At 36.8% G+C, this 142002-nt stretch overlaps 1 long non-coding RNA gene and 1 pseudogene across 1 annotated transcript; both read left to right on the forward strand.

Moving 5' to 3' along the window:
• Positions 1 to 62778: 62778 nt before the first annotated feature.
• On the forward strand, positions 62779 to 80450 carry LOC134479458 (uncharacterized). The gene is made up of 3 exons (XR_015622526.1): positions 62779 to 63080; positions 75676 to 75808; positions 80316 to 80450. It is a non-coding gene; the product is annotated as an uncharacterized LOC134479458 (long non-coding RNA).
• A 16274-nt stretch (positions 80451 to 96724) lies between these two features.
• Positions 96725 to 97088, forward strand: Rpl36-ps7 (ribosomal protein L36, pseudogene; annotated as a pseudogene).
• Positions 97089 to 142002: the final 44914 nt, after the last annotated feature.

Here is a 142002-nt window from a genome sequence, read left to right on the forward strand (position 1 = left end):
TTATGGTGATTCATGGATATTTATATCCACAAAGTTACCACTAGGGTCCCTGTGCAAGCCTCCCCATCTGTATCAGTAAGGCTCTGGCAAAGTCAATCAGGAGACATTCATATCAGACTCCTGTCAGCAAGCACTTCTTGGCATCAGCAATAGTGACTGGGTTTGGTGGCTGCATATGGGATGGATCTCCATGTGGAGAAGTCTTTGGATGGCCTTTCCTTCAGTATCCGTTCCATGCCTTGTTATAGTATTTCTTTTAGACAGGATTAATTATGGGTTTAAATTTTGAGAACTGCTGGTGGCCCCGTCCCTCAACCCAGGGCCTTGCCTAACCTCTGGATATGATCTCTTCAGGTTCCCTCTCCTCTTTGTTAGTTATTTCAGCTAATGCCATCCCCGTTGGGCCCTGAGAGCCTCTTCATATCCTGGCTTCTGAGACTTTATGGTGACTATCCCCAATTTCTCATCCTCCATTGCTACACACCTCTGTTCAATTTCCTGACCCTCTGTACATCTCTCCCACCCCTTGATTAGTTTGTTGCCCATTCTAAGTAGGACTAAAGCATCCACACTTTGGTCTTCCTCCTTCTTGATCGTCGAATGATCTGTAAGTTGTTTCATGGGTATTTTGAACCCCTTTTCAGTAATATTCACTTATCGGTGAGTACATGCTATGTGTGTTCTTTTGTAATTGGGTTACCTCACTCAGGATGACATTTTCTAGTTCCATCCACTTGCTGGTTAATTTCATGAAATCATTGTTTTTAATGGCTGAGTAGTACTCCATTATATAAATGTACCACATTTTCTGTATCCATTTCTCTGTTGAAGGACATTTGGGTTCTTACCAGTTTCTGGCCATTATAAATAAGGCTGCTATGAACATAGTGGAGTATGTGTCCTTGTTATATGTTGGAGCATCTTTTAGGTATATGCCCAGGAATGGTATAGCTCAGTCTAATTCTGAAGGAGATGAAGGGGTTTGCGACCCCATACATAGGAAGAACAACAATATCAACCAACCAGACTCCCTAGACCTCACAAAGGGCTAAACCACCAACTAAAAAATATATATGGAGCAACCCATGTCTCCAGCTGCATATTTAGCAGAGGATGGCCTTATCTGGCATTAGTGAGAGGGGATGTCCTTGGTCCTGTAAAAGCTTGATACCTGTAAAGGCTTTGAGTCCCTACAGAATCACACATATAAAGATCATAATCATAGTAATAAAAATAATGTTTTGTAGTTTATTCCCCAGCAGAGGGGAATGCTAGGGCGGTGAGGTCGGAGTAAGTGGGGGAGTAGGGGAGCACCCTCATAGAATCAAGGAGAAAGGATGAGATAGTGAGTTTTTGGAGAGGAGCCCTGGAAGGGAGATAGCATTTGAAATGTAAATAAATAAATAAACAATACAAGTTAAAAGAACAACACAATTATATCCTTTTAAGGAATGATAAAGAAAATTTAAATGATATTTCTGGATTTAGTCTTGATAATAAAAATATATACTTGTGCTATAAAAATATGAAATAGAACCATTAGATTGTAATTCAGAACTTCTCTGCATACTACTGTCCTAATTGCATAGTTATAAATATGTAATTTTTGAATAAATAAATGAAACATCTTTGATAGAGAATGCATTGAAATTGTCAGTATTCAAAGATTGTGTATAAGATGCCTATGTTTCATGTGGAATTAATATAAACTACAAAACCTTATTTTTATTACTATTATTATGACATTTATATGTGTGATTCTATAGGGACTCTAAGAATGCCAAACCATCTTGACTTAGACAGGAGAATTACCTAACATTATTTAAACAGTACTTAGGTGCTTTTGAGTACTAGGAAAGATAATGAGACTGCTGATGGGTCTTTACTGCAATTGTCCTTTAAAGAATACTTTCCTTCAAATAAGCTAAATTGTTGGGTCTTAGCACATTTGAAGCTTAGATCTCACTATCTGACAGTCCCTCTGTATCTGGTTGCGTTAAAGTGATACTTATTGATGAAGTACATCTTCTTTTGATGACTCAACAAATGTCATCAAAGGTATGCATCATATTTGACAGACATTTAGAAAGAAAACAATTATTCAAGGATTCGAGTGGTTGACTTTTTTGTATTTGGGTTTAGAAGACGAGTGTGTGAGTTTTTGGAATTCAGAACCCTGGACATGAAAAGACCTGTTCTTTGTCTATCTCCTCTTTCTATAGTGAGAGGGAGAAACACTCATCCAATTATTTATGGACATACACTTGAAAAGGTTAATGAGTATATGGGCCCAAGAGTGTATGATAGGTCTGGGGTAGATCCAAGCGAGTAATATGCATAAGTAAGCAAATATGTAAATGAGTAAATCATAAGCTGATGCCGTAAGGTATTCTATATCCACTCAAAGTGTACAACCAACTGCAGGTAACAAGAGCTGGTTCCCAGTTCATGCAGTCTTGATAACAATAATACAAATCTTGCCACTTGAATCTTTTTCACATTTTAGTTTGTCTAAACCTGAACTTATCTTCTGAAAGTAAAGCCCATATTTGATGACATTATAATGTAATATGGTGAATACCTGTAGCAAGCCAATCCAACAGAAATAGTGTGTAGGCTACATATATATATATATATATATATATATATATATATATATATATATATATATATTTTATTTTTCTAAAGTTGCCTTAAACCCCCAAAAGCAATGGGTGGAAATAGCTTTTAATGATATGGTCTAATAATTCTGTGTGTCCAGGGAAATTATCCTTATAATTTACAACTAACAAAAAAAAGGGAAAATATATTTGCATTCCTTTTGGCAATAAATTAAAACAATACCACTAGATCTTCACAGGTTTTAGTATGCCAAAATCAATATAAGATTGCAGAACTTACCACCCACAACTTACCAGTCACCCTTTGCATGTCTTCCTCTTCTAGACCATAGTAGAAATAGAATATATTATGTCCTTTTAACTAAGTAATTTTTAGGAAGGAAATATTAAATGGTTGAAGTTCTGAGTGACATGTGTTGTTGACATGTCAAAGACTCCAATAGTTCAGACTCAGAAAAGTGACAACTTTACATTTATAGGCAAGAATGGCAAAGTTTTCCCCCAGGGTCCAAGTATGATCATTAATGAGTCTGTACATATATTAACAACTCCTCCAGTTGATTGCTGCCTAAGAGTACCTGTGTAGAGACATCTCTTATCAAAACTAGAAAATCCTTCCTGTTAAGTAGAAATGTTGATATTCCTGAAAACCTAATAGGAAGTGCCCTCCATTAGAGGTAGCATAACATCACTGATAACAGATTTCCTATAGGTGTATCTCCTTTATCTTTATTCCCTTACTACCGGAAGTCAGGGTTCCAGGAATCAAACAACCAAGGTATTGGTAGTAATTGGAAAAATTAAAAGAAAGGACTTAACATCACAATGCTTGCTCATATGTTAAGAAAAATCAGAAAAAACATATGGATGGAGACTCAGATCCCCTCTATGCCCAATCATATACATAATTCCATAAGTACCTGATTCCAGATCATAATACTTCTTAAGTATTCCTTTTATTCTGTTATTCAGTGAATATAAAAACAAAATCATTTTAATCGTAGTGAGGAAACTTAAATGTAACTTAATAAAGTGTTTTTCATTAATTTCTTTATCCTTGATTTATTAGGAAAAATTATTGGAAAGCATTTCTTCAAAGTACATTGTCCCTAATGAAAAACATCTTAAAACATTTCTGTCAGGGTAAAATTGGGTTTACAAAAGAAACATTTTTAAATACCTTAATTGGCAAAAATAATACTAATAACAATTACTAACAGTAATAGTAATAATAATAATAGTAATAATAATAATAATAATAATAATAAGAAGAAGAAGAAGAAGAAGAAGAAGAACCTGTAATGATAATCTTCTGCAATTTACTACCTTTTAAACCTTGGGCTGAAAAATGTCAAGAAATTGTATTATAATTTCAAGAATAGGAAACAGCATCAGGATATATTTCTGTGGCTAATAAATGCAAAGAAATTCATGGAGTTCTACCCTCAGAATAAATTAGTAAGTGTATAGATGAATTACATTTGTTTTAATTAATTTTTATTCAGTTTACTAGAGAATTTGCTTAAAACCACACACTTGATTATGAATTTTCATCTGTGTTACAAGAAAAATTAAAATTCTCAGTAAGTTATACCTGTTTGTGCAATACACCTTAGGTTTTTAGATAATAAAAATATTTCTTTAGCCCACTGGTCTTAAAGTTTTAAAACTACAATGTAAAATAAAGATAGGAAAGACGCAATACTATACCTGTCTTTGAAATATACCTTGGGTTTCTGAAAAATAGAAATACATGGCTAGTCTTTGTTGTTGTTATTGTTCTAAAATCTGTAACATAAAGAAAGAAAAGACCCAAAACAATGCCATCAATGGGAAAGGCATGTGGTTCTGAGCTAAGAAACTATCAGGGGTGTGGAACTGTTATGAGGATAAGAAAAACAGATGCTCAAAGAAGCCAGTTACAATAATTATGAAAATAAAAATATAAGATACTGTTTCATTTTCAAGTTAAATCTATTTTACATGTGTTGGAAAGTCATGGAAAGAATTCTTTTAAGTAATTTTGGTGATTTGGTTTTATTAATTTAGCTATTTAATACCTAGCCAAAGTCTTTGTAAGCCTGTGATTTACATATGCTCTGGTTAAAAGTAGGCTATGCTTCATTGCTTTAAATCCAAAGTACTTAGATTGAACCAAGACATTTTCTCTAAACCTGAGCCTGGTATGTACTCACTTTTGAAGGCAACCTGACTGTTGAACTCAAATGTAACGGTACAAAATCAATAATATGGTAGCCATTTTGATGCTTAGAGAGCTAAATCAAAGTCATTGACAATGTGAAAATAATGCTAAAATAGAAATTGATGTACTGATGTTTTGAAGAGAATAGTGAGGTTTATGTAAGTTTCCCACACTTAGCAGTTTTAATGTCCCCTAATGAAACACTGCCTGTCTCAGAAATGAGCATCTGACTCTAGAATCATAAGTTTAAGGAATTACACCCTTTTACTATTACACCATGGGATAAAACTGTAGACATTAATGGAGTATCACAAGGTGGTTGCAAGTCTGCATGTATTTTGTGATACTCAAATGTGAATTTATCTATCTTTAAAAAAACTCTTTAATTTTAATGGGGAAATATTCAAATATTTTCTTTTGTCATTAGTCCCATGTGCAATAGCATCAGACATATGTTACAACTAAACTCGAAGTGAGCCAACTCTATCCATGAATCAAAACATTTGTGAGGACCTTTCCATCTCACTCTGCACTCGGCCTGTCTCTTTTCCCATAAGGTTGTTTAAATAAATTGTGTCTCCAAAAGGCTCACTATTAATTCTGTGGGCCCATGCCATTTGGTACCAAATAACTAAACAAAGCCCCAACTTCTCATGTAGTAGAGTTACCTTTTGGGAAATAACATATTGTTTTGGAATTTTGTTCGCTAAGTGTGTTCATATTCATAATGACTGTGTACCCTCTTTTTGAAATCAAGTCTTTCAAATTCTATTATCCACTAGAACCTCAGCTGGTATCTTTAGTATAACTTGACATTGGATAATATAAAACAATTTCTAAGTTGAAGGTTTCCTTTTCCATTTGATTTTTTTTTGTCTCTCCTGTTTGTTAACTTTTCTTCTCATCATTATTTTTAACTCAATGAATTTTTGAAAATCCAAACATTAATATGAGACCCAGAAATATTCTGAGTATATGTTACATAACTCAGGCCAAAATACAAGTCCTGCACACTGATACTGGCTGATTTGGAGGCAAAAAACACAGTTGTCCCTTTTTGGATGATTCCAACAATTGAACAGATACCTAGATGCACAAGGGTCTCTGGATATGGGCAAGAAACTACATGATTTAGATAATAACACCCACAGTATTTCCCAAAATTTACCTAGAAACTTAAGTCAACTGACTACATGTTTCCAACCCCAGCCAAACCTGCTAATCAGGTGCAGGCTGGCCTCCTTTGTGCCAAGGTGGAAGGAGAGTGTGTGATTTCTCTGCATTCCTCACACTCACTGGAGGGCGCACCTGGTCTTGGTTAATTGGGTGAAGGAGTTGTGCCTGTAAGGTAGATGGAATTAGTAACAGGTTTCTTATTCTCTGAACTCCCTAAGGTGGGATTAAAAAGGCTCGACTGGCTTCCTTATTCTATAAGATCAATCAGGGACAGACATAAATAAAAGAAAGATAATGTAGGATGAAGTCTCTTCTTTGTTTCGGGATGAAAAAGACGGAGTAATACAGTTTAGGTGTGTGTTTGTGAGATGGCTTTATTTTTAATATAGTTAGCTAGCAACAGGCACAATCCCTGACATCATTTAGCTACACTGGGTTATAAATTTGTCATTCGTGACTTAGTTGAGTGATGTTGAATAGGTCTTATAAAGTTTATGGGAAGTCGAGAAAGGAAACCACCACACCTGGTGAGCTCTGACATCAGGGAGAGTGCCTTCTGGGAGTTACTTAGACCTTTTAATATGATCAATGGCCTGATGTTACCCAGCAGAAAGAAATAAAAGACTTGACTTGGAAAGTGTATTAATTCTTTCAGGCTATTTGGCATAATTTAATGCACCATAAAGTGCCCAAGAGTATTCAAAGAGTTAAACTCACTGGAAAAATGAAGGATAAGTCTCCCCTTTTCCTGGAAAAATCAGCCCCATATGTACAAAAAGAACTTTATTAGCAGGGGTTTTTAAATGGGGCTCACTATAAGTGACTTTCCAAGGACCTGTTCTGTGCCATCTGTCCTTTTCCCCCTTCCTTACCAGTAAAAGTAATAAAATGTACACATTCAGTGAGAAGGAAAGAATAGAATTTAATGGCCTCCAAGGGTTCTTAAGTTCCACTGTTTGTAGACTGATATTTCAGGATGTTCTTCAAATAACTGAGTTCTAATATGCCTATTACAAATTGTCTAAGCTATATGGTAATTATCACGTGAGTAAACTGAGTAAAAACATGGACAGATAAACCGTAAATAAACGATAAAAGTGGCTGTTAAAGAGGCGATGTGCATAGAGGAGTCACAGCAGATAAATCATATTACTGCGCTTCTATTTTCATGATACACTTTCAAGGGAGGAAAAGCATTTAAATGAAAAGGACTTGGATTTGGCTTAAAAGTGTTCCCTTGAGGTCTCATCACAGAAGACAATCACTGGCAATAAAGAATTTAAATACCCCGTTGGTCACAGCAGTTGCCGCCACTAATAAATCAGGGCCTGGATTTAGACTCAAAGTTATCTATGTTTCTCTCTTATCTGTGTCTTTGCCTAGACTCAATTTTACTGAGGGAGCTTTCTAAAAATCGCCTACTTCATTAACCTTCAGTCTTGTAGCACATACTTGCTTCAAGAGAATATCGGCTTCCTTGTATATAGCTTGCAAGCAACATAATGTCCTTTAAAAATATAGAATCACGTTAAAAGCACTGCCATGAACATATTTGTCCTAAACGACAAAAGAGAGGAGAAGAAAAAGGAGAGAGACAAACGCAGCGAGAGATACACGGGGAGAAATGAATTTGGCTGGTGTGTTGCATGCTAGACTTTTTTGAGTTTTGACCTCTACATAATTTGGCCATATTGTTTTGTAATGCCATATATTCTGACATTTGTCACTGTGATGATAATAGCAGTGCACATAAATGTCATTTACCGCATTGCTCCAGATTGTTTTTACTAATACATAAAGAGCATTGCACATGCTGTTCAGCAAGGGAAAGTCAAGGGCAGGAAATTAAACTCTCCTTCCTGAAGTTGTTCTCTGAGTAGGAGATAAGTCAAGGATAGGGCTTAAAATAACATGCTATTGATTTTCTGTGTCATTAGATGACAGGGGTGTCATTCCACAGCGTTTCATGGTTTACCAGAATGTCGTGGCACCTTATCTCTCCAGGCCTTTTGAGATATTAAAGTCCTTTTGTTCCCTTATCTAATCAGCTCTGAAGAACATCCTTGTGTATCAGAATGTTGAGACCCACCACTTTCTCACTCGATACGAGGTTCAGGAGCTTCTGGAGCCTGTGATGCTGAGAAATCATTATGGAAGCTCAGGAAGGCAGCGAGCTCTTCCAACAATTTGAACTCAGCTAAAACGCCACAATCTAAAAGGCTCTGGGAGTTTATGTTTTCCTGTCTCTTTTATTTTTCATTTATGTTTTCATAAACTATAATTATATCACATCACTCCTTTTCCCTCAACCCTGACCTTCTCCCATAACTTCTCCACTTTTTGCACACGGAGTGTGCTTGTTGCACCCAGTGATACTCCATTTGAAAAACAATTGACTCTCCACCTCTCAGTTTCTACAAGTAACAAGTAACTTTTTGTTAGAAATGTGACTTTGTGTCTGCATCCCCTTCCTGGTGAAGGGGTTTTGTAGAGATTTTGTAGAGATCTGGCGCATGATGCCACCGTCTCTTTGACTTCACATGTGTATCATTCTAGTTGTGTCTGGAGGACACGATTTACATGGAATCAGTCAACCTCTTTGATTCTTAACCAGCAGCCCCCAAAACATGTATACGAGTAACAGTAAATCAACTGACCAGTAATATTTAGGGACATATATGACAATAGATCTCTGTATATGAATGTAGCATTAATTTACACAAAACATTGATAACTTTGGAAAAGAGCAGGGATGGATTTGTGGGAGGCTTTGAAAAGAGGATGTGAAGGGGGAAATTATAATTATATTATAATCTACAAATAAAAGAAATAACTAAAACTACTCTTTAATGCCTGTTTATTTACTCATTTTTATACCATAAATTGTATATAAAGACTATAGGAAAAGAAAAAGGATTGGCTACGTTCACATAACTCCACCAAATCAACTATAATTTATACCATCTGTCGCTCATTAGTGCCTTTGTGATGGGCAAAACTGCACTTCATTTTCATTTCTGTGTTGTGACATTTTCAGTCAGCATTGTAATGTAAATATAAGGCTATGATAAAGGGATCATTGTGTATTCCATTTTACCTGCGATTTAATAGTAACTGCTGTATATGTCATGCCCAAGTTAATTCTCTTCTGTTCAGCATATTTTCAAGTCAACTACTGTAAACGAACACCTATGCCCACTCATATGAGTTAAATGTTGGTTGCTTTTAATTTTACATGTAGCTTTTGCAGTGAGAATTTCAGTTTCTTTAAGAAACACAGATACATGGGAATATGTTTTTGTTTTAATCTTAGGAATTGGATTTGGGGCTGCTGCAAATTGTCCACCGAGGCTATTTATGATTTGTGTCATGCTCTAGCAGGGGTGTGATTTTGCCAGCAGTGGATAGTTTCTAAAATTATGTGCCATTTGGAAGTCTTTTGACAAGGTACACAAATTCTAGGGCCCTGAGAGGCTGTGTGTTTGTGTGTGTTGGGGTGTGCTCTGTTGTTGTTGGTTGTTGTTTGTGGATTGTTAAGTAGTCATGTGCAAATAAGAAACAAGAAGTTAGGAGTTTTGACGGTGAAGATCAAACTTGTCCCAAGGAACTCTATACCTCTATTTAGCAGGAAGAAGTTTAACAATAAACTGCCCCCTTTCCTTTCTATCTTTTTTTTTCCTTTTCTATCTAGGGTTAGGAGGTTGAAAGAGTGGGAAACGGTAGAGAAGGGTGGATAAAAGAAGAACCCATAAGGTACCCAAATACTGGGTACAACATTTTGTCATTTATGAAAAGCAGTTTTAAGGATTGTTGAATCTGTATCTAAGGCACATTCTCTCTTATCGTTTTCATCTTGTTGGGTTTCAGCTCTACTTCAGTGTTATCAAACCTTTGTGAAAGAATTTAGTTATTACTGAACCTGGTTTCTTTGTAATTAAAGATATTGTAAAAGCCATTATTTTGAGGCAATTAACAACACAGTTATGACACTAATGGTTTTTACATCGAGTTAAATAAACATTACATGTTACACATTCTCCCAGCTATACTTGAAAACAAGTACTTAGCATTTCATTTGATAGAATAAGAGATTTTGTTTAAAATTAGCATGTGGAAATTGATGTTTTAACCCTAGTCTCAAAAAGCACTGAATGAAAAATACAAAAAAATTGAAAAATGTAAATTGCTACAAAATTTCACTTGTATAAAGAGAATAAAGTCTCATTACATATCAAGAGATATTCAGTTAAATATCAGAATTTCGTCAGAATGTGACTCTGTATTTTGACCTAGTAGTGACCTTATACCATTATCACAGTCTTTATACAGCAATTTAGTTAATTGAGTCTCCATTGTGACATATTTCATTTGCCATATCTTTCAAGAAATTCTTGGCTAGATTGGAATGGAGATATATGGTACAACATTTACCTATTTTATGCATGGCCTTTATTTTTAGTCTCAATAACAAAAATACTAGTATGCCTACAATTAGTAAGAATAATACTTAGTTTTCATTATTAAATTTGGAATTACGATTTTTTTCAAACTGTTGGAATAGTTTTGGAGTTCCGGTATATCAATAAAGCATGTAGTATCATCTGAAAGACTTGTAGTAAAAAAAAAAAAAAGGACAAAGAAATCCTCACTATAGTAACGACTACCTTTGTACTATCTTTGGGGTGGCTCCCTATATTAACTTATAATTCTGGTTAATTATCAGGACTATACAAGGACTATGTTATAGCTTCATTGTAATCTGGAAAATCTTATTTATTTTTTAATATTTAATTGTCTACAGACTGCAGTGAAATATGAAAAATCATAATTCTTAAGCATATCATGCTAACATTTCTGAACTCTGAAGAAGACACTGCTGGAGATGTATCGAGTCAATTACAGTCCTCAGTGGACTGAAGATATCTTCTGGGACTAAGAAGATTCATTGCTCCCATACATTTCCAAAGCTATTGTAGCATACAGGATACTATATTTTTTTATCATTCTTCTATTTCTAGATATCATCAAATGATATTCTTTGATAAACACTTTGTATAGTAAATTATATCAATAAAATACTCGTTTAATTAATCATTCGTTGAATAATCTAATGTGACAATAGTAATAGATTAGAATTGTCTTATGAACAATGGTATTTTACTTTTACCAAATACACTTGACCAATGATAAGGAAACCTTGTTGCCTAGATTTTCTTTCTATCCTTATCCAGGGAAATGCGTATGTTATCCTTACATCAAAGAAGTATACTTAGAGGCGAAATGAACAACATCTATTTAATGTATTAATTTCTTTCAAGAAATGCCTCTATTTTTAAATATTTGTTAGTCATAACCACTAATAATGTCTTCCTGTAAACACAAAGGTAGTCAGTAGTCACCGTTGAATTCTTCTGAGAAAATATGCCTTCATTCTTTAAAAAGGATGCAGTGGACTTGGCATGGTGGTGTACAGCGTTAATCCCAGGGCTCAGGTAGCAAAAGCAGGTGGATCTCTATGTGTTCAAGGTCAGTATGGTCTACATAATGAGGTCCTGGGTATCCAGAGGTACACAGTGGGACCCTGTCTCATTCATACCCAAACACATGCACACACTGGTGCAATTTCAAGATTTCTCAGATATTCTTTAAACTATTTAAGTACTACAATAAAAGAACATTTTGATTTTTTTTAGGAAGGTCTGCCAATGTATTGTTTGTTGCCTTCCATTTTCTTTTGAAAAACAATATAAAATAAAGGGGAAATATATGGAGATATTTTAATTTCTAGAAACATGAATATACACTGTAACTGATAAAATATATGAACTTGAATTTTAACACACACATGATGGATATCACCCAATCATAAATGATTAAAAATTTAATGACCCAGGTTATTTTCACTTCATAAAAAAAGGATGAGTAATACACATTTTTTCTCTTTTCATTAAATTGGGGATTTATTTACATTTCACATGCTATTCCCTTTCCTGGTTTCCTATCCATAAGCCCCCTAATCCCTCTGTCTCCCCTTCTATAAGGGTATTCTCCTCCCCACCCACTTCCCTTACCAACATTTTTATTTTAATTTGGATAATTTTAAAGTTGGAGTGTTGGTCCATGGTTAAGATCACTTGCTGTTCTTAAGAAACCTAGATTTGGATCTTAGCGTCAACAAAGTAGCTCACAATGACATGTAATGACATGTACACCAGGTCCATCCTCTTTTGGTCTCTGCAGTTGCCTGTGTTGTATGGAAACATATACACAGAGCAAATATTCATAAACAAAAATAAAAATAAATTTGAAAAAAGTAATTACAAAAATAATAGTAGCTATAATAATTATTATTGGGCAAAATAAATAAGAAAATGATAAGGTGATCTCACATATACCAATGAGCTCTTAATAACAATAAATCATTGCAGTTATCTGTTTAGAATTTCACTCTTCTTAAATTACTACTTAAATGCAATCTACACACATAATATAATATAATATAATATAATATAATATAATATAATATAATACAAAGAACACATCACTCGTGAAGGAACTGAAGAATTTTGTAGACTACTCCTTCATTCACACAAGTACCATGTTCCGCTGTCTGCAGAAACACTGGGTGATAGGTGATCAGGGAGATTTTTATGTCATCTTTTAGCAGCTTTAATTAGTCTCCATTCCATTCCTGACACAGACCCTGACTCTATCTTGTAACTTTTCTTTTCCATTTGCAAGGAATATTTCTTCTAGTGTCATTAATTTGGTTGGTTTTGATGGTGTTCGTTTATTTGTTTGTTTATTTATTTATTTACTTATTTATTCACTTTATATCCTGATAACTAACCCCCTCGCCCTGGATCTCCTGCTGTGAGAGGCTGCAGCCCCCTTTGTATCCCGCTACCCTTGCAAATCATTTCTTTTTTTTTAAACCCAAGGAGGATAGAGAACATACTTTTTATAAAAAAGATTTATTCATTTATTATATATAAGTACACCAGAAGAGGGCATCAGATCTCTTTACAGATGGTTGTGAGCCACCATGTGGTTGCTGGGAATTGAATTCAGGACCTCTGGAAGAGCAGTCGGGACTCTTAACCACTGAGCCATCTTTCCAGCCCGGCAAATCATTTCTTTGTAGGACCAGCACATCTCCTTCTACTGAGGCCATACAATGCACTACGGGTAGGAGACCCACATGGAGACTGCATAGCACACCTGTCACATAATTGGGAGACATCAGTCCAGCCTATGTATGCTCTTGGCTTGGTGGTTCACTCTCTAAGACCCCCGAGTGTTCAGGTTAGTTGATGCCACTGTTCTTCCTCTGGCCCCTCAATCCTTCTCCCAAATGTTCCAGAAAAGTCTCTGAGCTCTGTCCAATATTTAGCTCTGGGTCATTTTTCAATCAGCTGGGGGTTGAAGCTTCTCAGTTCGTAGTGGTGCTAGGCTGTTGCCTACAACCGTAAAATATTTTTTCCCTCCAGGTAAAATAGTTATCTTTTTTTTCTCCATCTTTATTAACTTGGGTATTTCTTATTTACATTTCAATTGTTATCCCCTTTCCTGGTTTCCAGGCCAACATCCCCCTAACCCCTTCCCCTTCCTTCTATATGTGTGTTCCGCTCCCCATCCTCCCCACATTACCGCCCTTCCCCCAACAATCGCGTTCACTGTGGGGTTCAGTCTTAGCAGGACCAAGGGCTTTCCCTTCCACTGGTGCTCTTACTAAGCTGTTCATTGCTACCTATGCAGTTGGAGCCCAGGGTCAGTCCATGTATAGTCTTTGGGTAGTGGCTTAGTCCCTAGAAGCTCTGGTTAGTTGGCATTGTTGTTCATATGGGGTCTCGAGACCCTTCAAGTACTTCCAGTCCTTTCTCTGATTCCTTCAACAGGGGTCCCACTCTCAGTTCAGTGGTTTGCTGCTGGCATTCACCTATGTATTTGCCCTATTCTGGCTGTGTCTCTTGGGAGAGATCTACATCCAGTTCCTATCAGCCTGCACTTCTTTGCTTCATCCATCTTATCTAGTTTGGTGGCTGTATGTGTATGGGCCACGTGTGGGGCAGGCTCTGAATGGGTGTTCCTTCAGTCTCTGTTTTAATCTTTGCCTCTCTCTTCCCTCCCAAGGGTATTCTTGTTCCCCTTTTAAAGAAGGAGTGAGGCATTCACATTTTGGTCGTCCTTCTTGAGTTTCATGTGTTCTGTGCATTTAGGGTAATTCGAGCATTTGGGCTAATATCCACTTATCAATGAGTGCATACCATGTGTGTTTTTCTGTGATTGGGTTACCTCACTCAGGATGATATTTTCCAGTTCCATCCATTTGCCTACGAATTTCATAAAGTCATTGTTTTTGATAGCTGAGTAATATTCAATTGTGTAGATGTACCACATTTTCTGTATCCATTCCTCTGTTGAAGGGCATCTGGGTTCTTTCCAGCTTCTGACCATTATAAATAAGGCTGCTATGAACATAGTGGTGCATGTGGCTTTGTTATATGTTGGGGCATCTTTTGGGTATATGCCCAAGAGAGGTGTAGCTGGGTCCTCAGGCAGTGCAATTTTCAATTTTCTGAGGAACCTCCAGACTAAGCATCAAAAACTAGTGGTCGCCCATAGGATGGGTCTCCAGTTTCAAGGGCAGTTGGTTGGCCATTCCCTCAGTTTGTCTTCCACAATTATCCCTACATTTCTTGTAAATAAGATAAATTTTTCAGTGGAAAATTTTCTGGGTGGTTGTTGTTCCTATCTCTGCACTGGGGACACTGTCTGACTACAGGAGGATATCTCTTCAGGTTCCACATTCCCACTGCTATGAGACTTAGCTAAGGTCACTCCTAGGAGCCTCTTCTATTCTTGTCTCTGGCATATCCTCAAAAATACCCCACAACGCCTTCTACCAACTGCAGATATCCTTTCACTATACTGGCCATATGGCCCTCTCCCTTGTCCCTCTTCATGCCTGATCCCGACACAACCATTCCAAACCCCAGTTCCTTTCTCATGCATTTCTGTCCCTCCTTCTGCCTCCTAGGACTATTTTATTCCCTGTGTGATTTAAGTGTGATTTAAGCATACTTGCTTGGGTATTCCCTCTTGTTTAGCCTGAAAATTTTAAGGTCATAAAAAAGGAGCAGAAGTCTGTAGTATTCTTCATCATGAAGGAATTCACATCTTGGAGCTCTTAACATAGTATGAAGAGGATGGTTCTTCACAGTTGTCACTCCCTCTTGTTACACAAATAGATTAGCTTAAGTCTTACATCTTAACACTGAGGATAGTTTTAGATGTTCAATTGCCTTTTTTCTATTTTTCCCAACTACATACTTAGCACTCATTTAAACATACTCATTACTTTTTTATTTTAAAACTTTTGCCATATTTTTAATTTGTCTTGAATGTATAATCTATAACTGATTAAAATTCTTAAACTATGTAATTTTATATTTGCAATTGATATTACTATGCTATAACATGTTTTTACTTTTGTTAAAAGACTTTTTGTTTTAAACTCTATTACTTGATTCTCAATGGAAAATTCAAAACATTTCTACAGAGGAATTTAAATCCAGCAATATGACTTCATAGTCAAAGGATAACATCTAAACATCTTCTAGGTCTATGTGATAAAGATGGAATGATAAGCCTTTAATTCCCCTGGTGGGAATATAGACATGCCCTTAGTACACATCTCTAATCCCAAACAATTAAGGGAAAGTTAGTTTGTAGAAGGAAGCAGTCATGTTTGAAAGTGACATCTAGTTGATGGGCAGAGACAATGATGAATCAGAGAAATACTTGACAGAATGAGTCAGAGTTAGGATAAGACCAACTCTCATGAGAACAGAGTGGAAAGAAAAGTTTCTGTAAAAGCAATGCAGAGTAAGTCAAAAAATTATGCTCAGTTCATTGCAGTTCATGTAGTGGAGTTGAGATTAATATTGTTTATGAGTACTTTTCTGTTTGTCCATTTGATGCGATTCATTTCATCAGAGGCAGATGATGACAGAGAATAAAAAGCCAGATGTTTAGAATAGTGTCTTAGACTTAGGTTGAAACCAAGTAGAGTAATTCAGTGAGAAGCTGAGAGAAACCAGCTTGAATCAGTAGGTTGAGTTGAACCAGCTAGCCAGAGTTCAGAAAGAACTAGAAAGAGTGAACTTATTCAGCATGAAGCCTTCGAGATGGCAATTACATTTGAGGAAATAAATGTTACTTTTACACATTTTCACCTTTTTTATTATTAAGTTAAGACTGTGCATATAAACATTTATTATCCTTGAGACAGAACACATATTATGTGAAATGTCTATATCAGACATGATAATCATCTTTTAAAATAATCACAAAAGCTATTCCTTCAACTTAGAATATAAGAAAGCTATATATAGATAAATTACCTTAAAATATTTTGTAATTTCCTTGAAGCTTCTGTTATAATAAATTAGGGAACATTTGTATGAAAAGGCAGTTTTAGTGGATCAAATTTTATCTCTCTGCTAATTCAAACACATTGCTAAAACTGTATACGCAAAAGCATTTTTGTCCTGCTGGACACACACATTTAAGTCTTTAGGTAAGTAGGCTATCTGACTGAACCTATGTTTTAGAATCTAATTATTATTTTCTTGGCAATGATACTCTAGAATTCCAACCAATTTGTGAAATGAAGTCGAAATTAACAGCAAACCCTAAATATCAAAAAAAAAAGTTACAGACAAAAAATAAAATAAATACCAGTATCAGGATATCACAGGTGAAAAAATATATTTTCCTCCAAAGAGGCAGCATTTGTGGTTCCATTTATGTTTTTCTTGGTGTCTGAGTATTCAGTAAATACTTTGCCAAATTTCCGTTGTAGATCAAAGAACAGAAGTTCACAGAGATAGTAAAAACAAGTTTAGGAATGTTTCCATGACTTTTCTCAAGTGCTCAAAATTATTTAATAGGAAACACACTGAAGTTGCCTGATTTTTTTTTGATCTTAAAAATAATTCTACTTTAAACTGAAGCAACATTTTAAGAAGCACACAACTAAGTATACGTGCATGAAAGGCATTCAGGGTTCCCAGGTGAGTATAACACACATTTTTTTCCCTTTAAAGTCAGATTACAGGGTTTACACATAGAGATATGCATAGAAAAAACGTCTAATCAGAACCAAAAATTTCTAAGAGCTTTTGCTTACCCTCTATAGTCTCTCAAGCAGTCAACCTTGTGAAAGGACACTTGCTTTGTCCTCATAACTGTTTTTAGTTATTGTTAGAGTATTGCTTAATTAAATCATTCATCTGGAGAGAGGTGTTTCATGTAGTGCTCTCTTTTTGTCTGTCACTGTCTCTCTCTGTCTGTCTCTGTCCATCTCTGTCTGCCTCTCTCCTTGTCTCACTTTCTCTCTGTTGGTCTTGCTGTCTGTCTCTGTATTTGTGCATGTGTGTGTGTGTGTGGTCTGTATCTCTTACATTCTTGCTCTCTCTCATACTCTCTCCTCTCTCAATCATTTTCATATATGTTATCAAAGTTGCATCCTGCTGCTCTAAGCCTGAATCTGAAGGGGTCTTATTCATTTAATGTTCTTTCCTAGTGTTTTTTGTTTTTTATATTCAGATTTATGTACATAGAATACAATTTTTTAAAGTAGGATAGATTTGTTCTACATGTGGTAGGCATTAATTTCATGTGAAGGGAAGCTGAGGCAGGGAGAGCATCACCTTGAGGCTAGCCACAATGGCTTAGTGAGACATAACTTAGAAATAAACCATTTGCTATTAGAAGCTTCTAACTATTTTTGAATTTGAAAGACAAAGTATGTAGAAGGGGCTTAGAGAAAGTAAATGACATATACAATGATGGAAACATTTTGCCATTTAAGATGTACAATAAATTCTTATGATCATCTGAACCTTTAATGCTAGCTTAAACATGAAAATCATTTTTATTTTAAGCAATAAGAAGATCTCAATTTGGGTGAAATTATTTTGAATTGTGTTTTGTAACCATATTTACATTCTATACTTTTAATTTATTTGTGAATTTGAACAATGTCCAGCCCTGTTTGATACATCTACTGCACAATCCCTACTCCTAATCTCAGAAGATAACAAAAAGAAAAGAGAGAAATGTTGTAACAGACAGAGGAACAGAAAGTCTGTTGAAAGATAGTGTATTCTAGAGGAGGAAGCTACAGTCAAGAAATCTCAGCAGTATGACTACTTCAATAAAATACAACCAATGATAACACCAGGTGATATTCTTAAGATGATGGGAGAAGTTTCAAAAGTCTCTACTCCTACACGAAGAATAGAAAGTAGCAAGTCTTTGCAAGAAGGACAATTAGTCTTCCCCCAGGACAACCCTACAAATAGTTGTACACTACCAACTGGTCAGCCTTAAAAGCATATACATAAAAGCAATAATAAATGGACTTAGCCCATTGTGTTTATATACTTCCATTAAAAATAAGAGTTAAACAAAAAAGAGCCATGGATTTGTGAGGGGAGTGGTATGGTAGGGACATAGGAACAGGCACAGAAGAAAGAGTGACACAAGGAATTTTAAGTAATTACATTTTAATGAAATAAAAACTAATTTTAAAAAAGGATATAAAGGGAGCTCTGCCTGCATTCCAGGGACAACCAGGTAAGACCCCTCCCCCTTGGTTCCCTGCCTGCCAAGTCCCCCTAAAGCATACTGTATACTGTTCCAGTTTCCAGTTCCGGGTGAGCCTTCAATTCCAGAGGACTGCTGGCATCAGAGAGTAGCAGGTGAGCACCCTCGGCAGTCATTCGGCCTATCTGCTGGGGCATGCGCAGCAGCAGTGAGCCACACCTGTCTTTCTTGTTCCTTTTTCCTAGTCCATGGCTCTGTGTGCATACCCGGAGGTCTGCCAGCAGAGCCGGAAGCCAGGTAGGAGTGTTGTGTCCATTCATGGTTCCTGATGCAATAATGGTAGGATTTAATCTCGAGCTTGGGGTCATCATTAACCCTGATGTAGCAGGACAGAAAGATGAAGCCCTAAGCTCACGGCAGGACAAGGTTTTATAGAAAATGGCACACAAGTGAGGGGGGTTCTAGCCTGGCCCATATCTGACTAGGGGACTATTACGGGTTTTTGTTGCCCTTAAATCATAAACTTAACTTCTGTTTTCCTTCTGATTGATGGTGTTGGGGTAGTTTTTAGCAAGGTGCAGGCATGTAACTTTCAAACTGGTGCTAGAGAGCTCAACCTTAGGTCAGGTTCTCCTGATGGAATCGGAACCCGAGAACTGGTCTCTGAGGACCCCTCCCAGGCCCCTTGCCCACCAGTTTTCCTTAGGGCAATCATAGCAATGGTGAACCGAGCTCTTTCCCTTGAGCTCACAACTCTGCCTGCATTCTTGCAGGCCTGCCACCTAAGGGACAACTAGATGGGTAAAGTTCAGTGTTAAGAAATTAATCAACAAATATCAGGGTGATATGGTACCACCAAAGCCCAGCTATCCTATCACAGTAATACCTGGATATCCTAACATAGTTTAAATATAATAACCTTAAATCCAATCTTTTGAAGATGATAGAGGTATTTAAAGAGGAAATAAATAAATCCCTTAAGTAATATAGGAAAGCACAATCAAACAGGGGAGGAAATGAACAAAGGTGTTCAAGACCAGAAAACAGAAATAGAAGGAAAAAGGGAAGCCTGGAGATGAAAAACCTAAGTAAGAGAGCAGAAACTACAGATGCAAGCATCACCCACAGAATACAAGAGATGGCAGAAAGAATATCATGCATAGAAGATACAATAGAAGATGGAATTCATTATCCAGGAAATTTGGGACACTATGAAAAGAACAAGCATAAATAATAAAAACATAAGAAGGAGAAGATTCCTAGCTACAGGGTCCAGAAAAGATCTTCAACAAAATCATAGAATAAAAATTTCCTAACCTAAATGAAGAGAGCAAAAAAGCTTATAAAATACCAAATAGATTGGCTTAAAAAAAACCTCCTCCTGTGATATAGTAGTTAAAACACTAAATGGGCAGAACAAAAAGAATATTAAAACTAACAAAGTAAAATGTCAAGTAACACATAAAGCAAACATATAGAATTGCACCCATTTCTCCACAGAATCTTTAAAAGCCAGATGAGCCTGAGCACCTGTCTCATATTCTCTATTACCACAGATGGCAGCCCACACTACTATGACCAGTGAAACCGTTAGTCACCACAGATGGAAAAAACCTGATATTCCAGGATAAGATGAAATTTAAACAATATCTGTCTACAAATTCAGCCCTACAAGATTTATGAGGAGAAAATCTCCAACAAGGAGGCGAACCTCACCTCCTCAGCCAAAAAACACAGGAAATAAATAATTTCATATCAGCCAAAACAATAGAAGGGACGGACACACACACACACACACACACACACACACACACACACACACACTCACAAACACTATCACCACCCACATCAAATACCAGGAATTAACAGTTATTGGTCTTAATTATCTCTCAGGATCAATTAACTCAATGAACCCAATAAAAGACACAGATTATCAGAATGGATGTTAAAACAGGTTCCATTCTTCTGGTAAATATAAGAAACACACTGGAGTATCAATAGATATTACCTCAGAGTAAAGATTTCCTAAGCAAAGGGAACCCTCCCAAACCCCCAGGAAACAACCTGGAGTAGCCATTCTAATATCTAATAAAATAAAATCCCTACTAAAATTAATCAAAAGAGATGGGGAAGTATTGGGAGGATAAAGACGGCGAGGATGCTACCATTCATTGTAAAATAATAAAATAACAGTTAAATAAAATAATAATAGCAATAATAAAATCAATTAATTAGTCATTTACCTAATTAAAGTCATGCATTATTTAGCACACACAATGTTTGGATGTGAAAGGTCTATGAGGTTTCTTCCATGTATGTATCCACCTTTCTCAACAATAAACACTATCTTGCTTCCTTCTTCCACGTATTTCTGATGACTTTTAAATTAAACTTCATATGAGGCGTGTTTCCATGTGTACAGACAGCATGGCAAACATGTTTCAAAATATACTGTTTTCTCGGAAACAAGAATGATTTCAATAGTTATGCTTTGCAATGAAACAAAAAAATATCCTATTGTACACTCAATATTAATTCTTTCTTATTTCATCCACATTTAAAATTTATTTATCTTTTCTCATTCAGATTTGTGAGTTCATATAATATTAAGTGTACATTTTATCTGGTAAATGCTTTACAGATAATTTTTATAAACTTGCTCTTGCTTATCTTTAGTTTGATCATTTTTTCTGCTGTGTGACACTTTTGATTTAATTTAGTCATTTCTCTATACATATTTTGAAGCATAGAATTTTTGGATAGTGTGGAAGACAACTTTGTAAAGTAAGTGCAAAGAGATTTTTAATTTCATTTACAATAGTCATGGCCTTGGGTCTTTAGAGCTTTAATATTTTATTATATATGATAAAATGTAAGAGACAAGTTTCACAGAGGAGTGTTTAAATGAACACATTTGACCTTTGTGTGTTTGTGTGTGTGTGGGTGTGTGTGTAAGGCGTGTGTGTGTGTGTGTGTTTCTATGTGAAGCGATTTGGTCATATTTGTCATTGTGTTGAGTTGTTCGTCTGATTCATTTTTAAATGTATTTTCACACTTAAACTATATGGTTTTACAATCTGCCATCTTGGGATGTCATTCTAATTCAATAACTGTGATACCTGCAACTTTGTTAATGTGCTTTGTTTTATTCTCAGAACAGCCTGAACATCATTAGTGACTTATGGTAGCACACAGATTGATGTGATCTTTTTCTCCTAACTCCATGAAGAATGCTATCAGGATTTTGAGAGAGATTGCTTTTAGTTTACATGTTGCATTAGAAGTATGGACATTTTATCAATGACATTTCTTCCAACATAATAGTACGTAGTGCCTTCTACATTTTAACTCTTTTGCAGTGTGACTTAGGCTCAGATCTAATAATCACTTCAATACATGAATTATATTTTTAAAATTATGTACACACAGCTCATATTTATGTGTAACACAATTTTATCCCAACTGAGATATAAGTGCTAGCTGCTTCAGAGATTGTCATAGTGTGCAGTTCCCAGCACCCCCATGGCAGCTCACAAACTCTGTAACTACAATTTCAGGGGATCTGATGCCCTCACACACACAAACATGCAGCTAAACCACCAGCACCCATACAACAAAATAAACAAATCATTTAAAAATATTAAATCCTAAAAATAAGAGTGAAATGCTTCACCTCAAAGAGGTTCAATCTAAAATCAAAGTCACAACAGCAGGGTAGGGTTAAAGAAAATCATGACCAAAAGTACAGCTCACACAAATAAGCATTTCAAAAAATGGTAAAAAAAAGTGAGAACTCCTCAAATACACACACACACACACACACACACACACACACACACACACACTTCTGAATTAGGTACAGAGTAGAAATAGTCTTTTAGTAGTACAGATCCGTTTTAGAGATGTTGTCTGCACCTGACTTTTTGTACTATTTGCTTTAGGTAAATTTAGCATTGTGAAATGTCATAGAGTCTGTTGGTATGAACATAAAAAATAAAAACAAAAAAAATGAAAGTCTTGTGGTCATTTCTCTAATCTAATACCTTTGTAGTGATGGAACTATTGAAATATATGGATTTCAAAATTATATAAGCATGTATTAATATGTATATTAATGATCAAAAGACAACAACTAAGAAATTTTGCCAAAGTGGTACAAATCTGTACCAATGTGAAATGCAGATGCTTCCTTATATATGTTTATATATAAATAGATATTCATATATATGTATATATTTATATGTGTGTGTGTATAATTTTCTCATTGTGTGCTTGCATCTGTGTCTCTGTGTCTCTGTGTAGATATATTCATGTTAGTGCTGGTACTCATCGAAACTCTAGGCTTTTGGTCATCTGGAGCTGAACCCAGGAGCAGGTGTGAGCTGTGTGACTTCAGTGTCGAGAACAGATCTTGGCTTCATTTTCAAAGCAATACTTGCTTTTAATTGCTAAGCCATTCAATTCTGCAGCTATGCTAATAATTTCCTGCTGTTTTCCTTTTAGGCAGGTTTCAAAAAGATAAAGAAGGATGATAAGATTATAAAATTTAAGGTCATAATTGTATAAATTGAACATAGTTATTCAAAAATGTATGCAATCTTTAGAAAGGTAAATTTGGGGCTCAAGTCTGGGATTTTTCTTTTACTAAACATGGTCTAAGATCAAGAATAGATAAATGGGACCTCATGAAACTGGAAAGCTTCTGTAAGGCAAAGGACATAGTCAATAAGACAAATCAGCCACCTAAAGATAGGAAAAAAATCTTCACTAATCTTCACTAACCCCACAACCTGTAGAGGGCTAATATCCAAAATACAAAATATATAAAAAACTCAAGAACCTAGCCACCAAAATTAATTAATTAACTAATTAATTAATTAAAAGAAAAAATCACAACAGAGGAATTTCAAATTATGGAGAAGCACTTAAAATAGTGTTCAAAGTCCTTAGAAATGCAAATCCAAATGACCCTGAGATTCTACCTTATACCAGTCAGAATGGCTAAAATCAAAATCTCAAGTGAAAAAACATATTGGCAAGGTCCATTGCTGGTTGGATTGCAAACTGGTACAGCCACTCTGGAGATCAAATTTGAAGTTCCTCAGAGAATTAGACATAGACCTACCTAAAGACACAGAAACAGCACTCTTGGGCATATATTCAAAAGATGCCCCACCATGCCACGGGGCATGTGTTCCACTATGTTCATGGTGGCCTTTTTAGTGATAGACAGAAGCTAGAAACAACCCAGATGTCCCATGACAGAAGAAGGGATACAGAAAATGGAATACTACTCAGCTATTAAGGTTGAGGACACCCTGAGTTTTACAAGCAAAGGGATGGAACTAGAATATATCAATCTGAGTTAGGTAACTCAGACCCAAAATGGACATGCACAGCATGTTCTCACCAATAAGTTGATATTAGCCAAAAAAAACAAAAAGGTACAGAATACCCAAGATACAGTCCACAGAATCAAATAGGTCAACAAACTGAAGGGCCCAAGGGAGGATGCCTCATTCCCACTTGTGAGGAGAAGAAAGCACAAGGGACAGGGAAGAGAAAGGGGATGGGATGGGGGGAAAGGGGAACATGATCTTGGGTAAGGGAAAAGGACTGAGGGCCAGCAGAAAGAGTGCAAACAGGTAACCTCAGGACGAGGAGGTTTGGAGGACACTCCAGAATGTACCAGAGACCTAGGAAGTGAGAGACCCTCAGGATTCAAAGAAGGGAACCCTAGATGAAATGCCCTATAGTGGGGAGAAGGAACTTGTTGAGCCCACCTCCAGAGGAAAGACAGGGCATCAAGTGAGAGATGGGGGTTGTCATCCTACAATCAAAACTCTGACACATTATTCTTCCTGTCTGGAAGAAATACAGGGAATGAAATTGAGAAGATGCTGAAGAAAGGATGGTCCAGCGACAGGCCCAAAGTGGGATCCCACTCAAGGGGATGACCTAACTGCATTACTCAGCCTATGGGGAGCTCACAAAAAAGGACTTATCATGACTGTCCTCTGAAAGACCCAAAAAGCAGATGACAGAGGCAGATGAAAATATTTCCATCCAACCAATGAACAGAAGCTGCTGACCCGTCTGGTTGAATTAGGGAAAAGCTGGAGGAAGCTGAGGAGGAGAGAAACCCTGTAAAAGGACCAGCAATCTCAACCTGGAACCCTGAGAACTCTCAGACACTGAATCACCAACCAGGCAGCATACACAGAAGAGATGAGGCCCCCAATACATATGCAACAGATATATACTCTCCACTCTGGCATTCCCATACCCTGTGTCATCAAGTTTTCACAGAACCAAGGGCCTCTCTTCCCATTGATGCCCAACAATGCCATCCTCTGCTACATTCGCAGGTAGAGCCATCAATCACTCCATGTGTACTTTTCTGTTGGTGGGTTAGTGACTGAGAGCTCTGTGGGGTCTGGTTGGTTGATATTGTTGTTCTTACTATGGGGTTGCAAACCCCTTCATCTCCTTCAGTCTTTTAACTCCTCCATTGGGGTCCCCTGCTCAGTCTGATGGTTAGCTGCAAGCATGGTCATCTATATTAGTAATGTTCTGGTAGAACCTCTCAGGAGACATTCATATCAGGCTCCTGACAGCAAGCACTTCTTGGCATCCAAAATTGTGTCTGTATATTGGATGGATCCCTAAGTGGGGCAGTCTCTGGATGGCCTTTCCTTTAGTCTCTGCTCCTCACTTTGTCTCTGTATTTCCTCCTGTGAGTATTTTCCCCCTCCTAAGAAGGACTGAAGCATCCACACTTTGGTCCTCCTTCTTGAGCGTCATATAATCTGTGAGTTGTATTTTGGATATTCTGACCTTTTGGGCTCATATTCACTTATCCGTGAATGAACAGCATGTGTTTTTTTTTTTTGTTGTTGTTGTTGTTTTGTTTTTTTGTTTTTTTTTGTTGTTGTTGATTGGGTTACCTTACCTAGGATGATATTTTCTAGTTCCATCCATTGTCTTAGAAATTTCATAAAGTCATTATTTTAATTGCTGAGTAATATTCCATTGTGTAAATATATCACATTTTCTGTATCCATTCCTTTGTTTATTTATTTAAAACACATATTCTATATACTGTAAGGAAATAATAATAATTGAAGATGTAACAGGACTTTAATGTTATTTTTATTAAGATGGAAAGGAACTTTAAATATAAATACTTCAAATATATATTTGTACAAATATTTTATAGTAATAATGGAACATTACGACCAAAACTAAATTGTGTTTTCAAATTATTTTATGTTATACTAGAAGACAGTTCCTAAAGAATTTGAACAAAATTATTCAAATTCTTTTGAAATTATAAAATAACTACTCAGAAAATTATAAAATAACTACTTATAAAATAACTGGGCATATGTATATTTGAACAGAAACTGGATCTAATTTTAATGTGAAGTGGTTTTATAAATGTGCAATTCAAAACATTTACACATTTACCAGAGCATTAGAATATGTGGAGATAAATAAATTCCAAATAGAATACAAAAAAAATTGTTTGTCAATTCAAAATTATTTCTGTATGAACAAAGATGCAAGAATAAAAAGCAAGTACTGAATAATAAGAATCAAGAGGTATCAACCCTTAATATATTCCAATATAAAATTTATTTTATAAAATAAAACTTTAAAATACATTGTGATGGCTCTGCTTAAATATGTTGATAAATAAAATTTCTATAGTGCCTTGAAATTAACTGCACACAAATATCCAATTTTGAGTAATGGCAACTCCTGACTCAGGTTGCATGACATTACTGACCTGCCTGAAACCTTTCAGTCTTGTCAGAGATCATGTGCTCAGTGACTAGTATGAATACCTAGAAAATGTACAGTCCACCAAACTGACACATTAAGAAATAATATAAATGTTCCCAAGCTTACCAGGTCCCACATGATCTGGGCTTAGTTCCTAAACTCTTATGGTTTTGAGATTTTGGTGTTTTTTGCACGATTCAAATGCTTTCCTATGTCACTTTTCAAATTGAGATCCTCCATAGGAGACATATGAAGAACTGGGCATGCTTCCTGATGAAAAGGGTTGACAGTGTACATTCAGAAGAGCCAGTTGGGGGTTCTTCATGAAATTACAGGCTTCATATTACATTAAATTATAAATTAATGTTGTTTTTGGCCAAGAAACAAAATTCAAGTAATGTGTAGAGGAATTTCCATTTAGCAATATGGCTGCTATGGCAAAGAACCTTATCCAAAACTTCTAGGTCTTTGCGATCTGTCTGGAATGCACACATGCCCTAGAGTACAGTATGATTTGACTAGAAGACAGCTACAAACATAATATACAAATTTAGTCTCAAATGAGGAAAGTAAGTTTAGTTCGTGGAAGGAGCAGCCATGTTTGAAAATGACTTCAAATTGAGGGGCAGATACAGCGATAAATTAAATAAAGAGGTGACGGACTGAGTCAGAGATAGGATATGCTCGACTCTCATAAAAAAGCACAGGAAAGTGAGGTTACATAATAAAATAGTGTAGGAGATGGAAAAGAGAAGTAGGTTTACCAGGACAGTTTTACAGAGACATATCACAGGAAAAGACAGAATGAGCCAGAGAATGAGAGGGAGCCCGATTAGAACAGTTTTCCAGGGTTTTTTTTTTTGAGGCCAGGCAGAGCAATTCAGTCAGAAGCTGAGAAAAGCAACTTTGAATCAGTCAGCTTGGAGAGGAGTTTAATCCAGAACAACTGAGTTGTTCTAGCCAGCTGTACTTGAGAAAGACCTAGAAAGAGTGAGTTTACTCAGAAGTCACAGAGAAAGCAATTTCATAAGGAGAACAAAAGTTGCATTTATATTAATGAGAATAGTACTGTAAATCATAGGGGAAAATTAATAAAGATTTAGAAGCAAATTATATATACATATTAAATTAGTAAATATCCAGTAAAATAAATAGCTCATATCATGTACAACAATTTTAAACACGACCAGGAAAAGCAAAAGTAAAGTGTAAAATATAGACTAAAAAAAGTACTATTTTAGGGAGAGGATTACAGCAAACTTAGAGAAAATAGTGATTAATTTTATTCATTAAAACCAAGGATTATGGATTTGTAAAGTATGTTTAAGATTCCAGTCATTAGAAGTATTTTATTTTATTGTTATCAATTCCTCTTATCCATTTTGGATGGCTTAAAACCACATGTAACTCCAGCTTCCCAAGATCCAGCACCTCTTTGCTCCCCTGCCAGTTCCAACACATACATGTTACATATGAACTTAAACACTCCTGCACACACAGACATAAATAATGATAATCACATATACTTTTTATATGAAGGATATTAAAGCCAGGAGTGTTAGTTGTTAAAAGGCAATCACCATAGATTCAGGAAAAGGCAGTAAGAGAACCATGAGTCTGAAGCCTTTTTGAGATTTATAGTAAGTTTTTGGATGAAATTAAATTTAGCCCGTCTTTGATATTCTTCAAAAGTAGTTATTGAAATATGGACTAGATCATGTGCAGTCTAAACAGACATGATTACAGGAAGCAGCAATGAAGGGGTAGACGGAGGAAGCAAGGCAATTGAACATGCTATGAAGAAATGTGCCTCTGTTACCGTCATCATTGATTTCATGCTTGTGGTTCGTTCTGAGAGTTGAACGACCTATCAGACCTTCGCAAGCCTGGTCCTATGGAAGGAGAGGAGTAACCAGTTCAATAGGGTGGCAGCCCATTGATACGACCAAGGGACAAGAATACCCTGATAGACCTGTACATTCAAAGGCCAGAAACTAGGTGATTTCTATGATTTTCTTTGCTACTGATAATATCTTGATCCCGGACAAAAGTTCACTATCTGAGTTCTGAACTACCTAAACTTCAAGTTGGGTCTCTCTTGCAAATACAGCTCAAATCAAAAATTGCATTGGAAAGTGTAACGTAAGTGGCCAGAAACATTTGAGAGAACAGATCATTTGAGTTTTGCATTGCTTAAACTTGGTAACTCTCTTAAGCATGTATCTCAAAATATCCATCTATTACCAAAATAGGCAGGTGTTTAATTGAAATAATCTAATACAGAATATACAGAGCAAGCTTATGGCTAACTCATTAATATAATAATTAACATTGTGATTGACATTTTTCTCATACTTCTTTATCACGAGTTAAATTATTTTAAAACATTTCAGTTATACAATAATGCAAGTCAACTATACTGACAACTTGTTTAAGATATATCTACATGATATATAAAATTATTTTCCTGTATACAGATATGCTAGTGCTAGTGAAAAGTCCACAAGTCTGCTCATTAGATTAGTTCCAGTAGACTGAGATCACAGAAAAGTAATTGTATTGCCAAATTAATTGAAAAATATATAATGTGTCAGGTGTTCTAAAGTGGTCTACTTTACTTATCTCAGTAAGTAATCATCTTGTTGATGATCAGTGAAGTAAAATGTGTCCAACTATATCAAGAAAATACTATCTCACAATCAAAAATAATCATTGTACAAATCACAAATTTTGCTTAGAAATATGTATTTTCCTTTTCTTAAAACAAATAATACAACAGACTGTGTATGGCAAATATTCAAACAGAAAAGAAGTATTTAAAAGGGGCCATTAAAATATGTTCTATTACTTCACTTATTATGAAGTGGATATAGTCAGAGCAAATAGACAAGAATTGTATCACCTAGGCAAAAGAGTGACAAGACATTATTTTATGATTCATAGCAATTTTTAAAATTCTCTTCATCTTGACATGCAGAATTTTAAAATGGAGACAATAGTACATTGAATATCACACATTTCCATTAGTTTTCTGTGAGTTAATTGTAGTTGTGATGTTCACTTTAATAACTGTAAGTTGTCTTATTGAATTAATATTTTGCTGACCCTAACCAGGCCTTCTTAATAGCTGTTGTCATAGTCTAGTTGTTAATAATATTTACTCACAAAATGTTTATATTAGAAAGATTAAGTATATGGATTACACAAACTAATATTTATTTTGTAAGTCTAGGGTTTAAATAATGCCTTTTATAATCATATGTAAAATCGTGCTTACGGATTCAATTCACCATTAAATATAATTATGCATGGTAATCCAAACATCCAAAACATTAATTGTATCAACTTTATCCAGAGAACTAGAATGATAGCAACACTTTATACATCCGTGGAGTGTTCTCCTTATGAAAAAATAAATTTCAGAATGAATATATTAAAGAAGTATTTAAAATCATTAATTGTATAGAAGATTATTACTTTGAAAAACATCAAAATTATTTCACCAGAGTAGCTTATATAAAAATATTTTAACTATCTGAATAAACATATCCAAATTGAATATAAGAGTTCCATGCTATACACTGTCTTGTGTGTTGTACCTATTTACCAAATTTCAATTTGAATACGATCATCAGCATTTGCTATGTTACTTAGTCAATTTGAGTTACACAAAATCATTGCTGAAACAGTCTGAATAAAAGCTTACTCCATATTTACATGTATGATACGTGTGGCATCTTAACATGAAAAATTTGAGTGGACTATTTTTAACACACATGACTGTAAATACCAATGGGTCGAAAATCATAACATAGAAACTTTTACCTGAAAAATAAAGAAAGCTACAGGTTAAACTGAATAGTTACGGGATTCAGAAAACTGTGAGGACAGTGATAAAAACAAGTTTTGAAACAGAGTATGAATCAAATCCAGACGATTTGAAAATAAATTCAGTGAGAAGTCATGACCAAAAGGTTCTAAAATTGCCACTATTTCATTGTATCTGCTTACAGTAATATCCACAGACACAAATACAAATCATTCTTTAAGAATTTCCCTGCATGTCTGATTTTATTATTAAATTTAATTAATTATATAAACTATTGCATTTATATTCCTAAGTGCTGATATTTTTGTAACTTGGCACTTTGGGTGATGATTGAATAGGTGAACTCCATATAACACCACAACATGCCCTTGACAGTCATGCTGCTTGACAGTAAATGAGCCGCACTCTGATTTTTCGAATGATTGTATTTAGCTTTTTGTGGTTGATTTTGATTTTTCCCATCAAAGTTTCTCTGTGTTGCCCTGAATGTCTTGGAACTCTCTCTCTGTAAATAGGCCATCCTCAAACTCTGAGATCTGCTTGCCTCAACCTCCCTAGTGTTGGGATTCAAGGTGTATACCACCAGTTCCAGCTATAGATTTAATTTTTTTTCACATTGGACACTTGCTTATAATGAAAATATCTCTCGTCCTCAAAAAATGAACTTAAACTTATAGCTATTCATAGAATAACCAACCCAGCTACATGACCAACTTTACAGTGAAAAATTTTCAATTTTTTTCAAAGCTTTCTAATTGTACACACCACTAAGCACCAAATGACAAATGTACAATAAATATATACAACTGTGCCAAAATCTCTGAATCTTTAGCTTATGAATATGAAATTCTGATATTGATGGAGTGGATCAAATCTGCATTTGCTATTGAACTCATTTTCATATGACTTCTGTAATTGCATTGCAACTATATTTTCCTTCCATTTTATATCAACTTTAAGCAAAAATAATAACTTTTTTCCAATTTAATCTCTGATCATTGTTAATTTTTAACCAAAGTTGACAGTTTATTTCAATGCTCTATAAAATCATCAAATGTTTTGGAAATATGCATTTGTGTGTATCAAATGATGCATTTTGTGACTCACTTTGGAGTCCAAAACAAGTTATGTAAATGTAAATGCTTTGCTTTCTCGTTTTTTTCTGACCTATTCTTATAAAATAAATATCTTCTTTCCTAACTTTTAACATTATCCAAATTGAATCTTTAATTTTAGATCTACAGCAATAAATGAAATAACAAGAAAGGAGGTGTTTGTGTGATAACGTTGAGGTTACAAAAAATATAGCTGTTAATAGGTATTTCTTTTGCCAAACCTTCAGCCCAGGACTTGAACCTGCAATGAAGTCTGATAAGAAATGCAGTTTACTGGTGATGTGGGTTGTAAAACTCTCAGCTTGTGAGGCATTTGTGAGTCAGTAAAATAACATCTCACAGAACACCTTTAAGAGAAAGAGCAAAACACTGTCTTTACCACAGCCTGGGCCAACTGTAAAATGCAATCTGCAATAACAGTTAAACCTAACAGTCCTATGGGGAGTTATATAGCAACATATAAAAGTAAATGGTTCACCAACTTACCAAATGTGCCCTGCCTTTGGAAAAACCAATGGTTTGGTCTAGGAGGTGTGCTCGAGAAACCATGGATGGACAAGGAAAAGACTTTGGGACACTGTTGATTCTGGTTTGCCACCCGAATAAAGACATTACTTCAAAACTTAGTGATCCGTTTTATATGCTTGATTATTTGAACCAGTCAAAATATAAAAAAGTAAGGGGCTTTGGTAAGAATAGTAGGCATCACCCTTTGTAGAAAAATGTTAGGCTTCAGTGCTATGTGAGTACTGCAAGTCTAAATGATATTAGAGTTTTAAAGCATACATTCTTATTCTGTAGCATTTCCAATCTTAATAATGGGAGCTTTAAGTTTTTAAAGAAGATAGCAATACTTTCAATATATTGAAATAATTTATTTATATTATTCATGAATTCAATAGCAATAATATATTTCAAGTAGCAAACTGTATTGTTTTGTTGTTGTTATTAGTGATAAGTGTTGAATTAGTGATAAAAACGGTTACAACAACCCCACCCCCAGGCACTGATTTTGGATTTTTGGTTGGGTTATTCATTCTGTCATATTAGTGTGTACAATGCTCCCCCCAGCATGAGTGTTGCAAGTTTCCTTATATAAGAATAACAGAGGCAATGATGTACACTGATTTAGATGTTTAGGTTCTGAAAGAAAAAAGCAAAATTTTATTTAAAATTGGTTATAAAGTAACAGGAAAAGATTATGGAATATTATCCAGATAACCACCAAAACAAGTGCATGCCAAATTTTTTTTTTTTTTTGGTTCTTTTTTTCGGAGCTGGGGACCGAACCCAGGGCCTTGCGCTTCCTAGGTAAGCGCTCTACCACTGAGCTAAATCCCCAGCCCCAGCATGCCAAATTTTAACTAGCCATTTTATTAAGTGAATAATTGTAGCGACACCATTGAATCTAACATTCGGCAGTATAAAAATCTTCCTAGTGTTCATGTACATATATATGCTACAGGTAATCAAACTTTCTTGGCTACTTACTAATTAGCTCCTTGTTGTATGCATAAAATGAGCACCCAGGAATCTGATGTCTGCTCTTTAAATAGAAACGGATACCATAGATCTCATTCTGTGAAAATTGTGTCACACAGTTTGAATTCATTGCAGGCACTTTGCTCATTCTATGGTCACCCTTCCTGTCTACGTTTCCTTACTTTAACGGTTATTTCACCATTTTCTTTTCAAATTAATAGCCATGTTTATTCAGTGCAAGAAAGATGAAGTTTTTCAGATGTATGTTTCATTCAGGCCAGTTGCTCCATGGTCTACTTCTTCAGTCCTATGCCATCCTCTGACTTAGATTTTATCTCTCTATACACTCATTCTCAGTAGAAGACAAGTGTAAGGAATTTTTACATGTGATAAGGAAATTTAGAAATCAAAAGCAGACTGAAAGAACTATGAGTTAGAAACTTCTATGCTATGGTAAGTAAAACTGTGAGTAAATTAATAAGAAATGACTTTTTCTTAACAGTAATAATATCTTTTCTAATATGTTTATAGTAAATTTGTTTAAATCCATCCACAGATCTTTATCATTACAGTTGATTTCCTTTTATGAATGGAAATAATGCCCTTTTAATGGTGAGCCCTACACATAACAGGTTTTGATATATATCTATATATCTATATCTATATCTATATCTATATCTATATCTATATCTATATCTATATCTATATCTATATCTATGTCTATATCTATATCTATATCTATATCTATATCTATATCTATATCTATATCTATATCTATCTATCTATCTATATATATATCTATATCTATATCTATCTATATATATATATATGTATATATATATATGGAAGAAAAACTCAAGTAGTGAATTACTCATTAGAACACAATTACTCCTTAGAACAGAGTCTAATAGAAAGAATAAATATCATCTACATACATTGCCATTCTAGATATCAAAGCATATCAAACACTACAAAATTCTATAAGAGAAAAGAAAGTGTGTTTGATAAAATAAATTGTATTATATTTTAATTTGTCAAAGGAATATTAATACAATTTATACATTGACATGAAGCTACTTCTTTCCAAAAGAAAAGACGTTTTCCAGAGAGGAGAATTATCTTTGGTTTTACAGAAACTTTTTCAAGTTTCTAATAAGAATTTTGTGTAGTCGTTTACCCAATAGGGTTATCAACAACTTCAATGAACAGACATATGGAATTCAAGCAATAAAAATTCAGAAGATAATTTACTTTTATCACATCAAAATAAAATCATCACAATCTGAGGGATGAACAAATAGAGAGCTTGTTTCTGTAACTGATTCATTAGTCAAATTGACCAAAAGGTTCAGTGGTTTTTTGTTTTGTTTTGTTTTGTTTTTTGGGGGGTTTCTTTTTTTGAGAAAAATGAAACTCAGAGACTGTTTATTACATGATAAATTAATGTGTTAACTAGGGAATACAAGAATTAAATAGATATTGCAGGTTTAACAATTTTATTCTTGCTGTAGACATCACATAGAGAACTATCTAGTGATAACTTTCCTTTATTTATGCTCAAAATTATGATTTAATAAAACCTTATACTTTTAGAAATTGGAGATGAATTCCTTAGGAGGGGAGGGGTATAGAAATCAATTGCCCTCACTCCTAAAGAAGCTGACCTTTTACAAGAATGTCAGAATTAAAAACAAATTCAGCAAATTCGTACTACTAAAGTGGACATTTTCTTTGCTTCTAGATTATATGTTTAATATAGGATAGAGCTCATTCCTCCAGTATTTTATTGTAGCAGTTCTGAATACCACATATGAACAGCAATTTACTTGGGCTGGAGATATGTCTCAGCAGTTAAGAGCACTGACTGGTCTTCTTACTGTCCTTGGTTCAATTCCCAGCAACTACACATCTCTAATGGGATCTGACGCACTCTTCTGGTGTATCTGAAGAGAGCAACAGTGTACTCACATATATAAAAAGAATAAATAGATATTAATAAAAAAGCAATTCATTGACTAGAAAAACAGATGAAAGAGAATAAAATTTCAGCTCCCATTGACGCTATCTCTTCTTCTTTGGTACGTCTTTCCTCTGACTTTTCTTTCTGTGCATATGATTCAAACTATAACATACACCCAGCAATTGAGTTAATTGTATTTATTGATCCATTGATTTTAAGCCCTTGAACAAGTGGCTCCTTTAGTACCTGCAACTGGTAGACCTCTGGCCCAGGATTTGGAAGACTGGATGCTTTTGTCTTGACGTGTAAATTTCCCAGAGAAATGAAGGGCACAGTCACATCAATTACTCCCACAAGGAGAAGAGTGGTGGGTTGGAAGAAACTGACTAATGATATGATATCTAATAATAGAGTAATAAATAAAAATCTTTAATTACGACCAGCAAGAATATGATATGAATCACTGCATTGTTTTCTTATCAGTTGGTCAGTGCAGTCTCTCTCATGATAGTTAAGCAACGCCCCTATCTACAAGTGTAACAAAATATTATTAACTGTGTCAGGGTGGGAGCAGAGTCTGTCTCTGATTCTGTTGCCTGCCGTTGGGTATCCTTTCCCCGTAATGGGCTGCCTCCTCTAGCCTCAATAGGAGAAGATGCGCCTAGATTCCTACAACTTGTTGTGACAAGGCTGGTTGATATCCATGGGAGGCGTCCCCTTTTCTGAGGAGAAAGGGAGAAGGAGTAGATAAACTAGATGAGATGTGGTGAAAAGATAAAGAAGAGAGGAGGGAGGAAACACTCCAGTCAGAATGTAAATCAAATCAATTAATTAAAATTTTAAATGTGTGGGAAGGGGATAGAAGGAAATGGAAAAGAATGTATGCATGTCTACAAGTGGTGCAACTTATATAGCTGTAGATTGCATTATATATGGTACCTCTTTACAATTATGAATGTTTAATGGTTTGTGTATTTATTTGTTTCATTCATTATAATATTACTATTGAATTGTGACTGTGAGAAAAGAAATCTAAATGAAAATTGTTGCTTTGGTACTTACAGAAACAAGTGAGTGACATTAGTTTTGATCCTTGACAACAGCAGCTTCCAAAGGAATTTCAGAGAGAATAGAGTCCTGCTGAGACTGAAACGTATGCATATGCAAACATATACAGTAAGCATCCTCACACACATAACACACACATCACACACCATATAGAACGTATCAAGTCACACAGTAGCATGTATAATATATAATAATCGTGTGCATCAATAGTATACTACACACTCTATCTCACATTAAAAAACACACACATGCATACACATACACACAGAGCTTCACATGTACCACCACACAAGTCATTGCGCCATCCTTCAAGTTAAAAAGACCCTATACACTCCACCACCCACATAGCACACATCATCATGAACATCACCCACATAAACATACACCATCATCATCATCACACCAAAAAAATCTGTCACATCATCTCTATCTCTGTCTCTGTCTTTATTTTTCTGGCTGTCTGAATTTCTCTGTCTCTGTCTCTCTCTGTTTCTCTGTCTCTCTCTCTCTCTGTCTCCCTCTGTCTCTGTCTGTCTCTCTCTCTGTCTCTCTTTGTCTCTCTCTCTCTCTCTCTCACACACACACACACACACACACACACACATCCATTGTATTCTAGTTACACTTCCAGTAAGACTAAATTCTTCCTCTCATTTTAAAGGAGTCCACATTTACCAGCCTGTCTCCTTGGTTTTTTTTGTTTTTTGTTTTTTCTTGTTTTATCTGGCACTGGTCCTTGAACAAAAATCAATCTCCAGTTCCTTTTAATGTTTAGTACTAAATCCAGAAAGCAAAACAAAACATGGGAGTCTCACATTTATTATGGAACTTCTTATATCTGGCTGGAGGGAACTTCTAATCAACAGAATGGATAAACAGTCATTTACTTACTTTCAGAGTCGAGGGAGACACCTCAATTTTCCTGAGGGCCAGTCAATCCAAAAGGGACTACAATTTGTAAATCAAAACATTAGCAGCTTGCTAATTCACCATAGCAATTATTAAGATGTAAAGAAGTTTGTATCAGCATGTTTATTGTTGGGGTTATAGAGACAAACAGAAGAATCTATTTTCCTTCTTTGTGGAAGAAGAGTATCAGGTAACTGACTAAAAAAGTTAAGTATGTGAGCTTTTAAAACAGAATCCTGTTTTATATATGTCATATATAATTTCTAAGTTATATATATAATTTCTAAATATTATATATATGTATATAATTTGAAAGAAGTGTTGCGAGATAGTTGAGTCTGTGAAGTCATTGCTGAGAATGCACAGCCACCTAAATTCTGACCCCTATCATCTACATAGAAAGTTGCATGTAACGGTGTTTACACACTTATAACCCTGCTTTTGCAGTAAAGACAGGTGGATATCACAAACCCATTCGCAAGCTGCTCTAATTTAACCTGTTAGTACCAGGCCTGCTATTGAAATCTGCCATACATGCATACATGTGTTAATAACCCCTCATGCATCTGCGCCTATACACTCATGGATACATGTGAGTACCGCATACTCACAAGAAAATATATATGACTATTTCATACACATTAGAAAGAGTTATAACTACTACATATACACACATTAGAAAGAGAGAAGAAGAAAGAAAGAAGAAAGGAAGAATGAAAGAAAGGAAGAAAGAAAGGAGAGAATAGAGGAAGGAATATAGGTAAAAAATGTAAAAGAGAAGGAAGGAAAATATTAGGAAGAGAAAAAAAACATAAAAGAATAAGGAATCTAAAACCCTGAGAGAACTACGATGGTTGTTTCATCATTTATTCAATAGTATTTATTCTTTGGAGGCTTTTGAATCTGGATTAAGTTTATTGTTTATTGTTTATTGTTTATATGACATAAACATGGTGAGCCTGTTGGCCATCAAATGTTAGAACTATGCAGTGGGTCAGAACAAAATCATACCACATAGCAGGTCTCACGTGGGGGCTCTATTTGGAGAGGGAGTAGAAAGAGGAAGGAAGGAAGGAAGGAAGGAAGGGTGCAAGGAGAATGAGGCTTTTATTGGACTCTGTGATGCATGTGCAAAGGGATATGTGACAGGGACCATGGAGCATGTCCAAAGGAACAGACACAGGAGTGACTCTGTCGCCTCTTGCGCCACTAGAAATGATGTGTCTTGTTGCTGAGTCCCTCAAGAACTGGCTAAAAACATGTCTGATTGTTGTGATGTCGCTTCTGTCTGTCCATGGGTTTGCCTGATTGCCAACACTATGTAGTGCAATGTGGTGGTCTGAATGAGAATTGTCCCATATGTTCATGAATTCGGATACTTGGTGATCAGTTTGTAAAAATGTTTGAGAAGATCCAGGATAAGAGGCCTTGATGAAGGAAGTGTATCACAGGCTTTGAGGGTGCAAAATGTGTGTGATGCCCAGTGTTCTGCCTTTGCCCTGTGATTGTGTATCAAAATGTAAGGTCTAGTTGTTCCTTCATTTTGCCATTTTGGACTCTAGCTCTCTGAAAGCATAAGCCAAATTAAACTTTCTATTTTATTAAAAATGTGAACAAGGGGTTGGGGATTTAGCTCAGTGGTAGAGCGCTTGCCTAGCAAACGCAAGGCTCTGGGTTCGGTCCCCAGCTCCGAAAAAAAGAAAAAGAAAAAAAAATGTGAACAAACTATAGTGTTTTCTGTATAGTATTGTAGTCTTTCTTTCTGTGATGAATAGTGCACTATGAGATATACATCTGATAACAAAAGGCAGGCATACATAGGTAAACATTTTCAGTGAAAAATATTAAAACCTTGCTGTATTCAATTACAGACTTTTAAATTCAGACTATAAGCAGCATTTGTATATTTACCTTCAACTAAAATTCAGATTTACAAAAGTAAAAATAAACTGTATCATACAGAGCAAAGTATATACCTCTTTTGGTTTTCTTGGAAAAGTTAAAGTATCAAGCTTATAAAAGACTTGATTGGGAGGCCATTTTGAAGTGTATTTTATGGTTATTTTTTAGATCATATTTAAATTAATTCAACACTAACACAATGAGGCTTAAAATTGAGCTGTGTAAAGGTGTCTCTTTTATCACAGGTTGCTTGTCAACAGAAGACTCTAAATTGTGATCACTGATAAAAGTACTAGATTAAAAGAAATGTGAGCACGCTCAAACATCAGTTAGCATAAATGCTATTCAAAAGCCAACACTAGTAGGAAGAAAAAGATAGCGTGTTCGATAGAGTCCAGGAAAAGAATTCAGGAAATGTAAAAATGCAACCATGGAAGACGCTTGCAACATGTATGAGAAACATGGCGTTGTGACCAGCAATATAAAAATTTTAGGCGAGGGACAAGATGCTTTCTTGGGGGTCGAATTAATCTAACTCCAACAAAAGTACTAAGATGTCAGTAACTAGATAGCTTATTAAAGAGCATAAGTTTATTTGAATTATATTTTATGAGGCTGAATTCCTACACAGAATGTTCCCAGATCTGGTGAGATTCAGAATTGCTTGGTTCTCTCCATGTCATATTGCCCTGTGCTGAGGGATGAGAAGAAACCATGCAAGAGGCTGGAAACACTTCAGTGGACACGAAACCAAAGACATATTGAGAGGCCAGGCTCCCATCATGGCATAACTCTATACTACACATACAAAGGTTTTATGATAACAAAATAAGTAAACATCAATGAAATCAGAGGGTCTCATCAGAGTATGATTCATGAGTATCCTGCTGTCCAGACCCTCAATAAGTTAAAACATTTGCCCAAGTTCTTACCTCTCAAAATAATACCATTCTCCTCTGTGCTCTTTTCAGGAGCAGGTGTACAACGCATGAATTCAATGGAGCCCACTACAGTCAAAGCTCGTCAAGGTCCTAATGTTATGTGTCCGTGTGTGGGGTGCTGATCATACTAAAAATGGGGGGACTTTCTTACTTCAGAGTAGAAAGAGTGAAAACCTGACAAAATGAACTTTTACAGGAATTCAGCTTAATGCTGTCCTGGTATAATCCTCGGAGTATTTAAATGAAAGATGGACGAAACCACTCATTAAAAACTATTACTTTCCGTTGAGGTTCTAAAAACCACATGCAAGTTTACCTCATTTTAGAATTTAGAATCAGCCTCCTCAGTTAGCATTGAAATCTGTCAGGTTTTGTTCTGCTGTAAATTTCTGTAATAAATGCAATTTCACAATTATTTCTTGGAATTATTTAGTAGAAATACTAAGTTCCTTAACCTTTAAGAAGGCAAATTCCACAACTGTGAACCCAGACCTCAAATATTCTGCATGATAATCCACGTGTGTGTTGGTGTGTACATTCTCATTTCAGGCTCATGAGTTCTGACACATGCATTCCTTCTAAGCAAGTATTGAGCGCATATATTCAAACTCAATGGGTGACTCATACATAGCATTACCTTCTATCTGACACAACAACTAATCCTGAAGTGATGCGATAGGAGCATGTCTCCCAATAGTTCACAGGTCACAGGCCTGGTTTCCATTCTTTGGCACTGTCACAAGGTGCTGACACTTATAAAAAGTGGAGCTAAGTAGGAGGCTTAATGGTCATTATGGATGTGTCTATGAAGGTGGTCCTGGGACACTGACTTCTTCCTGTTTTTCACTGTTGACCAGCTGCTCTGAGTTGAAACACTCCTTCACATTCCTTAGATATGAGTAGTACATCATACATGCCTAAAATTAGAGAGCTGACTGAAGACGGGCTCCAAAGCTGGGATTCAAAAATGAAACTTTCTTCCTGATAAGTTAGTCGATTTAGTAATACTTTTTATAGTTTCAGAAAACTGAGTAAGACAATATGAGAAGATGTCAATATGTAAAGTGAATTGCTTCTGGCATATGGGCACAGGGCAAGAACGCCTATGCTAGGATGATCACACTTAGGAAACTCAGTTCTTGATCCTTGCTGGCGTCCTGTAGGATGCATTAACTATTCTGATAACTCTACAAACAATACAACTAGAATTAGCAATGGGAAAAACACAGCCATAAGCATAAGTGATAATCTCCCTTTCCCTTCCAGTATTTTGTTGAACATTAGCTTGGTGATACTTTCCCACCAATCTTTGGCTGGGGCACATACCAATTCAAGTATAGCTAATGGGAAATCTGTGTCTTTTAGTTCATGCATGAATTCCCAGATCGCTACTTGCAAATAGTTTGTTCATATGGCTTTGGGGACACAGGCTAAGTAGATGGAAAATATTAGCTCAATTTCATCCAACGTCAATAGTTTTTACAAGTGTTTGGAAATAGCTGTACATCATGAACTGCTCTGCCTTGTATGTGTGTGTATAGCATAGAAATTAGGAGCTGACGAGATGTCTCAGTAGGTAACATATTGGTCATGTATGCATGTCCCAAGCTGAGCACCCAGGCACACATCTGTAACTGCAGCAGTGTATTGTAGAACTCATGGATGCCATATCTTAGCCAAATCGATATGCTCCAGGTTAAGATAGAGACACTGTCTTTTAAAGTAAGATAAAGTCAGTGAAGGTGTATATTTGATGCCAAATTCTGCGTTAGCGTGTCATGCACATGGGAACACAGCCACATCAATACACACACACACACACACACACACACACACACACACACACACACACACACACAAATATGCAAGTATACACAATTTAAAAAAAACATTAACTTGAGATCATTAATGCTTAAACATCTAACATTTTCTTCATTGTCCTAAGTTTCTAGGGAAATCATGAGCTATTCTTAAAGTCAGGAACCTATCTTCTCAGTTTAGGTCTTCAGGCAGAGTAATGAACAATGGGGCATTCCGCCTGATGTTCTGCCAACTGGAGTAATATTTATCCTCATTGTCTTGCAGAAGCAATTTTAAGGAGCAAGGAAATTCTTCAGGAGCCACCTGAAGTAAGTGCTCAGATATCCCATAATACAAGTCCTGTAGCAGACACACTTGGCTCATTCCTTGCCAGTTGTTAGAGGAAGTCCCTGCTGGTGTAGGTGGGTGCTAGGAGGCAGCAGCAGGGTAGTTGGCTTGGAAACATACCAGATGCAAGACAACTTCTCTTGACCTCTGCTTCTCAGGCTTCTCAAGGACTGCTACAGGAAAAGGCCTAGGCAGGATTTCACTACCAAAGGCACAGACAGTGTTCTTATTGCCCAGCTCTCAGGAATGCTTTATTCATTTGATTCTCTTTTTGCCTTTGTGATTACCTGTGGAAAATATCACATTATTCTCTTATTGTTTTTAACCATAAAAATTAGCAGAGGTGTGGAATTTAAATATATTTTCATAATCATTTTTAAATTCAACCATGTAAGCACCCTATCAAGAAAAACATTCAATTATACATAAAGGATGAAAGCCAGTGGGCTATCTGGGGGTGATATTAAGGGACTGATGACATAGTCCATTGTGTAAGAGTGCATCCTGTACTAACAGTACATGATCCCAGCACATGTATACAAATTCCAGGCATGGCTCGATGTGGCTGTAACCCAGGTGCTATGAGAAAATGGATACTGATAATTTCATGAGGTTTGCTGATCATCAGACCCACTGCAAGCCCATGAGAGAATGCATCTCAAAGGAATAATGGGGAGAGTAATTGAGGATGATATTCAATGCCCTCCTCTGGCTTCCACAAATACATGTGCTTACTTAAAAGTATGTGTGTACCACACACAACCACACACATACATGCATACCATATATGTGTCAGAAATTTAGAAATAAATCTTCATTGCACAGTATAACAAAATTTATATGGTAACTCATACATTATTATAAATATAGACATTTACATTCCACAGTTAAAAGTAATGACAGTAAACAGTCAATTACCTTGTATTATGTCATTTATTTGTTTGTTTGTTTTTTTTTAATTCAGCAACCATGCCTCTTTAGTATAATCCATCACACAGGGTTATGATTTGGAAATGTAGCATTCTCTCTTCTCAGCATGGATTAGCTGTTTTCACAACTAACTGAAGACAAGGTTGTCCACATCATCAGAACTACTGTTCACTCCTTCTAGTCAGTTCACTTTGACTCATCCAAAACACGTGCTCTTCTCAGGGACAACAAATTGTTCTGCCATTCAGTGAAGTAGTTTTTATTGTTTCCAACCAAAAATATTATAGGGATTAATCATGCTTCTTCACCCTTGCCCAAAATATAATAAGGCATAGCCTAAAAAAAACTGTTAATAATCACAACCCTCTACCATGGGATCCAGTTTACATTTCTGAAGTCATTGTCAGTTAGAAAGCGGTGTTGATAGCCAAGTTCCTGGCCAAGGTAAAAGCTAATGCCTATTAAGCAGTGGAGTGTCGCTGGTCTGATAAGTTGTCTTGGCTCTGTGAATACCCATTAGGCAGTACGATTGTCCCCCAGGGAAACTGCATCACACTGCTGAGACAATCGAATTCCTTACAACCAGGGACTTAAAATACATATTGTTGAGTTCTTGCCATTTCCTGATTTTTTTCTTTTGATATTTTTCTAAGCTTAAGGTTCAGGAAAAGGTGAACATTAATCACAACATTTGAGAAAAATCCCTTAGCTCATTACATGTGATGAATATTTTAAAAACAAGCATAAGCCAGTGCCAAAAAAATGTTACGTTTGACTTTTTAGTTAATCATGATAACTGCTAAAGTCAAAGGAGGAACAACTTTAAACTTTGAGTCTTTTGTAAGCAACCCTGTTCTAGGAAATAGTGTTTTCACAAACTAAGTGCTTCACATTGTCCTGATTTGCATACTGATTAAATTATAAATGAGATTTACCATTATGTTTATTTTTAACATTTTTTATAATACAGTTGAGTAAATTTACAACATACAGACTCAGTGTCAGCTTATGTTTAAGAAACTTAGTACTCAGTTAAAGGTAGGAGGTTCAATATAAGGAACCTATCCTGATATAAGTATGAAAGGTGATAGTGAAACCTATTAATTTGTATTCAAGCTATAATAATTTTGACAAACAACTATTTCAAACATATTTAAAAGAGCAAACAGTCGCTATATTTTTCTATTTGCTTGCAATATTTTAAAATTTATCTTCTATAAAAGAGCCTACATCAACATCATTTTTAACAATGTATAACAATCATAAGATGAAATAATTTTAGTTTAAAAGAAAATATCACACTCTATTTTATTTATTTTAAATGGTGGATGCCATGATTATTTTATTAAGTGTTTTCCCCTAAAATAAGGATAAGACATTTAAGCATGTTCACAAAAGTATTTTGTATATTAACTTTGCATTTAACCAATGATCAAAATAGACCCTAAATCTGAGGAATCTCAAGCTAAGAAAAACCTTAATGGTTTTAATTTTTATATTTTAATAAAAATAAAATTACCCTGTTTTCTCTTTTTCCTTTCGGCACTCCAGTTCTTCCCATGCATTTACCCCTTTGCTCACTCTGGAATACATGGCCTTTTTTTTTCTTTTAATTATTTTCACACACACACACACACACACACACACACACACGACTAAATATATAATACAGCATGCTCAGTACATTTAAGGTTTCTTTACTTAATATTGCTTAGTGAATACATGACTTAATATATGCAGTTAAGCTAATATCGGAAATAATTTCAATTTACTTACAAGTCCTAAATATAATAAATTCAAGTAGTTATGTATGATGCTCATAGTCTTCTGTAATTGATTTAATTTGAGTGTAATTTAATAGTAAAGATAAACTATCTAGCAGTTTGTTCCAAGGCAAAAATTAACTGAGTACAAATTTTCTTCACCACTCAACAGTGGAACACTGTGTAGACAGCCCAACCACACACTCAAATCGTTTCTTCCTTTTCTGCAGCAGGGTTGGCCACTGTAAGGGGAAAAACAAATATAGCAACACAATCAAGGTTAGTGCATTACGCGTTTCAGGCTATTGTTTTAGTTCTGGTGACTCTCTCCCTGCCAAGAGTAACATAAAGCAATGTTAAGTCACCAATGAAGTGGTGACAGGGGACAAATGTCCTCAGAAGCGTCAACGAGTTTCAGTGTTTATACATGGAAAATATAAACTCTGCAGGCTGCCTTTCATGTTGCTTTTGACCTTGAAAACTTAACAGCTTCGAACCGATAAGCAGGCCAGTGTAGTAGCTGATGACCTACCACGATGTCACAGGCAAAAGCAGATGCTCCACGAACATTCATAAATGCCTTTTGCAATGCAAGGCTGGCGTGCATTTTTATAGGATACTATGCATGAAACTGTGTCTTCAGAAGCTGGGGTTGGATTTGCAAACTCATTTTCCCGCAGCTCTATGTGACTATATAGCTCTCAGCAGCTCTTCAGGATGAAGTTGGCTTTGCTTAGAACCAGCTCTGAGAGAACTGTCATTGTGATCTCCTGGGTAAGATTAATTCTTGGACTCGCTGGCCTCTTGGCCAAGTTTATTAGCCATAATAAATCATTTCGGCCACCCACTCCCTCTGTGTTCTCTCTTTGCCAATAGAATGAAGCAGTCTACCTTATCTCTCACTGTTTTGGTGGTTAGGATGTAATAGGATTTGTTCTTACTTAGCCATTCTAAGAACACAGACTGTTTTTAATGCACACTCATTCTCCTGGGTCATGTACACCACATATGTACAAACTTTAAGGCAAGACCACGACATTTGGGCAGACATATGGGTTGTTCAGCATATTGTTAAAAGTACTTGCTGGTCTTACCAAGAATCCTGATGAGATTCCAAGGACCTACATGCTGGAACCCTAAACACTCTCCCTCTCCTGGCCTCAGGGACCACAAGACATGCAAAGTACTCACGTGCATACAAACATTAACATTTATAAAACAAAAGCAAGTGAATATTAAGAAACATAATGCTATTATGAAACTGTCCTATATTAAACTTTCTAGATTATGTCAATATTGCTATGACATGTACTTGACATTTCCTCTTTTTTGTTTATTGTTGTACCTCCAGATTTTAAATTGTGCAGTGGAAAAATAAGTGGAACCTCATTAGGGTTTCGATGGATCAAAATAATAGCGATCTACACAAGTCTATTCATTTACTTTTGCCCACAACTGTTTTGATATTTGCTAGTTGCTTTGTTGTTTTCCCTTGCTACTCAATTACCTGAATACTAGGCTGCATCCATACCACTTGTTTAACAGGCATTTAATCTGCCTTTGTTAGCTCTTTTTAGCATTGTACTTCTTTACCTATATGCACATGTGTGCCTCTTGGGGGAGGCAGAAGATGAAACTTGGGCCCCATCCTGGAATTGTGTCTGTTAGTTGCCTGACTTAACATCTGGAAATCTTGCTGGGTCCTTGGGAAGAGTCCACGCTCAAAACCACTGAGCTCCTTTGATTGTGTTAGATGTATTTTACTAAAGGGGGTGGGTATTGGAATTAGAAATGTAAGATTGGCTTCAGCTACCATATGGCGTAGCCAAAAGTAAAATGTTCACTTTAAAAATGACTTATTTACTTATGTATATGTACGTTTGTCTTTGTGTATTTGTGTATGCCTGTCGATGTATGCATGTGTGCATGTCTGTCTGTGTGTGAATAAATGGTTTTATGTTTGGACGTGTGGATTTCTGTATAGGCTTGAAAACTGTGCTGCCTTGGATCTAGACGTACAGGCAGTTGTGAAGCACCGGGCTGAGAACCTAACTCAGATAGTCTGCAAAGCATCTCTCAAACTGCTGAGACATCTCTCCTGTCCCTCACACATCAAATACGATTTTACATCATTTTATGCACTTGGCTTTGCAGACATTTCATGCTACCCTTTGTTTAACATTGATCAACCCAAAACTACATGTTTTGGTTTAGTGATAACTAACCCAGATTTATACTTGTATATCCAAATGCAATTTTGCTTGTGCTTTCTAAGAGCCACCTGATCTTATTTAAGTTAAATTAGCAGTACACTCAGGCAGCCAATAGTCTCCATTCTCCAATTATAAAGGAGCCACCTGGTTCTACGGCCCTGCCGACTTCCAGTAAGGATGAAGACATGACCTATTAGTGCAATGAGGCTGGAAATCTTGCCTCTGGAGAGACTGTAAATCTTTATAAAAAGAAATTTCGACCCTTCCAGTTTCTGCCTGCACCTGGAGCTGAACCAGTCCCACAGCTCTCTGTACCAAAATCAGGTGGGGGAGAGAGCTGGACTCTCAGAAGAGGGGACAATCCTGAGAACTCAGATGAGACAACTACTTGTGCTCACATTCCTGGTCCAAGAAGTGCCTGACTAATGCCCTATGGGCACAGAAAACTAGGAACAGACATGGGCAGGACCCTTCGGGTTTCTGCCTGCTCCCAGAGTTGAAAGCCAGTCAACAGCAGCACTGACACACCTGAAAGAAGAGGTAAGACCAACACTACTACTACTACTTCTTCTTCTTCTTCTTCTTCTTCTTCTTCTTCTTCTTCTTCTTCTTCTTCTTCTTCTTCTTCTTCTTCCTCTTCCTCTTCCTCTTCCTCTTCCTCTTCTTCTCCTTTTCATGGACCAGAAAAGAAAACGTTGGCTTTTATTTTAACCAAACTTCAGAAAAGAGTCTCATGGTGTTTAAGAGTTCCTGAATCTAGAGTGTAAAATAATATAGCACTTAACATAAGTTTTTTTTGGCAATTTTGTTTTTCATTTTTTTTTTTTGATGATGGTAAGGAGAAAGGGAAAGCAAAGGAGGGAGGAGATAAACCTATAATTAGCCGGAAATTTAGAAATAAACAAAACTCAAAGTTATTGTTCTGTACAGTGTTTCTGACCTAGAGCTTAAAATAAATGAAACGAAGATCCACTTTAAGACACTTCTGCCTGGAAGCTTAGGACACAAAAACTCAGGAGCAGCCTGGGACAGGACCCTTCCAATTTCTGCCTGCACCTGGAGCTGAACTGGTCCCAAAGTTCTCTGTACCCAAATCCCATGGGTGAGAGAGGTGGACTCTCAGAAGTGCAGACATTCCTGAGCGCTCAGGGGAGAGCACCACTTCTTCTCATGTTCCTGGCCCAAGAGGAACCTGTCTAAAGCCCTCTGAACACAGAAATCTAGGCACAGTCAGAGGCAAAACACTTCTGGTTTCTGCCTGCTCCCAGAGCTGAAAGACAGTCCCAAGAAGCATCAACATACCTGAAAGCAGAGGTAATAATGAGTCTTTTACTCAAAGCAACCCACCTGGTGGCCTCAGGACACACAAGGCAGAAGTCATCTTGGACAGGACACTTCAAATTACTGGCTTTGCCTGGTGCTGAACCACTCCCACAGCTCACTGTACCAGATGCGGCTTAAAGAAAAAAGGTCTGCAGGAGATCTGTCACTCAGGCTTAGAAAAGGGTCAAGTTACTGTCAGAGATAACAAGACAAGCTAACTCCAGAGACAATCTGATGGTGGGAGGCAAGCATAAAAAACTAAGCAACAGAAATCAAGACTACTTGGAATCATCAGAGCCCAGTTTTCCCACCAAAGCAAATACTGTATGTTCAAATATACCAGAAAATCAAGATTTGGATTAAAATCACTTCTCATGATGATGATAAAAAGCTTATCATCACAGCCTTATTTATAATAGCCAGAAACTGGAAAGAACCCAGATGCCCTTCAACAGAGGAATGGATACAGAAAATGTGGTACATCTACACAATGGAATATTACTCAGCTATCAAAAATAACGAGTTTATGAAATTCGTAGGCAAATAGTTGGAACTGGAAAATATCATCCTGAGTGAGCTAACCCAATCACAGAAAGACATACATGGTATGCACTCATTGATAAGTGGCTATTAGCCCAAATGCTTGAATTACCCTAGATCCCTAGAACAAATGAAACTCAAAACGGATGATCAAATGTGAATGCTTCACTCCTTCTTTAAATGAGGAAAAAGAATACCCTTGGCAGGGAAGGGAGAGGCAAAGATTAAAACAGACACTGAAGGAACACCCATTCAGAGCCTGCCCCACATGTGGCCCATACATATACAGCCACCAAATTAGACAAGATGGATGAAGCAAAGAAGTGCAGACCGACAGGAGCCGGATGTAGATCGCTCCTGAGAGACACAGCCAGAATACAGCAAATACAGAGGCGAATGCCAGCAGCAAACCACTCAACTGAGAATAGGTCCCCCGTTGAAGGAATCAGAGAAAGAACTGGAAGAGCTTGAAGGGGCTCGAGACCCCAAAAGTACAACAATGTCAAGCAACCAGAGCTTCCAGGGACTAAGCCACTACCTAAAGACTATACATGGACTGACCCTGGACTCTGACCCCATAGGTAGCAATGAATATCCTAGTAAGAGCACCAGTGGAAGGGGAAGCCCTGGGTCCTGCTAAGACTGAACCCCCAGTGAAATAGACTATGGGGGGAGGGCGGCAATGGGGGGAGGGTTGGGAGGGGAACACCCATAAGGAAGGGGAGGGGGGAGGGGGATGTTTGCCCGGAAACCGGGAAAGGGAATAACACTTGAAATGTATATAAGAAATACTCAAGTTAATAAAAAAAAAAATTAACAAACAAAAACAAAGAAAAACAAAAAAAAAAAGCCAAAGTGCTTCATAGATAAATGCTACGCTATGCTTTAATCACAGAAGCCTTTTCCCAGTGAATGGTGGTGAATGAAGAGACTCGTGGCATAGGGAACATTGCAGAAGAGTGGGGAGAAGAAATGTAAGTGGCAAAAGAAGCAGTGTAAAATGGCATCCTGTGGGCAAGATGCAGCTGTTTGAGATCACAAGCTCACAGCAATTCCGGATGACTGTAGGCATGATGGAAGAGACTCAGTGGAGCATTACTTCCCACTGCTGACCTATTTGCTGATAAATTCAGGGAAAGGGGTGGTCATTCCATGTAGTTGTGTGTCCACTGTTGACCCCACCAGGCTCCAAGAGACACTTTCAATCCAATGGCCACACAGATGGCCCTGATTAAACTAAAGGAGTCACTAGACAAAAAAAAAAAAAAAAGATATTTATAGAACATCTCAACCTACAACAGAAGAATATACCTTCTTCTCATCACCTCATGGTACCTTCTCCAAAATTGGCCATATAATCAGTCAAAAAAAAAGTCATATAATCCCATGCATCCTATCATGGACTAAGGCTGGTCTTCAATAACAACAAAAGCGACAGAAATCCCACATACACATAGATGTTAAACAATGCTCTATTCAATAATAACTTAGGAAATGAGGAAATAAAGAAAGAAATTAAAGGCTTTTTAGAATTTAGTGACAATGAAGGCACAACATACCCAAACTTATAAGACACAATGAAAGCAGTGCTAAGAGGAAAACTCATAGCTCTGAGTCCTCAAAAAGAAACTCAAGAGAACATACATTAGCAGCCTGATAACACACCTAAAGCTCTAGAAGTAAAAGAAGCAAATGCACCCTATAGGAGTAGAAGGCAGGAAATAAGCAAACTCAGGGCTGAAATCAACCAAGATGAAAAAAAAAAAAAAAAAAAGAACTACACAAAGAATCAACAAAACCAGGAATTGGTTCTTTGATGAAATCAACAAGATAGATAAACCCTTTGCCAGACTGACCAGAGGGCACAAAAAGTGTATGCAAATTAACAAAATCAGAAATGAAAAGCGAGATATAACAACAGAGTCTAATGAAATTCAAGAAATCATCAGATAGTATTACAAAATCTATATTCAACCAAACTTGAATCCAGCGGAAATGGACAATTTTCTAGACAGATACCCGGTACCAAAGTTAAATCAGGATCAGAAAAACCATCTAAACAGTCACATAAGTACTAAAGAAATAGAAGCAGTTATTAAAATCCTCCCAAACAACAACAACAACAACAAAAAAAAAAACCCAGGATCAGAGGGATTAATTAGTGGAGAATTCTATCAGACATTCATAGAATACCTATTACCAATAATGTCCAAACTCTTCCACAAAAGAGAAATAGAAGGAACACTGCACAATTCCTTCTATGAAGCCACAATTATGCTTATAACTAAACCACACAAAGACCCAACACAGAAAGAAATCTTCAGACCAATAATTTCCCTTATGAATTTTGACACAAAAATACTCAATAAAATTCTTTCAAACTGTATCCAAGAACACCCAAGAACTCAATCCATCATGATCAAGTAGGCTTCATTCCAGGGATGCAGGGATGGTTCGATATATATAAATCCATCAATGTAATCCACTATGTGAACAAACTTAAAGGAAAAAGAACCACATGATCATCTCATTAGATGGTGAGAAAGCATTTGACAAAATTCAACACCCTTTTATGTTAAAAGAGTTGGAAAGCTCAGGAATCCCAGGTTTATACCTAAACATAGCAAAAGCAAAATGCAGCAAACCAGTAGCCAACATCAAATTAAATGGAGAGAAACTTGAAGCAATCCCACTAAAATCAGGGGCAAGGCTGGACACTCTCTCCCTACTTATTCAATACTACAGGAAATCCTAGACAGAGCAATCAGAAAACAAAAGTAGTTCAATGTAATACAATTTGGAAAGGAAGAAGTCACTACTTGCAGATGATATGATAGTATACTTAAATGACTCTGAAAGTTCCACCAGAGAACTCCTAAGCCTGAAAAACAACTTAAGCAAAGGGGCTGAGTACAGAAATTAACTCAACTCAGTAGCCATTCTCTACTTAAAAAATAAACACACTGAGGAAGAAATTAAGTAATACAAATATGATAAAATAACTTGGTGTGACACTGACCAAGCTAGTGCAAGATCTATATGACAAGACCTTCAAGTCTCTGAAGAAAGAAATTAAAGAAGATCTCAGAAGATGGAAAGAACTCCCATGCTCATGGATTGGCAGGATTAATATAGTAAAAATGGCCATTTACCAAAAGCAATCTACAGATTCAATGCAATCCCCATCAAATTTCCAACTCAATTCTTCATAGAGTTAGAAGTAACAATTTGCAAATTCATATGGAATAACCAACCCCCCCAAAAGAACAAAACCCCCAAAAAACACAAAAAAAGAAAAACAAAACAACAACAAAAACAACAAACCAGATACAAAAATATCCTCAAAAATAAAAGAACTTCTGGGGAAGTCACCATTCCTGACCTCAAGCTGTATTACAGAGCAATAGTGATTAAAAACTGTATGGTATTGGTAAGGAGATAGGCAAGTAGATCACCAGAATAGAATTGAAGACCCAGAAATGAACCCACACACTTATAGTCACTTGAACTTTGACAAAGGAGCTAAAACTATTCAGTGAAAAAAAAATGATAGCATTTTCAACAAATGCTGCTGGTTCAACTGGAGGCCAGCATGTAGAAGAATGCAGACTGATCCATTCTCATCATCCTGTACAAAGCTCAAGTCCAAGTGGATGAAGGACATCCACATAAAACCAGGTATACTCAAACTAATAGAAGAAAAAGTAGGAAAGAGTCTCGAATTCATGGGCACTGGGGAAAATTTCCTGAACAGAACACTAATAATGGTTTATGCCTTAAGATCAAGAATTGACAAATGGGACTTCATAAAATTGCAAAGTTTCTGTGCTGTGGTTTGCCCTGGAGTTATTTGTATTTTGATGCTAATTCCACTGCCCCAAGGACAGCTGCCTAGTCACGTACTCAGGACTCAGATGACTTCACCAGAACCTTCTCCCCATTTAATTTCTAAAAATACAGGTGAGGGCCAGCACAGGGTAGAATGATCCCTGGGATTGGACAAGAAAGAAAGATGGGCAGGAGAAAAAAGTTTCAGGGAAGAGGAGGAGAGAGGAGGAGAGGGAGAGTAGCTACAAGACAACAGTTAAGATTCTAAGCTGTACCTTTACAGGTTGTTTTGAATGTTAATGGATGGATGTGTACAGGGCTTTGTATGTTTAGGTGGACAATTATATCTTATCAATTTTTATCAAAGTTAATTATGTTTGTGTTCTTTTGTGTGTAGATTTAAGTGTAAGGGAGTGTGGGGCAGCTGGTCTGGGCCGCCATGCAGCTGGGATGTGTGTTTGTGGCATGGAAACCTGCCTTGGGAACTAGATAGATAGAGAGATTGTTGCCAGGCTCAGAGAGAGCCCTTCAGTAGTGTGATATGGGATGGAGCAGGGCAAGTGAGTCTCTTTGCTGTCTGAGATTAAGATAACAATCAGATTATCTCGGGGCACTGCAGTGCCCGATCTAGTGGGGGATAAAAGACAGTATTTTATTTTTTATAATTTTACAACAACACTTCTGTAAGGCAAAGGCCATTGTCATTAGGACAAAATGGCAACCAACAGATTGGGGAAAGTTCTTTACCAATCCTATATCTGATAGAGGGCTAATATCCAATATATACAAAGAACTAAAGAAGTTAGATTCCAGAGAGTCAAATAACACTATTAAAAAATGGTATACAGAGCTAAACAAATAATTCTCAGCTGAGGAATAGCAAATGGTTGAAATGTACCTAAAGAAATATTCAACATCTTTAGTCATTGGAGAAATGCAAATCAAAACAACCCTGAGATTCTACCTCATACCAGTCAAAATGGCTAAGATCAAAACCTTAGGTGACAACAGATGCTGGTTAGAATGTGGAAAAAGAGGAACACTCCTCCATTGTTGGTGGGATTGCAAACTGGTACAACCATTTTGGAATTCAATCTAGAGATTCCTCAGAAAATTCTCTATAGTCCTACTTAAGGACCAAGGTATGCCACTCCTGGGCATATACCCAAATGGTACTCAAACTTATAACAAGGACATGTACCCCACTATATTCATAGCAGCCTTATTTGTAATAGCCAGAAACTAGAAGGAACCCAGAGGCCCATCAACATAGGATACAGAATATGTGGTACATTTACACAATGGAGTACGACTCAGCTATCAAGAGCAATGTCTTCATGAAATTCATAGGCAAATGGATGGAACTAGAAATATCCTGAATGAGGTAACCAAATCACAGAAAAACACACATGGTATGCACTCGCTGAGAAGTGGATATTAGCCCAAAATCTCAAATTACCCAAGATACACTCCACAGACCACTTGAAGCTAAAGAAAAAGGATGACCAAAGTCCAGATGTTGCAGTCCTTCTTAAAAGGGGGAATAAAATATTCATAGGAGGAGATATGGAGACAAAGTTTGGAGCAGAGACTGAATGACTGGCCATTCAGAGTCTGTTCCCCTGGGGATCAAGCATATACAAGAGCCTGATACCTGTCTCCTGAGAGTCACAGACAGAGCATGTCAAATACAGAGGTGAATGCTAGCAGTAAACAATTGAACTGAGAATGTGGTCCCTGTTGGAAAAATTGGAGAAAGGGTTGAAGGAGCTGATGGAGCTTGCAACCCCATAAGAACAACAATGCCAACGAACTGGACGTTCCCAGGTACTAAACCACTACCCAAAGACATGGACTGTCCCATGACTCCAGCTGCATATGTAGCATTGGATGGTTTTTTAGGCACCAATGGGAGGACAAGCCTTTGGTCCTGCCAAGGCTGTACTCACCAGTGTAGGGGAATATTAGGGCAGAGAGCAGGAAAGGGGGGATGGTTGGTGAGGTGAACACCCTTATAGAAGAAGAAGAGTGAGATGGGATAAGACAGGGGGCTTACGGTTGCGAAACTGAGAAGGAAAATAACATTTGAAATGTAAACAAAAATATTCAATAAAGAAAAAAATTTGAAGAACAAAAAGAGAAGAATGTCAGACATAGTAAGTGGAGAAAAACAGACTGAGAAGAAGAGAAAATGGGGTAAGAATGACTGAACTACAAGGCAAGAGGGTGGAATGTAAAATCGTATTAGCACCAATACCAGGGCAAACTCTTTAAAGACCTACCAAATTTAAAATTTTCAAAATTTACCTAGAAAGGCCCTTGTCAAATTTTTAATAATTTTCATACAACCTAATGAAAAGATAGAAATATTGGAAAATTAATCTTCCTTATGATATGTTTTGGCCTATTGTAGCAAAAAGCTTTGACATGAACAATCTATTCACAACACCCTACTCCTTAGACAAACAATATATTCCCATGTTATGTCATGGCAATTGACTCCTGCCTTTATTACAGCACTCATCATGAGTTTATATCAAGAACAGCCTTTGTGCTTGATCCTTTACCAGTCTGTAAATTAATTCATGTTTTATTCTTAAGGTAGGTACAGAAAACATATACTCTGAAACTGTTCAATGATGCTAAGGTGTAACAGGTACACATGCATTTAATTATTCCATAGTGTAATTTCTCACCAGTTTGTTTTTTTTAATAATTTAAGGATATAATCCCTAGAGTTAATATGGATTCATACATGTTAAAACAAAAAATGTTTGAGTCTATATTCTGTTTTGTGTAGAAAATTTGAACGAAAAGTAGATACTGTCTTCCATGTCCATGGATCAGAAAGTTTGAAATACTACTTGTCTTGCTGTTAGAAATAAAAAAAGTAAGCACAAATTGAATATAAATTCTATACAGTGCTACCACTCATTTACTAATTGGGAAAACACTAAAATGCGCAACATGTGAGCCCAATTCTTTTTATGTGATCTTCTGAATTCTAATGCAAACAGCAGCAACAGACTCAGCTTCTGAAAATGACATTCCAGCGGTCTGAGATCTTTCTGACTTTTTCTTATTATCCTATCTGCTTCCATATCATTTTTACTCAGCGTGCACTGACTGCAGGCGAGGCTTAATGGATTTCCAATTGGGAAAGTGCAACATTCAGAGCTATCTGAAGCAGGTCAGTTCAGGGGGATAGCTGCTGGAAGATTTCCCTTATCATCCTCTAATCATGGAAATATCAACGAGATTGCCTTCGAGTCCAAGTGACAGACTTTCTGTGTCGATTCAGAGCAAAGTGAACTGAAACTCCATCAGAAAAGAAAATAAGGGCCATTCTCAGTCAGAGAGTTCATTACCATGATATTTTTCTGTGATGTTTCTAAATTGTCTTTGTGGATGGACCTGAATGAGTAAGTGCTTTATGTTACTCCAGACAACTATAGTTATTACAGATCCTTGTCATCACGATACTCTCAGGAAAGGCCTTCAATGTATAGTTAAATAATGGTTACAATGCATATACTGACACTCTAACCATAATCGGAGCATTTAAAGTGTGCATATACACTATCGATAAATTTTATTTTATTTACGTTAAATTTATATAAGTTATATATTAGCTTGTAAGATAGGATCCTAAGACATTACAGTTACTAGATGTGGGTGTGTGTACTTTCACGCATTCAATACATTTTTAATATAAGTAAATGTCTCCTTATAAACCTTAAAAAAGGAAACCTTTTAAAACAAGAATATGATAGTATGTAACAATCCAAAGTGTACAAAGAAATTCACATTCTGCAGGTACTAAATTTTTTCATCAGAAGTATAAGCAGAATAAATTTTAGATGATAGCTTTTTGATACAGAGGAAAATAAGTACAAAATGTTAGGCATTTGAAAGGAAGTTGCCTCTAAAATCAACTAATAACAGTGCAGCAACATTCTTTACTTCAAAATGATTGTTAACGTATGATAGAATAAGTAAGGAGGCTGAAGTAAAAAGATATAGAGTTCATCAGACTGAGCTACATTTTAACTTCACCAGCATTATAGACTTCAGACCCAAGACAAAGAAGAAGAGTCAGGGAGGAAGGAAGGAAGGAAGGAAGGAAGGAAGGAAGGAAGGAAGGAAGGAAGGAAGGAAGGAGGAAGGAAGGAGGGAGGGAGGGAGGGAGGGAGGGAGGGAGGGAAGTAGGGAAGGAGAAATGAAAGAAAGAAGGGTTGAAAGGACAGAAGTAAGGACAGAAGGAAGGAAGAAAGGAAGGTCAGAAAGAAGGAAGGGAGGAAGATAATTACTTTCTTTAAAAATCACTATTGCTTAGAGTACATAAATATCTGTGCCCCTTCCCCAAAGACTCATGTCTGTAAATGCTTAGCCAATAGAGAGTGGCACTGTTAGGAGGTGTGGCATTGTTGGAGTAGGTGTGGCAGCTTTAGAGGAAATGTGTCACTGGAGGTGAGCTTTGAGCTCTTATAAACTCACGTCTGGCCTGTGCGTCACAGTCTTATTCTGTTGCTTATTGATCAAAATATAGAATTCTCAGCTCCTTCTCCAGTGCCATATCTGCCTGCATAATGTCATTTTTCTGGCCATGATAACAGTGGGCTAAACCTCTAAAACTGTAAGACAACACCAATCAAATACTTTCCTTAAAAGAATTACTATGGTCAAGGTCTTCTTAATAATGAAATCCTCATTAAAAACTTGTAGATTGTGAGCAATTCTACAAACTCAAATTCTCTGCTAGAATTTTTCTGTACAAAGATTCTTAATAATGTTTTGAGTTTCTCTCATGTGTGACAGTCATGGATGCCTTAGAACTCACTTTGTACACCAGACTGGTCTTGAACTCACAGAGATTTGCCTGCCTCTGCCTTCCAAGTGCTAGGATTAAAGGTGTTACACTATCACACCTGACTCTGGACAAAGGTTTTTATAATTTATTTATAGTTTTCAGAAGTATGCTTATACTTAGAATGAGCTTCCTCTTGATTAGGGGTTATTGAGAAAGGGGCTAACGATCTCTTTTAGCATTTTTAATAATTCAGAATGAAAAACAATCCAATCCAAATTCCATGTAAAACTGAATGAGTAGAATGAAAGCTCAATATAGTTAAATGGTTGGAAGATAGTGTGCTATCTCTTAGAAAGTTACTAAACAGAAAGGAAATGTTTTACATTTGACCATTGGTAACATATAATGAAACAAAGAATATGGTTGATGGCCTATTGTCACAAGACTTAAAAGAAAAGAAAATTAAACCATCAGGTCCTTTGGGTTGTTTCATCTTAGAAGAGCAAGGAATGTGTGCTCTGGATCCATGACATGTGTGTGTGTGTGTGTGTGTGTGTGTGTGTGTGTGTGTGTGTGTGTGTTCCTTCCCCCTCTGAAACAAAGTTGAAATTTAAATGTTTAAATGCAAAGGGAGGAAGAGAGAAAGAAGGAGGGAGGGAGGCATGGGGCGGAGAGGACAGAGAGAGAGAGAGAGAGAGAGAGAGAGAGAGAGAAATGAGAGAGGAGAAAGGAGAGAGAGAAAATTAGAGAGAGGAACAAAGTTATCTTAAAATATCCCTTAAAAAAATCAATAATCTGAAAAGTGGCTAGACAAAGTGAATTAAGTCAGACTAAAACATGTGGGAATCCTTGATAATACATGTATATTTTATTTGGTGGATATAACCTATTACCAATGTAAATTTACAAAGTTTATAGGATTTTTCAAGATGTATTTTACTTAAATATGAAACATAAACATAATATTCCTGAAATTTTGAAGTTGTGTCTCTTAGGTGATACAATATTTTATGTGAATATATAAAATCAACTGTATTTATATATTAAATTAATTGCTGATATAAGAGTCTTTAATATAATTGAATATTAATCATGTATTAAAGTATAAAAAATTAGATTTCTAGTTTTACATGTACATATAATGCAAAAATAATGCAAATCAATAACCACAAATAAGGAAATATTTCCAATACAAAATGCAAATGAATACATATCATTGATTTTTGAACTATTGCTGGCAATTTTGTATTAATTCTTTGTCTCTACCATTCTTAGAAACATGTTCTAGATATGAAAGACTTCTTAACATACCAGGACCCCAAAAACTATACAGTGAGAAAATGCACAACATCAATACACTAAGTTCCTTCTATGTTTACGAGAGTGTACACAGTGAAAAGGATACAGTATCAGCTGGAATGAAATCAGATGTGAACAAGAGCAATTATCATAAAATGTCCGCTGTGAGTTCACAATATGGTCCAAGTCCAGAAACCTGAAGGTGTTTATTTACTTTGCATACATAATTGTGAGATTTCCTTGGAAAATTTAGGAAATTACCCAGATTCCAACATAGTGTACAGCAATCTACAAATGTTTTGTAGTTGTTTTTCTCTTGTTTTAAAAAGAGATGGAGTTAGGATTTTCTGTTTCTGTATTAATGAATGGTTGGTATCTGAGCTTACCATGTCAACTTGCAGGCAATCACAACTCCTGTTCGGGCCACTCTGTGTGCAAATTTTATTGGCTTATATATTAGTGTTCCAAAGCAAGACACACAATGAAAGACATTTTCCCAAGGGTATCTCAATTACTCTGATTATAAAATCCTCAATAAAAGCAAAGATAATTCCCTAATTGTAAATTTAAATCCCTCTGACAGGCCCTTCATATGGGAGGAGTTGTCTTTCCTTGTGTTTTAGGATCACCGCAGTCTCTCTTAGGTTTTGAGTTCTTATTACAAATTACCCAGCTGTCTCCAAGAGTTTGTCATTATTTCGATGGATATTTTTGCATGGTGATACATCACAGTTGTCTCCAGGCATGACTCCTAAGAACACATACATGCAATGTATGCTTCAGGCAAGTTTCGTTGACACAATGATTTTTTTTTCATTTTTTAAACATACTTAGTTCTTAGGTTGGAGTAAAATTGGAGTATGAATACATGTGTTCAAAGTCTGAAATGATTCTGATAACATAGTAGTGTCAAAATAAACTACAGATGTAACTACCCCTACAGTCATGGGACATATACTGCTCATTTTCATTTGGAGAATATATTTGAAACATATGCTGATATAAAAAAGTTAGTCTATGCTCCACACAAACTAACCAGAAGAACCCAAGCTAGTGTTTGGTGTGCACTATCCTCTGGGAGACACTTGAAGCCAATGACATACATGTATTCTTTATAAAGAATATGCTAAAGCGAGTCAGCTTGGTCACAGCTATAGTTCATCAGAGAGCTTTATAATAACTGCTGGGTTTTATGTAGTTCTTTGGAGATGAAAAATAATACCAAAAGGATACTACCAACAGGAAGATTAATTAAGACTAACTACTGCTGGATAACAATACCCGAGATACATATATTAAATCATAAATATCCAATGTCTCCGTTGTCTCATATATGTTTAATGTCTGATGGGAAGTTGATGCACTTGACATTTAGTATGCATTGTGCCTTAGGCATCTTTCCTTTGTGTACCATTCTATGTTCATACATGTGGTCTATTCAATAAAGAGCTAAATGTTTTAATTCCTAAGGTTAATTCATTTTTCATACTCTGTAGCAAGTCTGAATATTCTTAAGTAATGTACCATACTCCTGCTACACATTAAGAGTAGCTATTGGATTGGCCTGTCCTAAAGTGTACAGCAAAACACCTTATTTGACTTTAAAGAAGCTTAAAATAGCAAGTAGTCCTATTACTGTCAATGTTCTATAAAGAACAGGTCTTGTTCGGTCTCTATTGATTTCTGTTGTATTGCAAAAATCACACTTGGAGGGGAAAATGAGGAATTTTAGAATTATCATTAATTTTATACATTTATGAAATGTAGTTAATGTGTGCTTATGTAGGTGAATACGTTGAGTAAGGGAGACAGATAGAAAAATAACTGGAAGCTCTTTTACTGTTTGTAAAAAGTTCTAATTCTTGAAAAAGTAAGAAGTATGTCTACATCACACACCAATGTAGTCTTTTTACCTCTAATCTTATGAATATATGATTTCCTAAAAGATTCCAGTGGGTTGCTCAAAAATATGTGAATAAAAGTTTAATGAGAATGGCACAGCAGTGATTTTATACATGAAAATGACCACTGGTAACAACATAAGCCCTGGGACAATTGCTGCTCCTCAAAAATAGACTAAGATAATCCAGTACAAAAATATTTTGGAAAGTAGATGTATTTTTTTGGAAGAATGACATGGCAGTTTATGGAATGCCCCTCCAAATTATATTTGCACCAGCAGAGGAGCGACTCATCATTGAGTGCTACATGGAGTCAAACAGAAGGCCACATATCAAGAAGAAAAAAAGTTCAGATGGTTCCTGAGGCACCCTAAGAAACAGTACAAAACAGAGTAATGGGTACTCTAAAGGATGCTAAAAGAGCTCCAGGGTTTCAGGTTGTGGGAAGCAGAAAACTAACTGAGATGGACTTTCTGGTGATAAAACGTTCTTGAAGTAGCCTTCAGCCATGAGAATACAGTCAATCATACACTTGTTTGTAACCCCAATTCAAAACTCATTGCTTAACCAAACTGGGCAATGATGGAATTGTTTCTTGGCTTTATAGGATGTGCAGACTTGTGCATGTTTACGTGTGTGCATGTGTCGCTGTTACTTAGGTAAAAATGGGTCAAAATGCAGATATCCACGGCCATAATTTAAATCAATGGTGGTAGAGACTATCCATTGATTTTGAAACAATCCAAAAAGACCAACTTATAACACTTGAATTTTATATTTTTTTCTTATTTTTAATAATTTGGTGAATCAATGAATTATTGGGGTTACTAACAGGAATAGTGGTGATGGGTTACCTACAGGAGTAGAAATGATGAAAGACATCTACATCACCAATGTCCACCCCAGCATGGATGACATGTCGCAAAGAATGTAAACTTGGAATGCAAGGCACAGGCAGCTCAACAGACTGGAAAGCATCCTTTCCAAGTGACTCAGTTGGTCTCAATCTCTTCAAGGCAGCTTGTTTGGCCCCAGAGTCTTGTTTGCAGCAAGCCTTGTCTGAGTGTGATTTATAGCTTACTCTAGCATGGATAGGGGCCTAGTGAATCTGGTCAGTTTCAGAAACTTCCTGAAGCTATATTTTGAGTTGTTTTCTTAATTAAGCATTGCTTGTAGGCACATAACTTTGCATCTGCTTTCCTGACATATTAGATATTTTAAAATGTTCAAAACCCCTCCTGTTATATACCCAATAAAAAAAACAGATACCCCTTAACTCCAGATCTCCTTAAAATTCAATATTAAAATTATTATAAATGTAATATTTACTCTGCTTAGAACTTGAGAACAATATGAAGAATATAAGAAAAAATACATTTACTCTCTGTTGGTAATACAATATTTTGAAATACTCCGCAGACAATTATCAAATGGAGTACATATATACTCATATAAATTATGTGTTGTTATGTTTCTATATAGTAAAATTCCTCCAGGTGATCCCATTGGCCATTAGCTCATCTTTGTAAACATATGAACTAATGTATTACCAAAATAGAACATTAACTAAAACTGTTAAAGTGTTTTATTTTTGTTTCACTACTCTTGAAAAATAAAGGAAAGTAGTTTTAAAGTCTACCTAATATTTTCATATTCTCAAAACATGGCTATATTCATAGTGGTTAGTGTGGCTTGATTTATAAGTTTTCTGGATAAACATAGATTTTATATTTTAGGCAGACAATAATTATGTTATCATTTCAGATAAGTACTAAACTAAAAAGAATTTTTTATTTAAAAATTATGTTCTATACTTCTAGGAATTCCAGTAAATATGTTGTTACTTTCAATAAATGTTTTATGCTTCTGCTATTTCTATTATTTTTAAATATCAGAATGTAGCCTAAAATTTTAGCTAGTAATAAGACTCCAAACAGAAAGAAAAACAAAAAGGGATTGAAACACTCTCTACTAATTGATAAATTTTTATGTATGCATAAGATAAATAATGTAACATTTCCTGAGCAACACTCCTTCTTGTTGGTGTTGGGATTCTTTGTAAGCCTCATCCTTCGGGCCCACTCAGTTGTTATCTATCTATTCATTAGTATGTGTCTTTAACATGTAAAATTGCTGAAAACCTCCATGACTTGCAAAGACTGGTCGGAAGACAGCTTAGTCGTGAATGTGTAGATGTTTGAAAGGCAAAAGCCTTGCAAAGATAAATACTGTTATTTCCATACCTCAAGGTTCAGAAGCCTTGGAGAGTAAATCAACAAAGGATAGAGTGAAATCATTGTCATTCTTTTTCTGTTTCAGAAATATGGAATCTTAGTTCTTCTTAGGTTCCAGAATTCTCTCCCTAGTCTTTGGCTGTGAAACAATTCTAAACATCATTAAACTATCATATATTCTGGCAGAGTTGCTGGTGTCTGCTCCAAGAAAGGCAAGAGATGACAGCATTAAAAATTAGGTCTTAGATAAGTTTAACAGACAGGGCAAAGGGAACGTAAAAAATTCCTTCATCATACATGAAGAAACTCATGGGCACCACTGATAATGTTTATCAAGAGTGCTCCTCAGGGGTGTTCAGAAAAAGGAACCAGATTTTGGATGTTTAATCAGTCTTTCTGGTATGCAAAACTGAGTGTAAAATCACTCAAGGAACCCTCAGAGGACTGAAAAGAGGAGCAGAGAGTTTCTCACACACGCAGCAGTAAGTCTTAACTGTGCAATTTTGTAGATACTGGGAGGAACTACTCTAACGACTGCTACAGTGATCCTAAGTCCAGCACCAAAGCCACGGAAAGGGTGTTAAGTCTAAAATAGATTTTTAAATTTCAAGGCTGAAATAATATTAGGTGATGATTAGATAAATATAAATGTAACTTATTGTTTTATCAAACATCTCTGCTTTGAGCAAACTGATTCTGATGAAAACATAAGGAAGTTAATAGGAATTTAGAGAAGGTAAGGGAGACAAAAAGTTCATAAAATTATCAGCTGTCCTCTGGTTGTAAATTCTATTTTCCCAATTCTTGTCAGCAAGAGTCTTCACACTGGGGTGATTATAGCCACCAGTGAGAGAACCTACAACTGTTGTTATGTGTGGATAATTGTGCTCTGGTTTCATGTCATGTTTCTCTTCTTGGATGACACTATCTTCAAACCAGTTAGAACAGTGGCTGACCTATGCGAGGTTGATTGTCAGTGATGACCTGATTGTTTGCCGTGTCTGACACTAGCTGGTCATCAAAACTCATTTTCTACAGCAAGTGTCCAGGAAGGTTACTGTGGAAACTCCAGGAGGACTCACACATCTCAAAAACAATGCTCTTCAGGAGGGATGTATTTACACCCCCAACACCTGTGACTTTCACCTTCATCTATATTCCTGTAAACATTTGAAAGTGCATAGAACACAAAACAGCCATGATATGATCTACATACAAATGATAGTTAGGACATAATAAACACAAGTCAGTAAGTAGTTTCTTGTTTGTTTGTTTTTTGTTAGGGATATGACAAGGCTGATCCCTCACAGAGAGAGTGCTGCTTTCTATGGATGCTTCAGGAACTGAAGAATGTCTCTTTCACTCCTTTATCTTGTATCATGCTGACAATTGTCCTGCCTGAACCCCACCCCCAACCCCACCTATGCTTAAGGGTGGAATAAACTCTGTCCAAAAGGCCCTATTCCTTTTCTCAGAAGAATGGGTTGATGTATTCAATTTTGCACTGAATTTCAGTCATTTTATAGTCTTCCTTTTGCAAGCCATTGTGTATTGTCAATGTTCTAAAGGCTTCTATAATTTTTATTTAAATATGTAATTTGTTGTCCTAAATTTCATATTGTAAACAAATGGGAGAAATTATTTTGTGGCATAGAACAGCATGTGAAGCCAGCCAGAGCAATTACTCCTATAACCTGTGCTAAGATCCATTCGCAGAAGGATAGACCTTCTGCTGCTCCATTTATAAAACACATTAGGGTGAAAGTAGGATTTGAGTCTTAGGAGATGGGTCAGCATTTAAGATACCTTATTCTTCCTGTGATGTTGGGCTTGATTCTCAGCACTAGAACCACCTGAATTCCTATTCCGTCCCCCACAGGCATTGGGTTTGCACATAGAGCACATACACACACACACACACACACACACACACATACACACACACACGCACACACATACACACACATACACACACATACACACGCGCGTGCGTGCGCGCACACACACACACACACAACTGTGTGGAAAGTTTCCTTACATTTACAATAAGGAAAACCATAATATACTAATTTTCATCATAATAATAAAACAACAAAAAGCAGAAGAGATTATGGGACTGGAGAGGTAGCTCAGTATTTATGAGAGCTTTTTGCTCATACAGTTGACTCATGCTTGATTCCCAAAACAGTCTTGAGCAGATCACAACCATCTGACACTACAGCTCCAAACACTCCTGGCATCTCAGCAGACATCCATATGCATATTCACATACCCCTTTGTAGGCAGAAATGGAAGACAAAATAAAATAAAAATAAAACTAACTTAAGTAAATAAATAAAAGCAGAATAATTATGGGCCAGAGGAGGGCCAATGACATGTTTTATAAACAAATATAAACTATGGTTCATGTGGTTTAAAATATGGATTATCCTTAAGTAAAAACTTTGAATGTATGACTTTGATGAACCACAACAATTACCAGAATGTCACTTATATCTGGGTGGTCACAACAGTTCTCCAGTTGAACTTAAGGCCAACTCGATAGGAGGTAATTCCTGTCTAATACTGTAACCAAATACCCATATCTGAGGTTACACTGGAATGTAGAGGAAAGCCTACTACTTTACTGCTCTAAAATATTTTCATTTCCAAATATTCATCCTTATATTCACAGGTGCATAGAGCTCCTTATTAAAGAAGGTTCTTTTTTTTTTTTTGCACTAGATACCATAACAGAAAACTGTAATTAGTTAAAATACAGAGGACAACTGATCATGAGGTGCTGAATTCCAGCTGATACTCCAATATAACCCATATACTGAAGGCTCATGGAACATTGTCAAAGAGGTGTTGGAAGATTATAAGATCCAAAGGACTAAGATAATGGAATCAAGATAGTGTCTCTTCTTTATGACAGGAGAGAATCTCTATGATATGTTTATCAAAAAATAAAAGTAAGAAAAATGAGCACAGCTCTCATCAGGCCACACAGATGGGAGAAATCTGTGAACACGACCTCTGCTAGTTCAAGTGATGTAGGCAATTGATGTCCTCCAAAGAAAGGATTACTCTGTCAGGATGAGCCATATAATTGGTTACCCAATCTGAAGAAGTCAGGTCTAAAAACATGTGTATGTGAGCAACAGTAAATGGACTATCAGGTTATAGTGTTACCTTAATTTCTAAATATATATTCATGTTAGCAAAAAAAAAGACCATGAATTGAAAAGGGAGAAGTTGAAAACTCAGAGGGACAAAAGATCTGGTAAATGAGAAAAATGTATTAAACATATAAAATTTAAAATAATGATTTTATTAAACAAAGACAGAATCAAAACATACAGAAATAAAAGAGAAGAGCATAATTGTAATATAAACAAGCTATTGTTATGGTGCTTGTGTCAAACTTAATGTAGGACATTGAACATTGGCACTTATAAAACTTGATAACATACCAGTTGGTTCACTCAATAATTAAAGTGCTTGTTGATAAGCCTTTCAAACTGTTTGATCCCTGTGAACTGCACAATATGAAAGGAAAGAACTGTTTCTCATAATTTCTGCTCCAACCTCCAGACACATACAACTATGTATGTGCAAAAATATAAAACACACACACACACACATACACACACACACACACACACAGACACACACACTTGGACAAACATACACACGTAATTGTAATTTAATATTTACACTTTTGATGATTAGAGAAAAATATGATTAAGATGCTAGTTGTCATTCAACTTGGATAATGTGAGGAGTGAAAAAGAACTTATTAGTTAGACAATGAAAATCAACCCATTCAACTCCGACGTGCTGTATGCAGATTCCACCAGGACTGATTAAATGACATTATCAATCCTATTGAGTGTCATGAGATAATATCATGAGGAATTAACAAAAGGGATACATAACATAGGAATTGAAACTCCAAACCAACAAACTGCATTTTGAAAGTGAGGTGGGGTCATTCATAACACTTTTAATTGGCTACCCTGCTTTAGCTTTTCCACACTCATGGTCTGAAGTGAAAATATATGCTTGATAAATCACATAGTGTACAAAATAGATTCCTGCAAGAGAGTTGTCAGATGAGTTAGCAAGGGTAGTTTATGCTCCTCCTCTCTTTGTTTAATGTTAGGATTCATTGATAAATTACTCTATAATTCTGCATCAGGAACTCTTTGCTCAGTTTTCAAGGGCAGCATGCTCAGTTGTTAACAGACTGCAAGTAATTCCTCTAAATGGTGTCTAACCTTTTCTGAAATATGTGTTTCCTATTTTCTCCTTTTGTCACCAGTTACTCAAGTTTAATTTACCTAGAGAATGAAGAATTCTTACATTGTATAAGAAAATATGCAATCCACAATCATGGAACATGATTTCTCATAGTGTGGCTTCTTATAGAAAGAAACTTGAAAAGCAAAATATCTTCCTCACAGCAGTTTCAAAAAAAGGAGAAATTAGAAATACTGTGGCCATCATCTAAAACATCCAATGGAATGTCCCCATCTTGCCTTGGTAAACTGATGATTAAGGATGCTATATTTAAACCAGTACAATCAAGTTTTCTATGTCACTGTTTGTAAAGTATAGGTAGAGAAGAGCAGTTTTTGGCTTGCATCGTAGCTGCATTTCAGTGCCCAAATGTGTGGCTATCTGCCCAGACACAAGTAGGTCATTCAGTTAGTGAACAAGGATGCTTCTTGTGAGAGCAGATTTTTTTATGAGGACAGCTATCTAGCAGGAAGTGTATTGCCATGTGGTCTTTTTGACTTGGGCAAAAGGCTGTCAAATATTTCTAATAACCTACTTAATTTTTAGTGAGTATGTTTATGGAGGAGTGTGTTGATAATTCTAACTTTAGAATAGATGCTACTGTAATTTGGTTCCAGTCCTAGTTGAAAATATGCACGAAATAGTAGATGACAGAGTTTTGGCATTCAGGTAGTATTGTCTCTAGTCACCCTAAAGAACTTCAACTAAGATTGAATATAGATAGCTTCACCTTTTAGAACACCAGTATCCTAATCAGGAACAATGCTGACAACAACCAAATTGAGATGTCTGTTGAAGGAATATGGAGTAATAGAACAGTTTCCACTGAGCCTGTCTGTAGTGTAGGACACGAATGAATTTTTCCTTAAGCTGCTATGAGAAGACTTAGGTTAGGTTCACTTGCACTAGACTCTAAGCTGTGAATTTGAAGCTACTAGAATTATTTTTATAATACGACAAACTTTTCTGAGAAGGGTAATCTCTTTTAGCACTGCTGTTCGATTCTTTGCCTGGGATCCCAAAATGTGATGATTCCCGCCGCTGTGGATATTAGGCACTAGTATGAGGCCATTGATATAAATATCAATGGCAAATATTAGCACAAAATTGAATTGAATTTCTTGAAATCTCCTATACAGGTGAGATAATTGCTTCCTCTGTAGGTGATCATGAGGTAGTCACACGCCCACATTTTCTATTACCATGATCAGAGGCTTAGGACTCTCTCCCCTTTTTTGCCTTATTAATTTACTATGTGGAATATTGTGGTCCTAAAGTGATAGCAGATGGCCATTCTCTTGTTTGCTTGAATATGTTCACTTATTTTGCTCTTACACAACACAACACACACACACACACACACACATACACACACACACTAAACATTACTTTGAAATTTCACAGTAAAATCTTCAGGTTTATCCAGATTTTTTAATAATTTTAAAGTCATTTATATGATGGTAACCTCTGGTATTCCAACTTCAATTTATATCACTATAAAATATATATTAGTAACTTCAAAATAAAACGTGACTGAGAAATCCTTCTTGATGCATGGCTTACCACTTTGCTGAAGGAATATCAATGATGGCTTGTTTGACAGGGCAAAAGAACAGTTGAGACAATTGCATGCTTTGGAAAGAAACAGTATATTTAAGTCACATGATCACAAAACATAGTATTTCTTCAGTTCACATTCTATTTTTTTCTATTTTTTTGTTTCATTTGATATAGAAATATTTTAACACAAAAAAGTAACTGTGCTTTCTGTTAATATGATATAAATGAAAGGAAATTATATAAAATGAAGCCTTCATTTCCAAAAGGTTCTATATTCTGCCTACATGAATTTATTTATTCATTTATTTGTTTATTTATCTTATAAATATAAATAAACAAATAAATGAAAGAGCATCTTCTAAAAATCTACTTTTTATAGGACAAATCACAGTAAGGTATATGTATATTTTGAGTAAGGATATTTGAAACATATACATTATTAAAAGAAACCAAACCAAAGTCTTGCTGTTGTGTCATGCATCTTACTACCAGACATTCCTGTCCTTTTAGGGTTATTTTTGTACATTTCATGAGTGCTTGTTTAAGGATGAAAACATACTTAAATGTAAACATAAAACCTTTTAGTTACCCAAAGTGTTCTATCATTTAGTCAACATCCCTATTAGAAGTTCATGTTAGTCCCTCGCAGTGCCTTTGCTAGATAAACTGATGTCTTTTAAACAAAATGTATAGCAGGCTTTAAATGTAGAGAAACCTACTTGAATGAAAACCATTCAAATGTAGTGTGCTTTAAAGATGAATTGCATCTTCTGAGAATGCCGTTCAATGGCACTATTTGTTGTGACAAAATTCTGCATAAAACAGCGGCCATGAGCTATCTCTGCATAGCTCATATTCAGGTTTGATTAGAGTTTGTCAGTGTTCTACACTGGGAACAGAAGTAAGTCAAAAGAAGATGGGAAAGAGAAAGAAGGTCAAAAGAAAGGAAAGGCCTAGGGAGAGGAATAGCATGAAGAGGAGGCAGAGGGGTAGATATGCACACATCACAAACCCTCTCTAGTGATATGGAAAGCAAAAACAGAAGAATGAACCCGTGGTTGTCTGGGTCAAATTGTGTTGTGCATCTCATGTTTTTGTTCTTCATGCTCGTTCTTTTTCCTTTGGGGGAAATTTTTGGCAATCTGAAGTCATGAAACTTTTTCCTACTGAGCGTTAAATACTCCCCCACAAATCAAAAATGTACGCACTTCTACATCTTGACATTGCTCATTATTTTTAAGTGGCAAGTCTGGGATAGAGGTGAAGAACCTGTATTTGTTCAAGAAAATTAGCATCTATAATTTATAATTTAAAGAAAAATGGAATATAATTTGAGTTCATATTTTTTTAGTTCATTGCTCAAATAAATTGAGTTTCAAAACTTTTCCTGGTGTAAAAGTTTTTTTTTTTTACTTATTAGTTAATTATGGAGTCATCAAATTTGGTTAATGAATCAATTCATTCATTCATTCATTAAATTCGTGATTTTATCATTTATGATGGTAAAAGAAGCAACTAGAGTATTTAGAAGAGTGAAATTAGGTTACAACAACATTTATTCCCAAAAAAATAAGCCTGCAAGCATGGATTGTTACGTATATGCAGATAAGGCTAGAGCCTGTGATTGGACAATGGAAAAAATGGCGGGCTGAGAGTTTTAGACACAAATACAGAGAGACAGAGAGAGAGGGAGACAGAGATGAGGAGACAAAATGGAACCTATAGCAGAGGAGGAGGAACCGGAACCACAGAGTCCTGGGAGTATCAAGTATTGGGGATTTCTTAGATAGATGATTAAGTAATAAATAGGGTGTGTTTGCCCCATCTAGGTGTGCAGCATGTATTTATATCAATTGAGTTTTAAATTCTTTGTGTGGGCATTTTGTGGGTTGAAAATTCACTGATATAAATCTGATGGATAAATTACAAGCCTCTGGAGTTTTGATTTTACCAAGTGATTGGGATTTGTGACAGCTGACCACAGGAGGCGGATGGCTGGGACTATGAGCAGGATGTACTGCAAGAGAAGGGTGAGTTGGGGACCTTGGAGACACTGGAAGCGGGAAAATCGCCATACTAGCGTGGGTACTTGTGTGGGTGCCTTTTTTATATTTTACACAGCATCCATGTTGTTATTCAGGAATTGGAGCCTAGGTGGTAAACCGTGCTGTTAAATTAAGTCGTCCTGAGTGTCCTGGAATTCAATTTGTATACCTTGGTGGTTAACGCAAAGATCCATCTGCCTTGGCCTCCCACGTGCCAGGATTAAGGGTGTGCCCTTGAAACACAGTTACATCACCTTTCCTCATACTTTCAACTTCTGAGCCCAACGGACCTCCTGTTCACCAGGTGATAGCCTGTTTTTCAAGATGCTTTCTCTCATCTTTTGAACATAGCAGTAAAAAGCAGACTAGGGCATTGGATAAAGATTTGTTTTAAATTGATAATTACATTGATTTCCAAGTGGAAAACTAAGCTTCGGTTGCTCAATTATATTTATTTTCCAATTATATTTATTTCCACTCGTTATGCATTTAATCCAAACTATGTGACGAACTGTACACTTTCTAATGTGGTTTACCTCTTGAATTATTGCAACAGAAAACCAATACATGACCTGATTATACCTTCAATGAGTTTAGAATTTGTATTATTAGTCAGCTCCCTCTCAGTATAACATCTACTTTTTACTAAGCAAAATGTAAAAAAAAAAAGTGGGGACAGTTACTTTGGCTCAGTAAATTTTATTGCTCATGATTGTTGACTCAAAAATCTGGGGCTGTGATGAAGCATGACAAGGTATGGTAGGAATCACAGAGTATGACCACTCAAGTAGATGAAAAGAACTAGAGGCCTAAGAGTCAACATTCCTCTCCAAGCCACTCCAATGACTCAAGAACTGCTTCTCACTAGACCTGGGCTCTAAAGGTTCTATGACCTTTTCATTTATCCCAATATATCCCATTTGGATTCCTAGTATCTTCATCGTTAACTGTATCATCCTTTTAGACAGCTTTATAAGGACTTTTTTTCTATCCACACTGGGAACATTCCAAGTCTCTCCTCTCTCATGATTCTCACTATAAATGTCTCTGAAAGCAGAGATGTAACTATACTGAACATGAATACTTGACACTTGGAAATTCTATACCAACCACAGAAGTTTTCTTGGCCTCCCAGGCAATAAACTAATACATCAAAATGTTTTACTTCTCTATGTTAGTAGCTTTTAGTCACTGTAACAAAGAACTCTGATGATTTTTATAAAGATAAAAGGTCTATTTAGGTTCATGGTCTTGGAAGCTTCCAGTTGGTGACCATTTGGCAGCTTGCTTTGGACCCGGGCATGGTAAGCGTCTTCTCTCATGTCAAAATAGAATAAGGAACGTGCTAGTGCCCTACAAAATGATGTCACCAGTGATATAAAGATGCTACGACTTTCCAAAAAGGTTTCACTGACTCACAATGGTAGGAACATGAAGGGAACATGAAGCCAAGTTGTTAGTACTTTGGGGGAGTTAAAATATAAGTATGCATGGAAGTAGGTACTCAGCTTATTTTTTATTTTTCATTAACTAACTTCAATTAATTACTGACTAATCATATTGTGAATCAGATATAGGTGATTAATGCAGTTTAAAGAGTAAAGAAGTGGACAAAAGAGTTGAAATATGTTTGGAATGTGAATACAGATAGACTGATGTACAAATTTGTGTGCAAAGGCATGTGTAAACCGTAGGAAAATCTTGTCATAAATATTTAAGTGCCATCCACCATTTGGTTGTTCATTTTTTTTGCTTGTTTATGAGGTTAACCATGTTTTTATAGACCTGGAACTTGCCAAGTAGTCTAGTTTGATTATCCAACATGTCCTAGGGATCTTCTTATCTTGGACCATCTTCTTGGTCCTTTAGCACACATAATTGAGAGAATAATGATCCATGTGTGAATTTTAGTTCTTTGTATGCATGTGTGAATTTTAGTTCTTTGTATGCATGTGTATGCATGCACCTCTACAGAATTGTGTTTAGTTTGACACCATGTTTTGGTCACATCAACACATTTATAAAATCCATCCTTCAAAAGAGAGACCCAAAATCCTCTGCATTAGACAAAACAATATGATTTAATCAGCCATGCATCCTCTGTCTTGTTTATTTATAGAGTTTATGTAATTGACTTGGAATCTTTGCCTAAATTTTCTCTCTAAGATGTTAACTAGGAAGATAAAAATGTGGCTATCTGAGGAACTAAATTTTTGTGACCTGTAATTTGGTAAATGGTGGAGGCTGGCATCTTCCACTGCTCCTTTAAGGAGCTTGAAATTAAACCATCTGTAGAGAGAACCTGTGGACATCTACATTGGAGAACAGGGAAGTTCCCCTGTTAGTCTCAGTTCTTGCTTCCTGCCTACCACAAATCCTTTAGTTAACAGAGAGTACCATCAACTTATCTTGTATTCCTCTTACCTGTCCAGCCTAATTTCTCAAGTTTGCTGTTGTTTGGCCTTATATTCCCTTGTCTCAAGTAGATGCAAATGATCTTATTGGAAGTGTTCTGGATATCTACTCTCTAAGCAACTGATAGATAATCAACACATACACAATATTATTGGTGCAAAATCAGCTTATTTATAGTCTGTTTCGTAGTAACGCTGACTTAGTATATCAAAGTATAAAATCAATTAACTAGAGTCCATACTGGCTAGTGGAATTAGGGTGAGCTTTCAACTCATTCCAAATTAGTCAAGAGTAATAAAAACATACTAGAGAGCTATTCCTCTGAGGTGAACCCAATGTCTCTGAAACACCAGTGTGCCATGTCTATATCTGAAAGCAGAGTGCAGACTTGTAACATGAGCCATTGTTCTGACGGAGGAAGAAAAGAAATTTCTTCAAGAAACATTTTAGGTTGTGGGATTTAACCTCAGAATTTCTCACACCAGTAACATTAAACACTAAAAGCTAAATAAATATTAAATTTAAAAGCTAAATAGAAAATGAATAAAAAGAAAAGATTTGCTAAATACCACACAGACCTGCTGATTCATATCTTTATCCAATATATATTTATGCAGTCTCCCCAGGAGATACCAAAGCCCTCTTCATGTTATCAGAAATAAGTTGAGGCTATTGTCACCACAGATTCAGAAGTACAGGTTGGTCTTTTTATACTTTTATCTAGACCCAACCACTTAGGAAACTCTAAAATTCACTAGTTTGTTCTTTAAGTATTTCATAGATTCATTTAATCCATTCGGATCTCTCCTATCCCCTCCTCTTCCATGACTACCTCCATTCCCACTTACCTGCCCCTTCACTTATGCACCATTTATTTTATTTTCTGAGGCCCCTGGGTATGTCCGGAGGCTTTGCGTGGTTCAGTTCTGGAATTATCCATTTGAGAACAGTGGGCTCACCAAGGAATATATAAGTGAAGACAATGAGTCTACCTCTTCCCAACATCATACCTATTGCCAGTATTTCTATAGAGACTCTCTCAGCTATGAATACCTATCAACAGTACAGTTCGGCATTTGCTGTTTGCTACGACTTAAAGCTTCTCTGATTAACGCTGAGACATCTATGGGTACACATGTAGGTATTTAGGAGGCTCTGTGGCACTCTCAGCATTAGTGGCAAGTTTGTCTGTAGAGCCTGTTGACTTCCACAGGCTCAGATTTTGACCAACATTATAGTACCAGACATAGGAAAAGTGCTTTTATTCAGGAGCCACATTTGACGTTTGAGTCAAATCCAAACCACTCTTACTATCTCCACATTGACCTATTTTAAAGCAAAGTCTAAAGAATGCCCTTCCTTTATCCTCTGGTTTAAACTTTTTTTTTGTGCTCATTTGGATGCTTGCCTACCAGTCTAATTTAAATGGTAAATAACTGGCGATGGAATTGACTGAAACTTCTCCCTTCATCTGCTTCCTGAGTTTTGCAATATATCAAAGTTCTCAGAGAGGCCAAAACTCCGGACCATGTGAAACTAAAAGAAAATTGTATTCCTGCTGTCCTACTTTCTGCCTCTTCATTTTAGATTTCAAGTTTCAGGGGATAAACAAGGTCCATTTCCTATTATGTGACAACATCAGCGTAAGAAATCAAAATCTGTGCCACATTGAAATTGAATAATTTACCTTTATTTATTTATTTATTTATTTATTTATTTATTTATTTATTTATTTATTTGCATTGGAAACACCAGCAATAGATTTTAGAAGCAGACACAAAAACAAAAATTTCTTCGAATCTGGGAAAAAAATGCCATTTGTATTCAGAAATATTTATAGCACCTCGAGCTTTATTTCTTAAATTTTCATCTTTTTCGGGGGGGTGTTGTATGCTTGTTTGTTTGTTTGTTCACTTTTCGGCAAGTGCTTATTATGCTGAATAATGCATATGCGATTATCCAGAATGCATTATGGTATTCAAAGTTCTTGCAGTGTGATATTTTTATGCATGTCCTGTGTGGTGATCAAATCCCTCCACCCCCAAACGTTCCTGCCTTCCTTCTCCCTGTTATCAGTACTCTGCATTCATCTTGATTATTTAAACTGTTCCACATCAGAAGTCTATGCCGAACCTGTCTTTCTGGGTCAGGCTCGTTTTCATTAAGAACACAGCCTCAGTTCCATTCACTTTGCTGTGAATGATATAATTCCATTCTTTCTTGGTACAAAACAATGCATTGTCCGCATATCCCATCTCTTCTCTACCATTAGTTATATTGAGAGACATACAGGCAGATTCCATGTATTGGCTGTTCTGAACTTTACTGAATTAGCATGACTGCTGGTTCATTCCCTCCGGTTGTATATACTGAAGTGAGATACCTAGATCTTATTGACATATCTATTGTAAAAAAAAAAAAATTATGGTGGCTCTCTTATTTTCATTTATAGTTCTTTAAAAGAAAATTATATTAAAAAGATTTTATATAATATTTGCCACTGAACAACACAAAACAATTTTGAGTGTTAATTCAGGGAATCAGAATAAGATCAGATTTATAAAATACTGGTAAATAACTTAAATGATTTCGAGAAAATAAGCTAGATCCTGGAGATATTTCTAGGCCTGAGATAATACTGCATCATCCAGCAGACAAGGTAAATGTGTGTGTACAATGACAGTTTGTATTGAAGAGGCACATATGGCCACTAGCTTATTTCCTGAAAGAATTCTTATGTTTCTCTCCTTCACTACGTCTTTCTCATACCTAGAAACTTCCAGAATTACTGGCTTTTATCGCTGTCATCTGTCCCTGGGAGGAGGTAGAACATCTCCAGTGCACACAGCCTTGCATCTGGGAATTCCTCACCTATGGCATTTTTCTCTGAACAAACCTTGAACCAGGTCAGTAAAATATAATGACCAGCTCAGTCCACAGCAAATGATCCTAACGTAAGCAAGTAAGCAGTGGCTAAGAGTTCTACTGATTTCAGCTTCATGGGGTTTTGGTTTTATTTTTGGTCTTGTTTTAGTTTTTTGTTTGTTTATTTGTTTTCCTTTGTTTTGTTTGTTTAAGTTGCTTGCAATTTTCAGTTTTTTTCTTCAATTGAGTATGTGCTGATCATAAAAATCAAAGTAAACTTTAAAATATCCAAAATGCTATTCAGAAACTTGCTCTCTTTAACTTCTCATAGGTATTTTACCTTAATATCAGGTATTATATCTATGGTAATCATTTCTAATTTGAAAAGAAAAAAATCAAAGCTAAGACTTAAAAATTTCATATAGACCCAAATAGGTTCACCTCCAATAGTGGTGGCGAGGTCAATGTGTTTAGTCTTGTGTATGTAGCAGGATTGGTTTCCAGACTAGCTGTGGCCATCTCCCAAATGATTGTGGATCAAGTATCCCTGAAAAATGTGACTAATCATATGAATTCTTTTGCAATTAATAAGTATGTGCAGATGCTGTGGTACCATACTCATTCTTAAAGGGAGATGCTACTGTTTGTAGAGCAAGAACTGATGATCTGATATTACAAAAATGGTATTGGTCAGAAAAACACATAGCAAACTCAATATCACACCTGCTTCTCTGCATTGTTCTCAATTAACATTGTTCTAGCTAACAAAATACCATCAATTCTGTTTGTTTTAATGCTTATGCGTAGAGCAGTACATGTGTAGCTTCGAGAGCACAAACTTGGCTGTCATTCTTTGATCTGCCCTGCTGCCGTCAATTTTTCTTTATTATACAAACTGGTACTGTACACTGTCTTGCTGCTGGGAGACCTGCCGGATCTGTTACCTTTGATACCACAGCACTAGAATCAAACTTTGCTTCTAGATCTTGTAAAGGAAACCTTCTACTAACTGCGCCATTTCCTCAGGGCACTATATAGTCATTTAGTTAGTTTATGTTCTCAAAGCCCTTTATGTACTCACAGTTAAAACATTTGCATGTTTATCATATTTGTTATAAATTAACACATTTCCTTTGCCCTGCTGTCTTCAATATATATTCTATATCAAAGAAAACTAATATTAGAATAGCTTGATCTGCTAACATTCTGACATACTTGACCTGCTAATATTTGCATCTCTCATAAGTACCTAAGTGTGGGAAAATAAAAGTCTAATAATTTTATTAGTTAAAGTTAGGGCCATTGTAGGTCATGTCTAACAAAGAATGCTTTTATTTGAGGAGTGGCATGAATACTTTAGTGTGCTTATGATTACAGAAATGTGTTGTGAACACATTAACCTGCCTTTTTGTGCCAGAAAATATAAACACACACACAGACACACACACACACACACACACACACATACACAGAGAGAGAGAGAACAAATATCAAGTTATTATAAAATGTATTTATGCAATTTCTTTAAACTTTCTTTAAAATTCTCTCATAGAGAGAATTCAAAAGATGTTAATATATTAATTATGAAGGAGAGATCCAGAAAAGTTTAGAACAGAGGCAGAAGGAACACCCATTCAGAGCCTGCCCCACATGTGGCCCATACATATACAGCCACCCAATTAGATAAGATGGATGAAGCAAAGAAGTGCAGGCTGGCAGGAACCGGATGTAGATCTCTCCTGAGAGACACCAGGAATACAGCAAATACATAGGCCAATGCCAGCAGCAAACCACTGAACTGAGAATGGGACCCACGTTGAAGGAATCAGAGAAAGGACTGGAAGAGCTTGAAGGGGCTCGAGACCCCATATGAACAACAATGCCAACCAACCAGAGCTTCCAGGGACTAAGCCACTACCCAAAAATTATACATGGACTGACCCTGGGCTCCAACCTCATAGGGAGCAATGAATATCTTAGTAAGAGCACCAGTGGAAGGGGAAGCCCTGGGTCCTGCCAAGACTGAACCCCCAGTGAAGGTGATTGTTAGGGGGAGGGTGGTAATGGGGGGAGAATGGGGAGGGCAACACCCATACAGAAGGGGAGGGGGAGGGGTTAGGTGGATGTTGGCCTGAAAACCGGGAAGGGGAATAACAATCGAAATGTAAATAAGAAATACTCAAGTTAATAAAGATGGGTAAAAAATAATAAGCTTGTCAAGTTCACACAAGATAACTGATCTATTTGTTTCTATAGTTAACAGGCCCACATTCAAAAGGTGGGACAAGGCAAAGCTGCATTCAGTTTGCTATCAGCACTTGTCCTATTATTGGAGCTGAACTGTTTCTTTCTTTTATGGACAGTCTCTGGCTCTACACATGATGATTGTTGGATTTGACAGTGACAATGCAAATCATGTGATGTCAAACCCTACCTGTCATGACATGCAGTCTCTATTACTGACCTGTGAAATAAAATTTCTTTTCTCCTTCATGTTTGACTTGTTTCGTGCAAGTCCAAACACTCCTGGACTTTTTTTTCATTGAAAGTAACAAGTGGGGATAAAGAAATATGTTATACACACTTGGTCCCCCTATAGTTCCATATATAAGTGATTAATAAGGTTTATTTCCTCAATATGGATATTTATTGTGAGTAAAATGAATCAATGAAATTAAGTCTAATGATCTTTTTGACAAATATAATCTCCAATGAAGACTGGAAAACAAACTTGAGAGGGTCCAATGATGGTCATTTTACACATAAGTCTTTTTAATAAGCATCTTCTAGGTACAGCTCTGACATAAGTATCCCTAGTCTCTTCTTGTGTACCCAAAGAAGAACAATGACAGATAATACTGTCCACAGCGTTCTACCAGCAAAACTCAGCTTGCTCTATCATCACAATGCTGCATATTTGCCCGTGCAGAGATCAAATGTATGAGACGTTCACTGCCATTTCTATCACCCAGTGGAAAGTCAGCCCATGGAAGTGCACAACTTCTTCTGAATCAGTTTATTTATGGGCTCAGTGAATAGTTTAGCAACTGTGAATTGTATGATTGTTTCCATATCTACTTTAATCTCAAAAGACAGTGGACAAATCCAAGCATTACTTCCCTAGCATTTAACATCCAAACTAAGGATGTAAAAGTACTAAAATTATCCCAAATTTTATTATCCCAAATTTTCAACAGTTGTAGTGATGCAGCCTCGGTACTGCATATGAAGATGTGTACAGATGTGTAGATTTTTTTCTTGGGGATGTTCAATGGAAAATTGTGGCACATTTACTAAAGTGTAATCAGAACCCCCCTCTGCTTGCTTCTGCAGTGATGGTTCCTAATCACTTTGTGTCATCATTTTTCCCCCTGATTTCTTCCTTGATGTGCTTTCTTAACTATTTATTGAGCGGAACCACCTTCATGTAATCTCGCTAGGCTTTCTTGATTCACAAGCACATAGATGCTTCTATCATTTGGGGACTGGTTTCTAGAAGCTCCTCCAGGTTGCAACTGGGTTGCTTTTCAGCCTCCTTCTGCAGGACATTCTGTCTATGATCACAAGAGATGTGCTTCCCCTTATTTATAATTTTTTTTGTATAAATTAATGGTCTCTGGGAGTTACTGACTTCAGAAAATCCTGCTTAAATAGAAAAGCAGATCTCTTCTTATAGAAATGTATTATTCTATACTATGCAATTGTTTGAAATATTGCTTTTATAATTTAAAGAATTATGTGCAATGTGTTTTGATCACATTTCCCCCCCTCCATCAACATCTCCAAGTGCCCATATACTTCAGTCACATAACTCTATAACCTTCTTAATCTCTTACAAAAATGAAAATTAAAACCAAAATAAGCCCACAAGAAGCACATACACACTAGATGGAACCTGTTTTCTGTTTGCCAACTACTCCTGAGTATAAAGCCTACTCTGCAGTCTGGTAGATAAAGCCTCTCTAAGAAGATATCTATTTTGATTATGAGATAGAACCCAGACTTGACACTGATAATTAGGCAAAGAACCAGAAACTACAAAGTTCATGAACTGTAGCAGAAAACAGTATTTTATTCTGCTAAAGGAACATAGGTATAAAAGTCTCCTGGAGATATACTGGTACAGTCATAGATCAGAGCATCATCAAACCCTCTCATGAGAGCCAATAACTAGACAGTGTTCAAAGGGTGAGAAACTAGGGAGCTCGCAGCCCTAAATGGATGGATCTATCATACTTCTCACCTCCAAACTAAAAGATCTATGTAGAAGAGGAGATGGAAAGATTGTGAGCAATAGAGGTAATGAATGATACCAAGGAAACAGCATTTTCCAGAACAAATAGTGATGGTACTCTGATGATCTCATAGAAAAATGGGGCAGCATGCTCAAGACCTACAGTTCCAAGTCATACAAAATCCAGCAACAGGAAGGGTTGTATGAGCAGTGCTCTATCCCTACCAAAAAAAAAAAAGATTATATAAAAGTTTTAGACAGTAAGTGCTTGAGAACCCTCAGCTTTCACATGTATTTCTCACATTGTCTCCCAGGAGTGCACTGTGCCTAGACAATCCCAGCAATGATGACTACTGGACACGCAGATCCGTCCCTGACTTTTGGAGCTACAAATTTGAATCAAGCTCATATTGAACTCAGTTATTAAACAAGGATTATTTACAAAGAGCTCTACATACTGGTCTTTAAATTTCCCTCTTGTCAACTAGTCACTGAATCCTGGAAGGTATCTTAATGTGCATAAATGTTCAATAATTTAAAAAAATCTTCAAACATCTTCCCTGGAAGGCTTTCTTTATTTTTCACATCATCTCCATGTTCGTTAATTCAAATACACACCAGGTGTGCAGACGAATCTGTATCGCTCATCTAATTCCTGTCTCCTTGTTGAGAAATCTTTTTCAATCTCACATTCATACATCACTGGAACTGGACTTCAATCTGTGGAGGCTTTGTGAAGCTAAAGATACTCAGCAAAATGCAAATATTCTATATTTTTATTGTCTGCTCATCTAGGGGGGAAATTTTTTAAAGGGATATGATGAGCTAGAAAATATTGTATATTCTTCAAACATAATATTTATAGACATGTGTGTGTGAGTGTGTGTGTGTGAGTGAGCATGTGTGTGACTGTGAGTGTGAGAGTGTGAGTGTGTGTGAGTGAGTGTGTGTGAGTGTGAGTGAGTGTGTGAGTGAGCGTGTGTGTGAGTGTGTGTGAGTGTGTGAGTGTGTGTGAGTGAGTGTGTGTGAGTGTGAGTGTGTGTGTGAGTGTGACTGTGTGTGAGTGTGTGACTGTGTGTGAGTGTGTGTGTGAGTGTGTGTGTGTGAGTGTGTGTGTGAGTGAGTATGTGTGAGTGTGAGTGTGTATGTGTGTGTGAGAGTGTGAGTGAGTGTGTGTGAGTGTGAGTGTGTGTGTGAGTGTGACTGTGTGTGAGTGTGTGACTGTGTGTGAGTGTGTGTGTGAGTGTGAGTGAGTGTGTATGTGAGTGAGTGTGTGTGAGTGAGTGTGTGAGTGTGAGTGTGTATGTGTGTGAGTGTGAGTGAGTGTGTGTATGAGTGTGAGTGAGTGTGTGTATGAGTGTGAGTGAGTGTGTGAGTGTGTGTGAGTGAGTGTGTGAGTGAGTGTGTGTGAGTGTGTGAGTGTAAGTGTGTGTGTGTGTAATGAGTGTGTGAGTGAGTGTGTGTGAGTGTAAGTGTGAGTGAGTGTGTGTGAGTGTAAGTGTGAGTGAGTGTGTGTGTGTGTGTGTGTGTGTGTGTGTGTGTGTGTAATAGTCTAAATAATGTTGTTACTGTTCCATATTCCAGACAGAACAAACACTAAAGCCTACTGAATACATGGAACTCTTTCAGGACATTTAATCAGGATCTGACAGACTTATAAATGTAACGGGACCCTGTGTTCAAATGTGATGTTTACCACCTTTATTTCAACAAACAAAAAAATACAGTAAAAAAAATAACCCTGTCTTTTGGGATTTTTAATCATTCTTACCTTGCATATGACTCATTTCTGCATCTTAAAGAGAGCAATGAAGTTGTACATTTGCTGGAATATTTTTGTTTCATTTTCTAATTAGTATAGGGAGACCTTTATGGTGAAGAGCCATTCCTAAATCTCCAGGATAAGGTTTTCTTTCAGCCCCTCTGAACTCTCAACAATCACTGGGAACCAAACTGCCCTGATCTGGATTCAGTCATTCCCTTCCTGCTTGGCACTTAGGGGAAGTTCAACTCCTCCTGGTTCCTAGAGGCCTCTGGGTACAGGAGATTTAGAACAGCAACATTCATCCCAGGCCTCCTGTTTCTTCCCCAGAGAAACATGGCCTGGGACCCCTTTCATGCGCTGTGTTCTGCCTCCTTTGAGCAGTGTGTCTGTAGTGATCCGCATCCCAGTGGTGAGGCAGAAGTGCTTCTATTTATAGTTTCAAATATTTCCTATGTATAAAAATACACTCTGTAATGATTTTAATTCAACTAATTAAACAAATTATACAACCAATCCTTTATATGCTATTAACTATTACACTTCTATATTCGAGATGTTACATGTGCTTTCTTTATGTTTTCAATTAATTTGTTGAATATGTGTGTTTTAATTGATAAACTACATGCTAGGCTGAAAACTAAGTGTTTATACTCATGAACATTTGATCTAGAATATAGAAATGCAATACCACTGCAAGGAAATAAGTGTTAGGATTGGGAAAGTGACTACCAAGGAAACAGAAGGGAAAGTAGACAATTGCGCTTCTATGGTACAGCATTTTAATAAGTAAAGACATTTGTCATCTGGGTCAGCATTTCAATTTCTCCATGTCCTTTTTCTTTTTTTTTTCCATCCCAGGCTGATCTTGCTAATGTGTCCACTATGATGTCTGGGAATGACTGAAAGGAAATGGATTGGCCTATTTGCTATACAAATTGAAACCCAAGTGGCCAGTGTGATGTCTGTTTAGTATCTGTAGTCAGTCTTGAATTCTTTTGAAGTTCCAAGCAAAAACTAATTATTGTTTAATAGCAAGAAAAAGCTCTATTCCAATGGGAATGTTCTCTGTCTACATAAGCTTGGGTCTCTCTGAAGCTGCACTATCTTTTCAGCCATCAGTACTTGGCTGCCTGGTTTAATGTAAGATATTGTCTCCAGGCCATGGGAAGTTCACTTAAAGGTATATTGTTGCTGTACTCTGGGCAGACGTACATTCTCTTAGTGTATTAGCAGCCTCTATTTCTGATGGATATTCTTTTTACCAATTTTCTGCTGTGTGTTCTGGGAAAGGCAGAAAGATATCCCTAGTCTTGTTTTCACGTATTTACAATTTTACTAAAAATGGGAACTCTTCTGCTCAGAAAATAACTCCAGAAAATAAAGTAAGTCATAAGTTGGAATATTTAATGAATGTCTTAAGTGAAATGCTCACCACATCATAACCAAATTGACTAAATGTAGACAGGCGGGGATTCTCCTTAAAACAGTAAGAGAAAACAGACTTGACCACCAAGGCAGAAATCATTTGAATAATCAAAAAGCACAACTCAGACAGTAATGGCTTGATAGTTAAAAAAAAGTGTAATATGAAATTAAAGTGTAAGAAATCAATATTCTGAAATACAAATACTTCAGAAATAAAGCTTAAATAATGTAGTGCTATGTGGAAGACATAAGATAATTTTCTGTGGGCAATACTATTCTACACGTACTACCAAAGATCTTAAAATGGATGATTCTTCCAGAATGAAGTTTCAGCTTTAGAAACGTGAGAAATGCTTGTGGATGATGAAAGGAAAACCTAGTTAGACCATGCGATTGTTTGAGTTGCTCAAAGGTCGAAAGCAAAATCTCATTCCTTGCAGTGTTCTTAAAGTATACAAACAATCGAGGGACAGATCATTTGTTAGAATGCTCTAATGGCATTTGCCGTGATAAAACGTGGATCAAAGACTATATGAAAGGTGAACTTTTTGTATTATAATCTCAGAAAGAGTATGCAAAGGGAAACATCACAAATGCAACAGACTTTAGATTTCAATACAAAGCATAATTTTCAGATGAGCTCTGAAAATCAGGAAAAATCAAAATACAGAGTATGAGTAGAAAGTAGATAGTAAAATAATAGAGCAAAATCCAAGCATATAACAAACGTGAATGTAAATTATATAGCAATACAACTAAATGGCAGGCATCTTGGTTTTAAACAAAAATAAAGAACCTCCTATCTGTATTATGTGTTTATTATTATTGCTTTCCATCTGTTCTCTTAAGACAAGATCTCTTATTGAACCTGAACCTCCTTGTGTTGGCTAGGATGGCTAGATTATGAAATACAAGATTTAATTTTTCTATAGATATTGACACACAAACATTACTGTATTCTTTTGTTGTTTGTTATTTTTTGGTGATAAGGATATGAACTCAGATCCTCAAGTTTTTACACAAAGTTGCTTACTGAGTCATATCCCAAACCCCATTCATTGCATTATTTTTAAATTTTCATTTACTACTACTAGTGGCAGTAGTGGGGGGGGCAGCAGCAGCATTAATGGTAATAGTATCTGTATATGTATGAATGCAAGAGTGTGTGTACATGTGTATTATGAGTGCATACATGCCATGGTGTACTTTCAAGAGTTAATTCTCTCACACTATGGGTGTCGGGTATCTAAATATTCATATTTTCAGACTATTCTAGTTACTTTGTGTTGCTTGATAAACCCATTAACCAAAGCAACCTATTCAGGAAAGTTTATCTGGGGCAATGATCACAGAAGGTCAGAGTCCATGATATCAAAGAAAGGAATTATACTTGGAACAGCAGCTGAGAGACCATACCTGGAACTGAAAGCAGAAAACAGAGAAGGAACTTGAAATGACATGTGGTTTTGGAGAGCTCAAAACCTTTCACTCCAGTGACATCATCCAGCAAGACCACACCTCCCACAACTATACCAACAGTGCCAACAACTGGGAACAAGTTTCCAAATACTTAACACTAAAGGGGGGCACCTCATTCAAGCTACCACACAAAGAGAGTATCTTTATTCATTGAGCCATCTTGCTCTGCACATCTCTAATCAACTTAAATACGTACTTACTGTTCGGTCAGGATCTCTTGTAAGTATTTAGTGTTGAGAAATTGAAATGTTTGCATGCAAGGAATGCTTGTATAAATTACATACTTTATGTGCAAAATTTGAAGATCCAAACACGGTCTACCAAGGAAATATATACATATTACCATATCCATAAAATGTAAACCCATTACACCCCAAACAATAATGCCTGCCAAGTCATACTAATTAAATAAATCTTTCATGATTAATTTATTATTTTTTATTTTTACACTCAAAATTTTATTCCCCCTCCCCGGTCCTCCCTTCTACTGTTCCATATCCGATACCTTCTCCCCACACCCCCAACCTCTCTCCACTAGGGTGTCCCTCCACCCCCCCACCCCGCCAAACCTCTAAATTCTGGGGCCTCCAATCCCTCCAGGGTTACATGCATCTTCTCTGTCTGAACCAAGACCTGAGAGTCCTAGGCTGTATATGTATTGGGGGCCTCATCTCAGTTGGTGTATGCTGCCTGGTTGGTGATCCATTGTCTGAGAGTTCTCTGGGGTCCAAGTTAAGATTGCTAGTCCTTTTACCGAGTTTTTCTTCTCCTTCTCCTCCTCCTCCTCCTTAGCTTTTTCCACCTTTTCCGTAATTCAACTGAAGGAGTCAGCAGCTTCTGTTGATTGGTTGGGTGCAAATATCTACATCTGACTCTTTCAGCTGCTTGTTGGGTCTTCCAGGGTTGGGGGCCGTCATGACAGGCCCATTTTCTTGAGCTCTCCTTAGACATAGTAATGGTGTCAGGCCTTTGGGCCCCCGCCTAAAGATGGATCCCCTTTTGGTCCTGTCCCTGGACCGTTTTTACCTCAGGCGTTTTTCCATTTCCATCCCTGCATTTCTTTCAGACAGGAACAATTATGGGTCAGAGTCTTGACTGTGGGATTGCAAGCCCACCCTACTCTTGATGCCCTGTCTTTCTGTTGGATGAGGGCTCTACAAGTTCCTTCTCTCTGCTGTAGCACATTTCATCCCCACTTTGAGTCCTGAGGTTCTCTCACATTCCAGGTCTTTGGTGCAATCTGGTGGGTCCTCCCAACCTCCTACCTCCCAAGGTCGCCTGTTTCCATTCTTTCTGCTGGCCCTCAAGTCTTCAGTCCTTTGCACATACCCAATATTAGATCATGTTCCCATCCTCCCCCTCCCCCATCTTCTTTCCCTCCCCAGTCTGTCCCTCTGTCTCCTCTTGTGGTTGATTTTCTCACTCTACCAAGTGGGACTGTGACATCTTCACTTGGGCCCTTCAGCTTGTTGACTTTTGTGAGTTCAGTAGACTGTATCTTTGGTATTCTGTATGGTGTTTGTCTATTTGTTTGTTTGTTTTTGTTTCGTTTTTTGCTAATGTCCACTTATTAGTGAGAACATACCTCACATGTCCTTTTGCATCTGAGTTAGCTTACTCAGGATGACATTTTCTAGTTCTATCCATTTGCCTGCAAAACTCAGAATGTCCTCATTCTTAATAGCTGAGTAGTATTCCATTTTGTAAATGAACCACATTTTTGGTATTCCTTCTTCTGTCATGGGACATCTGGGTTGTTTCCAGATTCTGCCTACCACAAATAAGGCTGCTATGAACATAGTGGAACATGTGCCCCTGTGGTATGATGGGGCATCTTTTGGGTGTATTCTCAACAGTGGTATTGCTGGGTCCTTAGGTAGATCTATTTCCAATTTTTTGAGGAACCTCCAAATTGATTTCCAGAGTGGTTGTACCAGTTTGCAATCCCACCAATAATGGACGAGTGTTCCTCCTTCCACATCTTCAACGACATGTGTTGTCATCTGAGCTTTTGATCTTAGCCATTCTGATTCGTGTAAGGTGTAATCTCAGGGTCGTTTTGATTTGCATTTCTCTGATCCCTAAGACTTTGAACATTTCTTTAGGTGCTTCTCAGCCATTCAATATTGCTCTGTTGTGAATTCTCTGGTTCTATACCCTAATTTTTAATTAGGTTGTTTGGGTTTTTGGTGGTAAGCTTGAGTTCTTTATATATTTTAGATATTAGCCCTCTATTTGAAGTGGGGGTTAGTGAAGATTTTTTCCCAGTTTATAGTTTGCCTATTTGTATTATTGACTATATTTTTCACCTTACAGAGGTTTTCCAGTTTCATGAGGTCCCATTTAATAATTCTGATCTTAGAGCATGAGCAATTGAAGTTCTGTTTAGGACATTTTTCCCTGTGCCAATGAGTTCAAGGTTCTTTCCCACTTTCTCTTCTATTAGATTCAGTTTATCTGGTTTTATGCTGAGATCCTTGATCCACTTGGCTTTGAGGTTTGTGCAAGGTGACAAATATGGGTCTATTTTCATTCTTCTTCATACAGTCAGCCAGTTAGACCAGCACCATTTGTTGGAGAAGCTTTCCTTTTTCCATTGTATATTTTTTGGCTTCTTTGTCAAAGACCGATTTGTGTAAGTGTGTGGTTTTATTTCTGGGTCTTCAATTCTATTCCATTGATCAACCTGTCTTTCTCTCTATCAGTGCCAGGCAATTTTTATCACTATTGCTCTGTAGTTTTTATACTATTGCTCTGTAGTAGACTTTGAGGTCAAGGATCTTTATTTCCCCAGCTATTCTTTTATTGTTAAGAACTGTTTTCACTATTCTGTTTTTTTTGTTTTGTTTTGTTTTGTTTTTGTTTTTGTTGTTGTTGTTTTGTTCGGTTGGTTTTTTTTTTTGTTTTTTGGTTTTTTTTTCATTTCCAGATACATTTGAGAATTGCTTTTTCCATATCTTTGAAGAATTGAGTTTGGATTTTGATGGGAATGCAGTGAATTTATAGATTACCTTTAGTAGAATGGCCATTTTTACTATGTTAATTCTGCCAAGCCATGAGCATGAGAGATGTCTCCATTTTCTGAGATCCTTTTTGATTTATTTCTTGAAAGACTTGTAGTTATTGTCATACATATCTTTCACTTGTTTGGTTCATGTTACCACAAGACATTTTATACTATTTATGGCTATTGTGGAGGGAGTTGTTTCCCTGATTTCTTTCTCACCCTGTTTATCATTTGTATAAAGGAAGACTACTGGTTTATTTGAGTTAATTTTATATCCAGCTGCTTTGCTGAAGTTGTTTATCAGCTGGAGAAGTTCTCTGGCAGAATTTTAGGGGTCCCTTATCATATCATCTGCAAATAGTGATACCTTTATTTCTTCCTTGCCAAATTGTATTCCCTTGATATTTTTTTTTGTTTTCTTATTATTCTAGCTAGTGTTCTCATTACCACATTGAATAGATATAGGGAGAGAGGGCATCCTTGTCTTGTCCCTGATTTTAGTGGGATTGTTTCAAGTTTCTCTCCATTTAATTTGATATTGGCTGTTGGTTTGCAGTAAGTTACTTTTATTATGTTTAAGTATGGACTTTGAATTACTGATCTCTCCAGTACTTTCAACATGAAGGGTGTTGTATTTTGTCAAATGCTTTTCTGCACAAAACACATATTGAATCCCACACAGTAATAGTGGGAGACTTCAATATCGTACTCTCATCAATGTATAGGTCATTGAAACATAAACTAAACAGACACACAGTGAAACTAAATAAATCATTAAAGCAATATTTTCCAACATTTAAGATTCATGTCATGCTTCAGTCTTTAAAATACCAAAGTATAACAGTAAAGAAACTTGTGTGGATACATGCCCATTGTAGGAAGAAGGAAAGTGTTGTGATACAACAATGGTATAAAGAATGTGTGGAGAAGTGAGAAAACATAAACCCAGTTGTTGTTTGCTAGTTATGAACATGTGCATATATTAGATTTTTCAAATTTTAATGACTAATTTATATCAATGTATAATAATTAAAGTAGACTAAGAAAAATGTTGAGTTTAACATTCTTGTTCTTCTAGACTTTTTTCAAACCTATGGAGTATTATTGCTAAAGGTATGTATGAAGTACACAGTCTTAATCAATTTCCTGTTGCTGTTAGAAATATTACATGGGCTTGGTAAATCATAAACAAAAGTAATAGTTCTGGCATGAGTTCAAGGCTTCTCTGAGAAGATTTCCTTTACATGGAAGAGTCTAGAGTTAGCTTAATGCATTCTGGAAAAAGAAAAGGAGTGGCCATGTGTCATCTGCTCTCTCTCTCTCTCTCTCTCTCTCTCTCTCTCTCTCTCTCTCTCTCTCTTTCTCTCTCTGTCTTTATAAACACTTGAATCTCTTGTGAAAGTTCTCATCAAAGCATCTCTTCAAATGACCCACCCTCAGTACTAGAGTAACAATAAATCACAACATTCTTTTTACTTACAACGGGAATTAAATTTAAACCCATGAAACCCAGATGCTAGAAATATCACTCAGTAGTTTCAAAATGAGCTAATACTTTTATTTTTCATTACTGATATTGGGACAAAATATTTTATCTACCTATAATCCTTTTTCTCCACCAGTATTTTAATCCACCTGCTAAATGTTGAAGGCAAAACAGTGATTATCTTTTGAGGTTAAGAAAGTTACTACATGGAAATTCATGAGACTGTTGGAGGGCTGGTAATGCTTAATTCCCCCATAATGATGGTATTTACACAGGTGGGTACATTTTCTTTAAATTCATCACGTAATCTGTTTTTTTCCCTTCAGTATGCATAATTAAAGGTTTTAAGCAAAAATAAAAAATGTAACTCTTGTGCAGTTTAAAAGCCACTTGAAATGTTAAAACCCCTGATGGTTCCCTCATTGTCTTAGAAATTTAGTAATTTTAATTTAGTAAAGCCATGGAAATGTGAATGCTTTTTGATTTTTTAAAAAAATATTATATTGTAATCTAATCGTGTGTGTGTATCTTGATTATTTACTTATCTCAAAGTAGAATATTTAATATTAATGGCATTAATAGTGCCACAAAGTCATATGGCTATTAACAACAGACATTCATTGGAAGAATATTGACAAAGAAAAATGATAGGACATAGAGCCTATACTCTGATTTCTTCTTTTGCTCTCTCTCATCCTGGTCCATCCTTGTTTTTCTTTTGATACTATGTTTGATTCCTTTCTTAATTTCATGGATCCACTAATGGTCACATAGGCTTTATATGGAGATGTATCCTTGCACGGGTGACTCAGAAGATTTTTGATATTGAAACATAAACAGAGAGAAGTTTGGTGTTCCAGCATCTCATCTATTTATAGGCTGTATGTTGGATTCTGTTTATATTACTTTAATCCTACACCTTGGGATAAACTGTCTTTGGGTGTTCGTGCTGAACAAATGAATGTGTTGTATCTAATCAAACCTGAAAAGTGAAGTCCTTGTAAATATTTTAAATATTGAACCAATATTTAGAGAGCTTGATGTAGTAGTTTTTTTATAATATTTTATTGAAACATTCTAGTATGGATTTAACCTATCAATACCCTTTAGTTGAGTCATGTCCCTAGATAGTCTTTGTAAAGACTCCATTAATGATTAGTGATTTTAGGAAGCATCATTATTCCAGGGTGACGGTAACTGATAGTCAATGTAGTCACATACTGGACTTGTTTATAAGACAAACAAGCAGGTATTAAAACATATTAATAAACAGCATAAAATTAAAATAACAATTTCTCAAATAACTATCTGGCTTGCTAAATATAGAGATTCTCAAGACACTTTCTCGAATATGCCAATACAATTAAATCCTGTGTTGCTCTTATTGATCACTGGCAATCATTACTTCGGATTAATCCTAACTATGGAAAGATGAAATGTGTCTGGAGAGGAACTATACTAAGGAGCACAAAAGAACTGTAGTTTACGGTTGCATCAATTCTACCGATTCCTATCAAAACGGGTGCCCCTTAGCTTTTGATAATTCAATTGTTTTACCAATTAATGTAATAGAACACACTTTTTATGTGAATATTGACTCCAATTCTAAGAAGATCAAAAGGGTTAAAAGCAGTGAAGCTTTCAAAGACTATGAACTGAGATACTCCAACAAATCTGTTACCAATGTCCTGCAGAACTAGACTCGGCCTTTTGTAGAGCTCTGATACAGGGAAGGAGCTCGATACACTCTGTAAACCCTTAAACAACCTAAGAACTATCCTTGGAGAGCAAAGAAACTCTTCAAGCCTGAGCCATCTGTTTGGTTGTGTTAAAACAGAGGGCAAGAAAAGCTTCCTACAAAGGTGATTCATATGCAAACTGGTTTCAAATAAATATTTAAAGGGAATAATAATAATAATTAGAGTAGCAATATTAAGCTTTCAGAAAATACTATTTCTTATCAAAGCATTGTTGTAAATTATAGGTAATCTGAACACTTAAGAAACTGCCAAAGTATTTTGTTGTAGGACAGAAACAATTGTGAAATTTCATTTAGATTTACATTCTATCAGAAGTAATTCTTTATTTTCAATAAAGTGGGCAGTAGAAAGCAAAACCCACCCAAAGCCTTTCTTTTTCATGTAAATGAGCTTCTTTTCAGAAGAAAGCAATACTCAGTTGAAAGTAGTTATAAGACTAATTGTATTGAGCTTTGCCTAATCAGGATCATTCTGTGGCGTCTCCACTCAGGGCACTGCAAAAGGAGCTGGGTCTGGGTGCAAAAGGGTGACTGAATATGTTTTTTGATACTGGTACACAGGAGTGCATTTTGCCTGGAAGTAAAGTATTTACCAAAGTATAATAATTTATTGGAAGCCAGGCTGAGCTCATTTATTTTTGATGGAATTGAAGTGTTCTTTTTTACCTGTTTCTGGCAAAGCATTTGCAGGTATACGCAGTAAAGTCCTCCCAGGAGCATAACTCAGGTCTGGCTGACGTACACTCCAGTGGAAAAAGAGAAGCATCCTTACTTCTGTACTCCATCTCATTACTCTGCCTTTAATGCGGCTTCAAGTGAATATCTGCCCTCCAGTAGAACAGGCAGCCCAAGCTCTGGCTGAGCAGAACTTTGCTTTCATTCTTCTCTTCATCTTTAGTTTTAACATGATTGAAGAGAATTGTTTAAAACAATCAGTACAATTGTGTATTTTAAAACATACAAAACATACTAGACCGTTTTATATATTTTAATGGGCTTTAGGTAACAATATAAATATTTACAGCCTTGCTTTGATTGGTCTATAACATTTGATTTCTTAACATCATTTACTATATATAATGATCATCCAATTTTTGGGGTCATAAATATCACCTGGAGGATGCTTAGAAATCTAGTCCTGAGCCCTCCCCCAGACTCTCTATAAGAAAATCTTTAAGCAAAGAACGTAAGAAAGACTATGCTAACAAACTTCCAAGATTCCATGGAGAAGGTTGCTTTCAATTCTGCATTGAATGTTCTGTTGAACGCTAGGTTTTTTCAGTGTGATAAATAAGTCTAACACTTTACATCAGTTCATTATGTGCTAGTCACCAGGTTTTCACAGTTTGAATTCCAAGAAGTAACTTTGCTGGTGTAAATAGCAGGAACAATTTAAATCTGTGAGTAGCTATGGCCAAGCTAAACTCAATCCACACTGGACTGATTTACACCTTTGACACTGTATCTGGCCCTGTACCAATTGTCCGGGTCAGAAATGAGTGGACTAGGATGCTTGCCCATGCTTTCCCTGCTATCGTAGTCCCACAATGGGAAGGGACACTTGTGTCTCTGGAACACCGTGAAGATCTTCAGCACTTCGAACAATAATCATAAACAGAAGAGGAATTACAAAGTCATGTCAGTCCACATTGCAGAAAACACTTAGTAGATTAAGTTGGAAGCTAATTCCTGCTTCCCAAAATGTTTTATTTCAGAAATTCACAATGTAGTTTTGGAAGTAGCAGCAGATTGTCAGGTCTTCTAATCCTGTAGACCATTCATTGGAATATTTACTAAAGTATGCTGGACAATTATTAGATGAAGAAGGGTTTGGAAACTTACCTAAATTATTAAAGTGAGTTTGGAGGAATTGTATTTCTTTCTTACTATCCTAGCCGGATGGTGTCGTTTACTTTTCTGTTGTGATTTTGCTTTTCTGTACAGTCTAGCTGTATACTTTAGCCCGAATCCCCATTTATTGGTTGAGGAACAGTGTGGGGATATTATCTCTTAGGTGACAGCAGAGGGATGTATGGGACTTCAGCATCCAGGCAATGTCTTAGCTGTCTGAGAAGCCATCATGTTGTCCTTTCCTCTGCTTTATGATTAGGTCAACAAATTTATCCAAAGCTATATGTTTTAATAAAATGCTGCCAATGAAAACTACTGCTGTACAAATCCAGTTATATCTTTGTAGTGAGAATTCTGGGACTTTTGTTTTTTTTAAAAACAGAAATATTGTAAGAATGTACTTTTTTATATTACAATATACATTTTATCTGCTTATTGTATCCACAGTAACATTTATATAGCTTAGAATACAGTTATGAACAACTAGGACCTGTCTAGTCATGACATAATGGTTACAATATGTCTTATAGTGTTTGTGACTAAATAAGCATATCAAGCAAAATTCTATAAAAAGTTATAAATTAAGGATGAGGGATGAATAAAAGCTCATATAGTAAAGATTTGTGCTAATCTCAGTATCAACCATACCAATTTGATAATGTAGCCAATTTCAAAAGTAAACCTTTACTGTTAGGATAAATTCTGCTCAGAAGAGATAGCCTTCTCTCTTGAGAAATGCAGTTCAAATGTATCTCAGTGTTCATTGATCAAGCCCATGAATAAATTTAGAAAGCATCATCTGATAATTAAATGTATGTATTTGTACTTTGAAACTAGCACCCAATCTCATCCATCTACAGCAATAAGGGGCACAGAATGGGGACAAGAAAGATAAGTAAAATCACTATATATAGCATTGAGTTTAGTTTTTCTTTTTTTTTGTAAGTTAATTTTATTCATTTATTTTTTTAATTGAGTATTTCTTAGTTACATTTCAAATGCTATTCCCTTTCCATGTTTAATAATGTACTTTTGTTTTAATCCCAGGTGTGGGGATGTAGGGCTCTTTCAAACTGTCCCTAGCAGCTCTCTATGACTTCCCTGTGCTCAGTCTAACACACGCATGGTTTTGCCAGCCGCTGATAGATTCTGCAGTTGGGTGACACTTGGTACTCTTGGAATGTTTCAGAGAGTATGTAAATGCTAGATCCCAGATAGGTGGAGTGGGTGATTGTTGGTCACTTGGAGAGATTGTTTGTGGTTTGTTAGTACCTGTTGTCAAAGAAGAAACAAAGGGAAAGAAATTAGATTTTCCTAATTCCTCTTTCCCTCTATTCTTGCTTCTCTCCTATCTAGTGTTAGAGAGTAGAACACAGGGAAAGGGGTGGGAAGAAGATGAACCCACAACATACAAGGCCTACTATATATCTTATTGTATAAAGTTTGTTATAGTAGCCCAAAAATCTTCAATAACTAGTAAGTGGGCCTTAACCTAACCTGATGAGTTTGAGCTTTACAATACCATCTATCTTCTTAATAATGTAAAATAAAACCTCATATTACATTCATTGCATTCAGACATTAGGTGATTTTACAGCTGTAACTTTTTCTCCACTAAATTTGATTTAAAGTTCATCATTTCATTGATCTGTGAGATGATGCAGATTGTAAAATTGGGTACCATGCAAGTCTGATGACTTGGTTCAATCACTAGAACCCACCAAAAGCCAGATGCAATGTCGTTTATCTGTAATCCCAGTATTCCTATGAAGAGATAAATGGAAGGGAGATATTGCCTGAAAGGTTTCAGGACAGTTAGCCTGAAGTTTGCCTAGTGGTAGAAAAGACCCTGCTTTGAAGTAGAGACGACCAACTCCTGAGAGCTATTCTCTAACTTCCACAAGCACCATAGTGTGCACCTACACACAGGTGTCTGTGAAAATAGAATAACAGATGTTTCATAAAATCAAAAAATGATGGAATTTTTCTTCCTGACCTTGTTTATGTCAGTGTCCTCTAAATATTTTTTGTCATGACTTTTCAACTATTTCTTGAAAGTGAGCACATTCACTGAACATAAGTTCTCCCTTCCCTAAAGAAAAGCCTGAAAGCGAACCCGAGAACTGATGACAAACAGTACCGAGCATTTTAACTGCACAACTAAAATCGTCAGTGGCCTCTGTTCCAGATGGCCCAGGCCATTCACTACAAGCACAACATCGCTCCCTTCTCATTCTTCCTTATCTGTCACACATTTCAGAGTGAAAGATTCGGACTGTATTATATGACTAAGATGATTCCTAAACAAATATTTGTGATTTTTATTCCCAGCAAAGCCGTGGAATTGCATTTACTCGCCGAAGTCATTTGCCTGTTCTCTGGGGATTGCTCAGGTGAAACAGGCTCTTCTAAGATATACATCTCATTAATGATACAGCATTTTAGGAGCATTTCAATTTGGGGCTAATATTTCCACTACTTTTATCTTCCTGAAAAGATTACTCTTCTCAATTGGAATTTCTCATGGTTGACATCACCCTGACAGACTGCTACTTTCTTCTGAGTGACATGAATGGCAATAAATACCATGCCAGGTTTTATTTATTTTGCTTCTGCAAAATGCCTGCCTAATTATTTGGAAGCGGCCAACTTTGCCCTGAGATTTTACAGCTTTCAATTTACTGCTTATGCAAAGTTTGTTTTCTGCTGTCGACATTAGAAACTTTCAGGATATAACATTTATCTATAGTTTGTATGCTTGTGGTATCAAGAGGGGGAGGACTTTTTAAAGAAACTGACTCTTTCATAGGTATTTTCTCAAACTTATTTTTAAATATATATTAATTAATAACAGTTAATTTAATTATTATATTAATTGATTATAGTTTAATTATTAGTTATTTTACATATGTCCATACATGTGTCTACAGAAGGTTGGGGATTGACATTGAAATAAATTTAAAGAATAATTACTTCAAAATTTTTATTAATATATTTTGAATGCTCAATAGTGTAAGGCAGATGCAATTAGGTGGTCAAACATCTAAATTAGAGTACATTTAAAAGAGTCCTTATTTTGTTCCTACATGACAAATTTGCTTTTGTAGTCAAAGATTCTAGAAGCTATTTTAATAGGAAAAATATTTCCTGGAGCTGGAAAGAGTGTTTTGTACTTAGGGGTAGAAAATGTGCCTACAGAGGGCTAGAGTTCATCTCTCAGCACCTAAGTTCTGTGGCATACACAGGGTGGTACCCCAGCTCCATGGAATCTGGCAGTTTTCTGAAATCAATGGGCACCAGCATTCACATGTTCTCGTTTCCTCTTGCCCCTGAGAGTACAAAAGCACACACACACACACACACACACACACACACACACACACACACACACACACAAAATTTAAATTAATAATAAATCTTTAAAAAATGATATGACAGGTCTTTATAAACCTACTGTGGTTTGATTGATTATTTCCCAAGTCTCTAGCTGTAAAGACTTGGTTCCTATGGTGGTAGTCTTTGAAAGTGCTGTTAGTCCCAGTGGTGGTAATCCTATAAGGTCCTATGGACTTTAAGTTATGTCAGATGTTAGCGATGTTAGCTACTAAGGTCATTGTAGTCATATCTTAAAAAATGTCCCAAATATCAGTGAGTTTCTCTGTATTCAGGCTGAAACAGAACAAATTTGTCATAATTTTTGTGGCCGTGACAGTCATATTTTTAACATGCAACTAAAGATTTTAATAATGGCATGCAGACCCTTCTGGTAACCAACAACTCTTTAATTGGACTTAAGACCAATTCAAAATGAAGGAAATTATGTCTCATAACAGAAAGCTGGCCAGATACCTGGAGCTTGTAAAGCCAAAGATCTTGGAGGATTCTGCCACTTTATTAAACTAGAATAACCTCTTCCTGTCTGGCTGCCATCCGAGAGCTGCAGCTGTGGCCCTGCGCTACGCCATGGACATGGGCCTCAACAAAGGCCACAAAGTGACAAAAAAACGTCAGCAAGCCGAGACACCGCCGCCGCCGCCACCGTGGCCACCTCATCAAGCACACCAAGTTTGTGAGGGATATGATCCAGGAGGTGTGCGGCTTCGCGCCCTACGAGCGGCGCGCCTAGGAGCTGCTCAAAGTGTCCAAGGACAAGCGAGCACTCAAGTTTATCAAGAAGAGGGTGGGCTTGCACATCCGCGCCAAGAGAAAGAGAGAGGAGCTGAGCAATGTGCTGGCAGCCATGCTGAAGGCGGTGGCCACGAAGGATTGATGACCCCTCCCCCAATAAAAGATGGTTCTTAAAAATAAATAAATAAACTAGAATAACCCCTAAATTTCTTCTAAATATTTATCCTTATACGTATAAATATTGTCCTTACCCATCATCAAAGAAACATCCGGCAGGAGGTAGAGACCAGTATAGGAAAATGTAACAGATTACAATGCCAAGAACAACTGACTATCACGATTCCTGCATATAGGACTCTGGAATCATACAGTGGTAAGAAAGGTTTAAAAAGCCAGAGAAACTAGAAGTTTGGTATGGGATTAGGGTCTCCTAGAAATACCTGAGAAGCTACATACACAAAATCTCATCAAATGACTGACTAAGCAAAACTCAAAATAATGACACCAATGGACATGATAACATGAAAAGGTCAAATTTCATATGGCCTCAACTTTCCACCAAGAACTACAGACAGCTAAGGAAGACATTTTGAGAGCCTGAGCAACAGCCTTTCCAAGGGAAAAGCCCTCAAATTGACAATCCAATGCCACACGGTTAACCCTGAAATAATATACTCAAAAGTAAGTTTATATATACCAAGCCAGTTACGTTTATGTAGTTTAAATGTGTGTGTGAATGTGTGTGTGTGAGTGTTTGTGCATGTGCAAAATAACAGTTAAAGAAATAGAAGTAGAATATTTGAGAGAGAGAGAGAAAAGCGAGTATGTAGAAAGAATTGGAAGGAGGAAAAGAAAGATTTAACTGAATTTTAATTAATATTTAAACGTAACATCAGAAAGGTAGATTATATTTTAGTTCATTGTTTGAGCTGGTCAAGTTCCTTGTGGTAGGGTCGGTAGAAAATGGAGCAACCGATTTTATTCTGTTCACAGACAGAAGACACAGACAGATGCATACTGACCTTCCTTTGTTTTGAACCCACTCCTCATGAGAGACTAACACCCACATTGAAAGTGGAAACTATTCCCTCTTCAATAAAGTTCTCTGCAAGCACCTTCAGACATGCCAGGAGATGTTTCCCATAGTATACTTTCAATTGAATTGTTAACAGGAAATGAGAGTCAAAAGCACATATCCTCTTACCTATACAGCTATCCACATCCACATGGATTCTGTTTTCTTCAAACAAGTTCCAAGACAGTGAACCACCTAACCGTGTACTGGATGTCTAAAACGGTGTAGCAAATAAAATCTTTGCCATTATTTATGTGCCTACTATTTCATTGTGTGGCAATGAGAAGTGTTGGTGTATTAACTTTCATAAATCAATTTATTTTTTATAATTTTTCTAAAAAGTTTTCATATTCTAAAATTCTACCATCTTTAAGATATTTTAAATTATTCTATAAGGTTAAATTACAGATGATGGAAAAACTTTCAGATCTGTTTCCACATGATTATTATATTACTGTTGCACACAAGGATGTAAGAAGGAGGAATTTCAGTGCATGGGGAAAATTGAAACTGTCTTTCCTTTGCATTCTCACAATTTTTATTTTCTGCATTTGATTAATTTGCTTGGCCTTGTTTCACCTATGTTTCAGCAATTAAGAAGTAGGTAGTTTTCTGTGTTCCTTTTCCAACATTTTCTAGGTTTGATAGATATCTGTTGCCAGTGACAAATGCCAATTTACTTAAAATGTCCACAAGATTTCTGAGTTACTAAAAGTGAAAAAGCAATGGTCTTAGATAATTAAAGTACCTCCCAATTAATCTTCCTGATCCATTTCCCCCTTGCAGAGGCCCTCCCTGCATAGCAGTCAATAGAGCACTGCTGAGAGGGAGTTTTACTATGACTCTTTGCTTTTGAAAATCACTGAATGGACCAGAGACCTAGTCAAAGTTAAATCCAAAGTTCACAGATAAGAATAGCTTAGACAGCAAGCAGCCTGTCACTCACTCTTGAATAGCACTCACTGTTTCTGTTCATTTTATTTGAGAAAAGGGCTCATGCAACAGGCTGGTTCCAAATTTAAAATGGAATTGAAGATGACCTTGTTCTTATGATTTTCCTGTTTCTATGTCCAGAATGCTTGGATTATAAGAATACCCAAAGTAGAGGTTGTTGGAGATTGAACATAGCATTCTCCCATGTTAGGGCTATGCTCTACCAACTCAACCACACCCTCTCACATCTCTAACGATACCATTCTTCCTCTACTATGCAAATCCAGACTGCTTGACCTCATCTCTTTGCTCAACCCAGAGCATGTGCCACCTTGAGCTCTCTCAATAGTCTGGACCAGGCTCCCACATATACTTTGAAGGAACTTGTTAACTTCACAGAGAGGCACTCGTTCAAATGTATGGTCTCAAGCTGATTCCCAACTCTCCTAATCTAATTCCTCTATGATAATAATAAATATCTAAAATAATAAAAGCACAAAAATAATACATGTTGTCGCAATCAATCACTTCTTAGTAGAAAGTAATCTATGTGAAAACAGAGCACACCATTTATTGTTTACCCTGTGAATCAATTCTTCAAATCTTTAGTTTTCTAAATATGTGTGTTATATTTAATACATTTAATACATGTGTGTATTTTAATACATTCCCAGTCTTAGGTTTCTCTCTAATCTGATCACAGTGAGGGAGGTGCTGGAAAAAGAGACTGAATGCAGGAAATATCTAAAGCATTGAAACACAGCATGCTAAACTTAGAAGGCACTTCTTCAAGCTTTAAAATTGAGAGTCGGAGCAATTTGTAAAGAGAAGTGAAGCAGATGAGCAGAATTGGATGATACACTTTAGCTCTTCCTCGTTTTGCTTGTATTCTACATCTAAGCAGCACTTAGGTCAGTGTTCTTTTGAAGCTACAGGACAATGCCATTAGTCAAGTGAGTCTTAAGACTCTATGACATCATTCCACCATCTGTCCTCTCAGGACCTGTCCTGCCCCTTGAGTTACACAAGCTGTGTGTACCACTGGTGTCAGTTGGAGGAATAGCTGGTACTTCTCATCAAACACTTTATGGGCTTTCTCTAGGTTTGTTTGCATCCCAGTTGGCAAGCATAGTGGCTCATGCAGAGTTGGCAATGAATACATTGTGATTGTATAAAGGAAATTCTACATAAGCATTTGTACTTCTGTCCCATCTGTTCCTTCTGATACCAGTGTCTCTTCTTTAGTTCCTTCTATGGGCATTCTGCTGCAGCAGCACTTCGTTGGAACACTAAAAATCTCTCTCTCTCTCTCTCTCTCTCTCTCTCTCTCTCTCTCTCTCTCTCTCTGTCTGTCTGTCTGTCTGTCTCTCCAATCATTTGTTACCTTCAAGCAAAACCCATATCCCTTAAACGCTTTGTCTCTTGTGAATTTACTCTTTTCTTCATTTTACAGCCTGATCACAGCTCCCCTCTCATCATTCCTTCCAGTCTAATCCTCAAAACATCTGCCCATTCCCCCATCTCCCTTTCCCCCAGCGAAAGGGAGGACACCTGTGGATACCAACAGACCCTGTTACATCAAATTGCAGGAGGACTAAGTGCATCCTCTCCCACTGAGACCGGACAAGTCAGCCCAACTATGGGAAAGTACCCAAAGACAGTCAACAGAGACAGAAACAGCCCCACTCTAATTGTTAGGGGACCTACATGAATAACAAGCTGCACATACGTTATATCAGTGTAGGGGACCGAGGTTCAGCCTGTGCATACTCTTTGGTAGGTGATTCAGTCTCTGTGAGGCTGACAGGCCCATGTTAGTGTTCTCTATAGGTCTTCTTCTAGTGGCCTTGATCCTTCTGTTTCCCTCAATCCTTTCCCTGACTCTTCCACAAGTCACAGCAAGCTCCTTCTAATGTTTGGCCGTGGACTTGGACATTTGTTTCTACCAGTTGATGAATGAAGCTTCTCAGAAGACAGTTATGCTAGGTTCCTGTCTATAACCATATCATAGTATCATTAATAGTGCCGGGGTAGGCACTCTCCATTGGATGGGTCTCAAGTAGGGCCAGTTGTTGGTTGGTTGTCCCCTCAACCTCTGCTACATCAATATCCCCGCACTTCTTGTAAGCAGGGGAAATTTTGGGTCAAAGGTTTTGTGGATGGGTTTGTGTTCCCTTAGGTCTACCGCATGCCCAGCATGATACAGGCTCCATATCACCAAGTGATGTAGACATCTTAGTTAGGGTCATCCCCATAAACTTCCAGAAGTCTCCCCTGTCCCAGAGATGCCCCCTCCAACTGATTTTCATTCTCCCACCCTTTCCCAACTACACACATTTCATTCCCAACCTTTCTCTCCTCCCTACCACTTTCCCACCCAGTTCCCTCCCTTCATCTACTTTAGATGTCTATTTTACTTCCCCTTCTGTATGAGATTCAAGCATCTTCCCTTGGGCCTTCCTTTTCACTCAGTATTCTTAGAGTTTGGATTGTAGCCTGGTTATCCTGTAATTTGTGACTAATATTCACTTATAAGTGCACACATAGCATTCCTTCCTGTCTTCTAGGTCTAGGTTATCTCATACTAGGTGATAATTTTCTACTTCCATCCATTGTGCCTGAAAATTTCAGGATATTCTTGTTTTTAATAGCTGATTAGTATTCCTTTGTATAGAGGTGCCAAATTTCTTTATCTATTCTTTGGATGAGGGACACGTAGGTTGCTTTCAGTAACTGGCAATTTAGAATAAAGCTTCTATAAACGTAATTGAGCAAGTTTCTTTGTGGAATGATGGAGCATCTTTGGTACAGCTGGGTCTCCAGATAGAACTAGCACTGTATTGAGATGTATTGGACCAGGTGACAAGGGAGTCACACATTTGTCACTGATGTGGTAGGGATTGGAATATAAAATGTATAGGGCATAGTATGCTCTAATTTATACAGTTTTCCAAGGCATGGCACTTCTGTATGTATTATGTTGGTAATTCAAATCTTATATCTTTCATTTAAGACTTTACTTGTTGAGATGTGTCTTGTCACACAAAAGAAATCTCTCTCTTCTATCTCTCTGTCTCTATCTCTGACTCTGTCTCTCTCAAGCAAAAAATATTGTATATTCACAGGGGTAATGTTTACTAATATCTTATGTTATAAACTGTAAATTTCCATAACTTCCGTTAAAAAATACACACATAGGCATGTTTAGTTACAATTCGTTGGCATGTTTTGAATGTTCCTCAGACAAAATAAAAGGATAGTGAAATAAGGATTTTAGTGCAAAACATTTAAAAAACCAAGCTCCGATTCTACATCTTCTTGTTGTTTGGGAGTGCTTAGAAAACATTTATAGTAAATTTTCATAAATAAATCCTCAATTTTCTACAATACTGTGTGTTCATTGAGTAGACTGATTTCCTTCTGTATATAATTTTTTTTTTAGAAAAGTGACATTAAATGGAGGTTGGAGAAGGTCTTGAACAGGATATATATGTGTATGTGTGTGTGTGTGTGTGTGTGTGTGTGTGTGTGTGTGTGTTTGTGTTTAAGCTGAACCAGGTACTATAGGCATCTGATTTCAGCAACTCAAGAAGCTGAAGAATACAGACCGAGTTTTCTTCCTTCAATCTGTGTTAAACATAACTCACTTTCTAAGGAAGAGAACTGGTCTTCAGAAATATAGTGGTGAGAAGGACATGATCAGCCTGACCTCTGGAAGACCTGACAAAATTGTTAAGTGTGCCTTTAATACAGGAAGGGTGTGCTTAAGGAAAGGAAAGGTGCTGTACATTAATACATTTGTGTGATATCACCTACCCTAAAGCCTTGGAAGAAAACAGATGCCTTTTAGAATTTGAATATCAACAGTTCCTAGAAAGGAGAGATGAGACCAGCTCTTCCAGAAGTACAATCGTGGGGGGGGGGATGGTGGTGATGTGTGTGTATGTGTGTGTGTGTGTGTGTGTGTGTGTGTGTGTGTGTTGGGAGGTAGGGGTGGTGATTAAAGAGAGTGAGTGAGTCCTCTTCATGCCATAGTATTCCAAGTCCCATGATGCTTTCATTCCAACCCCTTCTTTGATATCATGGAACCTGCTAGTGTGATTGCTTTTAGGCTTTACATTTATGGAAATAAGGCCTAGGTGGAAAGCTGGTAAAACATTGCTTTTAGTGATTCGGTTAGGGAGTTTAGAGGAGATGTAAGTTAAATAGATGTAATAGTTAAAGAAAGTGCTACTTTCTCTGTGATTTGGCTTTACCCAATGAGTAAGAGATTCCAGGGGAGATGAAAGAGTGGAGGAAGCATGAATCTACTCCCTGCTTTGTATCTCAGAACCATTCCTTTGCTGCCTTTGTATGTTGACACTGCATTTTCTGTGGGCCTTAGGACTTCTAAAAGAATTGCATACCTTACACTGACTAAATTACCAAGGTGATTTTTACATCTGACAGTCTCACCCTCAGCATCCATGGCACTGATTCCTTTAAATTTGGATCAAGACATGTTTCAGCATCCTTGGTTTTCCAACCTGAAAATAGCTTATCAGAGAAATCTGTCCCCATAAGACCATAGGTAAATTCTATTATATTGCATGTCACCTATCTAGCTAGCTGTGTTTGTTGTCCTAAGGGAGATCTCTTACTAATACACTCATGTATGTACATTCTCAAATGTAAAGGATTTGCTCATCTCTCCTTTCCTTCAACTGAATCTCCTGCTACTTTTCTTGATTTTGTGTGATTCATAACACATCGATAGATCTCGGTTATCAAACCCTTGAACAAGTTTTTCTGGTTTAACATCTATTTCCATTGTGTTCTCTAGCTTTTTCTTTGTTTATAAATAGATTGTGAATTTGGGAATCATAATTTTAGCAGCTGCAAAGGAAATTTCTTTTGACTTTTTTTCTTACATCCCAGGAAAGATGGATGACGGTTTTATATTATCTCTGTGTTCTCTTTCAGTTTTTAGTTTGGTTTGACTTGTGCTTTTGTCTCCCCTTCCTCCTACTCTCTTTATTAACCACCTAAGGGCTTATGAAGCAGCCCCTGCTCTCAGATCTCAATGTTAGTGTGAGTCTTTATTATTCAAAGTTCACTCCTGAATCCCTCAGGAACTTCTCTCTCTATGTGCCAGATCAATGCTATGGCTTCCTGATTAGTTTAGTGGCCCACTAAACTAAGGTACCATATCTCCTTTCTCCTTTATGGAAAGGACAGCCGAGTAAGACTTTGAGCATAATGGGAGGATAAAACTTGACATGATCCAGCCTCACTCTCTTGCCTTGTATTTTCATGAATATTCTCTGCTCTTCTGACGATTCTCCTTTGGTAAAAATTGTGTATGGAAAATTCGCTACTCACACATCTCCAGACCCAGGAAGAGACAAGTGCAATTTTCAGGCTAGATGGAACAACTGACTCCTATTTGACATCTTAAATTACATGATGGAGCAATTAATTTTAATTGAGAAAAGAAGGTAAGAAGTAGAACAGAAAAGATAATTCATGCATTTAGCTCAGTTTGACTATATAAACGTATATGATTAAATATGAGATTCTCACGAGATCAGTGTGCTTCTTACTTACCAGTTTCTTGTCAGCACTACCACCACCACCACCACCACCACCACCACCACCACCATCATCATCATCATCAACAACAACAACAACAACAACAACAACAACAACAACAACAACAACAGCAACATCACTGTGTTATTAGTGTGGTGCATGTATTCATGCAACTGTATACATTTGCACGTACATATGCATGTATACATGCATATGTTGGAGCCAGAGGAGGACTCCACTTGTACTCTCCATAAATTTCTGTGAGACAGGATCTCTCCCTGTATTGCAAATTCACTGTTTGGAAATCATAGCAAGCCAGGGAACTCCTGAAATCAGCCTGCCTCTGCCTCCCAATGAAAGAATTATAGTCTCACCTGTGACCTTGCCTGTGTTTTATGTGGGTACTGAGAAATAAGACTCAGACTCTCATTCAACAAAATATTTATTCAATGGGCATAAAAAAGCAAGGACTATACAAAAAGGAAGAGAAAAATTAACCTAGGTTGAACAACTAAATACATGGGAGACATAAATAAACAGCTTGACTATTCCTTTTGTTTAAAAACAGTAAGTTCTCATACACAGCCCAGAACCTCTCTCTAATTGTTTAATTCATTTTACATCCAGATGGTTGGCCCGATAGCTCTTCTCCCACTGGTCCCACCTCCAAACCCTGCTTCTCCCCATTACCCTTTCCTTTTCTCCTCAGAGAAGGAGAAGCCTCCCACCCAGGGATACAACCTGCCTTGGCACCTCAAGCCACAGCAGGAGTAAGCTCATCCTTTCCCATTGAGGCTAAACTAAGCAGCCCAGCTAAGGGAAGAGGCCAAAGGCAGATAACAGAGCAGAGACAGACCCTACTCCAATTATGATTTGACCCACATGAAGACCAAGCTCCGTGTGTGCTAAAAATATGTATGGGATTGAGTTCCAGTCCATGCATTCCTTTTGGTTTGCGGGTTTAATCTTTGTAATCCCCCATGGGCCCAGGGTTGTTGACTCCGTAGGTCTTATTATGGTGTTCTTAACACTTTCAGCTCCCTCATTCTTGCCTCCAACTCTTCCACAATCTCCCTGAACACAACCTAATGTTTGGCTGTGGGACTCTGCATTTGTTTCCATCAGCTGTAGGATGGAGATTGTTATCTATTCTCTAATTAGGTAGAGTGATTGGTATGTGAAACCATTGACCTGATATTAATAAGAAGAAACTAAATCTTTTTCTTTCTTTAGAGGGAAATATAGTCACCCTGACACTAGATAACTTATGAATAAGCTTCTTCCAAAGAAGCACAGTTTAGTTTAGGAATCTACACACTGAACTGTAACCATTGACTTCCAAAGGTTTTGAATATGTAGGTGTATATTTGCTTATACATACTTTCAAATCTAAATGATGTTATTTAATAATTACTCTGGAATCCCACGTACCCACACTCTATGAAATTCTGAACTATAGTAAATAGTGTCTATTTCCTTTTTATATTGTTTGTACCCTTAATAAACTTCTAAAAAATATTCAATCTCCTTTATACTACTGTGTAATCAGAGGTAGCAAAAGAGCTTGTGTACCAATGATGATCAATATAGTTATAAAATAAATAAATTTCTTTAAAATTATCCTTCAAATTGTTAGTCATATTTAAAAACACAATATGTGAATTTCTCGGGATTATCTACTTATATATCCTATGTTATTACTATGTTACAACTCATTAATATATTCAGAACTTCTATTTTACAAATAGTGAAAAGTCCCTGATTTCTCCTTCTCTCCTCATATGCTTTAAGATTCCACAGCCTCTTTTAATATTTGTGAAAAACATGCGACCCTTTGTTAGAATGAAATTTTGTGAAAGTTGGGCTCTTTATTTACAATTACTTACAGTCATGGTAAAATTTACCTCCTGTGTCTTTACCTTCAGTCTCTTCTTTAGTCCCCCCCCCTTGCAGTTTTCCACTCCCGCCTCATGTGCTTTCTTGTTCTGAAATGCTGACCCTTCTTACTGCTGCCTATATGTGCATGACTGTAGCCAACTACAGAAAGATGGCAGGCCGGGTTTATTATTTAATAATGTTCCAATACCAGCTTGTCTATTCTGTCATCTTCTGATTATTCTTCCATCTGTACATGCTCCACAGGCTTTAGCCCTGTAGAGACTATTCGTCTCTCAGCAAGAAAATAGCAAAACTGCTACGTAAGAGATTTCTGAACCAAAGTTTATGAGAACATGAATGCCATAGACATTTGGTGGCAGCAGTTTTCATTTTGTTTTGTGTTCCTTGGAAGATTATAAAATCCCATCTTGTTAAAGAAAAATGAGTCATTTCAAATAAATATACAATCAAAGGGGTAAAAAAAGACTCAGGCACTCCTATGCAGTAAGCCATTTCCTCACTTTCCTCCATGACACTTGTTAACTATCATTGTTGAAATAAAACCTTTTAGAACTCCTTTTCATTTACATGAAGTGTAAAATAAACACTTTGAAGCCAGGAAACAACAAAGTAGTCATTGTCAGCCACATAGCTCCAGAAAAAGCAAACAACATCAGAATTATTATAAAGAGTATTTAGTAATTCAATATTTTACAGAGTTAAGGCTTCTATGGACTCTCAGAATTGCCAGGATTATGGCTGAAACAGCCATGGGTAATTAGATTCAATACTGGAGACAAGTAATTAGGGAATTAAGTGTGTGATGCTGCATGAGACATATTGAAAACGTATGCCATAGTCATACAGTTTTCCCTCACAACGGTGTGGACACCAAAAAGAAAGCAGCTAATGAAAAGACCTTTTACATTGTATGCACAGTGCTTTCTTTGGTGATGTCTAATTGATTCAGTATGGACAATAAAAACTGAAAGGAGCAGCCTCGCTAGTGTTTCCCATTGACTTTTTTTTTCTGACTCAACTCCCTAAAACAATCTTGGTTTTAGCTCAGGCATAATCATAAAATGCCTTGTATGATTTTATTATTACCAATTTCCTTCCCTATTTAGAAAAATCTAAATTCAACTGCAGGTTCTAAATGTTCTCAGGTTGCATATAAAAAAGCTCCGAGAGCCACTTTACGTTTGAAGAGTCAAAACTTCATTTGGGGTCCAGGGAGATGATTTCATATGGAAGGCTGTGCACATTCAGGGAAAAGAAATTTAAATAACTGAAAATTGAGTTGCACTTGGAAAAACAGCCTCCAAGGGGCTTTGCGTTTGGATCTCTGGGAAAGACCCTTAGCCCTGGGAATTGTTTTATCTTGGTCCCTAGCAAAATCTTCTCTCTTTACCCTGAGTCTTCTCACCTGTCTTGAAATCTCTATAATCTTATGCCCAGGCCCAGGAGAGATTTCATTCTTCTCCCAGATTCCTGCATATCAATCCTTTTTCCATAAAGTCTTTTCTGACAATAGGTCAATGCCTTGAAATGAGCTATAGAAACACAAGCTCTACTTATGGAAATAAATAAAAATACATTTTTAAAGGCAACATATTGTCTGTTATACATATAGGCTAAACTACTGGTATGCTTAGCTAAATATTGCATGTTCAATAAAATTTTGGTGAAAAGACTAAATCAACCAAAAGTGATTTCAGTGCTATTTGAAGTTCCAGCTCTCTATCATAGTAACCACCTGATTTTATGAACATTTTGTTGTAGAAACTAAGCTTGTTAGAATCTACTTTTCTAATTCTGAGTTAGTTTTACCCACAATTCGGTGAAAAGAAGTCAGTATTTTGTTTGTTTGTTACTTATATGGCTTGAATGTTTCTGTTCCCTACAAAAGTCATGAAAAAAAAATCTTAGGCAATACTACAAAATTAAGGGATGAAGCATATGCATGTAATTACAATTAATAAAAAAAATAGTATGGCTTTTAGCTTGGCGTTCTTGTGGGACTCCAAATATGAGGAGCAGGAATGTTTCTGATCTCGAGTTGCTCTTGGGATGCTTTTCCTAGAATTGAATTGACTTGTCCATAGGAGGGTTTTTGCCTTGTCTTATTTTATCTTGTCTTGTCTGGTTTGACTGTCATAACTTTAAGGCCTGCTCTTTTCTGAAGTGGAAACAAACCTGAGGGAGAGCGGAGGTGGGAGCAGATCTGAGTGAAAGTGGAGGTAGGGGCTAATGGGAGAGGAGAGGAAGAAGGGAAAACTCTTTTTCAGGGTGTATTGTTTGAGAGAAAAATCAATTATTATTGTTTTTTCATTCATTAAAATACAAATATTTTAACTAAAACAAATGAGATAAATATCCTGTAAATTTTTAAGAAATCAAGGAAGAAAAAATGGAGAAAAATTATGTAATATTATTACCTAAAAAATAATATTTCTAAAATAGTTGAGGCAACTATGAGCCAATTAAATCATGAGGCACAGCACATTTTGTCTTCTTATTCTGCCTATCATATGGGAGCATCAGATTAGTGACCTCTAATCCAAGTAGCAGCATAAGAGCAATGGAAGTAAAGAACCAGGATGTCTTTAGATGTAAACTCTGCCAGTAACTTGGTCAGGCATGTTCCTGCTTCTAGAGCTATAAGAAATAAAATTGAACTCTAGCAACAAGTCTCTAAGACAACATCATATTAAAAATTACTCTCTGGCTGGGTAGCGAAGGTGTATGCCTTTAATCCCAGCACTGGAGACAGAGACAGGAGGATATCTATGAGTTGAAGACCAGTCAAGTCTGCAAAAGCAGGCAGATCTCTATGAGTTCAAGGACAGCCAGATGTACAGAGTGAGCTGTAGGACAGTCAAGGCTACACAAATATACCCTGTATCAAAAAACAAACAAGCAACCAAACAAACATCTCTGTCATGTTTCCTTTGCTTCTCAGACCTATTTCATCATAATAGCTCTTACTCTAAATCCCGAAAACACTGTCCTGTTTTTCCAAAACTGCTCAGTTTTAGTGAAAAACTGATTATTTAAAATAAAACAGAGTGAGCAACAGACACATTTTCTCTGGCAGGCACAGAGAAAAAATAACAGCAACCTAGGAGAGGAAATTCATTAGAACTATGGCTTTCTTGTTCCTAATTCTAGAACTGTGGTGCATTATTTAATCTTTCAAAGTCTACCATTATCTATGAAATTGGGAAAATTATACTTTACCTACGTGATCTCTGTGATTATAACATGGGTAGAACACAGAGACTATCTAGTCTAATCGCACACAGTACATGGCAATTGCAAGTGAAATAATTTTGTGTTATATAATAAAAACAGTCTCAAAGAGACCTTCTGAAGTTTCTATTACCTATAAATTTCTTTTGATAATTTAATAAACACATAGCGGGTTTCATGTCAAAAGAGAAGATGGTACTTGTCCTCTGATACATAGAATGGTGTTTCAATATATTTTCAAATGTTACCAACATAGCAGCTTAAGGAGGGGAAAAAGAAGTGAACAATTTTCAATGGTTGATGGATCTATGAAAAACTGTTCAACATCAACTACCTTAAAATGTTGATTAAAATACAATGACATGTCATTTAACACCTAAGATTTTGAGTTTTATCAATAATCTAAAAGACAAAAATATTACGGAAGATGAGAAGAAAGGGACCTTAAACACTGTAGAAAGCATTATGGATTAGTGTAGCTATATCGGAGAGTGGCATATTTTCTAATCCCATACTATACATCAATTCAAATAAATTTAACTCATTATTCTGAAGATGTGTGGTGGCAGAATAAATAATATATGGAATCACTCAAGAGTTCATGGGTAGAAGAATGGAACAAGAAATTAGGCTGTATGAACATGATGAAATATTACTTAGACATAAAAATAAAGGAAATCCTGTGGTCTATAATAATGGTGTGTTTAGAAACTATTGCAGTAATTAGACTGAATTGGTCACAAAGTATCAAATTTTCTATGATCTTAATACATTTGCAATCTTTAAAATAGACTTTTCTACATTATGCATAATTTTTATAACATGAGCAAAAACAAAACACAACAAAAGTTCTGAAGTAGATGCTTCCTGCTTTTCTGCATCTCCCCCATTCACAATCAGATATTGAAAGCTATAATTAAATGGTTCTCTACAAGAAAATTCAAGTGAACTAATAAGCTGGGGGTTTGCTAGAAGAGTTGGAATGCAAAGAGAGTGAGCTCAGATTGCTGCAACGACTCAGATACAGTGTTGATTAGTAGTCATTTTTAACTTGAAGGGATGTAGAACCACAATGGGCACAAACAGTTTATGTCTACTAAGTTGTTTTCAGAAAAGTTTAACAGAGCAGAGAGGAGTCATCCTAAATGTGGATATAGCCCTATTTCATATGCTACAATCATAAAGAGAATACTAATGAGAAGCTAAGCACCATTAGCCATCCCTCTCTGCCTTTTGACTGTAGGTTCAATGCAACCTTTCACCCCGTGCTCCTGCTAGCCTGGTTCACCCATCATGATGGACTGTATTCTCAAACCATAAGCGAAATAAAACTTTCCTTTCAAAAGTTGCTTTTGTTCGACATTTTGTCACAAGGGCAAGTAACCTATATCTTTCATTTTCCAAAACTATTTGAAATATTTCACTAAAAGTATATGTGTTTGACTTGTCATAGCTGTTCTTTGCTAACAAATAGTTATAAGTTACATTATGTCCAAAGAAGCCAAGGTGAAGAAGAAGGCCAGGATTAAAAGATATATATCTGGAATATTTTATAGAGCTTCAATGTAACTTGGGAGGATGTAGATAAAACCAAACAAAATTGAACTCAAAACATTTGAGAGCAGAAAGATGGCTACTAAAGGCCTGATAGCTAGATGAACAAGATACTTCAGTCAGCAGATAAATTTTGTAGTTAAAGAAGATGAAAAATCTAGCATTCCTTTTATTTTAAGATAATGGATGATGAATAATAAAATGTACTTTTCACAATATCTAGAAGAGAGAAACTGAACGTTCTTTTTAAAAGATATATATTACTTTTTATGTTGTGTGTATGAATATTTTACTGAGTGAATGTCTGTGTACCATAGGTGTGCAGTGCTCTTGAAGGCCAGAAGTTGTCAGATTACCTGGGACTAGATTTGCAGATGGCTGTGAGCTGCCGTAATGCTACTGAGAATTGAGCCTGGGTCCTCTGTAAGAACAGTTCATGCTCTTAGCCAGTGAACCATTTCTATAGCCCTTGAATGTTTTTAACGGAGAGAAATAGTTTTAGAAAATGATGATAATCCTCCTCATTTGATCATCTCAAACTAAATAATATATTAATTTTTTGATATAGTTTATTACTGTTTCACCATAGATTGTCTAGAAGCTGCTATGTGGACCTAACTGGTTTCAAACTCACAGATGTCTGTCTCTGTCTCCTGAGTGCTGGAATTAAAGGTGTTCACAGTGCAATCCTTCATAGACAATATGTGGAAATAACACACTGAATTATGAAAGGACACTGTGATTTTAATTTTCAACAAAAAATGAAGTGTTTCTGAAAAATATTCATTTTTTATCAAGTGTGTCAAAGCTTTCACAAGCTGTGTAGTTCTATGAAGGAAGAAATGTTTTCTTGCTCTGTTGAGAGTCCTAAGTGTCATATCTATAGATTGCAAGTGTTCATTCCAGGTTTTGGAAGACTCAAGAGAAAATCTTCCCTCCGGTCACTCCGACATTCCCATGATGTCAGCAATTCTTAACACTCTTTGTCGTTTAGTCTCATGGTTTTAATGTCTACCTTAGTTATCACAGGTCTATATTCACTGTGTACCTTGTCTCTCTCCTTTTAATTAAGTGACTAGTCACGTGAGATCCGTATGTGTCCTGCTAAATTGAATTCTAATCACATCTGCCAAGTGTCTAAAAATTTCCATTAATAAATCCTCGGGTTGATGCACAACCCTATCTTTTTGAAAGATAAAATGCAAGTCAAAACATAGGCAAAGTATAAAAAACCAGAACATAAACAAAAGAAAAACAAATGCAAATAAATAGGACAGTGGAGGAGATCCAGGTCAAGGGCTGGTTTTCAAATGAGTAATAAAAGATTTGCAATGTGCGCAGACCTCTAACAAGGCAATTGGAGACAAGATTTGTAATTAAAAAGTGAAAAAGTACATTCGCCTGTAGCAGATGTTGGATTTATTTTATATATTGAATGTTTATGTATTTCATTCACAAGCATGTATTAGTTCATTCATAGATTTGATGTAATAAGAAAATTTCAAAGTGTGATCAATCTGGTATAGTCCAAAGAAAACTAGTTTAGAATGCATGAGGCAAAGGATGTGAACCCTAGGTCTCTGATTTATGAACTGTGTGAACAAAGGACGATCTGAGACATTCCAGGAATTCATTGTATCTAAAGCTGTGAAATAGAATTGAAGAGACATAATCACCATGTGCTAGCGCTGATATGTGCAGAATACATAAGTGAAAGTGTCTTACAGTTTGAGTGACAGTGAATATGTCTTAATATAGATATAAGATACTAGGTAAATACCAGTTTAGATTCTTGTTTAAATGTCATGCAGATTAACTTATTTCATGGCTCTGAAACCATCACTTTTTGACTCTTGGAAAAAAATTGCTCTTTTTTTTCTTTAATTTTGTTAAATCTTTTATAACCACAATGCTTTGTTTCTGAATATTATGTCTATATACCTTTTACCTTCTCCCTTTCATTTACTACATAAAAAATAACATTAAAACATTACCTTAATTAAGATGAAAACTTTATGTAAAAGAGTTCTCAAGAAGGAAAGAACAAAAATCTGTGATACAAAAGAGAGATGGGTTTTGGTTGGAACAGATCTGAGTGTGCTTGCCCAGTTGATAGTTTTATAGTGACAAAATAAATACCATAAGAACACAGTTGAGATGTGATTTCCATTGGGTTTAGAAAAATAAACAAAGATAATTCTTTTCCCTGACTTCTATATATGGTTAAGAAAAGGTCTTAAGCAGGAGCATGAAAACATGACTCTAAAGTATGGCTGCAGATCCAATGCTGAAAAGAGAATTTCCTGCCTGGAATACACGTATTCATCCCATGGACGTCTAATGGTGGAGGGCTATAGGCCTTTAAGGGAATCACATATTGCTCGGACTTTTACCACCGTAAAAGTAATTTATGTGCTACAGCTATTGTATGGTCTATTCTCCATGTGGGTGCCTGTCATTAATTACATTTTTCCTATCTTTCCTCAGCAACATGTTGACCCTACTTCTTAAATAATCCAGACACCTTACCTAAAACAATGTCCATTAGAGTTCAAGGAAGATGTGCAGACTCTTGAATTAGACCTTAGGACTTATTAACAAAAATCGTCATCACTGCAGTCAGTATCAACAGGTAACACATGATACCTGATGATACATGTTCCTTTTAATTTCCTTAGGGATAAATCTCAAATCTTAGAGAAATACAGAGGTAAATGATTTTATACTTCTTGTATTCACAAAAGTTAATGAAATAGACAAATTTAACAATAGAGGTTAAAATAGAAAGATGTTTATTGACAAAGAAATGAAATCTATTTATAAAATTATACCATATAGAAAAAAAGAGGTAGATCTCAACCACATAACTAAATTTAAAGTACTGGAAAATTGTTATCGTGAGTTCACTGTAGAGGTTTTAACCAGGCAGAGGGGGTGAGCAGATTTTGGCATCGCTTACATGTCTAAGCATTTAGGTTGCTGTTGGTTTCATGCAAATGTGGGAGGTGTTTATTAGACCTGTCTTTGTGAACTTTCCTTATTCATACAGCAGCAGTCCCTACCAATCACAGTTAACTCAATATTCTTTTTTTCTCCATCTTTATTAAATTGGATATTTCTTATTTACATTTCAGTTGTTATTACCTTTCCTGGTTTCCAGGCAAACGTCCTCCTAACCCCTCCCACTCCCATTCTATATGGGTTTTCCCCTCCCCATCCTCCCCCCATTACTGCCCTCCTACCAATAATCTCATTCACTGGGGGTTCAGTCATGGCAAGACCAAGGGCTTCCCCTTCCACTGGTGCCCTTACTAGGCTATTCATTGCTACCTATGCAGTTGGAGCCCAGGGTCAGTCCATGTATAGTCTTTAGGTAGTGGCTTAGTCCCTGGAAGCTCTGGTTGGTTGGCGTTGTTGATCATATGGGGTCTCAAGACCCTTCAAGATTTTTCAGTCCTTTTTCTGATTCCTTCAACAGGGGTCCCGTTCTCAGTTCAGTGGTTTGCTGCTGACATTCGCCTATGTATTTGCCATATTCTGGCTGTGACTCTCAGGAGAGATCTACATCCGGTTCCTGTCGGTCTGCACTTCTTTGCTTCATCCATCTTAACTAGTTTGGTGACTGAATATGTATAGGCCACATGTGGGGCAGGCTCTGAATGGGTGTTCCTTCTGCCTCTGTTCTAGACTTTGCCTCCCTATTCCCTGCCAAGGGTATTCCTGTTCCCTTTTTATAGAAGGAGTGAAGCATTCGCATTTTGGTCGTCCTTCTTGAGTTTCATGTGTTCTGTGCATCTAGGGTAATTCAAGCATTTGGGCTAATATCCACTTATCAATGAGTACATACCATGTGTGTTTTTCTGTGATTGTGTTACCTCACTCAGGACGATATTTTCCAGTTCCATCCATTTGCCTATGAATTTCATAAAGTCATTGTTTTTGATAGCTGAGTAATATTCCATTGTGCAGATGTACCACATTTTCTGTATCCATTCCTCTGTTGAAGGGCATCTGGGTTCTTTCCAGCTTCTGGCTATTATAAATAAGGCTGCTATGAACATAGTGGAGCATGTGTCTTTGTTATATGTTGGGGCATCTTTTGGGTATATGCCCAAGAGAGGTATAGCTGGATCCTCAGGTAGTTCAATGTCCAATTTTCTGAGGAACCTCCAGACTGATTTCCAGAATGTTTGTACCAGTCTGCAATCCCACCAACAATGGAGGAGTGTTCCTCTTTTTCTAGACCTATGTATGTTGTTGAGTGCTTCCAAAATGGTGGCTTATATAGACCTGGGATGGATAATGCTCTAGCCAAATTATGTGTTCTGTATATGCTAATAGGAGAAAGGGCAAACACAGGCCTTAGATATATGCATGGTGACTAATATACACAGTATAAAAATCCCTCTCAGAATCAAACAACGTGCTAGAAAGTTAAAGTCAAGCATGCTGTGGAGCTTCAGAAATATCAGTCTGAGGGTGAAACTATGACAAGTAGAGAGCAAGAGCCTAATGGCTGCCTGTGAAGGCTGTTCTACCAATGAACCTCAAACTCAGACTATTAGACCCTGCACATATCTTCACGAATGAGGTCAGGTTTAAGCCACAAAAGGGATAAGGCTGTTGTACACTGTATTAGTCATTGACAGAACCATGACTCACACCACCTGAAAGTCTTAGTGACTTGGCCTCCAGGACACTGTATGGGTCTGTCTTTAACACTGAAGCTGTGGCAATCTGATCTCATATCTATTATGACTGCCTCTGATTATCAGGCAGAGAGAACTTTGAAGAGGGCTGCTTCCTGGAGTGTTCTGCCTGAATTCCACTTATTCCCAGAACTACCACTACAGTAAGCTAGGTCCTCCAACAGCAGTCACTAATTATGGAGAGCCTCTACAGGCTTTCCTACAACCTGATCTTATAGAGATATTTTCTCAATTGAGAGTTCCTCATCCCAAATGACTCCAGCTTAAGGCAAGTTGACATAAAACTAGCCAGGACATCTTCTAATGCTCAAAACCCCAAGTATTGTTCAAAAGTGCAATTTCAAAGATGCCTTTGAGACTCAAGCCATGGGCTTCTACAAAAACTCATAAAATAACAGACAATTTTTCAAGTTACAATGCCAGAGTAAATATCCCCACTGCAGGGAAAGAATAGGATAATTTTAGAAAGGATTGAAACAAACAAGGTCAACCACGCACCACAAACATTAAACGTTATCGTTTTGTTTTGTTTTTTTTTTTTTTTTTGGTTCTTTTTTTCGGAGCTGGGGACCGAACCCAGGGCCTTGCGCTTCCTAGGTAAGCGCTCTACCACTGAGCTAAATCCCCAGCCCCAAAAGATGTATTTATTTATTATGTATAAGTACAGAGTAGCTGTCTTCAGACACACCAGCAGAGGGCATCAGATCCCATTACAGATGGTTGTGAGCCACCATGTGGTTGCTGGGATTTGAACTCAGGACCTCTGGAAGAGCAGTCAGTGCTCTTAACCACTGAGCCATCTCTCCAGCCCTAAACGTTATCGTTTTATGTCTGGTAAAGGACATATGGAATTATGTTGTGAACTCCAAAGGACTTGGCTATCCCTCTTTCCCTCCATGGCCTTCCCTCTCATATTGCCAATGGCTATTCTCTTGATTTGCTCCAGTCATTGTCTCTGGCTTTTTGAAGAATATGTTAATTATTCCTGGCTTGTCTCACTTTCTGAACCCTCCGTTGAAGGTTTGGTTGCACATCTATAATTTCATGTGTGACTTTCTGAATGCCTTGTCCAATTACATAGGAATTGAGAAATTTCCCTCACTCATGTAATAGATTTCTCTTTGATTTACCAACATTTTAAACTCTAACAAAGTTACTGGGCTATAATATCAGATAGTTTTAAATATGGAAAAGACAGTTTTTCATTTTAAACACTTTCATTAATTTAGCATGAATCTTGGTGGTTTTGTTCTCAGTATATCCCACCTCTTTCCACATGGCTACATCATTATGCAAATAAGGTAATCAGTTCACTTGTTCTACTCATGATTCACCATTCACCATTTAGATTGTAGTTGAATATATGATATTGTGACAGATATTTCTCGTGAATAGACATATGCAAAAAAGCTAACAAATAATAAAGAAAATGCTGAGATACAATCAATACTGAACACCTGACCAAAACTTTAAGTTCACACCCTCATAGTAGAGTGTAGAATACTCCCTATAATGCCTTATAAGTGAGATAAACTAGCAATGGAAACAGAGAGAGTTAGAGAGTTGCACATACATACATATGTGTGAGTGTGTGTGTGTGTGTGTGTGTGCAAAATATGAAATCAGAAAGACATAATAAATTGTGTTTTATTCCAGATACAGTAGTCACACTTAGTGTACTCTGTGGTCTTCCACATCCACAAAGAGACTCTCTCATTGTTTAGTGCATGCTAAATGTGTCTTAATCATATTGGAATATGTATGTGATCTATAAGATATGTTGCAGATGTGTTTTAAAAACTTTTTAGTGGAATTTTTGGTAAATATGCTACTTTATAGGAAAGAAAAGTGATAGAATCTGGAACGTATAACATCCACAATATTACTAAGTCACATACTCTGCTGTTTATCTCTAATGAGATCTAGTGAGCATTTCCCCCTTTTCTTCCTTACTGCTAATTTCAATACAGAGGAAGTTACTTTCCCATAAATGAGTAAAAATTGTCAACTATGTTTACTTAAATTTTATGATGCTTGTTAGAATAATACTCTATTTTGTATGTGAAGTTCATGAGTGTGGATATTAACTACATGCAAATATAAACGTGTTAAAGTGTTAAGAAACGGGGAAGGGGATTTAGCTCAGTGGTAGAGCGCTTGCCTAGCGAGCTCGAGGCCCTGGGTTCAGTCCCCAGCTCCGAAAAAAAAAAGAAAAAAAGAATGAAATAAAGTGTTAAGAAACCTAATAGTACAGTTGGAGGAATAAAGACTAAAAAAAAATCGAAGGATGAAAATATCATGCTATAGAGCACGAAACACTTATATATGTTGTGTTCTAAAATTAACTATATTGTTTATCTGAAATATGTTAAATGTTTTCTATGCATATGGTGATGTTTTATTTTCATAGAAATGATTAATGCCATTGGGATACAATGTCTGAATCAAACTATGCTGCATATTTTATTTCTTTTACCTACAAAATTAACCCTGGAGAAACATGTAAAATACTATTAAAAAGCAAATTCTTTTTATTTTTCCATGTCCTTAAGCATGCAAATGTTTGTGTATGTATGTGGGTGAGACAGAAACCAGAGACGACCCTTAGATGTCTTTTTTTATAAGCTACCCACCATATGTTCTGAAAGAAGGTCTTTTTCTGGGACCTAAGGCTAGCTAAGTAGAATCCACCAGCTGATCAACAAGTAGAAAATCCTATTTCTCTATCTTCTCAGTAACAGAATTATTAATTTCTAACACTCCCCATTCTATAGTGATAGAAATCATTTTCTTATATTTATGCAGAAAGTGTTTTACTGACTGGGTATTGCTTCAATTTCTAAAAACATAGATTCTTTCATAATATCATGTGGGAATATATATTGAAATATTTCTGACAAATACTTAGCAAGATACTTGACATAAATACTAAACATTGGCTTTTGCCAAGTATAAATCCATTGGCACACAAACAAGAAGTCCACACAGAGCTCAGATGTCTATTTCTATTGCGGAAGTTCCTTTCTTAACTAACTTTTAATGATGTGATAATCTACCAGCATATGGAGCATGATTCACCTGGGAACGGGAAGGCTGAAACTTGCTCTCCTGCTTGAGGAACTTATTAAAGTTGTGGTTTTCAAAATATGTCAGGCATGTATGAAAATTACATAGAACCTTTGGGATAAAGACGATAGTCAATGCAACAAGATAATCAAATCCCACCGTAGACTATTGTAATCGCTCGTTCAAAAACAAAATAGTGATTTCTTTTGACTCTAGTGTTCACAATCTGAAAATACAGCCCTAACCTGGTTAGATTAAATGGCAAAATCAGAGCAGATAATGAAGTAATGAATAAGAATATAGGTAGATATTAATATTAAATCTTTCGTGAACACAATTTGACAAAAACAAGAAAGTAATGCTTTTTTAATTATCATACTTTATGCTTTGTTACTGAACATTTATGGAGAGGCAGTAGTAACTCGTGGGCATATAATTAACCTTATATTAATTACTTTTATATTTTTTTAAGATGAGAATTTGAATGATAAAAATTTCTTTATTATTTTTTAGTATCTTCTTCTGTAGTTATAGATATGTGAACTAGACAAGTGTGGATACAGTCTCTACCAATATTCTAATATCAGGATTCACAAACTTTTGAAATTTTTATTTTTCTTTCTTTGAATATATACCTTATACGGTGAAGAAAGGAAAGTTACCAAAGTGTGAGTAAACCATGAGAGGTTATTTCTACTTTTCATGGTTACTGGCATTATAAAGTAAGGATGCAAAAATCACAATATTACTTAATTTGGCTTCACTTCCTCACAAAAGGAAATGGAACTCACATGGCTGATTCTTCTGGAAGAGAAGACAAATTTGCTGGAAATAAATAGAAAATTAATTGAGAAAATCATTTATGGATAAAAGCATTTCAGAAATCTGAATGCAGATTAATGACATTGAAGGATTGTATGTGATATTACTATTTAAATAGTTACTTATGCAGTATATTGATATGTAAATATGCATATTTCTAGAATTTGCATATATATCCCATATAATGGAAAGATGAGGTTACTTTAAATAACTTGACAATTACTACTTTCTACAATTTTGATTTGTCTGTGTACCTAAGGTAATATCTTTGCATATTAATTATCTGTGGGCATAATTTATTTTGTTCGTAATTACAGTGACCATAGATGGGGAGCTAGAATCTCTAATTTTCCTAACTTCACCACACTTTGGTGCTGCGTAGTGATTTCTGCTTAATTGAAAAATCCACCCAGGAAGGATAATGAAGCCACAGAAGACTCAGGAAAATCAGCATGTTAACATGGCTTCTAATGTTATAAAAGGCAGTAACTGATGCTGAAGAAAAGGAGATATTTCAGTGGCGTTGCCTTCATCTCAAGTAGCAAGCTTCAAATATCGGTTCTCAATAGTCTTAGCCCATGGTGGGTTGGACAATACTGCTACCTTGAGACTTTCCTGCTTCTTCAAGTAACCCATTATACATGCTTCTGTAATAATCCCCAAAATTCTGTTGAATCAGTAAACTAGAAATAGGTGGAATCATTGACTTGGTTTGTTTTCCCACCCTGTCTGGAATGAATACTTTTTCATATCTCTCCATGAAAGCCATTCAGTATTGTAGCTATGATTAACATGCACATTAAGAATAAATTCAGTCAGTTTCTAGATGGTTAATAGATATATAAATATTTTATAATTATAAACCTTTCTATAAACTCCAGGAGAATTTCTAATGCTATGCTTTTTGAAGTGCCTTGCATTTCAAGGCTTCACGATGCTTGTTCTTACTGGCTTTTAAAAAGGAAACCATCCTATGGCTATAGCCAGAATTGAGGTGGCTACAAGAAAATGAGTACATCTGTCATCAGCCAGGATATTAATAACATTTACCTATAATACCAATTTAATTTTACTGGGCATAGATTTTTGTGTATTATTGTATCATTACATGGCAAAGTTAAATATTGTATAAAACCGTACTCCTCTTCAGTTGGCTTCTACAATCAGTTATATCTTAGTTCCTACTTATAAAACAGAAATAGGATGATGACACATTTCATTTACCATGAGTTAATTTAGACATCTGCTATGACACTCTGATGTCTCAGAACCACAGTAACAGTGTCAGGAGTGACAGATTTCATCAGTGAGTGGAAGCGAATGCACTTTTACCTCCTGAGGATTTATATATGTTTATTATCAATATTTCTGTAGGCATTGTGCCCTCATATGATCTAAGTGACATCTCATCCCCAAAGTGTAAACAGCCAAAATAAAAGCATCTAAGTGATTAAGCCACTTTGCATGACATCTACACATCCACCCTTCTAATTCTCAGTCCTCTAGGGTGATGGGGACATTCAAATGTCCATTGCTTTATGGAAGCTGTAACTCTAAAGAAAGTGTAAAAGGACCCAGAAAGGTCCCTGTGGAGATGCACTGAAACATGTTTCTTTTCTCTGAAGTGCTTTTAAACTCTTTCTGCGGTTTCTTTTCTGCACTCGAAAAATTCCTTTGATCTTTCTAAACCATTTAAAGTACATTATTTATTAAAATCTTCAAGTGCATTGTGTTTTACTGATACGTGAGCATGAAGGTTAAGTGTGATGCACATGTGCTGTTTGTGTCCTTGGATGTGTGAGTGAAGCAGAAACAGAAAGAAGAGCCGGATAAATAGAAAACACTATTAGCAACGTGAAACATGGCTTCTGCTGGTACATGGGAGAATTGTTTCAGATCAGCTTCAGGCCTGTCCTACACTCACTCTTCAATGTCAACATGGGGAGGGAGGTGAAATAGTGATTCTTGGTTCCCACAGCTCATGGTTATAAACATTACTTAGAGTCATGTGAGGTACAAATGATTTTCACTAATAGCATTTTGTAATGTCCTTAGAACTCACAATTTATTAACAAACACATTATGTGAGTTTAATAAATCATGAGACTGGATAAAGTGTACTTGATAGAGATGTATACCATTTTATAAGGCATAGAAGAGATTGGGAATCACCCAAGAAGTGTTTTGACAGATATGCCCAGATATGCCATCTGTCTGTCTGTCTCTTTTATATCAAATGTCATTTGTAAATCATATTTATGTTATACAAAAACTAAGATTATGCAAACTATGCCTTTTATAGATAACTATATTTCCAAATGTCTCTCTACTTGCACTTTCTGCATTTAGTGAGGATAAAGGGAAGACCTCTGCTGATGAAATTCCATCCACTATTCCATCCACTTATAGAATTTGAGGATAGTATAGTTGAGGAAGTTCTTATACAATCAGAGATCTTGGTTCAAAATCTCCTCACTATCAATTTGATGATAGGTATTGCTCAGTTTCTTTTATGTGTTATGATGTTGACACTGTGGAATTCTGTATAATTTCTTTACCTGCATGTTTTGTGGAGAAAGCAGAACAAGGCTGCATTTTTTTAAATTAAGTGAGGGAGAATGACAACTCATGAAAACACACTCACTGTGCATTATCTGCAGAAGACAAGTTGAACCGATGGGACAGAGGAGCAAGCAATTAATTCCTCTGATGAGAAAAGAAGAAGGAAAAAAATCACCAACAGCAATTCAGTCAATAGAGGTGATTTAAAATTTTTTTTTTCCATCTTTGATCTGTAATCAAATGGTGAAAAGAAAAAGGGTAAACCATTTTGACAAAAGGTTACATAAAAATAGTGAACATAGGAATAGAGAGGTCCTGAATTAATCCGGGAAAGGGAATAACACTCGAAATGTATATAAGAAATACTCAAGTTAATAAAAAAAAAATATAAACCAAAAAAAAAAAAATTGAAAAACATTGCAACCAAACATAAAAAAAAAAAAAAAAAAAAAAAAAAAGAGTTAAAGATGCCTCTGGAAACACAGTAAATATTAGTCCAATAAAAGAGTAAATGGATATATATGAGATATATGGAGATGTAAAGTAGGAAGGCCTGATGTATGTAAAAAGGAGAAGGAGTGACTAGTGCTAGATAGAAGCTGACCTGCAGTCTCCTGCAAAGTTCAGATGGGCAGATTGCACCACTTTGAGCTGGGAAAAAGTGAGCACTAACTCTCAAAGTCCTAGAAACAGAGGGGTCTGTTGTGCACACTGGCCTTCGGTTTGATGTCAACTAACACAGAACATTTTTTAATGTAAAATCCCTAATTGTTCCTATCAGGCAATGATGAAAAATGGGTTGTGTTATTTGTTGTTTCTGTTGTTGTTGTTGTTGTTGTTGTTAAAATTTTTCTTTGTTGCCCTAAGAGTTTGTATCTGATTAATTCTTGATTTAAAAATTTTTAATAAAAAAAAAGGTGCTGAGAAGCTCTGCCAGAGTCTTACAAATACAGAGGCAGATGCTCACAGCCAGCCATTGAATTGAGAACAGGGTCCCCAATGCAGGAATTAGAGAAAGGACTGAAGTAGCTGAAGGGGTTTGCAACCCCATAAGAAGAATTCAGTATCAACCAACCATACCCACCAGAGCTGCCTCGGATGAAACCATCATCCCAAGAGAACACAGGAATGGACATATTGCTCCATCCACATATGTAGCAGAGGATAGTCTTGTCAGGCACTGATGGGAGGAGAGGCCCTTGGTCCTGTCAAGGCTCAATGTCCCAGTGTAGGGGAATGTCAGGATGGGAAAGTGGGAGGGAGGGGTAGATTGGTGAGGGAGTACCCTCACAGAAGCAGCTGAGGGGGGCGGTGGGATAGTGGGTTTCTGGAGGGGAAACCAGGAAGTAGGATAACATTTAAATAAATAAAAATAAATAAAATGCAATTAAAAAAGAGAGAAGTGCACATGAAAAGGCTCGTATTCTGTCTAAAGCAATTGCATGTTCCATTTTATAAATTCTGATATCAGAGGGCATTTTACAAATGTTCTTTGTTTTATCACCCTAAGAACCAACAGAGGCCTCTCCAAGGACAGCCATGCTAGGCTCTTCTCTGTAAGCACACTATAGCATCAGAAATAGTGTCAGGACTTGGAGTCTCCCCTTGAGCTGGATACTTATTTGGGCCTGTCACTAGATCTCCTTTCTCCATGTCTCTTCTCCATTTTCCCGCAGTTCTTGTAGACAGGGACAAATCTGGGTCAGGGTTTTTGACTGTGGGATGGCAACCTCATCCTTTCACTTGAAGTCCTATCTTTCTACTGGAGTTAGACTCTACAAGGTACCTCTCCCCAATATAGGACACTTCATCGAAGGTCCCTCCCTTTGAGTCCTGAGAGTCTCCTACTTCCCAGGTCTCTAGTACTTTCTAGAGGGTCCTCCACCTCCTACCACCCGAGGTTGCATACTTCATTTCATTTTGATTGACCTCAGGGCTTCTCTTCTCTCCCCACGCACCCCTATACCTGACCATGTTCCCCTTTTCCCTTCCCCCTCTCCTCTCCCACCCAGGTTCCTCCTTATCTCTGTCTCCCTCAATGGTTTCCTTCTCCCTCCCAAGTGGGATTGAGACATCCTCACTTGGGTCTGTCTGCTTGTTAACCTTCTTTAGTACAGACACAGATACTTACACCTGACTATTGGACTGAAGTCTGAGACCCCTATTTTTGAATTGCGGAAAGACTGGAAGAAGCTGAAGAGGAAGGTGACCCCATAGGAAGACCAGCAGTTTCACTAACCCAGAACTCTGAGAACCCTCAGACACCAAGTCACCAACCAGGCAGCATACAGGAGTAGGTCTGAGACTCTGACACATACAGCAAAGGGCTACCTGGTCTGGCCTCAATGGGAGATGATGTGCCAAACCCTCGAGAGACTTGAGGACTCAGGGAATGGAGAGGCCTACTGGAGGGGGTAGGGCATGTCTTCAAGACAGGGGGCAGGGGATTGAGGATTTAGCTCAGTGGTACAGCGCTTTCCTAGCAAGCGCAAGGCCCTGGGTTCGGTCCCCAGCTCCAAAAAAAAAAAAAAAAACAAAAAAAAAAAAAACAAAACAAAAAAAAACCAAAAAAACAAAAAGAAGAAGAAGAAAGAAAGACAGGGGTAGAAGGAATGGGATGATCAACTGTGGGAGGACAGACCATGAGGTGGGGCAATGACTAAACTGTAAAAAAAAAAAAAGTAAAATAATAATAATGATGATGATGATAATAATAATAAGTAAATAAACAAAATAAATCATTAATAATAAAAGAAAAGCAAAACAAAAACAACAACAGAGAAATCCAAAGAAGGGTATGAGTATCAAAATAGTGTGCACTTTTTAATTTTATAATAATACATGATGTGACATTAATTCTAGCTCTAACAACACATAGACATCTATAAATGTAAAATGGCCCAAGGACCTAGCAAGACTTCTAAGAAAATATAAGCTGAATATCTTTTTTTATGTACTGTAAACATGTATGACATTTATGCATGTGTCTTTATTACATTAAAGACAATTTAAAAGTTGTAATAAAAATGGTTTATTTTCTTGTTCAAGACTTAGCCATTCTTCACAGAAAAAAGTATGAAATAATGGTTGGCAGGCAAGAGTTGGAGAATCAATCTCTCTCTCTCTCTCTCTCTCTCTCTCTCTCTCTCTCTCTCTCTTTCCATCCTAGACCCTACCCCCTCCAAGTCCTCTCCTCACAGGGTTTCTCTCCCATCCCATCCCCTTCTCTTCTGAGAAGTATCGCCCAACCCTGACATACTGACATATGAAGTCTTTGTAGGATTAGGCACATATCTCCCCACTGAGGTCAGACAAGGGAGCCCAGCAAGAATAACATAGTTTACAGATGGCAACAGCTTTTGGGATAGACCCCACTCCAGTTTTTGGAACCCACATGAAGACCAAACTGCTCATCTGCTACATATGTTCAGAGACCTCCTTCCAGTCCATGTATGCCATTTGGTAGGTGGTTCAGTCTCTGAGAACTCCAAGGGTCCACATTCATTGACTCTTGGTTTTCCCGTGGAGTTCCTATCACCTTTAGGGCTTCGGTTCTTTCCCCAACTCTTTTGGAATCTATTTTCAGAGGAATAATAATAACAATAATAATAATGTAATAATAACAATAAATTAAATAATGACTAGCTTCTGATTTTTCTCGCTTCTTCAGATTTTTTCCTCCCTAAATTTTTAAGGTGATCTAAGATCTAAATTTCTAAGATAAGATCTCAATGAGCCAGACCCGGTGAGAGAGAGACCCAACCACCTGGTCAGGTGGGCACTCCTGAGGCTGCAGAGCGGAAGAGACCACCAACACTGCTCACCCCTGCCCACATCCCTGGCCCAAGAGGAAACTGTATAAGGCCTCTGGGCTCCCGTGGGGGAGGGCCCAGGAGCGGCAGGACCCCTGCCTGAGACACCGCCGGAACCGGAAGGAAACAGACCGGATAAACAGTTCTCTGCACCCAAATCCCGTGGGAGGGAGAGCTAAACCTTCAGAGAGGCAGACAAGCCTGGGAAACCAGAAGAGACTGCTCCCTGCACACACATCTCGGACGCCAGAGGAAAAAGCCAAAGACCATCTGGAACCCTGGTGCACTGAAGCTCCCAGAAGGGGTGGCACAGGTCTTCCTGGTTGCTGCCGCTGCAGAGAGCCCCTGGGCAGCACCCCACGAGCGAACCTGAGCCTCGGGACCACAGGTAAGACCAAATTTTCTGCTGCAAGAAAGCTGCCTGGTGAACTCAAGACACAGGCCCACAGGAACAGCTGAAGACCTGTAGAGAGGAAAAACTACACGCCCGAAAGCAGAACACTCTGTCCCCATAACTGACTGAAAGAGAGGAAAACAGGTCTACAGCACTCCTGACACACAGGCTTATGGGACAGTCTAGCCACTGTCAGAAATAGCAGAACAAAGTAACACTAGAGATAATCTGATGGCGAGAGGCAAGCGCAGGAACCCAAGCAACAGAAACCAAGACTACATGCCATCATCGGAGCCCAATTCTCCCACCAAAACAAACATGGAATATCCAAACACACCAGAAAAGCAAGATCTAGTTTCAAAATCATATTGGATCATGATGCTGGAGGACTTCAAGAAAGACATGAACACACTTAGGGAAGCACAGGAAAACATTAATAAACAAGTAAAAGCCTACAGAGAGGAATCGCAAAAATCCCTGAAAGAATTCCAGGAAAACACAATCAAACAGTTGAAGGAATTAAAAATGGAAATAGAAGCAATCAAGAAAGAACACATGGAAACAACCCTGGATATAGAAAACCAAAAGAAGAGACAAGGAGCTGTAGATACAAGCTTCACCAACAGAATACAAGAGATGGAAGAGAGAATCTCAGGAGCAGAAGATTCCATAGAAATCATTGACTCAACTGTCAAAGATAATGTAAAGCGGAAAAAGCTACTGGTCCAAAACATACAGGAAATCCAGGACTCAATGAGAAGATCAAACCTAAGGATAATAGGTATAGAAGAGAGTGAAGACTCCCAGCTCAAAGGACCAGTAAATATCTTCAACAAAATCATAGAAGAAAACTTCCCTAACCTAAAAAAAGAGATACCCATAGACATACAAGAAGCCTACAGAACTCCAAATAGATTGGACCAGAAAAGAAACACCTCCCGTCACATAATTGTCAAAACACCAAACGCACAAAATAAAGAAAGAATATTAAAAGCAGTAAGGGAAAAAGGTCAAGTAACATATAAAGGGAGACCTATCAGAATCACACCAGACTTCTCGCCAGAAACTATGAAGGCCAGAAGATCCTGGACTGATGTCATACAGACCCTAAGAGAACACAAATGCCAGCCCAGGTTACTGTATCCAGCAAAACTCTCAATTAACATTGATGGAGAAACCAAGATATTCCATGACAAAACCAAATTTACACAATATATTTCTACAAATCCAGCACTACAAAGGATAATAAATGGTAAAGCCCAACATAAGGAGGCAAGCTATACCCTAGAAGAAGCAAGAAACTAATCGTCTTGGCAACAAAACAAAGAGAATGAAAGCACACAAACATAACCTCACATCCAAATATGAATATAACGGGAAGCAATAATCACTATTCCTTAATATCTCTCAATATCAATGGCCTCAACTCCCCAATAAAAAGACATAGATTAACAAACTGGATACGCAACGAGGACCCTGCATTCTGCTGCCTACAGGAAACACACCTCAGAGACAAAGACAGACACTACCTCAGAGTGAAAGGCTGGAAAACAACTTTCCAAGCAAATGGTCAGAAGAAGCAAGCTGGAGTAGCCATTCTAATATCAAATAAAATCAATTTCCAACTAAAAGTCATCAAAAAAGATAAGGAAGGACACTTCATATTCATCAAAGGAAAAATCCACCAAGATGAACTCTCAATCCTAAATATCTATGCCCCAAATACAAGGGCACCTACATACGTAAAAGAAACCTTACTAAAGCTCAAAACACACATTGCACCTCACACAATAATAGTGGGAGATTTCAACACCCCACTCTCATCAATGGACAGATCATGGAAACAGAACTTAAACAGTGATGTAGACAGACTAAGAGAAGTCATGAGCCAAATGGACTTAACGGATATTTATAGAACATTCTATCCTAAAGCAAAAGGATATACCTTCTTCTCAGCTCCTCATGGTACTTTCTCCAAAATTGACCATATAATTGGTCAAAAAACGGGCCTCAACAGGTACAGAAAGATAGAAATAATCCCATGCGTGCTATCGGACCACCACGGCCTAAAACTGGTCTTCAATAACAATAAGGGAAGAATGCCCACATATACGTGGAAATTGAACAATGCTCTACTCAATGATAACCTGGTCAAGGAAGAAATAAAGAAAGAAATTAAAAACTTTTTAGAATTTAATGAAAATGAAGATACAACATACTCAAACTTATGGGACACAATGAAAGCTGTGCTAAGAGGAAAACTCATAGCGCTGAGTGCCTGCAGAAAGAAACAGGAAAGAGCATATGTCAGCAGCTTGACAGCACACCTAAAAGCTCTAGAACAAAAAGAAGCAAATACACCCAGGAGGAGTAGAAGGCAGGAAATAATCAAACTCAGAGCTGAAATCAACCAAGTAGAAACAAAAAGGACCATAGAAAGAATCAACACAACCAAAAGTTGGTTCTTTGAGAAAATCAACAAGATAGATAAACCCTTAGCCAGACTAACGAGAGGACACAGAGAGTGTGTCCAAATTAACAAAATCAGAAATGAAAAGGGAGACATAACTACAGATTCGGAGGAAATTCAAAAAATCATCAGATCTTACTATAAAAACCTATATTCAACAAAATTTGAAAATCTTCAGGAAATGGACAATTTCCTAGACAGATACCAGGTATCGAAGTTAAATCAGGAACAGATAAACCAGTTAAACAACCCCATAACTCCTAAGGAAATAGAAGCAGTCATTAAAGGTCTCCCAACCAAAAAGAGCCCAGGTCCAGACGGGTTTAGTGCAGAATTCTATCAAACCTTCATAGAAGACCTCATACCAATATTATCCAAACTATTCCACAAAATTGAAACAGATGGAGCCCTACCGAATTCCTTCTACGAAGCCACAATTACTCTTATACCTAAACCACACAAAGACACAACAAAGAAAGAGAACTTCAGACCAATTTCCCTTATGAATATCGACGCAAAAATACTCAATAAAATTCTGGCAAACCGAATTCAAGAGCACATCAAAACAATCATCCACCATGATCAAGTAGGCTTCATCCCAGGCATGCAGGGATGGTTTAATATACGGAAAACCATCAACGTGATCCATTATATAAACAAACTGAAAGAACAGAACCACATGATCATTTCATTAGATGCCGAGAAAGCATTTGATAAAATTCAACACCACTTCATGATAAAAGTCCTGGAAAGAATAGGAATTCAAGGCCCATACCTAAACATAGTAAAAGCCATATACAGCAAACCAGTTGCTAACATTAAACTAAATGGAGAGAAACTTGAAGCAATCCCACTAAAATCAGGGACTAGACAAGGCTGCCCACTCTCTCCCTACTTATTCAATATAGTTCTTGAAGTTCTAGCCAGAGCAATCAGACAACAAAAGGAGATCAAAGGGATACAGATCGGAAAAGAAGAGGTCAAAATATCACTATTTGCAGATGACATGATAGTATATTTAAGTGATCCCAAAAGTTCCACCAGAGAACTACTAAAGCTGATAAACAACTTCAGCAAAGTGGCTGGGTATAAAATTAACTCAAATAAATCAGTTGCCTTCCTCTATACAAAAGAGAAACAAGCCGAGAAAGAAATTAGGGAAACGACACCCTTCATAATAGACCCAAATAATATAAAGTACCTCGGTGTGACTTTAACCAAGCAAGTAAAAGATCTGTACAATAAGAACTTCAAGACACTGAGGAAAGAAATTGAAGAAGACCTCAGAAGATGGAAAGATCTCCCATGCTCATGGATTGGCAGGATTAATATAGTAAAAATGGGCATTTTACCAAAAGCAATCTACAGATTCAATGCAATCCCCATCAAAATACCAATCCAATTCTTCAAAGAGTTAGACAGAACAATTTGCAAATTCATCTGGAATAACAAAAAACCCAGGATAGCTAAAGCTATCCTCAACAATAAAAGGACTTCAGGGGGAATCACTATCCCTGAACTCAAGCAGTATTACAGAGCAATAGTGATAAAAACGGCATGGTATTGGTACAGAGACAGACAGATAGACCAATGGAATAGAATTGAAGACCCAGAAATGAACCCACACACCTATGGTCACTTGATTTTTGACAAAGGAGCCAAAACCATCCAATGGAAAAAAGATAGCATTTTCGGCAAATGGTGCTGGTTCAACTGGAGGGCAACATGTAGAAGAATGCAGATCAATCCAGGCTTATCACCCTGTACAAAGCTTAAGTCCAAGTGGATCAAGGACCTCCACATCAAACCAGACACACTCAAACTAATAGAAGAAAAACTAGGGAAGCATCTGGAACACATGGGCACTGGAAAAAATTTCCTGAACAAAACACCAATGGCTTATGCTCTAAGATCAAGAATCGACAAATGGGATCTCATAAAACTGCAAAGCTTCTGTAAGGCAAAGGACACTGTGGTTAGGACAAAACGGCAACCAACAGATTGGGAAAAGATCTTTACCAATCCTACAACAGATAGAGGCCTTATATCCAAAATATACAAAGAACTCAAGAAGTTAGACCGCAGGGAAACAAATAACCCTATTAAAGAATGGGGTTCAGAGCTAAACAAAGAATTCACAGCTGAGGAATGCCGAATGGCTGAGAAACACCTAAAGAAATGTTCAACATCTTTAGTCATAAGGGAAATGCAAATCAAAACAACCCTGAGATTTCACCTCACACCAGTGCGATTGGCTAAGATCAAAAACTCAGGTGACAGCAGATGCTGGGGAGGATGTGGAGAAAGAGGAACACTCCTCCATTGTTGGTGGGATTGCAGACTGGTAAAACCATTCTGGAAATCAGTCTGGAGGTTCCTCAGAAAATTGGACATTAAACTGCCTGAGGATCCAGCTATACCTCTCTTGGGCATATACCCAAAAGATGCCTCAACATATAAAAGAGACACGTGCTCCACTATGTTCATCGCAGCCTTATTTATAATAGCCAGAAAATGGAAAGAACCCAGATGCCCTTCAACAGAGGAATGGATACAGAAAATGTGGTACATCTACACAATGGAATATTACTCAGCTATCAAAAACAACGAGTTTATGAAATTCGTAGGCAAATGGTTGGAACTGGAAAATATCATCCTGAGTGAGCTAACCCAATCACAGAAAGACATACATGGTATGCACTCATTGATAAGTGGCTATTAGCCCAAATGCTTGAATTACCCTAGATCCCTAGAACAAACGAAACTCAAGACGGATGATCAAAATGTGAATGCTTCACTCCTTCTTTAAATGAGGAAAAAGAATACCCTTGGCAGGGAAGGGAGAGGCAAAGATTAAAACAGAGACTGAAGGAACACCCATTCAGAGCCTGCCCCACATGTGGCCCATACATATACAGCCACCCAATTAGACAAGATGGATGAAGCAAAGAAGTGCAGACCGACAGGAGCCGGATGTAGATCGCTCCTGAGAGACACAGCCAGAATACAGCAAATATAGAGGCGAATGCCAGCAGCAAACCACTGAACTGAGAATAGGTCCCCTATTGAAGGAATCAGAGAAAGAACTGGAAGAGCTTGAAGGGGCTCGAGACCCCAAAAGTACAACAATGCCAAGCAACCAGAGCTTCCAGGGACTAAGCCACTACCTAAAGACTATACATGGACTGACCCTGGACTTTGACCCCATAGGTAGCAATGAATATCCTAGTAAGAGCACCAGTGGAAGGGGAAGCCCTGGGTCCTGCTAAGACTGAACCCCCAGTGAACTAGTCTATGGGGGGAGGGCGGCAATGGGGGGAGGGTTGGGAGGGGAACACCCATAAGGAAGGGGAGGGGGAGGGGGATGTTTGCCTGGAAACCGGGAAAGGGAATAACACTCGAAATGTATATAAGAAATACTCAAGTTAATAAAAAAAAATGAAAAAAAAAAGATCTCAATGAGCAGCTTCAAGGACACACACAGACACACACACATAGTTTTTTTTTAAGTAAAATTTAGATATTTTAAAATAGTACCATACTCTTTCATGGCAAAACATTCTATCATCGAGGATTTCCTCCAAGAAATACTCAAAAATTGACATCATGTTACTTTACAATATGCCTAAATATAGCTTCAACATCTTCTAGGCACATTCTAGAGAGCAAACATAAATGCAAGAACAGCTTTCTTAACTGGGAATAATCTTGTTTCTCCACAAACAAAATTCAGTGCATTTCGTTGTTAGCTCTTATCTCACGCTCTTAAAATTTATCAAGGAGGAAAAAAAAGTCTATCAGCAAGAAAATACAAGACTCTTGGTGCAGTAAACTAATATTTGAGAAGTAATTCCAGGCTGTGAATTAGGTTTCCAGTTTCTTTTTCTCTTGTATGTCCTTCTCTACTTCATGAGAGTCATCTGAGTCACACAGGAAAAAAAGAATGTGTCTTGTCTCAAGTATTTGATTTCAAAGCCTTTCTTTTCTAACTTGGCACCTTCTGTCCTTGACTCGGGGGTGATCCATCATAACAACAACTGGGAATCTGTCATCATCCTGGGGTGTTTTGCACATTCACACAAGAACATGAATAGAATTGTGTACTACAAGCTGTGCGAGTGTTTTCTTTATAAGTCAGCATGAGTCATCTGATGGCTTATATACAATGGCTGTGTATTTTAAGGAAATCATTTAGTTCCTGCTACACACAATTTTTTCAATTTATTTCGAATCCACTAATGGTAATGACTAAGTCGCATTCTTTAAATTGAAGTTACAATGATGACATTTCCATGTGTACTATTTTTGATTTCCTAATGCTAGCAAAAGAGCCAGGTCCTTGTAATGTCCAAGCAAATGATCCACCACAGAGCTAAATTCTCAATCCCAGTGCTTAGTATTTGTGAAAAATCAATTGTTGTTAAGATAGATGTTTCAAAGTTGATAAAATGGAAATAAGGAACAGTTTTGCACTGATTCAGCCTTTATTGATTGATTCTTTTGCTCATTTGGTCATCTTTCCAAATGTCCAGCATTCTTCCCAAACCAAGGTGTTTGTATTGACAGTCTTCTGGAGGAAGCTCAACTACTCTACTAGTACATTGATTATTCTCTCTCTCTCTCTCTCTCTCTCTCTCTCTCTCTCTCTCTCTCTCTCTCTCTCTCTCTCTCTCTCCTGAATTATCTGAATTGAATTGTTAATGGATTCGAACACTTTGAAGTTGCCTGCAAGATGTAAGAGATACTACATATAACTTAATCTCTTGGGCAATATTGTTTACTTTAATTATTTTATTTTAAACAGGTAACTCCTTTTACGTAAAATTTTATTGTGTTGAGTGAAAACATGTTCAAATCCATGCCTCTATGGATATTTTTTTCCTACCACGCACGCCTGTGTTTAAGGCTCTACCTCTTGTCTCCTCCCGCAGTATTTTCATGGAAATGAGGTCTGAGCATAATGTGTTTGTAACTATTAAATGTCATGTGTTGGTCTATGTGGTAATGAAGTACATCCGTGCCTTCTGAATTTCCCTGGCAACTATCTCCATATTCGCTGTCCTCCAATCACTGTCTGCAAATGTGACCACTTAAATCTGATCCCCCTGTCTGAGTCAGTTACTCAGATAAAAGGCAGCCAAGATCTAAGCAAGGCTCCATGTGGGACCCTCTTAATACTTCCCTTCAGAATGGATGTGGTTCCTCATTCCAGGAGTGTCTGTTTTTTGTTTCGTCCACTCATTCTTTATCTACTCCCTTGTCTCCTCCTGGATTCTTGTGAGCTCTGTCTTAAGCAGGAACCAATTATGCAGAATTTAACCAAAGGCTTTCTGAAATGCAAACAGTCATAACATATGTATTGTCACTCTCAACGCCGCTGGTACCACTTCAGATGGGAAAGGATGGAAAAAATCCAGATCTGTCCTCTAAACTCAAATTCATCATATCTGTTTTGTTCCTCAGTTAAACAAATCATTCTTTAAGCAAAATTCTCCATACTTTTAGCTACTAAATACATATAAATGTTGTAAATGCCTCAAAGAAATTAAGCAGACATCTAGAAATTCTACTAAATTAATTTATATTTTCTGAATGAATATTAAACTGATGAGTTATCTATTTTTTATTACTAATCACAGTTTACCTATTATTTCAGCACAGAAATAAAATTAACATATGAACATGTTCTGAGGATTACAGTTACACAGATACAAAGGATTTACTTTAAATACTCTCAGAATTAAGCTAACATATAATGCATGCTTTCCAAGACTATATTTCATGAAGTTTATTGGATTGTGCATCATGAATCTACTGTCTCTGTGAATTTCATCCCAAATTAGTAAGTTTTACTTGCTATTATTATAAGGACTAAACCATCATAGTTTGAATTTGAGTCTGAGGTATGAATGACAAATAATGTATTCTGATTCTGAATATTCAACTAACTTCTGGTCCAATAACAACTCTTAGTCAGCACTTTCATAGGTAGAATATGAATTTACATATACATACTGTGATGGTTTGCATATGCTTGGCCCAGGGAGTGGTACTAGTAGGAGGTGTGGCCTTGTTGGAGTAAGTGTGTCACTGTGGGCTTTAAGACCCTCACCCTAACTGCCTGGAAGTGAGTATACTCTTAGCAGACTTCAGATGAAGATGTAGAACTCTCAACTCCTCCTGGGTCATGCCTGCGTGGATGCTGCCATGTTCCCACTTTGATGATAATGGACTGAAACTCTGAACCAATAAGCCAGCTCCAATTAACTGTTCTTATGAGAGTTGCCATGGTCATGTTTTCCATAGCAGTAAAACCCTAACTAAGATACATATAGAAAAATACATGTTCAAGGATAGTATATTTTTCATTCTTATCAAGGCTTTTCAATTATAGTCTCTAATATTTTTATATGAGACAACTGAATTTTAGGAGATCTTTTTAACCTATGTAATATGTCATGCACTCAAAGGATGAATTTTGATTCACATTCCAGCACCTTCTCAAATTACCTCAATTGCACACACTGTGTTGCATTGGAAAATAACTACACATACAGACATGGAAGAAAATATTTCAAACTCTGATTTGTAAGTGACAGACTACTTACCTGAAATAGAGAGAAATTTGATATGACCAATTGGATTCTTCACTATTGAGAGATGACCCCATTTTACTGGAAAACTTAACAAAATAGAAAAATATGCAGATACTCTAACATAGGATTTATTAGTGGTTCTGTTAGAGACCTAGTTGGCAAACATATTTTCCAGGCCAGACTGCCAATATTTTGAGCCATTTTTGAATTGTGATATGTTCCTGTTTTACTTATTCAATTAAGTTGTGGAAGTTAAAAGGTAGAGTTAGGAGGGAACAAAGAATTGGTAGCCAGATTTAGTATGAGGAGGCTTCCTGCAGTGAATGCTATTAGTCCCTAGTTTCAGGTACATGATAATATGAAATACCTACCTGAATTTTACCATCAGAACATAGCAGGCAACAGAAAAGATCGATGACTTGAGTTCTTCTACTCTGTTACCCTCATTCTACTATTGTTTGTTAATATGTCTCAAAGAGAATAAGGCTTCTTGGGGAAGTTATGCTATGAGTAAAGACCTGGTCAAAACATCTAGGGTTCTACTCTGGCGGTGACAATAGAGATCCGTATTTAGCTATTTGAGAAGTAACAGGGAAAGAAAAATTGGCCGAATGCAATTCTTCTTATATAGCAATAGAGTAACCTTCAACGTGAATGCTTGGTAGTGACAAGTTCTGGAAGAAATTAGTCACACAGTTTCAAGGCTCATTATTAGATTTTTGGAAGAAGGATAACATGAATGTGCTGTTCAAGTAACAAATTCTACCAGAGCTGGGGAAATCTTAGTGGAAACACTAGAAATTGCACTGTGAAATAATGTTTGACAGCAAAGCATGTCAATGGCTAATTAAGTACCCAGGAAATAAAATTAAAAAACCAACTTGATGTAAGACCTGGATACAAGCCAGAGTGTTAAGAATTGTAACAACAACAACAACAATAACAACAACAACAACAAGGGAAAAAAGGACTGAAACACAAATCATTCTTACATAAATAAGATATACATCTTGAATAATTTATTTTCAGTAAAGTGCTTCAAAAAGTGAGTAATTTTGTTCTTGTTCACCTCAACATATAAGCCAAGAGAAATACTTAGAGGTGAGGGTAAAAAAGGAAAGATGCAGTTATTGGTGTGTGAAATATACACATGCAAGAGTGATCTTTTATTGAAAGTATTCCATAAAAGCAGGCAGACTCTTGCTGCTTCCTTAATTCATGTTGCTTTTCCGTGTTTCTATGCAATCTCAAGTCCCTGCCAATTATGCATTTGTTAAGTCATGAACAATTCATACACTTCTCATTTGACTTAGCATGCACCAAGTCATCACCATTGACAGTGACCGTGTTATATGCACCCCCAAAGAAGGAGGAGATAGAAGTTCACAGTGAACTGCTGTGATGCAGTTCCAGTATTTGTCTGGTTGAAGATCAATAGACTTTCAAAAGTTCAGAATTATTTACTATGTATTTTTAAGTTATTTTTTATTACAACATACACATTTTGTTCCCTATAACAGAAAAAAATGAAACAAAACGCCCCCCTATCTGAGCATAATGCTAAAGCACCTAATTGATCCCAGCAGATGATGCCAAGAAACCACACTAAATCCAGATGACTGAACCCGGTGCTTTGTGCCTGGTCTTTCCCACTCAGCCCCCTGTCAGGGCTTCCCCTGGCCTTTCCTCCTTTGATGTCAGTGGGAGCTCAGAGCTTAGAGGAGTCACTCAGAGTACAGAGGGACACAGAGGACAAAACTGCTTGACATTCTGCCCTCAGAGGAACATGGACTTGGTGAGTTAATAATTGGAAAGAAAAAAGAAAAATCCTAACATTCATCCAAGTGCAAATTCATCCAAATTCTTTCTTCTATTTTTCACGTTTGATGTTGTTTCTTTACTTTGTGTGTGTGTGTGTGTGTGTGTGTGTGTGTGTGTGTGTGTTTGTGTGGTGTTTTTCTCCTTTGCTCTTCCTGCTTCCTAGAGTGATTGGAAGAACTTAAAACACTTTGGAGGGTGTGTTCTGTTGTTATTCCTAACAGGGACTGGGGCAGAAAACATGACTTATGAACTTCTAACTCTTTGATTCCCTGTCACCAAAGCTTTGAGTATAGAGTATGAATTTATCAGGTCGGCCTTCCCTTTTCAGGGACTTCCAGAACAAAGCTAACACTGATAGAGCTTTGAAACTTAAATCATTAAACCGAACTTTATCCTTTGCTTTAATGTTATTAATTAAGAGCTATTACCCATGCTTTCTTTAAAGCAGACATATTTAATATCTTTACCTAATTATATATGACTTTCCAATTATCATATATTAAAATATTTTGAATCTTTTAATAAGAAATACATTTCAGACAACAAATCAAGAATGTCACATAACCATATTTTAACAAACTGTTAGTATTTAGAAAATGTGCAGTTTTTATATTTTAATATTTAATATTTAATAAAATTTGATTCCAAGTTCATCTATTTAACTTAATATTACTACTACGGCTAATGAAGGTTAACTTCCCTCATTCTTTCTGATAGATGAAAAAGAAATGTATTTATTGTACATAACATTGTGTAGGTAGTATGCTTTTATGATATGCCATTGGATTAACTTTATTTTTTATTTGGTATTTTATTTATTTACTTCTTTGACTTTCTTAGCTATTCACTAACTCACCTGGTAACCTATAGGACTTTTAAAATGCCCAGAACATTTTTTACTACGTCAGGATTCATGACTAACTGATTGATGCATTTTGGAAGAAGCTCATTAAATTTATTTACTTAAACATTTTATCAAATGTATTTACACATCGTGTGAGATTGCATATCCCAAAGGGTGGGTGTATAGGTTAGAGGACAGCTTAGTCCTCTATTTTTCATGATGTGAACTACGTTGTATTCAGGCCATTAGTCAGTCTTGGTAGCTAACAGCCTTACTCATTGAGGTATCTCACAGTCACAAATAAATGTATTGTGATGCAATGGATGGTAATTTAATTTTGTTTAATTAATTTTAGGAGACTGACCTTACTTGGGTAGAACATTGAACTGAGGGAAACTAACCAACTCCTGAAGTTTCCTAAGAACTGTACTTAGAAATAGAAATCTTCATGCTAAAAGTGAGAAACTGGAGTCATTTATTAACTTGCTCGTTTCCATGGTGGAGGCGGTACTCTTAGATTGCTTATATCAAGAGGTAACTGATAATGAAGAATGATAATGGCAGTTCACAGCTGTGTGAAAATGATGATGGCTTTTTTTCCTTCTGGCATCATCTTACAGCTCTATGAAAGCTGCATTAATGCTCTATCTGTCAAGACGTGCCTGCCTACTGGTATGTAGTAGAGGACAGGTTCCAGGAGTAACTAACCACTTTTTGACTTAGTTTAAGTCCCATCTCATAAAATGGAACTAATATCTGATCCTGTCAACAAGTCCAAGATATGTGGCTAACTAGATAATGGTTCATAGGGGAAAACCTACATCTGCTACTGTGCTAAATAGACATAAATAAAGGACTACTCACATCTTTTTACCTTCCTCATAGTCAAGTACCTTACTCACCTGAGAAGAATCTTTTTGCAATAAATGATAATTAACACATAAATTCACAATTGGTAAATGCCCATAGAAAAAGATTCTTCGGAGTACTGAGTCCTAACTAGGATGTCTGCACTATATCCCTTCCCTCGAGGATGAGGGAATCTATGCAGAAGAGAAAAAAAAAGAAGATATTACAAGACAGAAGTGCTGGATAATTTCCCAGAAACTCGTTTTCAGACAGAAATAAGCAAATTCACAAATGAAATATGGTGACTGTGACACCATACACCAAACCTTGCAGACAAAATCCCAACATGTAAGATGGGAAATGGACAAGAGTTTCCATCATTATCTGAGGCGGTTTTGGCATTTGATTTTATTTAGTAGTGTTATATCTGTCATATTGACCACACCCACAGTTAGGCACTATCCTCATGATCAGTCAACACACACAAGATGGACTCCATGTGTTCAGATTGGGAAAAGAGAATGTGAACCTGGTAGATGGAGTGCTAAGGTTGTGTCTGAGAGAACTTGCTATGAAAGGAATGAATACAAACAAAATATATTATATAAAATTCTCAAATACTTCATAAAGCATTATATAAAAAGAAGCTAGTCCATAGGTATCCCATGTTTGGAGAAAAATATTCGAGGTAGATGCTGTTACAGCATTCTTTTGTTAACATAAAGAAAAATAGCCATGATTTCACCTTCTCATGGTTTAGATTCTAAGCTTTATAATGCACATGAAATCTTTCTTAAATGCTAAATTCTTCATAGCTTATAGGGCTTCAAGAGAAAATTAACAAGCACTAAGTTATTCTTTGTTCCGTTTTGATTTCCTGGTGCTTTACATTTTCCAAGTCATCTCTTTATTGAATCCTATGAATGAATTACATTGAATTAAGTCATCGCACAGTATGTAATCTAAGTAGTTATAAGAAATAAGCAAAGCTTATTTCTACTTCACAATCAGCAGCACAGACAGTTGGGGAGGTTGTATAACTTGATCAAGGTCAAAAGTGTAAATTACAGAAAGGATTTGAATTTGAGAAGTTCTGATTCAGAGACCAGCTCTTAATAAAAATTTTCCTTGCCTCTCGAACCAGTGTGTGACTTTACCACCACAGTAATTATTATCCAGTGTAATTGCAATTTAGCAACCAATAGGGCTGTTTCACCCCTAAAACTAACACAGCAAGCTAGTTACAGGTTTGACCTAGCTTCCCTAAAGTTTAGCCTTATTGTCCTTTCATTACATCATATTAATTTTTAGTTAAATTTTTTTATAATATCAATGTACTTAACAACATTTTGTTTATTGAACAAATTGTTTTTATAAACTGACATTGAGAAATCAAAACAATTCTGTACCTGATCCTTTTCCAAAGCTTTTATATCTTGTAGGGAGGATGCTATTTCTTAATTTTTATTTTTATTCATTTATTATTATGATTATAATAATTAACATTTTTTCTGGAGCTGAGGACCGAACTCAGGGCCTTGTGCTTGCTAGGCAAGCAATCTACCAATGCACAGACCACATGAAACTCAAGAAGGATGACCAAAATGCAGACGCTCACTCCTTCTTTAAAAGGGAAACAAGAATACCCTTGGCAGGGAATAGGGAGGCAAAGTTTAGAACAGAGGCAGAAGGAACACCCATCCTGCCCCACATGTGGCCCATACATATACAGCCACCCAATTAGATAAGATGGATGAAGCAAAGAAGTACATGCCAACAGGAACCGGATGTAGATGTCTCCTGAGAGACACAGCCAGAATACAGCAAATACATAGGCGAATGCCAGCAGCAAGCCACTGAACTGAGAACGGGACCCTCGTTGAAGGAATCAGAGAAAGGACTGGAAGAGCTTGAAGGGGCTCGAGACCCCATATGTACAACAATGCCAAGCAACCAGAGCTTCCAGGGACTAAGCCACTACCTAAAGACTATACATGGACTGACCCTGGACTATGACCTCATAGGTAGTAATGAATAGCCTAGTAAGAGCACCAGTGGAAGGGGAAGCCCTGGGTCCTGCCAAGACTGAACCCCCAGTGAACGTGATTGTTGTGGGGAGGGTGGTAATTGGGGGGAGGATGGGGAAGGGAACACCAATAGAGAAGGGGAGGGGGAGAGGTTAGGGAGATGTTGGCCTGGAAACCAACCGGGAAGGGGAATAACAATCAAAATGTAAATAAGAAATACTCAAGTTAATAAAGATGGGAAAAAAAGAAAGAAAAAAATAATTAACTTATTTTTTTATGTGTGTGTGTGAGAGAATATGTGCACAATAGTTTAAGTGCCAATGGAAGCTGGGGGGCATCAAATCTCCTGTAACTAGAGATAGAGGGAGTTTTGAGTCACTTGACATGGTGCCAGTAACCAAACTCAGATTCTCTGCAAGAGTACTCACTCATTATTATTGATCCAAATCTATTGATATGTATACTGAGCCAAATATTACATCATCATCATCATTGTTATTGTTATTAGTATTGTTGTTATTATTTAATCATGTATATAAATGTAAGTTTTATTTAAGCAACCAATCAGATAATCAATGATTGTACTTTGGTTGAAGGAAGTTAGAACACTTAAGAGCTCTATCTGCTGGTTGCCCATTGTTCTCTGTCATTACCCTGATGGTAGCATCTTTCTCAACACTGAACAGCATGGATGGATTAAGGGCAGCATATAGTCTAGTGTCATGCCAGATAGGATTTCATTTGATTAAGGTAATAGAGAAGGATCTCAAAGACCTTTTGGAATTTAGCTATAGACTACAGTACAGGGGATGTTCCCAAATTCCATATCAGGACATCATTATGGTTTACTCTATATACAATTGAAA

Source organism: Rattus norvegicus, chromosome 6 (assembly GCF_021556685.1).
Source record: "Rattus norvegicus strain SHRSP/BbbUtx chromosome 6, alternate assembly SHRSP_T2T, whole genome shotgun sequence".
In the NCBI taxonomy this organism is placed as follows: domain Eukaryota; kingdom Metazoa; phylum Chordata; class Mammalia; order Rodentia; family Muridae; genus Rattus; species Rattus norvegicus.